This window comes from Odocoileus virginianus, chromosome 10 (assembly GCF_023699985.2).
Source record: "Odocoileus virginianus isolate 20LAN1187 ecotype Illinois chromosome 10, Ovbor_1.2, whole genome shotgun sequence".
Classification (NCBI taxonomy): Eukaryota; Metazoa; Chordata; class Mammalia; order Artiodactyla; family Cervidae; genus Odocoileus; species Odocoileus virginianus.
The window spans coordinates 68438547-68580294 of NC_069683.1; the positions used below are offsets into that span (position 1 = coordinate 68438547).

At 40.7% G+C, this 141748-nt stretch overlaps 1 protein-coding gene across 1 annotated transcript; it reads right to left on the reverse strand.

Moving 5' to 3' along the window:
* Window positions 1–28760: 28760 nt before the first annotated feature.
* On the reverse strand, window positions 28761–85963 carry MMP20 (matrix metallopeptidase 20). Its single transcript, XM_020883416.2, has 10 exons — window positions 85838–85963; window positions 78049–78296; window positions 73832–73980; window positions 71641–71766; window positions 70697–70858; window positions 67666–67807; window positions 50083–50219; window positions 48951–49107; window positions 30250–30353; window positions 28761–29251 (listed from the first exon to the last, which is right to left on the reverse strand). Exons 1-10 carry the CDS (start codon window positions 85961–85963, stop codon window positions 29151–29153), a joined length of 1452 nt encoding a protein of 483 aa, XP_020739075.1. The 3' UTR covers window positions 28761–29150.
* Between the last annotated feature and the right edge of the window lie 55785 nt (window positions 85964–141748).

A 141748-nucleotide genomic window follows, 5' to 3' on the forward strand; every position in this document is an offset into this window, starting at 1 on the left:
GGGGATGACAGAAATGATGAAGTTCAAATACTGTTCTCTTATTTTTATAATCCCTTATTTCTATTGTTTATCTTGAATCTACTCTTTAAACATAGGAATGAGTAGTCCTATAGAAACTGGAGAAAAGAATTGGGCCATAGTGATCATGAAATTTATGAACTTACTTTTAAGGGTATGTGTGTAGCTGAGTCCTCATTAGTCCATAGCTAACTTCAGCTAGAAGTTCTCCAAATTAAGTTCTGTGTGGGACACAATATCTATTAAAGATAAGTAATAAAAACATGCTTACTGGAAGTCTACATATATATTATTAAAATTCAACTGTAATGTCAACATTTATTTAGAAAACAGATTGATACAAGATTTTTGGAAGGGGCTTATTTCAATGCTATTTATTAGAACTGCTGGCACCTGGTGATAATAAAAGGAGACTGAGATTTAGTCAGTCTGGAAAGATGAAGCAAGATATCCAAGAACACAAACTTCATTAATAGAAGACCAGGACTGGAGCTCAGATTTTTTGTTTCCTAGCATCTGGTAACAAGATGGGTAGCACTGCAACATGAAATAATTCCTCAGGACTGTAAAAGGAAGTAAAAATAATTATTATTTTAATATTAAGTCAATATATTTATTGATCAATTTAATGCTTGTTAAGAGCTAGGCATTGTGATATGTGTTTTATGTAGATCGTCTCACTTAATTTTCCCAATTCTATAATTATTATCCCCATTATGTGGATGAGAAAACCAAGACTTGTGAGATGTATGTCATCAGAAGGATAGTGGGAGGAAGCATATTGATCAATAGGATCGCCTAAGCTGTGAGCTCCTGCCACAGGCACTGATACCTTCCCTCTCACCTCCACCCATCTAGCAATTCACCTTTTTGCTTTAGGGCTCTGGGAATTTAGGTAGGGTCTGAGTTATATACTCAGAGTTATATACCATCACTTCATGGCAAATAGATGGAGAAACAGTGGAAACAGTGACAGACTTTATTTTGGGGGGCTCCAAAATCACCACACATGGTGACTGCAGCCATGAAATAAAAAGACACTTACTCCTCGGAAGGAAAGTGATGACCAACCTAGGCAGCATATTAAAGAGCAGAGACATTACTTTGCCAACAAAGGTCCATCTAGTCAAGGCTATGGTTTTTCCAGTAGTCATGTATGGATGTGAGAGTTGGACTATAAAGAAAGCTGAGTGCCGAAGAATTGATGCTTTTGAACTGTGGTGTTGGAGAAGACTCGAGAGTCCCTTGGACTGCAATGGAGATCCAACCAGTCCATCCTAAAGGAGATCAGTCCTGGGTGTTCATTGGAAGGACTGATGTTGAAGCTGAAACTCCAATACTTTGGCCACCTGATATGAAGAGCTGACTCACTGGAAAAGGCCCTGATGCTGGGAAAGATTGGGGGCAGGAAGAGAAGGGGACAACAGAGGATGAGATGGCTGGATGGCATCACTGACTCGATGGACATGAGTTTGAGTGGGCTCCAGGAGTTGGTGATGGACAGGGAGGCCTGGCGTGCTGAGGTTCATGGGGTCACAAAAGAGACACGATTGAGTGACTGAACAAAAGCAACAGCAACATTAGAGTAATAGGAATTTCCTATTTTTTCCTGGTGGCTGCAAGGAAGCGTTCAGGGGCCTCTAACTTTGGGGATGTGGGAAGGAAAGTAGAGGCAAGGGGAGAGAGAGGAACACCGCAGACGTGGGGGATTAGGGCCTGAGGAGAAAAAGAGGCAGGAAAGGATACTGGGCTGATAGGCTTGGGAAGGGAAGGAGCTTCCCTGGTGGCTCAGAGGTAAAGAATCTGCCTGCCGATGCAGGAGGCATAGGTTCAATCCCTGGATCAGGAAGATTCCCTGGAGAAGGAAATGGCAACTCACTCCAGTATTCTTGCCTGGAAAATCCCATGGACAAGAGCTGGTGGGCTATAGCCTTGGTGTTCAGTTGCTCTGTCATGTCTGACTCTTTGCAATCCCATGGACTGCAGGCCGCCAGGTTTCCCTGTCCTTCACTATCTCCTAGAGCTTGCTCAAACTCATGTTGATTGAGTCGGTGATGCCATCCAACCATCTCATCCTCTGTCATCCCCTTCTCCTCCTACCTTCAGTCTTTCCCAGCCACAGTCTAAGGGGTTACAAAAGAGTCAGACATGACTTAACATGCACACACATACATGATTGGAGAATGTTTTAAGAGAGCATTGATAGTCTCCTGTGCTGTGATCTTCTCCTTAAACCTGCGATAAATCTGTTCCTCTCAGCCCTGTGATTGTGATGACCTGGAACAGGGGGAACAGGGGCTGTGTCCATGATGAGGGGGACAGAAGGCCTAGAAGGGATGAAAAGGCACAGACGACCGTGATGATGAGGAGGGGCTTGGAGGAAAGACGATGGAACAAATAAGAGATAAGAGAGAAAGCAAGCATCCCCCTAGCATGAAAAGTCTCAGGGGTCTGACTTGAGAGTCAGTGCAGAAAGGGCGACCTCAAGGGTGGAAATTTGGAGCTAAAATCAGTACTGTAGGCTGACTCAGGATCGTGTCCACCCAGAGGGTAAGGCCAGGCCAACTTGGCCCTCAAAGAGGCAGACTGAGTCTCCCAGGGTTTTTCCCTCCCTAAAGGGCATCCAAGAGTTTCAGGAGAGGGAAAACCAATGATCTACGTGCAGACATACTCCACTTGTGGGTTGTGGGAAGGTGGTCAGACAGCCAGAGCCTCAGAGCACCCCTCCCAGGGTTTACCTGACGTTCTCAGGGCTCAGCTCATCAAAGAGGCTGCCGGCTTTCTCAGAGGAATTCCCATCAGAGTGGGAGGATAGGCCCACAGCAGGGGAATGAGGAAGAAAATTCCATTTAGAAAAAACAAACAGAACCAAGAACAAAGGGTGGAGTTCCAGGAAGAGATAACAGAAGTTTTCTCCCCTGGGAAAGGTGAAAAGTGTGTGAAAATCACTCTCATTCAGAGCCCTGCAGTCTGTATTATTCTGTATTATTATTCTAGGAAAGTTCCAGAAAGTCAGACGACTCATTGCTCAGGAAGTCACAGATACCAGAGGCTGCAAGTGCAGAGGGCAGAGCGATCCCAGGCAGAGCTCCTGACCTCACCTGGGCGCTGTCCATCTCCCAGCCTTGTCTAAGCCATCCTTCCCCTCCTTCCAAGGCTCTGAGCCATCTTCCCACGCTGACAGCACCTGGGAGGCTTGTGTCTGCTCCCGTCAGCCCTCCGTGGATTCCCGCGCAGAGCTGGGTGGCTGATGCCCAGGACTAAGTGCAGCTCTGCCTTTACTGCACTGAGGGGCACTTTTCATATGTGTTTGCTCTGGATGTGCTGAATCTTTCTCAGGGAAGGCTGAGTGGCTCAAAGCGGTGGACATGGATTCCAACTGTGCCTCTGCCTCTAGGACTAGGGCAAGTTCACTTAACCCAGAAATACCCACCTCACTGAGTTGTGAAGATTAAATAAAACAACATGTGTAAAGCACTTACATGGTGTCTGGCACATAGTAAATGCTCAATAAAAAGGATCACACACTGTTGACTGGAGTGTATATTAGGACAATCCCTCTTGAAGACGCACGCACTCTGGACAATTTTTTGGCATATATTATATATCAAAGCTGAACATATGCATAGATTATCTCAACAATTCTACTCAAAATTACAGTCTTTTGTTAGTTTAAAAGGTCACCATATTGGGAAATATGTTCTAAGCTCTAAAGAGCAAACTAACAAATTTTTGAAATACGACCCAAGTAAAACTTGAGGACTGTTTTATATTTTATTAACAGTGCTGTGGTTTGGTGCTTTTTGGTACTTAAATTCCTGAGCCTTATTGGCTTGAAGTTCTTTGCCTTCCATGGTTAAGTTAGTCACATGGTCATGTTTTGGAATTTGAGCTCTGTTAATTATAAGAATAATTACATCTTGGGCTGATTTGGAAATGCCTTGGAATTGGTTGACATCCTTGAATAGACAAGAGTAAGTCCCATGATGCTAGGCCAGCCACTAGCAGGATTTCTGGGTGTGACAGATGTCACATTGAAACGCTTGACAATTTTCACTGTTAAGGACATTATTACTTGTGTAAGAACTAAACACTCATCAAATGCTCACTTGGTGAAATTACATTCAAAGTTCTCTTATTCATTCCTCAGCAGGACTGTCTCACTTGGTTGTGATATTTTATGAATAAAGCCTTATTGGTATACATTTTGGTGCAGTCACAAAATTGCCAGCTCTTTCTACTTCTTCCTCTCTTCTTACTTCCCTCCCTTCTTCCTTAATATTTCTGCTGTGATCTATTTTCAGATATCTCATAAATATAAACATATATATTAATATGAAATACTTTACAGATGACTTTTAATTTGAAAACTCTCTGCCCAACACTGTTGATATGATAAAAAGTTTGAATCGAAGGCACGTCATTTTGAATGGCTCCATCCTGTGGACCAAGGCTACTCAGAATGTGGTTCACAGGGCAGTGTCTGTCGACGATCTGCTTGCTACCAGTCTGTGAAGACATACCTACAGAACTCCTGCAGAACTTGACACTAAGCATTTATACGTTTTTATAAGCAGTTTCTCAGAGTGATTCTATGTACGTTGAGTATGTCTGTAATAGCGTCTTCCAAAGAGAAGTGAGTGGTTTGTCTCCTGCTTCTGCTCCTCCTTCCCCCAGCCCCTTTTCTCCTCTTCTTCCTCCTCCTTTTTCTTCTTATCCTCCTTGTGTTTCTTCCATAGACATAAAATCTGTGATATTGGCATAAGGTGCATAAAGAATTGTTCCTCTCAGTCAATGTAATGGCAACTTTGTTTAAACCACTGTTGGAGGAGGCTCTGCGAGGACATGACTGCCTGCTGACCCTTGGATTGCTGTTCATCCTGCCGACTATGCCAACTGCATCACTGATCCTGTTTGTGACACCAGTTGTCTTGCTGTTCACACTGTCTGCACTGTTCGCTGAACCCGGGGTAGGCAAAGCACAAGCTAAGAGGCTGGAAGCAAACTCAGGCAGCGGTAGGATCTGCAGATGTGTTTCTTCTCTCCTGGCTGATGCAGCAGCCGTAGCAGCAGACGTGCTCCATTCTCCCCTCCGGTGGTTGACCCCATGGACACAGCCGTGACGCAGCAGTAATTGCTGCCACCTTCCGAGTGGAGCTTACACATGCGCACCGCGCACAACCCGAGACTACGCCAGCGTTTTGTGAGGCGCGTGCGCAGTGCTACAAATGCTCTCAACGGTACTGTTGACAAAGAGGTAGGACATGGAAGCAACCTAGATGTCCATCGGCAGACGAATGGATAAGAAAGCTGTGGTACATACACACAATGGAATGTTAGTCATTAAAAAGAATGCATTTGAATCAGTTCTAATGAGGTGGAGAAAACTGGAGCCTATTTTACAGAGCGAAGCAGATCAAAAAGAGAAACACCAATATAGTATATTAACGCATATATATGGAATTTAGAAAGATGATAACAATGACGGCAAAGGAGACACAGATGTAAAGAACAGACTTTTGGACTCTGTGGGAGAAGGCGAGGGTGGGATGATTTGAGAGAATAGCATTGAAACATGTGTATTACCACATGTGAAACAGATCACCAGTCTAGGTTCGATGCATGAGACAGGGCGCTCAGGGCTGGTGCACTGGGATGACCTTGAGGGATGGGATGGGGAGGGAGGTGGGAGGGGGGTTCAGGATGGGGGACACATGCACATCCGTGGCTGACTCATGTCAATGTATGGCAAAAACCACCACAATATTGTAAAGTAATTAGACTCCAATTAAAATTAATAATTAATTTAAAAATGATCTCAGCTGTTACACAGTCATTATTTACAAAACACGGGGCTAGAGAGTCTGAACAGTCCGTTTTGGCCAGTGTACTCTGTCCCCACAACCCCCAGCTGGACCTGGGCAACCAGAGGCGTTTCCCTCCCCCCTGCCCCTGGAAGGCACGGCCTGCCCACCCTTCCCACAGCGGGAGTCATTTTCAGGACGAGGCTTAAGAAAGCTTGTGCTGTTGAGATCACCCGAACTGGATGTGTGCCAGTGACTGAACCTGGTTAAGACCTCTGTGTAAACAAGACTCTGGGGGCAGGTGCAGAGATTTACTCCCCTTGAGGTCACCCAAGACGAGCCTTGTATGGCTGTTCCCTCGCATATCATACCTGCCACCTACCCATCTGGAGTGATCTGCCTTTCTCCAGTCTCTCCTTGCTTTTTGCATGTGGGAGCCAGTTTCAAATTTCACCCAAGGGAGCTCTTGAAATTGTGAACCAACACCCATTATTAAAAATACCCCTCCCAAAAATAAAAATAAAAATACCCCCTTTTCTCTCTGCTGCTGCTGAGTCACTTCATTTTTGTCTGACTCTTTGCGACTCTGTGGACTGTAGCCTGTCAGGCTCCTCGATCCCTGGGATTCTCCAGGTAAGAATACGGGAGTGGGTTGCCAGGCCCTCCTCCAGGGGATCTTACCTACCCGGGGATGGAACCTGCATCTCCTGCGGCTCCTGCATTGGCAGGTGGGTTCTTTACCATTAGCTCCTCCTGGGAAGCCCAAATGCTTAATACTGCTCCCTGTCAGGGAATCAAACCCTGGTCTCCTGCATGAGAAGCAGGGATATTCACCACTATACTAATGAGGGGTAGCTCCATTAAAAAAATTCAGTTTTGCAACTTGCATTTTTTATTGAATAAAATATAGTTCTTCAGCTTAACCTTTAGGATCTTAACATAAGCCCAGTATAACAGCTGAATTTCTCATAATTCTTGTAAAAGTTATATAATTTCTTATTATGCACTTAAGCCATTTCTTTTCCCAAAATGTTTTCTCTGCTTAAATATTTATGAATTTATTCACTCATCTAATGAATATTTGCTGGGCTTCCCTAGTGGCTCGATGATAAAGAATCTGCCTGCAATGCAGGAAACCTGGGTTCAATCTGTGGGTCATGAAGATGCCCTGGAGAAGGGAATGTCTACCCACTCCAGTATTCTTGCCTGGAGAATTCCATGGACAGAGGAACCTGGTAGGTTACAGTCCATGGGGTTGCAAAGAGGTGAACATGACTGAGCAACTAACACTTTCCCTTTACTTTTTCACTTCAGATGCTGGGCAATGGGTTTCTGCCCCTCTGTAGTTTAATAACTAGTACTTCAAATACTTACCTGCTTTGGGGACTAGCTCAAGTCTTGCCTTCCCCATGAAGTGTAATTAGAAAAAGTACTGATTATTGTCAGAAGAGTTGAGAGTCAGAACACTTGGGTGTAAATCCCAACCGGGAAAGTTACTTTACTCCTGGAGTCTCATTTGTATAGTCATCTGTAAAATGGAGCCAAAAGTGATCCTTCCTTCATAAAGATTTATTTTTTAAAAACAGACTGACTGGCGTGTTTGTGTTGAGCGGCAGTGGGTCTTTGTGGTGCCCTCCGGCTTTCTCTGGTTGCGGAGCCGGGAGCTGCTCCTTGCTTTGATGCCCAGGCTTCTCAGAGGTGGCTTCTTCTCCCAGGGGTTCTTTTGTTGCAGAGCCTCTTGGTGCACAGGCTTCAGTGGGTGCGGTACACGCGCTTAGCTGCTCTGAGGCATGCGGAAGCTTCCTGAGCCGGGTATTGAACCTGTGTCCCCTGCGTTGACTGGCAATTCTTAACCACTGTACCACCAGGGAAGCCTCATAGCAATTTTTATTTTTTTAATTATATGGGATAATGATGTAAACATGTCTGGCATAATATGAAGTCACTCAATGCTATTTTCTTCTTTTCTCCTATGAAAAATTTTGCTTTTTACTCAATCTATTTCGGCCATCAAAGGCATGTTTTTTTTTCTGTTGTCAATATTCTACACATTCTAAATTAGTTCATTTAACTGGTACTACCTTCCTATTCTAACTTCCTCCTTTTCTGGAATCTCCTCCCTTCCTTTCCCATCTGCTCCAATTCATTACTTTTTCCAGGAAGGGATTAAAAAACCTCGCTTCTCCATAAGTACTCACTGGGCCCTTGACTTTTGGGGATTTGCTTAGAGAACTTTAGCCTCTAATCATGTTATCTCAGGTGTTGTTGGGCATCTTATTAACCCCACATTATTGATCTAATGAAAATAAATATTCTTTGATGGTAAGGAAAGTGTCGTTATGTGTTGTTTGTATTTTCCTGCTTCCTGGATTTTAGAACATATGATAAGTAGTTAAAAAACCCAGTAGAACCTTGACGCTGGTGAAGGACACTGATGGTAAGCCATATTATAATGCAGAGGCCCAGTGGCTGCAGGTCTACTGCTCAAATGCTTCTTTCAAGTACAGATTAGTGAACTGCAACCAGTTTGTCCTTTAGCAAAATAATTAACCCATGTCCTCAGACATTCTGTGCTTGCAAAAAGCTGAAACTTCAAGGGTAAAAACTTCAAGGGTTTCTTATGCTTTTGATAAAGTTGGTTGTGCCCCAAAATACTGGGTGGAAAAATTCTTACTCGGCCAATTATTTTGGCATCATACTGCTTCAGTAATAGACATATCACCAATTACCAGTCAGGTGTGGTTTGGAAGGCTGGCTTTTGGGTAAATACAGACAAGGGAATAACTGCTAGTTCTTGCCTAGAGGCTCTGAACCTGCTTGCATTTTCCCATCTCTGAAGGAGCAGATGCTAAGCACTTTGGCTGCTCGGTGAACTTCCAGAGGCCACATCACGTGTCTTCAAAAGTCCCGCTCCAGGAAGTGTCCTTTCTCAAATATTCCATCTCTCAGTAGCTCTACTCAGTAACCAACTTTCTGAAGAATAGTGTCTAGCAAAATGGAAGGAGAGAGCAGTGTTCTGATTTAGATGAGTATCTTTTATTTAATTTTAACTTTATTTATAAAAATTCAAAAACAAAAAAGTAAGCTCAAAATTATACCATATTAAGAACTAATATTAGAATTAAATTTCAAATTATAGCTAACCCTAACTGAATGCTTATAATGTACCTGTGCAGTTTTTCTTGTCCAGAAGGTATATGAAAGCAGACTCAAAAAGTATATGAAAGTTGAACAAAGAATTAATTATATAAAAGAATTAATTATACAGCAATGAATAAATTGATGTTGGAAACTTATTTTGGCTATATATTACAAATTTCAAGAAAAATTATGAGACTTAGAAATGGAGAAAAAAGAGAGCATTGAGTGTTCTTTTAGCAGAGTGATCATGAGTGTTGTCGAGCTGATCATCCAGGGATTATTTGATTGTATTTTACTATTTTACTGTCTGATCAACAAGTATATTTTATAATTCTGTAATAGAGACAAAGCTATAGAAAACTGATAGCAATCTAAGTTTTTCTAGTCCACAGTAATGCAAACAATCTCGTCCATAGAAATGCAAATACTCTAAAAAAACAAATGAACAAACAAAATAGAAACAGTCTCACAGAAACAGAGAACAACCGGTGGAGTAGGGGCTGAACCAAATAGGTGAAGGGGATTAAGAGGTACAAATCTTCCAATTATAAAATAACTGGGCTTCCCAGTGGTGCCTGCTAATGCAGGAGATGCAAGAGATGCAGTTTTGATCCCTGGGAACAGAAAGATCACCTAGAGTAGGAAAAGGAAACCCACTCCAGTATTCCTGCTTGGAAAATTTCCTAGACAGAGGAGCCTGGTGAGCTATAGTCCCTGGGTTTGCAAAGAGTTGAGTAAAACAGCATGCATATATGCACACACAGACACACACACACACACAGACACACACACACACACACAAAGTAAGCGTAATATCTGATAATATTTTAATAACTTTGTATGGTGACAAGGCCTCCCAGGTGGTTCAGTGATAAAGTATCATCTGGCTGACTCAGGAGACTCAGATTTGATCCCTGGGTCTGGAAGATCCCCTGGGGAAGGAAATGGCAACACAATCCAGTATTCTTGCCTGGGAGATCCCATGGACAGAAGAGCCTGGCAGGCTACAGTCTGCGGGATCACCAAAGAGTCCAATATAACTTAGCGACTAAACAACAAGAAGAATGGTAACAGATGGTTACTAAACTTATCATGGTGATCAATTCATGATATATGCAAATGTCAATGGCATATTGTCTCATTGAGATAAAACTTTGAAATGTAAAATTTATATTTTATTGACCTATAAAATTTTAATGTTTTGCATTTGTTAGCAAAATTATTTCAGTGTACCTAATTGCACATATATATTCTCCAAACTCTCTGACTAGTACACCCATTAATTAATTGAATAAACAAATTCTTTGATATATGTTTATTTTATGTTTGAGAGTCATCATTTTAGAAAATTATGGCTTAGCACTTTTGGAATTTCCACTGAGAAACCTGAATGGGCTCTCTTGGCAAAGTATTAGTATCAAGTAAACTGCACTTCTGGAGACGTTCACTAATGGTTATTTAACCTGGACACATCCCTTCTTGGAATCCAGGGTGAATTCCAGTAACAGTAGAACTTAAACTCTAGCTACTCTGTTTCTCTAGTTCTTCTCTCTCAACTGGCTTTTTGTTTTATTTTCCTTTCTGATTTGCTCATACTCAATAACACATTGGTATCCTGGTGCCTTGCATGCACCAGGAGAAAGGAGCAGTGACCCCACAAGAGACTGAGCCAGACTTGCCCGAGAGTGTCCAGAAGTTTCTGGTGGAAACCTGGTTTGATAGCGGGCTGTAGTGGGGTCAGGGGCACTGAATACAACAGTTCTGGCATGAGTCATTTTGAAGGAATTTGGCCTCAGGCCAAACTACTGGGAGGGAACACAGCCTCACCCATCAACAGAAAATTGGATTAAAGATTTACTGAGCAAGGCCCTGCAAGATCTGATTCTCCTACAGCCAGTCCCTCTCATCAGGAAGCTTACATAGCCTCTAATACTTATCATCAGAGGGCAGACAGAATAAAAAACCACAATCACAGAAAACTAATCAAACTGATGACATGGATCACAGCCTTATCTAACTCAATGAAACTATGAGCCATACCATGTAGGGCCACCCAAGACACATGGGTCATGGTGGAGAGTTCTGACAAAGTGTGGCCCACTGGAGAAGTCAATGACAAACCTCTTCAGTATTCTTGCGTTGAGAACCCCATGAACAGTATGAAAAGGCAAAAAGATAGGACACTGAAAGATGAACTCCCCAGGTCGGTAGGTGCCCAATATGCTACTGGAGAAGACTGGAGAAATAGTGCCTGAAAGAATGAAGAGGCTGAGAAAAAGCAAAAACAACACCCAGTTGTGGATGTGTCCAGAGATGGAAATAAACTCCTAGGCTGTAAAGAATAATATTTCATAGGAACCTGGAGTGTTAGGTCCATGAATCAAGGCAAACTGGAAGTGGTCAAACAGGAGATGGCAAGAGTGAACATCGACATTTTAGGAATCAGTGAACTAAAATGGACCAGAACGAGTGAATTTAATTCAGATGACCATTATATCTACTACTGTGGGCAAGAATCCCTTAGAAGAAATGGAGTAGCCGTCATAGTCAACAAAAGAGTCCAAAATGCAGTACTTGGATACAATCTCAAAAATGACAGAATGATCTCTGTGCATTTCCAAGGCAAACCATTCAGTATCACAGTAATCCAAATCTATGCCCCAACCACTAATACTGAAGAAGATGAACTTAAATGGTTCTATGAAGACCTACAAGACCTTCTAGAACTAACACCAAAAAAGGATGTCCTTTTCATCATAGGGGACTGGAATGCAAAAGTAGGAAGTCAAGAGATACCTGGAGTAATAGGCAAATCTGGCGTACAAAACGAAGCAGGGCAAAGGCTAATATAGTTTTGCCAAGAGAACGCACTGGTCATAGCAAACAAATACCCCTTTTCAACAACACAAGAGACAACCCTACACATTGACATCACCAGATTATCAATACCAAAATCAGATTGATTATACTCTTTGCAGCTGAAGATGGAGAAGCTCTACAGAGTCAGCAAAAACAAGACTGGGAGCTGACTGTGGCTCAGTTGGTGAACTCCTTATTGCCAAATTCAGACTTAAATTGAAGAAAGTAGGGAAAACCAGTAGACCATTCAGGTATGACCTAAATCAAATCCCTTAAAATACAGTGGCAGTGACAAATAGATTGAAAGGATTAGATCAGATAGACAGAGTGCCTGAAGAGCTATGGACAGAGGTTTGTGACACTGTACAGGAGGTGGTGATCAAATTCATCCTCAAGAAAAAGAAATGCAAAAAAGCAAAACGGTTCTCTGAGGAGGCCTTACAAATAGCTGAGAAAAGAAGAGAAGTTAAAGGCAAAGGAGAATAGGAAAGATATATCCATCTGAATGCAGAGTTCCAAAGAATAGCAAAGAGTGATAAGAAAGCCTTCCTAAATGATCAATGCAAAGGAATAGAGGAAAACAACAGAATGAGAAAGATTAGAGATCTCTTCAAGAAAGTCAGAGATACTAAGGGAACATTTCATGCAGAGATGGGCACAGTAAAGGGCAGAAATGGCATGGGGCTAACAGAAGCAGAGGGCTTCCCTGGTGGCTCAGATGGTAAAGCATCTGTCTCCAGTGCTGGAGACCCAGGTTCGATCCCTGGGTCGGGAAGATCCCCTGGAGGAGGAAATGGCAACCCACTCCGGTACTCTTGCCTGGAAAGTCCCATGGACAGAGGAACCTGGTTAGGCTACAGTCCATGGGGTCGCAAAGAGTTGGACATGACTGAGCGACTTTACTTACTTACTTAACAGAAGCAGAAGATATTAAGAAAAGGTGGCAAGAATACATAGAAGAACTATATGAAAAGGATCTTAATGACCCAGATAACTGCCTTGGTGTGATCACTTACCAAGAGCCAGACATCCTGGAGTCTGAAGTCAAGTGGGCCTTAGGAGGCAGCACTATGCACAAAGCTAGTGGAGATGATGGAATTCCAGCTGAGCTATTTCACATCCTAAAGATGATGCTGTGAAAGTGGTGCACTCAATATGCCAGCAAATTTGGAAAACTCAGCAGTGGCCACAGGACTGGAAAAGGTCAGTTTTCATTTCAATCCCAAAGAAAGTCAATGCCAAAGAATATTCAAACTACCACACAATTGCACTCATTTCACAAGCTAGGAAAGTAGTGCTCAAAATTCTCCAAGCCAGGCTTCAACAGTACATGAACCAAGAACTTCCAAACATTCAAGCTGGATTTAGAAAAGGCAGAAGAACCAGAGATAAAATTACCAGCATCAACTGAATCATATAAAAAGCAAGAGAATTCTGGAAAGACATCTGCTTCATTGACTGTGCTAAAGCCTTTGGCTGTGTGGATCACAACAAACTATGGAAAATTCTTAAAGAGATGGAAATACCAGACTCCCTTACCTGCCTCCTGAGAAATCTGTATGCAGGTCAAGAAACAACAGTTAGAACTAGACATGGAACAACAGACTTATTCCAAATAGGGAAAGGATTCCATCAAGGCTTTATATTGTCATCCTGCTTATTTAAGTTATATGCAGAGTACATCATGAGAAATGCTGGGCTCGATGAAGCACAAGCTGGAATCAAGATTGCTAGGAGAAACATTAATAACCTCAGATGTCCAGGTGACACCACCATTATGACAGAAAGCAAAGAGAAACTAAAGAGCCTCTTGATGAAAATGAAAAAGTTGACTTAAAACTCAACATTCAGAAAACTAAGATCATGGCATCCGGTCCCTTACTTCATGGCAAATAGATGGGCAGACAATGGAAACAGTGACAGACTTTATTTTCTTGGGCTCCAAAATCACTGTAGATGGTGAGTGCAGCCATGAAGTTAAAAGGCGCTTGCTTCTTGGAAGAAAAGCTATAACAAACCTAGATAGCATAAGCAGAGACATTACTTGCCAACAAAGGTTCATCTATTCAAAGCTATAGTTTTTTTGGACCATAAAGAAAGCTGAGTGCCAAAAAATTGATGCTTTTGAACTATAGCGTTGGAGAAGACTCTTGAGAGTCCCTTGGACTGCAAGGAGATCAAACCAGTCAATCCTAAAGGAAATCAGTCCTGAGTATTCATTGTAAGGACTGATGCTGAAGCTGAAACTCCAATACTTTGGCCACCTGATGTGAAGAACAGGCTCATTGGAAAAGTCTCTGATTGCTAGGAAATATTGAAGGTGGGAGGAGAAGGGGACAACAGAGGATGAGATGAGATGGTTGGATGGCATCACCAGCTCGATGGACATGAGTTTGATCAGGCTCTGGTATTTGGTGATGGACAGGGAAGACTGCTGGGCTGCAGACCATGGGATTGCAAAGAGTTGGACAAGACTGTAGGACTGAGCTGAACTGAAGAGCATATTCTCATTTGGTTGCATCAGTTTTTGGAAATTTGCTTTTATAGCACAACCATTTGATGATCTTTCTAGTTAATGGATATGAATTTTCAGTTTGGTGAGAAACAGAAGAGAGACTGATTGGTGTTTTTTGTTTGTTTTTCTGTTTATCTATTTGTAAGCTCACATTTATTCAGAATTTTGAGGCCATTGGGAAGGAGGATAATGCTGTAAGATCTAGACGAGTTAGATTTTGTTTTTCTGTTTTATTCTCAACTCAGCTGAAGTGTGAGACTGAAGCCATAAATTCTCTATGTGCTTATGCATCGCTCTGTGTTAGTGTCTGTAACTGAAACAGGTTCTATCCTGTAACTGTGAAAATGGAAAATGTTTTCCAACTTCTGGAAGGTATTGCTATGGCAGGGTATTAATAAATTAGATTATAATTTCTTAAAGAAACATTGTTCTGATTTTTTTCAGAGGTAAATAAGTACTTATATAATTACTGAAAAATAAATGTTTAAAAGGCAGTAACAATCTTCCCATTCTTATTTCTTCTTTTTCTCACAATGTGCAGCAGCAAGTAGACCTCTTGAAAGCTGTAATAAATAATTTAGCAGTGTCACAGAATCCAAAATTCATGCTCCAAAATCAGCTGTATTTCTATATACTCACAAAGAATAACTGGAAACGAATAAAAAAGAATACCATTTGCAGCAGGATGAAATATTTATATATAAACTTAAGAGAATACATGCAAGACTGGAACACTGACAGCCACAAAACACTGCTGGGAGAAATCAGGGAAGCTGGCAGTAGCTTTCCCATCAGGAGCTCTGTTTTGGTTAGAATGGAGTCAAGGCATGAGTGGCCCATGGGATCTGGAAAGGGGAATAAAGGTACACTGGCTTTGCCACCTGTATTGATAGTAATAGCAGGTATCTCCAGAGATTGCTAGGTGAAATCATCTGAGATCAATAATTCATGCTATACATGGTGTTACTGACCTGGGTTCTTGGACTCTTTAGTTAATAGAAATTGATGAGACCAGATGAGAAATTCAGGCAAGGATTTATGAGGACTCAACATGAAGGCGTGAAAACAAGTAATAGGTTCCCTTGCTCCCTCTCTGAGTGGAAGCAAACTGGGCCCTCTAGTGGGGTGAGGGTAAGGGCAGATCCATGGGTCGGGCCAGAGGGAAGGCTTAGGTGGTCTGCCCACCCCCTTGGAGGTGCTGTGTGCAGGGATCATGTTTAAGTACTTTGCTTTTGCTCTCAGCACCTCAGAAATGGAAGTTAGGGTTTGGCCTTTTTGTATCTTATTGTTCATAACTTGCCCCAGGTGGGCAGGCACAGTTATTTCTAGTCCATTATAGTTTCTTTGTATTTTGCTGCTTGAGGAGATGTTTGTCCAGGTAGGAGTACTGAGTGGTTTATAGAAGGGAAGGCCATAAACGTAGACTGACTTCCCTAGAAGGTAAAAATATCCTGGAGCCTGTATCTTAGTTTTCTGGAAAGACTTTAATTAGTGTGTCTCTTTTTCTTATAAGTGAATAAATAAATATCCTGAGTTAATGAAAAAAGTGATTCATAAATCATTCCCCACCCTCTTTGCATATTATAAAGACAGAGCCTTGGGCTGATATGCTGAGGACATAGAGAAGTATTGCAAGACTCTAGAATCACGTTGCTAGAGTTTTTCGTGTGATGTGCTTTCCAGAAAAGCCTTTACTTTCTGTAGTAGTTTGAAGCCTGCTTCTAATGTAGTGAAACTTCCATTCGTATGCACATAATGTATTTAGGTTTCAGGCTTTCAAACCAAATTTGATCTGAAACCTGGGAAAAGAGAGATACTGTGGGGAGGTACTGAGAGATAGATTGGCTACATGGTTGTGTTCAAGGAAAGTGGAAATCCTGACAGTTAAGCTTAACCACTTTAGAATATTGCTGCTGCTGTGCTCAGTCGTGTCCGACCCTTTGCGACCCCATGGACTGTATCTGGCTAGGCTCCTCTGTCCATGGGGATTCTCCCAGCAAGGATACTGGAGTGAATTGCCATGTCCTCCTCCAGGAGATCTTCCCAACCCAGGGATCGAACCCAGTCTCCCCCTTTGCAGGCAGATTCTTTATCATCTGAGCAACCAGGGAAGTATTATTGTTATGAAAATAACAGAATCAGACTTCAAGTTCACTTGTAAGAAGGAAAATCCAAGATTTTTTCTTTTCCTTCTCTCTGGCCACATTAAAAAAAAAAATTGGATTTCTGTTTCTTTTTCCTTCCATCCTACCATTTTCTTTTTCTTTTTTTTTCAATTTGGGTTCCTATAGCATGTTTGGCTTGTCTTACTCCCTTGGCAATTTAGTTAGCACTGATTTTACTCTGTACACATTCACGTACATTTCCAGCCTTATCTTCATGACTTTGGAAGTAATAATATCTCTCAGGGTTCTTGTGAGTCTCCAAGCAGATTAGGTGTGAAATGATGCTTTAAAAACTCTGGTGCTGAATATAATTCTGAGACACCAGCCAAGTGATCTGGCGTTGAAAGTAGGTTAGGAATCTGGGTGCTGGGAGCAAAGACTGAGGTGGGGTGAGGGTGTGCACCTCTGGGACTCATCCTGGCCCTTGGTATACTGGCCCACTGGAGAGCTCCACTGATGGCTGGGCTGAGGTTCCAGGTGTAAGGTTGTCTTCAAGATGGACTTGGATACTGAGGTAAAGACGTAGGGACTTTGGTTTTCAGGTAAAGACAGAAAAATGTGGTCGAGACCTTGCTAGTCACTTTCTCTGTAAGGCTTGGTTAGATTACAAATACAAGCGCTTTCACTATAAGAACAAAATGGACTTTTAAAAACTTAAAATTTTCTTATCCTTTTAAATAAATTCCCAGGATACCAACAACTTTCTTCCAGAAGAGCAATCTGTAAGATTTTGTATTTTCTTTTATGATTTAGGCTTTCATTTTTGCTCCAAGAAATGGAGCTCCAAGAAATGTGACTATCAAGGGAAAAAAGCCTCAAAACATCAAAAACTCTTGTTAAAAATTAAGCCATGTTCTTGCAGAGGGTAAGAAGAATGGATTAGTAGGCTGAGCACTAGATCCTGATTAAAAAACTTCAGATCATTTTTATCTGCCTCTTTATTCTTTTATAATTCATTTTCCGCAGGTTTCATGGTAGTCCATGAGGGAAAGGGCCTCAGCGGGTTGTAAATAGCAATATAAGGGTTATCTGTGATTCCCAGATATCTAGCTCCAAATTCTTCCTTGAACTCAAGCTTTTATATCTACTGCCTAATTGGACATCTTCCCTTGGAATACATTCCCTTGGAAGTATTGATCCGTTCAGGTTCAGTCGCTCAGTTGCGTCCGACTCTTTGCGACCCTATGAACCGCAGCACGCCAGGTCTCCCTGTCCATCACGAACTTCTAGAGTCTACTCAAATTCATGTCCATCGAGTTGGTGATGCCATCCAGCCATCTCATCCTCTGTCATCCCCTTCTCCTCCTCCCCCAATCCCTCCCAGCATCAGAGTCTTTTCCAGTGAGTCAACTCTTCCCATGAGGTGGCCAAAGTATTGGAGTTTCAGGTTCAGCATCAGTCCTTCCAATGAACACCCAGGACTGCTTTAGGATGGACTGGTTGGATCTCCTTGCATTCCAAGGGACTCTCAAGAGTCTTCTCCAACACCACAGTTCAAAAGCATCAATTTTTCGGCACTCAGCTTTCTTCACAGTCCAACTCTCACATCCATACATGACTACTGGAAAAAACCATAGCCTTGACCAGACAGACCTTTGTTGGCAAAGTAATGTCTCTGCTTTTTAATATGCTATCTAGGTTGGTCATAACTTTCCTTCCACGGAGTAAACATCTTTTAATTTCATGGCTGCAATCACCATCTGCAGTGATTTTGGAGCCCCCCCAAAATAAAGTCTGTCACTGTTTCCACTGTTTCCCCATCTATTTGCCATGAAGTGATGGGACCAGATGCCATGATCTTCGTTTTCTGAATGTTGAGTTTTAAGCCAACTTTTTCACTCTCCTCTTTCACTTTCATCAAGAGGCTTTTTAGTTCTTCTTCACTTTCTGCCGTAAGGGTTGTGTCATCTGCATGTCTGAGGTTATTGATATTTCTCCCGGCAATCTTGATTCCAGCTTGTGCTTCTTCCAGCCCAGCGTTTCTCATGATGTACTCTGCATATAAGTTAAATAAGCAGGGTGACAATATACAGCCTTGGCATACTCCTTTTCCTATTTGGAACCAGTCTGTTGTTCCATGTCCAGTTCTAACTGTTGCTTCTTGACCTGCATATAGGTTTCTCAAGAGGCAGGTCAGGTGGTCTGGAATGCCCATCTCTTTCAGAAGTGTGCTGGCTGTGACAGCACAGAAGCACGCCGGCTGCGATGGACGGCACAGAAGCGTGGCCGTGAGGAGCTACCCACTCACCCAAGGTCAGGGGCAGCGACTGAGAGCGCCAGGATGTATTGATAGGTAACTCAAACCCAGCAGAGTCAAAATTACACTCCTGATTTCCAGCCCTCATAAACCTATTCTTCCTCTAATCTCCCTCATTTTACCACCATTCTCCCATTTACTTAGCCCCCAAATCTTGGAGTCATTCCTGATCCCCTTCTTTTTCTTAAAGCCACATGCACTGTGGGGACAAATCCTATTGGCTTTTGTTTTTTTAAAGTAACAGCTTTGTTGCAGTGTGAATTCACAGACCATAAAGTGCACTCTTTAAAAGCACAGTTAAGTGGTTTTGGGTATATTCACAAAGTTGTGCATTGGTCATAACCACCTGATTTCAGAACATTTTCATCTCCAAAAGAACACCATTCTCATTAGCATTCATTCTATTCCCTATTCTCCAAGCTCCTGGTGGCTGCAGGCACCATTTTACAACACACAAGCATTGAGGGTTCCATTTTGTATTCATCCTATCAGTACTTGTTATTGTTTCTGATTAGAGCCATCTTGGTGGGTATGAAGTGGTGTCACACTGTTTATGGTATGTATTTCCTGAGCATCCTACTGGCTCTTCCTAGAAAGCTTTCTCCCATCTGACCATCCTTAGCGTCTTCACGGCTCCTTCCTTGGTCAACACCATCGTCATCTCTCCCCTGGGAAATTCCACTGCCTTGTGTCCATCACATGCTTCTACACGCATATGTCCCACCATATGCATATGGCGTTCCTCATCTACAAGCCTCTACAAGCTTCCTGCCAGCCGGCAGCCAGACTGACCCTTTGAAACCTGAGATCATGTATGTGCCGGCTCACACCCTTCTCATCACTGTGCAGCCCATTCCCTAGGTGGCCCACAGGCTTTGCAGAGCGTGGCTGGCTTTCTCTCTGACCTCACCTTTTCTACTTCTCTTCTCTCACTGCCTCCAGCCACCCTGGTCTTCCTGCTGTGCCTCAAACGCCTGACCTCTCCTAGCTCAAGGTCTCACCTTGCTGCTTCCTCTACCTGAAACCTAGAGTCACCCATGTCTCCTTCCTTCTCTCACTCACATTGTTGCATGAACATTCCTGACTCAGTGTATCCTTTCCCCATTCTTGCTTTTATAAAATGGCACTCCAACACCCTTTTTCCCCTCTCCCACTTTACATATTTTTCCAATTATTTTTAATGTCTTTCATTGTACTGAGATCTATTTAGCCATTTGAATATTGACTGTCTCTCCTGTTAGAATGTAAGCTCCTGGAGGGCAGAAGTTTACACTTGAAAGCAGCTGAGCCTAGACTGCTGTTCATATAAAGCAAACACTTGTTTTTTAATAATTAAGAATGAATCCTGAGGGTGATGGTGGGATAGCTAGAGCCTTCAAAAAAGACTGAATTATTTGTGGAGATGATGTATTTTAGGGAAGGGGTAAAGTGAAGAAGAACTAAAGAGCCTCTTGATGAAAGTGAAAGGGGAGAGTGAAAAAGCTGGCTTAAAGCTCAACATTCAGAAAACTAAGATCATGGCATCCGGTCCCATCACTTCATGGGAAATAGATGGGGAAACAGTGGAAACAGGGGTTGACTTTATTTTTTTGGACTCCCAAATCACTGCAGATGGTGATTGCAGCCATGAAATTAAAAGATGCTTACTCCTTGGAAGGAAAGTTATGACCAACCTAGATAGCATATTAAAAAGCAGAGACATTACTTTGCCAAAAAAGGTCCATCTAGTCAAGGCTATGGTTTTTCCAGTAGTCATGTATGGAGGTGAGAATTGGACTATAAAGAAAGCTGAGCGCTGAAGAATTGATGCTTTTGAACTGTAGTGTTGGAGAAGACTCTTGAGAGTCCCGTGGACTGCAAGGAGATCCAACCAGTCCATCCTAAAGGAGATCAGTCCTGGGTGTTCATTGGAAGGACTGATGCTGAAGCTGAAACTCCAATACTTTGGCCACCTGATTAGAAGAGCTGACTCATTGGAAAAGACCCTGATGCTGGGAAAGATTGAGGAAGGGAGGAAAAGGGGATGACAGAGGATGAGATGGTTAGATGGCATCACTGACTCAATGGACATGAGTTTCGGTAAACTCCGGGAGTTGGTAATGGACACGGAGGCCTGGCGTGCTGTGGTTCATGGGGTTGCAAAGAGTTGGACACACCTGAGTGACTGAACTGAACTGAACTGAAAGTCTTTCCAAATAAACTGTTGAAAAAGTATTAACTTCCAGAAATTGCCAATTCATATATATGGGGATATGCCTAAAGTTTAATGGAATGACATGCTGCACTCAATGGGGATTGAGTTGCAAGTGATTCATGTGGAATGTGCTTTAAGAGGACTTTTGAAGTCCCATCCCCTACTGAGGCAGCTGTGAACACCCAACCTCAAAAGTTCGCATTGTTTACTTTGTATTACAGGCCTGGAATTTTCCAAGAATAAACAAATTGCTATTTACATAGACTTGATTTTCTACCACCACTGCAGATGATCTTAAATGGATTTAAATGCTACATTTCTTAATTGGTATTTTGCAACTGTTTTTTCATCCTTTTATCTTTTGCTGATCTCTCCCTCTATTTGTAGAAACAATATGCTGCATTGTGTAACAAAGATTTAATTTTATCCCCAACCATTTAAAAAGATATCTTGAATGAAGAAAAGTATATTATATTAAGGTTAATGGAGAAGAGGTTAAAAATGAGGATACGTGCTTTAGAAGTCACTGACTAATTTCCTACTCTACCTCACTTACCAGCATGCTTCCAATTCTGCTTTATTTCAATTCCAAGATTCTAAGCTGTGACAGCAAGGCAGAGATTATGCAGTTTTTAGCATAATAGGATGACCTTTAGCCTCACCATCTTGACAAGCCACTTGGGGATGAGAATGAGACCAAAGACAAGTTCACCAGATGGAACGTAATCAGAAGATACTGTTAAGGCCTAGTCAGGCTTGTAGGACAGAGACACAGACCTTTCTATGATCCATTTTGTTGTTGTTATCCAGTTGCTGACTTGTGTCTGACTCTGTGACCCCATGGACGGCAGCATGTCAGGCTCCTCTGTCCATCATCTCCCGGAGCTAGCTCAAATTCACATCCATTGAGTTGGTGATGCTATCTAACCAACCTCATCCTCTGCCACCTCCTTCTCCTTATGCCCTCAATATTTCCCAGCATCAGAGTCTTTTCCAATGAGTCAGCTCTTCACATCAGGTGGCCAAAGTATTGGGGCTTCCATTTCAGTATCAGTCCTTCCAATGAATATTCTGGGTTGATTTCTTTTAGGATTGAGTGGTTTGATCTCCCTGCAGTCCAAGGGACTCTCAAGAGTCTTCTCCAGCACCACAATTCAAAAGCATCAGTTCTTTGGTGCTCAACTTTCTTTATGGTCCAACTCTCAGATCCACACATGACTCCTGAAGATACCATAGCTTTGACTATAATAAGAATCTAAAACTCCAACCCGTTGACAAGCATTAGACATTTCCACTCACTGGGAAATTTGAGCTACAAATATTCACATAAAACTTTCAATAGAAGGAATGACTAAAAGCAGGAATGAAGAGGAAATGCAGATGACATTTAAATGAAAGCTCTTAAAGACCCTGTGACACATTTTAAACATATCACACACAATGATTAAAAATTGTAGTTCATTTGTTGTCTATCACGTGAAATAGAAGTCCAAGATGTTTCTGAATAAACACTTGAAAAAGAACAGAGGACCTAACAAAGTTGAGTCCACCATCGCACACCAGGCTAACAGGAAGAGAGCTTGGTTCCAGCCATAGAAAATTTAATGCTGATCTGTTAGGGAAGCTCCCCACCCAGGTGATCCACTTGTCCTTTAGCAGCCTTTCTGGTGCTTTCCAAGGCCACCTGCAAATCATTATAGAGAGGTTAATAAGACATACACAGAGGTCATCAGAAATCGAACTCTGTTCTGCTTCTTCTTGATTTCAAAAGAAGCAGTTGATTCACACTTTGGTCAAAACTGTTATTTAACCAAATATTTTTGCACTGTTATCCTGAAAACACTGTACTCCAGAAAAACATCTACTTCTACTTCATTGACTAAAGACTTTGACTGCAAGGATCACAACAAACTGTGAAAAATTCTGAAAGAGATGGAGATACCAGACCCTCTTACCTGCTTCCTGAGAAATCTGATACAGGTCAAGAAACAACAGTTAGAACCAGACATGGAACAACAGACTGGTTCCAAATAGGAAAAGGAGTACATCAAGGCTGTGTATTGTTACCCTGCTTATTTAACGTATATGCAGAGTACATCATGAGAAACGCTGGGCTGGATGAAGCACAAGCTGGAATCAAGATTGCTGGAAGAAATATCAATAACCTCAGGTATGCCCATGGCCATCACCCTTATGGCAGAAAGTGAAGAGGAACTAAAGAACCTCTTGATGAAAGTGAAAGAAGAGAGTGAAAAAGTTGGCTTAAAACTCAACATTTAAAATACCAAGATCATGACATCTGGTCCCATCACTTAATGGCAAATAGACAGGGAAGCAATGGAAACGGTGACAGACTTTATTTTTCTGGGCTCCAAAATCACTGCAGATGGTGAGTGCAGCCATGAAATTAAAAGACACTTGCTTCTTGGAAGAAAAGCTATGACAAATTTAGACAGCATATTAAAAAGCAGAGACATTACTTTGCCAATAAAGGATCATCTAGTCTAAGCTGTGGTTTTTCTACTAGTCATGTATGGATGTGAAATTTGGACTATAAAGAAAAGTGAGCACCGATGAATTGATGCTTTTGAACTGTGGTGTTGGAGAAGACTCTTGAGAGTACCTTGGACTTCAAAGAGATCCAACCAGTCCATCCTAAAGGAAATCAGTCCAGAATATTCATTAGAAGGGCTGATGCTAAAACTGAAACTCCAATACTCTGGCCACCTGATGGGAAGAGCTGACTCATTTGAAAAGACCCTGATGCTTGGAAAGATTGAAGGTGGGAGGAGAAGGGGATGACAGAGGATGAGATGGTTGGATGGCATCACTGACTCAATGGACATGAGTTTGAACAAGCTCTGGGAGTTGGTGATGGACAGGGAGGCCTGGAGTGCTGCAGTCCATGGGGTCGCAAAGAGGTTGGACACAACTGAGCTACTGAACTGAATGATCCTGAGAACAAGTGAGCAGTATATGTTATAAATTACTTCTACACAAAATTCCTCTTTCAGATGAGTATGTAAATATACTGATTGAGTTCTGACACAAACAAAATCACTTTTTCCTGTGCTTTAGAGAGGCTGTATATTTACAAAATACATACAACTATTTCTCTTATTCAAAAAGGGATAAGGATTTGTAAGAATTCCTTTTGGTAGATAGGGGTTAAACCACAGTCAGTATATCATTTGATTTATTAATTCAATTTTGAATTTGGGAAAGAAAAATTTCAGGTCACTGGTTATCAATCTTTGTGGTACTATTGCTCAGCTATCTCAAGGAATAATTACAAATTCTCTAAAATATCTCAAAACAAAATTAATTCTAATTGCTTCAAAAGCAATGGTTTTAGAGCCCTTATATGGGCTACCTAGACCACATATTTTGATTCAGATATTTAAGCCTCTAAATATCCCAAAGAGGTAAGAATTATTCTTACTGTAATTTTACAAAGGAGGAAACTAAGACAGAAATTAGGGATCTTGACCAATATCACAAAAAAGATGACAGATATGGGTTTCTTTTTTTCTTTTTTTTTTTTTTAGATCTGGGGTTTGAATTCAGTCAGGCAGGCCTCAGAGCACATGCATTTTGCACCGAGTAACATTCATTTATTTGGTGAAGAGTCTACATCGGACACGCGCAGGGCTAGCATTGGCCACGAGGCGGACACCATGGGGGTTGTGCTCAGCAGTACATGCCTTTAGGCCAAAGCTTCACTGCTGTGGGTTCCCGGCCACAGCTGGTCAGCCGGCACGGCCTGCACACATCATCACACTACCTTCATCTCCTAGCTTAATTATTTCAAAAAATATAACAGGTTTATTGAGATATAATTCACATACCATACAATCCATTCACTTATGGTGTACAATTTAATGGCTTTCAGTATATTCACAGATTTGTGCAACCATCACCTTTGCAGGTCATACATGTTAGCAGTCACATCCACGCCGCCTCTCTCCAGCTCCTGACAAGCAGAGATTAGTTTCCTGCATCTCTGAACATCTCATACATATGGAATCATGCAATATTCTCTGCCTTCTGTGCATATCAATGCCTTATGTGTGTGACTTTTTTCACTTAGCGTAATGTTTTCAAATTTAATTCATATTGTAATATGTATCAGTATTTTTTTAATTGTCAAATAATACTCCAATATGTGAATTTTCCAGGTTTAAAAGGTCCATTCATCATTTGATGCCTGCGTTTCCACTTTTTGGCTATTATGAATAATGCTGCTGTGAATCTTTATGTGCACATTTTTGTGTGGACATATATTTCCAATTCTCATAGGTATATACCTATTTGGAGCCTGGCGGTTTTCAGTCCATGCGGTTGCAAAAGAGTCACACACAACTTAGCAGCCAAACACCACCACTGCCACCTAGGAGTGCAATTGCTGGGTTATATAGTATCTCTATGTTCTGTGTTTTGAGGAGATGCCAGACTGTTTTCCCTTCTTGCGTATTGATATTAAGTTTTCCTCAGCTGACCATTTTTGCAAAAGTGACTTTTTTTACTCTGTAGAGTCAGTTGGCATTGGAAATCAGGGATACCAGATTTTGTCATCAACAGGCAAATATTTAACATCTGGTTGGCTGTAAATAGCCACTTTCAGTAGTGGAAACCAAATGGAAAGTTTAGAGTACCCTTGAGTAATTGTCCCATCTCTTCTTACTATTAAGTCTTTTTAGTGAGCATATGAAACAAATTTAATAAATAGTAAAATTATAACTAGTATCTACTGAATACTGTAGCTGTTCCTGGCAGTCTATGAAATATGCTAACTATATTTTATCATCTAATTTTAGAGCTACTTTTTACAAACATTTTTTTAATTGAAGGATAATTGCTTTACAGAATTTTGTGGTTTTCTGTCATATATCAACAAGAATCAGCATAGGTACACCCACGTCCCCTTCCTCCTGAACCTCCTCCCACCTCCCTCTTCATCCCACCCTTCAGCCTGTCTCAGAGCCCCTGTTTGAGTTCCCTGAGTCACATTTTTAAAAAATCTGAAGTATAGTTGATTTACAATGTTGTATTAAATTCTGATGTACAGCAAAGTGGTTCAGTTTTATACATATAAGTATTACCTATTATTTTTCATATCTGTTTTCATTATGGTTTATTATGGTTTCATTATGGTTTATTACAGGATATCGAATATAATTCCCTATACTATATAGCAGGGCCTTGCTGTTTATCTATTTTATAAATATTTGTTCATAGCTGCTAATCCCAAACGCCTAATTTATCCTTCCCCTGCCTTTTAACCATAAGCTTGTTTTCTATGTCTGTGAGTCTGTCCCTGTTTTGTAAATAAATTCATTTGTATCATATTTTAGATTCCACATATAAGTGATATCGTGAGATATTTGTCTTTCTCCTTCTGACTTATTTCACTTAGTGTGATAATCTCTAGGTCCATCCACATTGCTGCAAATGGCATTACTTCATTCTTTTATAGCCTAGTGGTATTCCATTGTATGTTTATATCTTCTTTATCCATTCATCTGTTGGTGGACATTTAGGCTGCTTCCATGTGTTGGCTACTGTGAATATTGCTACTATAAACAGTGGATTGCATAAGTCTTTTTAAATTAGAGTTTTCTCCAGATATATGCCCAAGAGTGGGATTGCTGGATCATATGGCAACTCTATTTTTAGTTTTTTGAGGAACCTCTATGTTGTTTTTCCTAGTGGCTGCACCAATTTACATTCCCACCAACAATGTAGGAATGTTCTCTTGTCTCCACACTTTCTTCAGCATTTATTGTTTATAGACTTTTAATGATGGTCATTCTGACCTGTGTGAAGTGATAGCTTATTGTAGCTTTGATTTGCATTTCTCTATTAATCAGCGAAGTTGAGCAGTTTTATTGGCAATCTGTATGTCTTCTTTGGAGACATGTCTATTTAAGCCTCCTGTTCATTTTTTTGATTTGGTTCTGTTTCTTTGTTATTGAGTCATATGAGCGGTTTGTATATTTTGCAAATTAAGCCCTTGTCAGGTCTCATTGTTTGTGTATTTTCTCCCAGTCTGCTAGTTGTCCTTTTGTTTGTTATGGCTTCCTTTGCTGTGCAAAAACTTACAAGTTTGATTAGGTCCCATTTGATTATTCTTGCTTTTATTTCTATTTCTTTGAGAGACTGAACTAAGAAAATGTTGCTATGATTTATGTAAGAGAATATTTTGCCTATGTTTTCTCTTCTAGAAGTTTTATAGTGTCATATCTTATATTTAATTAAGTCTTTAAGCCATTTTGAGTTTACTTTTGTGTAGGGTGTGAAAGTGAAAGTTGCTCAGTCATGTCCGACTCTGCGACCCCATGGACTATAAGGTCCATGGAATCCTCCAGGCCAGAATACTGGAGTGGGTAGCCTTTCCCTTCTCCAAGGGATCTTCCCAACCCAGGGATTGAACCCAGGTCTCCCATATTGCAGGTAGATTCTTTACCAGCTGAGCCACAAGGGAAGCCCAAGAATACTGGAATAGGTAGCCTATCCCTTCTCCAGGGGATCTTCCCAACCCAGCAATCCAACTGGGGTCTCCCACATTGCAGGCAGATTCTTTACCAACTGAGCTATTAGGCAATCCCGTAGGGTGTGAGGAAGTATTCTAACATCATTGATTTATATGTGGTTGTCTAGCTTTCCCAACACTACTTGCTGAAGAGACTTTCTTTACTCCATTGTATATTCTTATCTTGACAAAGATTAATTGACTGTAGGTGTGTGGGTTTATTTCTAGATTTTCTATTCTGTTCCATTGATCCATACCTCTGTCTTTGTGCCAGTACCCTGCTGTCTTGATTCCTGTGGCTTTGGAGTATTTTCTGAAGTCTGGGAGGGTTATGCCTCTAGCTTTATTTTTTTTCCTCAGGAATGCTTTGGCAATTCTGAGTCTTCCGTGGTTCTATATAAATTTTAAGATTATTTGTTCTAGTTTTGTGAAAAATGTCATGGGTAATTTGATAGGGATTGCATTAAATCTATAGTTTGTGTTGGGTAGGGCCCAACACATTTTAATTATATTAATTTTAATATATTTAATAATATTAATAATAATCCTTCCAATCTAAGAATATGGGATATTTTTCCATTTCTTTGAATCAACTTGAATCATCTTCAATTTAATTTATCAATATTTTAAAGTAGAACTACTAAAATATAAGACAAAAAAATAAGAATGACAGCTATATTTTATCTATACTAATGACTAGGTAGAAAAAAAAAATTTAGCTTGAAATAAGAAAAACTAAAGCAAAAGACAAACTTCCCCAAATGAAAAGCTAGTCAAAAGAGGCCCTTTTAGAAGGGTTAAAGACAGTTTCACTGATGGCATTTTATTTTCAGGAAGGAGGAAAAACAGTGAACTACTATTATTTAAGTCTGAGTATTCATGATACTATCTCAAGGTTTAAGTTTTCTATAAAGTACACAGAACTTGTTATCAAAGTGTGATAGAAGCTAGTAACCATTAACTAAAGAGAAATACTGGATTGATCTTATACAACATTTTTATTGGCTTCTGTTAAAAATTTTCTTGTTGCAAAATGCCCATCTCTTACCTAGTATAAGAATCCATTTGAGTAGATTTGCGCATTATAACCTACTTCAAAGACCAGTGAGCACACATAGAGTCAAACAAACAAACAAACACACACACAAACAATGAGAAACAAAACTTATACAGTATGTAATCTGTGATATGGTTAATGACGGATACATTTATATTTATCATAACAAATGTTAAGACCAAAAAGGCTTGTTTAGAATTAATATAATTTGTGTGGTAACGCTATTTCCTACTAAAAGAATTATAATACATGTTAGAAAATCCACAAATAGACTTCTTCCTGGAAATAAAAATCAAATTGATCAATTTGCCTCAGTGTATTAGTGAGGAAAAAAATGATGCATATCTAGCTGAAGAGTTGCACCATGTTGATTCTGATTTTGCGTGAAGCTGATCATATAATAATTTCCCATTTGGTTTAAAGTTCTGAATCCAAAACTGAGAAACTGTTTAGAAGCATAATTATTTTCAATGAATTCGAGATTACCCTTAGAATTGAAGGCCACGGGAAGAATATGTAACCTGAGTTCTGATTTAGTCCTTAAGATCCAGTCCTCAGATCCAGCTCTCAGTCATCTTCATTCTTTAGGAAAGACTAGACTTTGCTATTTAACAACCAATCCAGGAACTAGATTTCAGCACACTAACCACATCTTCCTTCTCTGTATCATATTTGTATGCTTTGGGTCCTGAAAAGAAGTAAATGTAGCCTAAAAGAGACAAAGTTGAAATTATGGTTACTGAAAATGACTTGAAAATTTATAAATGGGATGGCCTTGCAGTTTTAACTTTCTCGAGGGGGCACCAAAGAGAAACAGGGAATGTGCCAGAGGGCAGCTGGCTAACCCTCAGCCCAGCTATCTCTGAGCCCTGGAATCTGACACCCCTAGCTTGCCAGTCATCTCTCATCATTCTCTCTGCCATGCAGGGGCGCCTTGTGCCTCTCCTCAGGCTGCTCCCATCAGGGAAATCCATCCCCCACTTTTGCTTTCCCAAGTCAAAAAACTAGCCATTCTTTAAAATCCAGCAGAAGTCCCACCACGAAATCTATACCAACTGATGTTTGTTTTGATCTTTTCTTTCTCAGATCACCTCTTGCAATTACTGGGAAGACTACCACCCAATTCAGTACTAAATTATAGATTGTCTTGATTTCTAGTAATTTCACCTGCGTTGGATGGAGGGGCATTTCCCAAAGAGAGTAACCATTCCAAAGTTGCCTTTGCATTTCTCGACAGTGTCCAGCTCTGTGCTAAACACTCAAGACGAATGTGTTGACTGACTGATTCAAAGATTCAATTAAACTTATTCAACCCAGTTCAATTCAACTTTCACAGCTATGTGTCAAATTTCAGAAGTTGGGTGATAGAATGGGGAAAGGCATTTATTCTCAGTGGGAAGGTTGAGAATATGTACATTTTAAAGATGAAAAAGGTAATTTTGACTGGATGGCCTTTATGATGTAACTGGCTAATGGACTGAAGCTATACTTTTAAAACTTCGCATTCGTAAAGAGAGACCCATAATGGCAGACTTTTTATACTCTTTCTGATGGTTAATCTGGTTAACTAAATTTATAAGGGACTCAGGGCCCCAAAAAATAAGAACCAAGGACTCCCATTCTGAAATCCACTTTCAGTTATGTTAAAGCAAAGCCCAGAAATTGTTAACAATTTCTACAAAGAAAGTGTTCTATGGAAACACTCACCATTTAATTCTACAGCCGCATCTATTTGGCCATTGACTCCTGAAAATTCTTCTTCAGTACTCTTCGGATAGTCTTTTTCCATTTTCCTTTTTCGCTCATCATAACTGTAAGAAATATTATTTCATAAAAAATGTAAACATGAGGTATTCATTGATTGTAGAGGGCACCACGCTAGTCAGGTGTATTTAGCCAGGGCTGATTTATGATTTACTTTAGATCTTGCTCTCTCTGTTTCTCTGTTTTTCTGTGTCTATCTCTGTTTCCCTGTCTCTCTGTTTCTTTTTCTCTCTCTCACACACACACATTCTGCCATTACTTTCCCATTTTGCAGAGATTCTGTGGCCACTAGTTTGGGAGTCATTTTCTCTAAACATTTTCTTTAGCAAATTGCCAGATATATTGTTTAGACTTAGTTACATTGTTTAGAATTATAAGATGATATTTCTATAATTAAAAATTACTGCTTTTCAATGGAAAATCTACACTTATTTTTAGTGCTTTTTTTTTTTACCATTGTAATTTCTTTCTCTCTTACTCTCCATGTATGAATTTCCTGGCTCACCAAATAGTTGAAAGCCCTTCATGGAGGCTTTCATTAATGAGCTCTGTGCTCTGTAGAGAAGGGATTGAACAAATGATGCATGATGAATGAATGAATGAAGAAACAAATGTGTGAATGATCAATAGCTAAAGACAAGAAGTGAGAAAGTCTGGAATAACAGATATTCTGCTTTTAAAACATTCTAGTTGTTTCCTAGAAAGATTACACAACTAATCAAAAAGTAGATTAGGTTTCTTTTTCTGAATTCACAACTACCATGCAATGATAACTCTAAAGATTGGTTAATACATCTCTTTAGTATCTCTCTAAATTATCCCTTATGAAGAGACGGTGACTCATATGAGCCAGTATGACTTGGATGAGCTCAGCATGTAGGCAGAGCAGGCTCTCTTTCCTTCAAGAAGACTTCATTTCAAGTGTGAGAAAGTCCCTTCTTCATCAGCATGGAGCTCCCAGTGGGGACATTCTCTAGGTGGACGCCCTACTCATTTCCCACCAGAAGGTCAAACAGTTTCTCCGGGTGCCCGGGCCACTGGGAGTTTCCTGCGGCAGCAGACCACAACCGCCTTCTCCTGAAATGTGCCTCTCATATTGCTATGACTACACAGGCAGGGGACAGAGCTCTCATGATCCTGAGTGGGTCAAACCCCGGGAAGGAAGTATTCAGGTTGAAACTGACTTGTGGTTGAGATGCTTCGCTGGGTGTTGAGGACAGAAGTGGAAGTTAACTCCTAGAAGTCCAAACTCCCTTTCCAGGAGAGTCCTTAGAACCTTCCAGCAGGCCGAGGGGAAACCCAAGCTATGTGAGTTACACAAATGAAAATGGAAACCATTGCCGTGGTTTGTCATCAGAAGTGCCAGTAAGGAGTGGGGACAGGGCACGTCTATGCTATCGGGAGGAGGGTTGCAAGGTGTCAGGACTGTGGTGAGGGAAGGAGAGGAGGGAAGGACAGCTGGGCATATTGCCTCTCCCACGGCTTGGATTTCTCCTGTTCACTCTGTTCCAGTGTGTGAAATCTAGAGTCCCTTGTTCAAAGTGGAAGTACGATCGTGTACATATTAACCACTGCTTACTAGGTTCTCTTCTCTCACTTCCCTGAAACAGTTGTATTGAGGAAATGGGTGCTATGACTGGAGGGAATGAGGAGGGTAATTCTAATGCTTAAAATATTTGGGGCGAGGGATGAAACGGGAAGAACCAAGTGACCGAAAGGGGTTTGGCATGTCTGTAGACATACAGAGAGATGTGGTGGGGGATACCAGGGAACGTGACATTTTGAATTCTTTGATTAAGGTTGATCCCTAAGCTCAGGGAAAAATAGCAAAATGCATTTCATATCCTCTTCCTCTTCTGTCTGCCTCAAATAAAGGATTAGGGGTTGAGCTATTATAATTAGAGCTATGCCTTACCCTTGTGTTCATTAAACATTTATGAGTGATTTTAAGAACTTCATCACCATTTACATCATTTTACAGCAAAATGTGTTCTCAGTTCCAAACAAGTGACTGGCCAAAGAATATCTGTAGGGAAACCTATTACAAATTGGGATCTGCTCATACTGAGAAATCTGGAAAGTATGAAAAGAGAAAGTGAAGATCTTTTCTTGACAATAGAAAAACCATTTAAATAATATGGAATAAGTTTTCAATAAAATGATGACTATGAATCCAACAGAAAGAAAAATCCAATAGATTTGAAAAAGTGATCTTTCTTTATTTTTTTTTTTTAATGTGTGGGCTTAGTTTGCTAAGGGCAGTGGTGACATCTAAAATCTTATATATCTATCTGTTCAGAGGATAATGGAGCTAATAATATTATATGTAAATACAATTTCAGCAGAAATTTTGGACAAGCAATATCCAGCTGAGAATTTTGATTTTCAATTACATTTATAAAAACATAGGCAAAAATTCTGGCAAACCTGTGAAATCATTTTTCTTTCTTCACCCCTTCTACCACTTAGGTGTTTAATAGTTCCTCCCCCTTTCTGAAACCTGCGTCTCTGCCCTCTTGTCTCTTACCCTATAACTGCTTTTCAAAGAGTATCTTTTTAAAGAGTATCAGTAAAATCTATGCCAAAGTGTCACTCTGACACATAAATCATGTGGTCCTGGGATGTTGGAGTGGGTAACCATTTCCTTCGCCAGGGGATCTTCCTGACTCAAGGATCAAACCCTGAAATGCAGGTTGATTCTTTACCATCCAGGGCCAGCACCACTAAGGAAGCCTGCATTTTAAGATTAGCTGATAATATATATATTTCCTTTGGACCTCTTACATAGACACTGTGTAGATGGCCTTATGCAGTTAACATAGGGTTAACTTACTTCTCATTTTACCAAATAAAAACATTACCATTAACCATCAAAATAATAATTATCACCTATTTTCATCATCATTTCATTAAAAAAAGAAACTTTAATACTAAAAAAGGCAGAAAGAACATAACCTCAGAAGAAAAGATGTTTCTTGCCAATAATACTGACCCAGATCACAGCCTCCTACGTCTTTATTGTGCTATTTTTATTTTTCTGTGGACTAATGAAAACTTTGTGATGATCTATCACTTGGTTTTTGGACAGGTATTTGAGGATTTCACTTCCCTGGTAGCTCAGTTGGTAAGGAATCCATCTGCAATGCAGGAGACCCCAGTTGGATTCCTGGGTTGGGAAGATTCCCTGGAGAAGGGACAGGCTACCCACTCCAGTATTCTTGGGCTTCCCTTGTGGCTCAGCTGGTAAAGAATCTGCCTGCAATGCAGGAGACCTGGGTCTGGTCCCTGGGTTGAGAAGATCCCTTGGAGAAGGGAAAGGCTACCCACTCCAGTATTCTGGCCTAGAGAATTGCATGCACTGTATAGTCTGTGGGGTTGCAAAGAGTCGGACACGACTGAGTGACTTTCACTTTCGCTTTGAGGGTTTCTGTTATACAGCAGAAAGCACAGTCAAATGGCACAGTCAGGGTTTGAGTTCAGACTCCATTATGTGCTGGCTCTGTGATCAGGGGAAAGTGTTCTGAGCCCTGGTTTCTTTATCTGGAATACAGTGGTCATGAGGATGAGAGAAATAACACATATACACTCACACACAGAGGCACACATGCACACAGACACGTGCCTGGCACATGTAGAAATCAAGGGCTGGCCCAAGCTATTTGCTGTTTATTTTGGCCCCAAGAGGGCTTCCCTTGTGGCTCAGACAGTAAAGAATCTGCCTGCAATGTAGGAGACCTAGGTTCGATCCCTGGGTTGGGAAGATCCCCTGGAGGAGGGAACGGCTACCCACTCCAGTAGTCTGGCCTGGAGAATTCCATGGGCTGTATAATCCATGGAGTCACAAAGAGTTGGACACGACTGAGCGATTTTCACTTCACTTGGTCCCAAGAGCCATTAACTGGCTGGCTAATATAAAGTTGAGTGAATGTGTGATTTTGTCTGGGATCCTGAATCATCAAAGAGTTTAATGTTTACCTAATTTTTTAAACACACTTCATTGGGATAACATTTTGCAGTAGTAGGCAAAGTTGAGAAAAAAAGAAAGGAGGACTAGAAAATGTTGGAGGTAGTCCAGAGACCTCAACAAAAATGAGGTTAGAAGGTCTACTGCTAATAATATACTGAGGATTTTGCTGAGAGTTAAAGAAAATAAAATTATATGACAGGATGAGAATTATGGGCATGGTTATTTTAATTGACAGTAAATAAATAGATGGTGAAGAGAATGAAAAGTGACTACACATGGTATATGGAAAGGACTTCTGGATCTGAACTCAGAGGGCATAAAATATAGCCTTGGATGGACTACTTTTAACTGTGTGGCCTTGACTTAATCACTTGATCTCTTAGATGCAATGTTTTTAACTGTGAAATGAAGATAACAATACCTACTTCTCAAGATGGTTGAGGAGACAGATGGGAAATGAGAGGAAAAAAAGAAAATAGCTTGATTTCTAACACATAATAAACCATCAATATTTGAATGCTAAGAAAGTATTTATAGTAAATATACTATATACTGTGTGTGTGCTAAGTCACTTCAGTTGTGTCCAACTCTGTGCGACCCTATAGATTGTAGCCTGCAAGCCTCTTCTGTCCATGGGATTCTCCAGGCAAGAATACTGGAGTGGGTTGCCACTTCCTCCTCCAGGGAATCTTCCCAATCCAGGGATTGATTCCACGTCTTTTACGTCTACCTGCTTTGGCAGGAGGATTCTTTACCACCAGTGCCACCTGTATACTAGATACCCGGTAAAAGCATTGCACACATTTTGTCACCACTAAGGTCTTGTTTGTGAAACCCAAATACCAACTAAAAATGATTGACCAGTAACTATCTTTATTTCCTTTGAGGGTATTTGTTTTATCATTTAACATCGATCAATGGGTATAGAAATAAAACAAATCATTACTGACAGTTAAGCTTTACTAGCAATACTGTGTAACTGAAATATTGTAGGGCTGTAGATATCTGATATGCTTTCTCATATATATTACCTTATTCTGCACATTTGAAATCTAAGGATTTAGGGAGTATTTTGGTAAAGTACCTGTGAATTGTTTAATTTTTTGCTGAGAACTTAGATTTGTTAGAAATTTCTAGTGTTTTCATTGTGATGATTTCTAACTTGTGTGAATGGCAAAATTTAACAGCATTCTGTCTTTTTTGAACTGCTGAATCGAGAGTTCAGCCTGCTAAACAATGCTTAAAGAAAATGTGAGAAAGGATGGCAGAGAGAGGAATTTACTGTTAAGTATGTAAGATACTGTCTTCTCAGGGGGTGCTAGTGGTAAAGAATCCACCTAGCAATGCAGGAGACAGAGGAGACTTGGGCTCCATCCCTGGGTCGGGAAGATCCCCTGGAGGAGGGTATGGCAACCCACTCCAGTATTCTCACCCGGAGAATTTCACAGAGGAACCTGGTGGGCTACAGTCCATAGGGTTGCAAAGAGTTGGACACAACTGAAGCAACTTAGCATGCACACTTGTATTTATGGTACATGTTTCAGGAAGTTTCTTCAAGGAGACCTTTCTAGTGAAATCTAGTGGAATTTCTAGTGGAATCCCCTTTGAAGTTAATAATACACTTCTAGCCAGGAATCACATGGTTCTCGTGGAGGAAGGGATCTTTGTGATCTAAACTAGAGAGGGTAGCGGGGAGAACAGTCAGGAATGAAGAGAAGGGAGAAGAGTATCAACTTGCTATGCACCATCCTAGATGAGGTGCATCCCCATGAGGAAAGTGGCTATGAGAAAATTCTGGAACAAAGAATTAGTAATAATGTTGAAAAGTACTGATGGTCTCAATTACTGCCTGATTGTATGATGAAATGCAAATTTATATCCAGCCTGAATTCTCTAAATTCAAGACCTGTATGTCCAACTCCCTTCCAGACATTTCCATTCTTTGATCTTACCAGCATGCCAAACTACATAAACACAAACTGGAATTTCTGTTTATTCTTTTAATTTTTCCTTACTTCTTAATTTTATCCTTTCCCTATTGAAAGGCCTTAGCATCCTTGTCAAAAAGCGACTGATCATAGATATATGGACTGTCAACTTTATTCCATTTATCTATATGTTTATTTTCATTATTAGTATCACATTGTCTTGATTACTGTTGCTTTCTAGTAAGTTTTGAGATTAGGAAGTCTGAATTATCCAGCTTTGTCCCTCTTTTTCAAAATACTTTGGCTATTCTGGGCTTTTTGATTTTCCAAATAGATTTTAAGATCAGCTTCTCAGTTTCCAAGGAGAAACCAGTGGTATCCTGGTAGGGACTGTGTTGAGTCTATAGATCTATTTGGGGAACACTGACATTAGGGCTCTGAGCCGTGAACATAAGATATCTTTCCGTTTAGATCTTGTTTAATTTCTTCCAACAGTATTTTATATTTTCAGATTACAAGTTTCCCATTTCTTCTGTTAAAATTTATTTCTAAGTATATTTTTCTTCTTGATGCTATGGAATTGCTTTCTTAATTTCATTTTTGCATTGTTCATTGAAGTATATAGAAATACATTAGATTTTTTTAATATTGAATACATACTCTACAAATTTGTGGACTCATTCATTTAGTTCTAACAGCTTTTTTTTTCATTTGAGGTTCCTTAGGTTTTTATATGTAAAAGATTATATGACATACAAATACAGATAGTTTTACTTTCTTTCCCATCTTCTGTATCATTCATTTTTTAATATCATTCATTCTTCCTTAATTGCCCTGACTAAAGCCTCCAGTAAAATGGTGAATAGAAGTGGTGAGAATGAAAATTTTTGTCTTGTTCCTCATTTTACAGGGAAAGCATCCAATCTTTCACCACTGAGGATATCAGCTGTGGGTATTCATAGATGCTTTCTATCTGAGTGAAAAAGTTTCCCTCTATTCCTTGTTTGGTGAATTTTCTTTTATCATGCAACAGTGTTTGATTTTGTCAAATGCTTTTTCTACATCTATTGAGGTGATTTTATGTTTTTAATTTTTAAATCTATTGATATAGTGTATTATATTAATTGATATAATTAATCAATATAGATGTTATTATAAGATGAACAGATGTTAAACCAACCTTGCCTTCTTGGGGAAAAATTCCCAGCTGGTCGTGGTGTGTAATTCTTTTTTATATGTTTCTGGATTTGGTTTGGTAGTATTTTTGGAGGATTTTTGTATCCATATTCATAAGAGATATTGATCTGAAGTTTTATTCTCTTATGATGCCTTCATTTGGTTTTCATGTAAGGGCAATGCTGGCCTCATACAATAAGTTGGGAAGTATTCCTTTCTCATTTACTTTCTGGAGGAGTTTGTTAAAAATTGGCAATAATTCTTCTTTAAATGTTTTGATAGAATTCACCAGGAAACATGTAGGTGTGGGTTTTTCTTTGTGGATAATTTTTATACTATGAATTGAACCTCTTCATTTGTTATAGGTCTATTCAGAATGTCTATTTCTTCATGACTCACTTTTTTATCACTTTGTATTTTTCTAGGAATTTGTCTATTTCATCTAAACTTTCTAATTTATTGACACAATTGTTCATTCTTTTATAGTCCATTTTATTTCTGTAAGGTTGTGTTCATTCTTTCATTTCTGATTTTAGTAATTTTGGTTTTCTCTTTTGTACTAGGTCAATTTAGTGAGAAGTTTATAAATTTTTTTGACCTTTTCAAAGAAACATATTTAGCTTTGCTGATTTTCTCAAATTGTTAATTCTCTCCTTCATTTTCACTGCTATCTTTATTATTTCCTTCTTCTTGCTTGTTAGAATTAATTTGCTCTTTTTTTCAGTGTCTTAAGTGGAAAGTTAAGTTATTGATTTGAATTCTTTCTTTTTCTTTAATATGAATATTTACAGCTAGAAGTTTCTCTTTGAGCACTGCTTTAACTGCATCAACACAGGTTGTGCTTTAATTTTCATTCATCTTAAAGTATTTTCTAATTTCTCTTGTGATTTCTTCTTCATCCCATTGGTTGTTGAAGAGTGTGATATATAATTTCCATTTATTTGTAAATTTTCCAGTTTTCTTTCAGGTATTTGTTTCTAGCTTAATTCCATTCTAATCAGAAGAGATATTTTGTATGATTTCAATGATTTTAAATGTATTGAGGCTTCTCTTTTGGCCTAACTTCTTATCTATCCTGGACAATACTCCACATACACTTAAGTAGAATCTGTAGTCTTCTTTTACTGAATGAAGTGTTCCATAGATATCTATTAGGTCTAGGTGGCTTATAGTGCTGTTCAAATCTTCCTTTCCTAATTGATCTTGTTTTCCAGTTGTTCTGTCCATTATTGAATGTGAAGAACTGAGGTATCCAAATATGATTATTTCACAGGTTGTTTTCTCTCTTCATTTTTGTCAGTTTCTTTGCTTCATGCATTTTGGGACCTTACTGTTAGGTTGTCTTATATTTTTGGTAGAATAATCTGTCTTTCACTATAAATTGTCCCAGTCTATTTCTAGTAATACTTTTATCTTAGAAGTATTGTTTTAATACTTCTTGTTGCCTGATATCATAGCTACCCTGGCTTTCTTAGGGCCATGGTTTCCATGAGATATATATATACATTTTTTTTTCCCCATCCTTTTAACTTACAGTCTATTTGTATCTTTGAGTACACAGTGGCATCTTGCTTTTTAAATCAGTATGACAGCCTTTGTAATTTGATTAAATTGCTTAATCTATTCACATTTAATATTACTGATATAATGGGATTTATATCACTTCTGTTTTCTACATATCCCACATGTTTTTTAGTTCCTTTTCCCTCCTTATGCTTTCTTTTGCATTAGTTACAAATTTCCAAAGAACCATTTAAATTCTTTTGTGACTTTTTTCACTTCACTTAATAGAGTTATTTTCTTAGTAGTTGCTACAGAACATACCATATACATATTTTAACTTACCATACTCTGCTTTCTTCAGAAAGAAACAAATCTTTCTATATGCTATAGGCCCAACAATACAATTATATATATATATATTATATATATATATATGATTTTATACAGCTAATTTAACAATTAGAGGATTTATACTATCTTTTATAATTTCATAATTGCACTTACTGGTGTTCTTTTTTTTACTGTGGATTCAAATTTTCAAATTACTGCCTGGGTTTACCTGCTTGAAGAATTTTCTTTAGTACTTCTAACAAGAAGAAGAAGACGATAGTGATAAATTCTCTGTTTTTGTTTATTTGGGAATGTCTTCATTTTACCTTCATCTTTGAAAGATAGCTTTGCAGAATATAGGATTCTTGGTTGAGCATTCTTTCCTTAGGCACTCTGAAGATGTTTCCCACTACCTTCTGGCTTAACTGGTTTGACGGATTTTCAGTCTTGTCTCCCTATAATATAACTGCACTGCTTCCAGAGTGATATAACAAAAACCTTAATGAGTTACTTGCCTGTTTAAGACCTTTACAGATATCCCTATTTTCTCTAAATTAGCACTGATCTCCTGGAAAGGCACTGGCCCTTCCTGATCTCCATCCTTGGGCCACATCTCTCATCCCAGCCCACGTTCTAATCATACTGAACTACTTGAGGTTTTCCTCCTAAACATAGGCTTTTTCATGCATTGCTGCCTTTGCTTAACTGCTCTCTCTGCCTGGAAAACACCCTGCCCATCCTGTCTGGGAAACTCCTACTCAACTCTCAAAATGAAGCTCAGTCATTGCTTCCTCTAAAAACTCTTTCTGGACAATTTTGCTAGAATTGGCCATTTCCTTTTTGTTCTGCCCCACTGATCCCTGAGCAGTCTTCCATGAGGCCACTTGTGGCATCTGGGTTGCTTTTAATTAGTTATCAATACATTTACTTTCAACTGTACAACTTGCTGAGGGCATTAATAACACCCAATAAGAATTGAGTCCTTACTATACGACAGGAATTTCACATTTTTCTCACTGATTTCCACAACTCAATGAAGTAGATACTATTTCTGCATCCAGAAATGATCCAGCAGAAAGATGATCCAACATGGCAGAGTTGAGATGAACATTCTCTTAATCCTGTCTACACTCTGAAACAGCAAACTTTGTGCCTTGTCATGAGTGTCAGGGTCTTAGTACACAGCTTGACATGTAATCATGACCAATATGGGCATGAATGCAGTAGTTTGGTAATATTTAAAAAAGAAAAAAGATTAAAAAACAAGATTTTTAAATCTATCCATCTTTCTTATTTTTGTTACTATTATTTATTTCTCTATTTTGGTTAACTATAAAATCTTTAAATAAACAGATCCAGTTTCAGCATTCTTGAGGTATCCAGGAAGGAAAGAATCTGGAAGACTGTATCCTACTTTGGGCTTCCCTGATAGCTCAGTTGCTAAAGAATCCACCTGTGATGCAGGAGACCTCGGTTGGATTCCTGGGTCAGGAAGATCCTCTGCAGAAGAGATAGGCTACCCACTCCAATATTCTTGGGCTTCTCTTGTGGCTTAGCTGGTAAAGAATCCACCTGCCATGTGGGAGACCTGGGTTGGGAAGATCCTCTGGAGAAGGGAAAGGCTACCCACTCCAGTATTCTGGCCTGGAGAATTCCATGGACTGTATAGTCCATGGGGTCGCAAAGAATCAGATACGACTGAATGTCAATCATGCTTCTAGTCTATCTGTATAGACAGAATGATTTAGGAGTGCAAAAGGGCTTGTACCTATACATTTGTAAGTCATTTTACACAAATTTTAGACAACACTGACAGAAGAAGAAGATATTAAGAAGAGGTGGCAAGAACACACAGAAGAACTGTAGAAAAATGATCTTCACAACCCAAATAATCACAATGATGTGATCGATCACTCACACTTACCTAGAGCCAGACATCCTGGAATGTGAAGTTAAGCGGGCCTTAGGAAGCATCACTGTAAACAATGCTAGTGGGGGTGATGGAATTCCAGTTGAGCTATTTCAAATCCTAAAAGATGATGTTGTGAAAGTGCTGCACTCAACATGCTAGCAAATTTGGAAAACTCAGCAGTGGCCACAGGACTGGAAAAGGTCAGTTTTCATTCCAATCCCAAAGAAAGGCAATCCCAAAGAATGCTCAAACTACCACACAATTACACTCATCTCACACGCTAGTAAAGTAATGCTCACAATTCTCCAAGTCAGGCTTCAGCAATACATGAACCATGAACTTCCAGATGTTCAAGTGGTTTTAGCAAAGGCAGAGGAACCAGAGATAAAATTGCCAACATCTGCTGGATCATCAAAAAAAAAAAAAAAAAAAAAAACAACAGAGTTCCAGAAAAACATCTATTTCTGCTTTATTGACTATGCCAAAGCCTTTGACTGTGTGGATCACAATAAACTGGAAAATTCTTCAAGAGATGGGAATACCAGGCTGGTTCCAAATAGGAAAAGGAGTACGCCAAGGCTGTATATTGTCACCCTGCTTATTTAACTTCTATGCAGAGTACATCATGAGAAACGCTGGGCTGGAGGAAGCACAAGCTAGAATCAAGATTGCCAGGAGAAATATCAATAACCTCAGATATGCAGATGACACCACCTTTATGGCAGAAAGTGAAGAAGAACTAAAGAGCCCCTTGATGAAAGTGAAAGAGGAGAGTGAAGAAGTTGGCTTAAAGCTCAACATTCAGAACACTAAGATCATTGCATCCAGTCCCATCACTTCATGGAAAATAGACGGGGAAACAGTGGAAATAGTGCAGTGGATGGCTTTATTTTTGGGGGCTCCAAAATCACTGCAGATGGTGATTGCAACCATGAAATTTAAAAACGCTTACTCTTGAGAAGGGAAGTTATGACCAACCTAGATAGCATATTAAAAAGCAGAGACATTGTCAACAAAGGTCCATCTAGTCAAGGTTATGGTTTTTCCAGTGGTCATGTATGGATGTGAGAGTTGGACTATAAAGAAAGCTGAGTTCCAAAGAATTGATGCTTTTGAACTGTGGTGTTGGAGAAGACTCTTGAGAGTCCGTTGGACAGCAAGGAGATCCAACCTGTCCATCCTAAAGGAGATCAGTTCTGGGTGTTCATTGGAAGGACTGGTGTTGAAGCTGAAACTCCAATACTTTGGCTACCTGATGGGAAGAGCTGACTCATTTGAAAAGAACCTGATGCTGGGAAAGATTGAGGGCAGGAGGAGAAGGGGACGACAGAGGATGAGATGGTTGGATGGCATCACTGACTAAATGGACATGGGTTTGGGTGGACTCCAGCAGTTGGTGATGGACAGGAAGGCCTGGTGTGCTGTGGTTCATGGGGTCACAAAGAACTGGACATGACCGATTGAACTGAACTGACCATCTCAAAGCATGGTGGAGTGGATGGCACCCCCCTGCTCCCAGAGTCCTCAGAAGCTCCTTGGTGTAATCACTGCTCTGGTGTTAGTAAGTAAGGGAAAATACTTACAGAGAGAAATTATCCAGAGGTGGCAGAAGTAACATAAAGAAAGAAACTGGATGGATCATTGAGGCTGTCTAGAAATAGGAAAGGAAGGAATAAAAGCAAACAGACGAATGGGGAAGTAGCCCTTGTTAGTAAAGTTGCCTGATGTGCCATTTGGTGGGGCAGCATGTGCTGGCATCAGCCTGGCAGAGCCCCATCTGGGTTTCACTTTGCAGTTCTGTGGTCTGCTCCTCTGTAAGTTACTGTTACACTGATATGTGGTTTCTTACTCTTAGGTGGTGGTGGTGATTTAGTCACTAAGTCATGTCCCACTCTTGCACCTTCAAGAATTGTAGCCGACAAGGCTCCTCTGCCCATGGGATTCTCCAGGCAAGAATGCTGGAATGGGTTGCCATTTCTGAAACTGGAAGAAGATCTTCTCCAGGAGATCTTCCCAACCCAGGGACTGAACCCCAGTCTTCTACACTACAGGCAGTCTCCTGCATTGCAGGTATTCTCATGCATTTCAGGCAGATTCTTTACCCTTAGCCACCAGTGAAGTCCCCTTACTCTTAGAGCCTGAATCAACTTGACCCAAGCCAGCACTCAGTCCTCAGTGGAGGAAGCTATTCAGTAGTTTTTTTAATGGCACTTCATTCACTAAAATGGGCCCCCAGCCCTCAGGGTTCATGGAGAATTTCCCTGACAACAATCATATCTAGAGACTTCTCTTCCATTGGTGCATTATTTGTACCACAGACTGAACTAGCATGAGGACCAAAGAAGAACCTGAGGGGTGACTAAGGAGAATAAATCCTAATGCACTGCCCAGGGGTATCAATATAGTAAAATTATTGGTGTGTAACTTGAGCCTTCGGTATTTTTGGGTGTGTCCATGTGCTTTACCTATAGAACTTCATTGCCTCCTTCCTTTTTCTTTCCAGCCCAACTTCTTCCTGTTTAGCATAGGATGTAATGACTGAGGCACCACTGGCCACCTGGAATCCTGTGGCAATCATAACAGTGGAAGCTACCTGTTAATACTAGAGCAAAATGTCAGAAGGAACTTGGGACCCTAATGGCCATGGACCCGTCTTACCAGCTCTAAACCTGTAAAACTTCAGACATTCTACATATATGAGAGAAAAACCCCTTGTGGTATTTAAGTCACAACTATTACTGTCTCTCTTTCTAGCAGCTGAACATAATTTCTATCTGATACAGGGCTTTATCGACTATAAGATATCATACACATGAGGCCCTATTGAGCAAAATGTGTCAAACACAGGGGGGCAGTTATTAATAAAAATGATACATTAGCTTTTCCTGAACTTCTGAGCTGTAGGTCAAGGTTATTTGTCATATTTCTTATTGTGCAAACCAGTGTGTGTATTGGAGAGTGTAAAATAGAAGACTCCCATTGCTGAAAGTACTGTATCTGCCTTGCCAGAAGCAGAGATTTCAGTGCAATGTCAAGGTACTTCAGTGTTTAAAAAGAAAATTCCCTTTGATGAACTCTTTGACTGGATTGATATATATAGGAATATTTAGGTTTAAGCAATCACTTGTTAATTATCACAATATTTTAAGCAATTATTTGTTACTTACCATATAAGTTCAAACAGGAGATGGCAAGAGTAAACACTGACATTTTAGGAATCAGTGAACTAAAATGGATTAGAATGGGTGAATTTAATTCAGGTGACCATTGGATCTATTGTGGGCAAGAATCCCTTAGAAGAAATGGAGTAGCCCTCATAGTCAACAAAACAGTCTGAAATGTGGTACTTGGGTGCAATCTCAGAAATGACAGAATGATCTTTGTGTGTTTCCAAGACAAACCATTCAATATGACAGCAATCCAGGTCTATGCTCCAACCACTAATATTGAAGAAACTGAAGTTGAATGGTTCTGTGAAGACGTAAAAGACCTTCTAGAACTGAAAAAAAGATGTCCTTTTCATCATGGGGGACTGGAATGCAAAAGTAGCTAGTCAAGAGATACCTGGAATAACAGGCAAGTTTGACTTTGCAGTCCAAAATGAAGCAGAGCAAAGGATAACAGAGTTTTGCCAAGAGAACACACTGGTTATAGCAAACACCCTTTTCCAACAACACGAGACAACTCTACACAAGGACATCACCAGATGGTAAATACCAAAATCATATTGATTATATTCTTTGCAGCTGAAGATGGAGAAACTCTATACAGTCAGCAAAAACAAGACTGGGAACTGACTGTAGCTCAGATCATGAACTCCTTATTGCCAAATTCAGACTTAAATTGAAGAAAGTAGGGAAAACCATTCAGGTATGACCTAAATCAAATCACTTACAATTACACAGTGGAAGTGACAAATAGATTCAAGGGATTAGATCTAATAGACAAAATGCTTGAAGGATGATGGATGGAGGTTCATGACACTGTACAGGAGGCAGTGATCAAGACTATCCCCAAGAAAAAGAAATGCAAAAAGGCAAAATGGTTGTCTGAGAAGGCCTTACAAATAGCTGAGAAAAGAAGAGAAGCTGAAGGAAAAGGAGACAAGGAAAGATACATCCATCTGAATGGAGTTCCAAAGAATAGCAAGGAGAAATAAGAAAGTCTTCCTAAGTGATCAGTGCAAAGAAATAGAGGAATACAATAGAATGGGAAAGACTAGAGATCTATTCAATAAGATTAGAGATACTGAAGGAATATTTCATGCAAAGATGGTCACAAAAAAAGGACAGAAACCATATGGACCTAACAGAAGATATTATGAGGTGGCAAGAATACACAGAAGAACTATAAAAAAAAAAATCTTAATGACCCAGATAACCGTGATGGTGTGATCACTCACCTAGAGCCAGACATCCTGGAGTGTCAAGTTAAGTGGGCCTTAGAAAGCAGCACTATGAACAAAACTAGTGTAGGTGATGGAATTCCAGCTGAGCTATTTCACATCCTAAAAGATGATGCTGTTAAAGTGCTGTACTCAATATGCCAGCAAATTTGGAAAACTCCGCAGTGGCCACAGGACTGGAAAAGGTCCATTTTCATCCCAATCCCAAAGAAAGGCAACACCAAAAAATATTCAAACTACCGCACAATTGCACTCATCTCACAGGCTAGCAAAATAATACTCAACATTTTCCAAGTCAGGCATCAACAGTACATGAACCAATAATTTCCAGATGTTCAAGCTGGTTTTAGAAAAGGCAGAGGAACCAGAGATCAAATTGCCAACATCTGTAGGATCATCGAAAAAGCAAGAGAGTTCCAGAAAAACATCAACCTCTGCTTCATTGACCATGCTAAAGCCTTTGATGGGTGGGTCACAATAATGTGTGGAAAATTCTTCAAGAGATGGGAATACCAGACCACCTGACCTGTCTCCTGAGAAACCTGTATGCAGGTCAAGAAGCAATAGTTAGAACTGGACATGGAAAAACAGACTGGTTCCGAATTGGGAACCCTGCTTATTTAACATATATGCAGAGTACATCATGTGAAATGCAGGGCTGGATGAAGCACAAGCTGGAATCAAGATTGCTGGGAGAAATACCAATAATCTCAGATATGCAGATGACACCACCCTTATGGCAGAAAGCGAAGAAGAACTAAAGAGCCTTTGAGGAAGGTGAAAGAGGAGAGTGAAAAAGCTGACTTAAAACTCAACATTCAAAAAACAAAGATCATTGCATCTGGTCCCATCACGTCATGGAAATAGATGGGGAAACAATGGAAACAGTGACAGACTTTATTTTCTTGGGCTCCAAAATCACTGCAGATGGTGACTGCAGCCATGAAATTAAAAGACATTTGCTCCTTGGAAGAAAAGCTATGATCAACCTAGACCCCATATTGAAAAGCAGAGACACTACTTTGCCAACAAAGGTCCATCTAGTCAGGGCTATTGTTTTTCCGATAGTCATGTATGGATGTGAGAGTTGGACTATAAAGAAAGCTGAGTGCTGAAGAATTGATGCTTTTGAACTGTGGTGTTGGAGAACAGTGGGCTCTTGAGGGTCCCTTGGACTACAAGGATTCCAACCAGTCCATCCTAAAGGAAATCAGCCCTGAATATTCACGGGAAGGACTGATGCTGAAGGTGAAGCGCCAATACTTTGGCCACCTGATGCAAAGAGCTGACTCATTTGAAAAGACCCTGATGCTGGGAAATATTGAAGGCAGAAGGAGAAGGGGACAACAGAGGATGAGATGGCTGGATGGCATCACCCACTCAACGGACATGAGTTTGAGTAGTTCTGGGAGTTGGTGATGGACCAGGAAGCGTGGTGTGCTGCAGTCCATGGGGTGGCAAAGTGTCGGACACGACTGAGCGACTGGCCAACAACAACCTGTAAGTTCCTTCTATTACTAAAGAGTTACTCTTTTTGAGCACCTGCAATATGTTAGGCAGTGTTGGGTAGCTACATCCATTATTTCACTAAATACTCTCAGTAACCCAGGGAGGTTAACATCAAAAGTGGCTACTGTGGTTTCTTTACGTTTCTGGCAAAATGAGTTCTTTAATATTTGATTAATGTCCTAGGCCAACTTTCAATGAATTTGCTTTATCTAGATTGCCAAAGACTTCTCCTTAATAGAATCTCTTAGAGGTTCAGTTGGAAAGTTTCAGTATTATTTCCACAGGGATTATTAGCCATCATTAATATCAGAGATCCTCTCCCTCCCATTCCCTAATTTACAGAGAATTAAAAACCTTTCACCAAGCTCCTCATGTTAGCTGTTCAGCCTCAGTCCTGCTTGGTTGGAGGGATGTGTTTGACTTTGGGTTCTAGTGGGTAGTAGTATTAGTCCAAAGACTAGAACCAAAGTCCTAGGCAATGAATGGATAATAGAAACCATGAGAGTGGATAATCCCCCCAGGGAGAATCAAGCTGTGAACAGACTTTGACAAGTTAAATGGATAATCACAACTCACACTCTGACACGCCAGCTCATACACTCCATCTCTGGACACCATTCTCTGAAAACCTAAAATGGGAGTTGAGTTTCTTAATATGTATCTCCCTGTAGGTCAGCATGGTGATGACAGCCACCTTATCTTGAAGAAAAACTTTGGAGAACATGGCCAGCAGATACTAGGGACTTAATAAGTGAATAACTATTCCTATTTTATAAAGGAAGTTCTGAAAGAAAATTAGCTGGCTTAGTGGTTAAACACTGGACTGGAAGTGTGAACGCATGACAACACAAGACACTTTGAGCAACGCTTCCAAGGCTCTCAGTGCCTCAGAAGAGTCTGGAGGGTCCACATGTGACATTCATTTTTATGAAATAAGTTTTTCTGAAGTATATCTGTGCTTCTGTTAGATTACATTTTCAGCTCTAAACTGAAGAAGTAGAGGAAGATGATAGATATGTATTTATAAATTTATTTTATATCACAGATATGGTTATTAAAAATAGGTAATATAAAATAAAATGGAAACCCTTAGACCAAAGCTGAGTTGTTCTCCACTGCCAACAAGGTCCTAACATAGACCTACAGAGTTTAGCATAGTTACCTGTTTAGAATCTGTTTTTGCTTCTCTCTTAAAGTTCAGAAAGACAAGGAATGCTGAAGTGAGAACTGTGACTAGAGAAGGTATAGAGGCAGAGCTTGACAAAGTTGTACCCAGTTCTTCAATGTGAGTCAGTTAAGGTAGTGAGATGAGGCAGGAGAGACGAGGTGTGACCCTGTGTACAGTGATTGAATCTGCTCATAGTAACCTCTTATAAGACAGGCCTGGAAATTACACATGATCTTTGTTTGGATAAGAAGAATTTTCATGTTCTAGGTTAAAGAACATAGCAATAAGGCCTTTGCCTTTCAGCAAAAATTTCCTTCAAAGAGCCCCACAGTCATCACCACATTCACTTTGTACAGAGCATTCTGGAATGCAGTGATATTCATGCATCAATAAGATATACTCACGTAAGAAGGAATCAGTTCTTCTTTCAAGGCATTCATGGTAGGTATGTATTGGGAATAGTACCTCCACTCTTTTAGGCCACTGGGCATCCAGCTAATGAGTACTTTGAAAGATTAGGATGTTTCATGTGTTAAGACACCAAACAGTGGGATTATTGCATGAATGTTTCACTTATTTGGATGGTTCTGTATCTTGAAGATACACTGTCAACCATCAGTAAATGACACCCTAGTGACTGAGAAGAGTCAATGGGCCTATTGTAAATTTGCCTTGCATTCTTTTCGGCAAAAGGATTTTTCCTTCTCATTGAATACACCTGGACAATCACAAGAGAAAAGCCATACCTGTAGTATTCATCTCCCACAAAGAAAAGGGTCTTCTGTGCATCCTTGAGATAGACCGCGGCATCTATTCGCTGCACATATCTTGGGAACCCAAAGTCATAAATAGTCCGAGGAGGACCTTGCATTTGGAATCCTCTTGTTATCCAATAGTGGGGTCCTGGAACCAGAAATTAAAGTTGACAAAAACTCCGTACTATTTAGTGATGCCCTTCACTCATTAGGATTTCTATGCAGGATTACAAATGGGGCTAGTTTATGGGATATTTGCCATGGCTAAAACCCAGGAGGAGATACAAGTCTCTATTCAGTTCAGTAAAAGACTTAAAACTTGCCCTGGAGGCAGAAATCCCTAGTTATGCCTTATGAAGGCAATAATACTGATACAACTGTGTCTTAAATGTGACACATTCATTTTTTTAAAGATACTTTTCATCTGTATAATCTCATTTCAGTCTTATATATGTGTGAGAGAAAAGGAAGGGGCAAGTGAAACACAAATGCTGATTCTTGCTTAAATTGGCACTAATCTTCCATCCTCAGCCCTTGGCATTAAGAAAATACAATCTAAACTGATAGCTAACATTTGCTGGACAATTTCCATTGGCTAGCTACAGTCACATCTTCAAGGTTGTTATTACAATAACTATTTTGCACAGGAAATGAAGAATGCAGAGCAATTGGATAACTTTCCTAAGGCACTCAAATAGTAAAGGGCTGGAGACAGAGTCCAGGCGTGTCTCTGCTCCCAGATGCTTGTACTGCTTTGCTGAGATTTCCACGCTGACTTTTGCGAATTAGAGGCTCTCAGTAGAGAATACCATGTCACTCAGAGCAGAGGTCTGGGGGGGAGGGGGGTGGCAGGGCGGGGCAGGGAGCAGGTTTCTAGCTTCCCGGACACTTGCTTATCACCGAGCCTCACCGGACTGCATCTTTGGCTCTGGAAGAGTTTGATAGTCACCGTCACTGCTGTCAGCATCACAATACGGTAGAGGGATGTTTCATCCCCAGTCTGAGGAGCAGGAATGGCTGGAACTGCTCTGTGGTCGCTACCAAACACTGATGGTTCTGGGTGCTCCAGACACACCGTGTCCTGTGCCCTGCCACTTCTTTCTTGGCGGGATCTTCAGCGTACCTTTAAAGAAGTAGGCTGTGCCCCTCTCAGCCACTTCGTAAGCTGCATCCACATTGGACATAAGTTGGGGGAAGGAGCTGGTGATGGTGCTGGGCCGGATCCCTGACATCAAGTGAACCTGCCGACGCCAGAAAATCCTATTTGGTGACAGAAAAGCAATAAGATCAGGGTTGACTTAGATCGTCAACTGAACTTGGACTGCAATATATGGCAAACCACACTTTAGAGGCAATTTCTAAATGCCTCTTGCCCATGTCTTGTTTTTAAGTAGAATATATATATTTTGGCTTTAGTAATCCGTTTCTTTTTCCTTTTCATTCTTTTAGCATCTCTGTAATTCTTTTTCCTTCATTTATTTAAGGATGTTCAAAGCATGGAAGGAAATAGCAGGGGTTGACATCAATGATGCATACACTTAAGCTGTGCACCTTCCTATTCCAAGTATCATTTGCTACAGATTTCCCATTCCTCTTCTGATTTTTTTTATTGTGTGTGTGGTTTTTAAAAATTTTTTTAATTTATTTTTTAATTGAAGGATAACTGCTTTACAGAATTTTGTTGGTTTCTGCCAAACATCAACACGAATGAGATCTTTTGAAAATTAAAATCTCATAAAGGTGGCCATTCAGGTGCATTTGATGAGTATGATATAAATGAGCCAAACTTTTGTGGTTTGGAGATGCTAATTACTTCCACTAAAAACAGCAAAAACATTAACAATGATAAATTATGTTGCCTATTTACTTATCTATTGAAAGTGTTTATATCTTAGGACCTAATGACTAGTTCATGCAAATCTGGTACCTATACATTAACTTAAGATTTAGCAGCTTAACCATCCATTTTCCCAATATTATTTACATAAAATTGAGGGCGTATACATGAGGGTACTGGTCTGAAAATTTCAAATGTAAATGTGGTCTATTTTGAATTTTTGAGTTTAAAATCATTCTTATAAAATGTGAATAGTTTACGGACTTAATAGAAGCTAGAATCAACACATAAAATTACTTGTGGACAGGGAACTTAAGGGAAAGTTTTGTCTTTTAACTTTCCATGTGGTAAACTTAGGCACTCCTCAAACAGTCTGTTGAGCTTCAGTTAATTTAACGAATATTTGTGAGCACCTATCAGCAGGCACTGAGTTACACCTTGGGATGAAACACTGAATAAGATTCAGGCTCTGCCTTCAAGAAGCTATCATCTAGTAGTAGAGGCGGATAACTAGTTAGACACTGTGTGTGCTTAGTCGCTTCAGTTGGGTCTGACTCTTTGAGACCCTCATGGACTATAGCCCGCCAGGCTCCTCTGTCCATGGGATTCTCCAGGCAAGAACACTGGAGTGAGTTACCATACCCTCCTCCAGTGGATCTTCCCAACCCAGGGATCGAACCCAGGTCTCTTGCATTGTAGGCAGATTCTTTACCATCTGAGCCACCCAGGAAGTCCAATTAAACATTATAATTGGTGCAATGTAGAGTTAAGTTCATGATGTTCAGGAGCATAGAGTGTACCCCATAAGAGGGATGCTGCATATAGGGGTCTGGTGAGGCTATCTGGGTGAGCTGATGATGAAATCCAAAGAACAGCTCTATTGAGAGAGAGGAATATTTTTTTCTTGTTCCTAAGCAGCATCATGGTGCAGAAGAGAAAGTACATTGTGTTTTAGAAAACTGAAAGCTGTCTTTGCACCTCTAATGCTGACCATTATCTCCAAGCTTATTTCATAATCTCTTAAATGTAAATAATAATACCTGGCCTATCCCATGCAATCACTAAGAGGATCAACTGAGATAAAGCATGTGAAAGTGCATCATAAACTGTAAAGTGCCGCTTGGCTGGATATTGTCCATTTTAAAAATAATTATTTGGGCACCTACCATAGATAATACTCAGTGTGGCAGGAGTCTACTGAGGGTATGCTTCCTCTCCCCAAGCCCTATACATCACGGCCTTATCTAGACTGTAGGTATTTTTGTTGTTGTTGTGTTAGTTAAGTTTTATTGGGGGCAAAATGAGGACTGTAGGCTGGGAGACAGCACCTCAGATGGCTCTGAGAAATTGCTCCAAATATGCAGGGTGAGGGGAGGTCAGTATATATATTTGGTTTTGGTGAAGAGGGAATATATATAATCAAGTACATATTTTTCCAGAAGGTTTCTGCTAGTCTGGTGAAGCTTTCTGCTAGTCACAAGGAACAGTTGTCACCATGAAGGATTTTAGTGCTTTTCTAGATATGAGGAGGTACAGAAATTAGGCTCATAAAATCAGTTCCTAAAAATATCTATCTGAAAACCCATCCTGCCAGCTTTTCCCTGAGCACAGAGTGCCTCATTTTTGCTCTCCACCATGAACATTTTTCGGGGGATGTTGAAAATCAGCAGTTGCCCCAGCTCACGATTTCATTCTTGTAGAGGTAGGTGAAAATTTGTAGCTGACAGGGCCCCCTCATGGTTACACATTTGACCATACTTTGGGAGGCATTTCATGACCGTTTCATCCCATGGAGCAAGGAACTCATTCTTAGGTCTGGCGAGGATTTTGCTGATAGGCCAGTCAGTGTACTGTTACTATCAACAGTAACCAAAGGGCTGGACCAACCTGTCTTACTCAGCCTCTTATAGTCCAGGAAAAATTTCCTCTTGTTTGTATCCTTCCATATCTAGAGTAATTACAATTATCGATTGCATACAGAACTGTGTATTTGATCAACTACTCCAAGTCACCTAGTTATTATTATTTTGCTGGAGATTCAGCCACACATTTGGTAATGCAGGAAACAACAATCTCATAAAATAGGCAAAGTGCAAATAACATAGCTAGCAGTATTATTAAAGTTATATGTAAGAATTAGGTCAAAATCTTCTATTAGGTGTGGGAAGCCCCTGATGGCTCAGCAGTAAAGAATCTGCCTCCAATGCAGGAAACATGGGTTCAGTCCCTGGAGAAGGAAGATCCCCTGGAGAAGGAAATGTCAACCCAGCCAGTATTCTTGCCTGGGAAATCCTATGGACAGAGGAACCTGGCAGCCTACAGTCCATCAGTTCTCAGGAGTTGGACATAGCAACTAAACCACCACCACCATTCCTTTAGGTGTAGCCCAGTGTATTCTCAGGTTGTCTGAATTAGTCTACTTTGTACCAATCTTTATCTTTCAAGGAAATTATATATTTATACTGTATGTATTAACAGATAGAAAACTTAGACCCAGAAAGACTGGGAGGCTCCAATGTCAGTGAGTGGCTAAGGCCAGACAGAGTCAATTAAATTCCAGCTGCCTTGATTTTCATCATATCCCTAATTTCTCTACTTGCTCCTTCTCAGCCTTGTGACCTCTGGTTTTCCTCTGTTTATAACTTGACCGCTTACCCAATGAGATCTGGCCTTTTCTGGAGGCCAGAAGAACTGCTTTCCCCACTTCCTTCTCTTCACCATCCCAGTGTGAGCACTTGTTTGGGTATCCAGAAGAATCAGGTAATAAATATAGAAAAACAGATTAAGTCAAAAGCTCATAGTTTCATCTTTGATAAGGAGGCCAAAAAATGGATTCACTGGGAACCCATGAAGAATCCAAAAAGCATTTTCCAATTAATTCAACTCAATATGTAATTCCAAAACGCTGACTCTACTCAAGTCACTGTGCTACATTTTCTCTAAGGCACAAAGTGTGCCTTTCAGGCAATTAAAATAATGAGCATGAGGAAAGTGGGAAGGAGGAGGAGCAGACACATTGTCTAATAGTCAGGCTCTTTTTGAATCACATCTCTGATGAGGTTAACTTCCAGCTGCTTTCTCTTCTTGGGTACTCTAGAGCTGGGATGGATTTTCTTTCATTTCTCATTTAAAAATCATGTGGGGGTTTTTAAATTCTCATTTAAAAATCAAGGGACTCTAGGCAAATTAAACCAATTCTTTCATTTGAAGTTGCATGTTATTGATGTCCCAGATGACTCAGTGTGAGAGGTAGTAAAGTGCAATGGCTAAGAGTTTAGGCAAACCAAAATGTACTTTTAGAACCATTCACAGGTGGTAGAATCTTATATTACTTACTTGACTTAGGATATTGTGGGTATTGTGAGGATTAAATTGATGTAAAGTATCATTCTAAACCAAGAATAATTTTGTGACATGGAAGACATTTTTTAATGAGTGGTGATAGTTTTGGTTGTCACAACTAGGAGTGGGTAATGCTTTTGGAGTCTAGTGAAAACCAGGGATATCATTTTATTTACCTTTTACAATGCACTGGATAGCCCAGCATGGCATAGATTTGTCTGGCTCAAAATATCAGTAGTGCCAAAGTCAAGAAACCTTGGCTTAAACACTGCTATGACATATTAGAATGTATACATGATAAACACTAATAACTAATAAACACTATGTATATGTGATACTTATGTAAAGTATCACAAATATGAAAAGAATCTTTACTCATTAAAAATTTTATATTAATGAAGAAAAATTATATCTTGTGGGTAATAAAGTGATAAGACACATATTCAGGAGATTTACAAACTTAGACCTATAGATTATAATAATAAATTAAAATTGACAAAAAAAGGTATAACAATTAACCTCCTAATACACCTGTGAATAGATTTAAAGTATAAGGCAAAAAAAGAAAATCTATAAAATTGTTAGAAAAGAAGAACTGATGGGAATGGAAAGATATTCCATGCAAATGGAAATCAAAAGAAAGCTGGAGTAGTCATACTCGTATAAGAAACAATGTTGTTGTTGCTGTTTAGTCACTAAGTCAAGTCCAACTCTTGCAACCTCCTGGACTGTAAACTTCCAGGTTCCTCTGTCCAGTGGATCTTCCAGGCAAGAATACTGAAATGGGTTGCCATTTCCTTCTCCAGGGGATAGTCCTGACCAAGGGATCAAATGCATGCCTCTTCCATTGGCAGGCAGATTCTTTACCTCTTTACTGAGTCACCAAGGAAACCCAAGACAAAATAGACTAGGATAAAGACTATTGGAACACTCTTGCACTGATGGTCAGAATATAAATTGATAAAGTGACTATGGAGAACAGTATGGAGGCTCCTTAAATAACTAAAAATAGAACTACCATATGACCCAGGAATCCCACTACTGGACATAAACCCTGAAAAAGCCATGTTTCAAAAATGCACGTGCACCTCAATGTTCATTGCGGCACTATTTATAATAGCCATGACATGGAAGCAACCTAAATGTCCATCAACAGAGGAGTGGATAAAGAAGATGTGGTACATATATACAATAGAATATTACTTAATCATAAAAAGGAATGAAATTGGGTCATTTGTAGAGATGTGGATGGACCTAGAGGCTGTTATACAGAGTGAAGTAAGTTAGAAAGAGAAAAACAAACATAGTATATTAATGCATATATGTGGAATCTAGAACAATGGCACAGATAATCTTATCTGCATAGTGGAAATAGAAACACAGATGTAGAGAACAAATGTATGCACACTAAGGGGGGAATGAGAGGTGGGATGGATTGGGAGATGGAGATTGACATACATACACTACTATGTATAAAGCAGATAACTAATGAGAACCGACAGTACAGCTCAGTGCCCTGCAGTGACCTAAACGGAGGAAAACCCAAAAAGAAGGGATATATGTATACGCATAACTGATTCACCTTTCTGTGTGGTAGAAACTAACACAACGTCGTAAAGCAACTATAGTCCCATAAAAATTAATTTAAAAAATGATAAAGTGTTACAGGAGACAAAGAAGACACTACATAATGATCAAGGGATCAATCCAAGAAGAAGACAGAGCAATTGCAGATGTGGCACTAGTGGTAAAGAACTCACCTGCCAATGCAAGAGATGTAAGAGATGTGGGTTTGGTCCCTGGGTTGGGAAAAAGACCCTGGAGGAGGGCATGGCAACCCACTCCAGTATTCTTCCTTGGTGAAGCCATGGAAAGAAGAGCCTGGTGGGTTACAGTACATAGGGTTGCAAAGAGTCAGACCTGAATGAAGCGACTTAGGACACATGCACACATGCCCCCGACATAAACTTCCCGGGGGCCCAGAGCAAAGAATCCACCTGCCAAGCAGGAGATTCAGGTTCAACTCCTGGGCCAGGAAGATCCCCTGGAGTGGGAAGTGTCATTCTGCTCCAGTGTTCTTGCCTGGAAAATCCCATGGAGAAAGGAGCCTGGTGGGCTACAGTCCATGGGGTCACAAAAGAGTTGGACATGACTTAGTGACTAAAGAACAACAACGACAACATGGGAGCACCTGTTAACAGACATACAAGGAGACATACAAGGAGATATTGACAGTAACACAATAGTAGTGGGGGCCTTTAGCACCCTTCTTAGGGAAATGGACAGATCATCCAGGCAGAAATCAATAAGGAAACACAAGGCTTAAATGATGAATTAAACCAGATTAACTTAATTGATATTTATAGAACATTCCATCTGAAAGCAGTGGAATATTCATTCTTTTTAAGTGCACATGGAGCATTCTCCAGGATAGATCACATGCTAGGCCACAAAGCAAGCGTCAGTAAACTTATATAGATTGAATCATATAAAGCAGGTCCCCAACCCCCAGGCTGAGGACCAGTACTGGTCTGTGGCCTGTTAGGAAGTGGACCACACAGCAGGAAGTGAGTGGCAGAAAAGTGAGTGAACCTTCATCTGCCATTCCCCATTGCTTTCCATCATTTACATTACCACCTGAACCATGCCCACCCCCCACCTGCCCTGTCCATGGAAAAACTGTCTTCCACAAAACCAGTCCCTGGGGCCAAAAAGGTTGGGGACCACTGATATAAAGCACTTTCTTCATTCACAGTACTATGAGATTAGAAATCAACTACAAGGTTTGTGCAAAAAAGCACAAATAAATCAAGGCTAAACAATATGCTACTAAATAACCAATGGATCACTGAAGCAATCAAAGAGGAAATGAAACAAAATACCTAGAGACAAAAGAAAGTGAAATGCAATGATCCAAACCCCGTGGGATGCAGCAAAAGCAATTCTAAGAGGGAAGTTTATAGTGACACAAGCTTACCCCAGGAAACAAGAAAAACCTCAAATAAACAACTTAACCCTATACCTAAAGCAACTAGAGAAAGAAGGACAAACAAAACCCAAAGTTTGTAGAAGGAAAGAAATCATAAAGATCAGAGCAGAAATATTGAATAAATGAAATGGAGACAAAGAAAACATAGAAAAGATCAATAAAACTAAAAGCTGGTTCTTTGACAAAATAAACACAATTTATAAATCTTTATCTAGACTCATCATGAGAAAAAGGAAGAGGGCCCAAATTAATAAAATTAGATATGAAAAAGGAGAAGTTATAACCAATACCATGGAAATATTAAAGACCATAAAAACTACTACAAGCAATTATATGCTGATAAAATGGACAACCTAGAAGAAATGGACAAATTCTTGGAAAGAAATCTTATAAAGCTTAGAAATCTCATAAAGCTAAACCAGGAAGAAATTTAAAAAATGAATAGATGAATTACAAATACTGAAATTGAATCTGTGATTTAAAAACTCCCAACAAACAAAAGCCCAGCACCAAATGACTTCACAGGCAAATTCTACTGCACATTTAGAGAAGAGTTAACACCTACCTTCTGAAACTCCTCCAAAAAATTGCAGAGGAAGGAACACTCCCAAATTCATTTTATGAGGCAACCATCACCTTGATACCAAAACCAGAAAAAGATAACACAAAAAAAAGACCAGAAATAAACCCATGCACCTATGGTCAATTAATCTATGACAAAGGTGTCAAGAATATACAATGGAGAAAACACAGTTTCTTCAATAAGTGGTGCTGGGAAAACTGGACAGCAATATGTAAAACAATGAAAGTAGAATACTTCTCTAATATCACACACAAGAATAAACTAAAAATGGATTAAAGACCTAACTGTAAGACTAGATACTATAAAATTTGTAGAGGAAAACATAGCTAGAGTATTCTTTGACATAAATTACAGCAATATCTTTTTGAATCCATCTCCTATAGTCATAGAAATAAAAAAGTAAACATATAGGATCTAATTAAACATAAAAGCTTTTGCACAGCAAAGAAAATCATAAAAAAAATAAAAAGAGAACCTACAGAATGGGAGAAAATATTTGCAAAGACAAGCAATCCAACCAAAAAATGGGCAAAGGATCTAAACAGACATTTCTCCAAAGAAGATGTACAGATGGCCAAAAGGCAAACAAAAAATGCTCACCATCTTAATAATATTAGAGAAATGTAAATCAAAACTACAATGAGGTATCACTTCACACCAGTTAGAATGGTCAGTATCAAAATGTCTAAACAATAGAGAGGGTATGGGAAAAAGGGAACCATCCTATACTGTTGCTGGGAATGTATATTGGTACAGTCCCTATGGAGAACAATAAGGAGGTTCCTTAAAAAACTAAAAATAGAGCTATATATAATCCTGCAATTCCACTCCTGGGTGTATATCTGGAGAAAACCACTTTGAAATAATACATGCACTTTGATATTCACTATGGCACTATTTACAAAAGCGAAGACATGGAAGCAACATAAGTATCCATCAACAGATGAATGGTTATGGAAGATGGGATATATATATATGTCTATATCTATATCTATATCTATATATATATATACATACACATATATAGGTATATAATGGAACATTACTCATCCATAAAACAAATGAAATAATGCCATTTGTAGCTACATGGATGAACCTAGAGATTATCATACTAAGTGAAGTAAGCCAGACAGCTAAAGACAAATATCATATGATATAGCTTATATGTGGAATCTTAAAAGACTGATACAAGTGAACTTACACACAAAAAGAATTAGACTCATGGATATAGCAAACAAATTTATGGTTACCAAGGGGAAAGGGAGAGAAGGATAAAATAGGAGTTTTTGATTAACATATACACACTACTATATATAAAATAGATAATCAACAAAGACTTATTGTATAGAGCAGGGAACTATACTCAATATTTTATAAAAATCTATGAGAAAAGAATCTGAAAAAACATATGCATGTATAACTGAATCACACTGCTGTATCCCTTAAACTAACACAACTGTAAATCAACTATGTGTGTTCAGTTGTGTCTGACTCTTTGCAATGCTATGGACTGCAACCCACCAGGCTCCTCTGGCTATGCGATTTTCCTGGCAAGAATACTGCGTTGCCATCTCCTGGCCCAGGGTATCTTCTTAATTCAGGGAAAGAACCCACGTCTCCTGCTTCTCCTGCATTGCAGGTAGATTCTTTTCTACTGAGCCACCAGGGAAACCCACTGTACTTCAATTAAAAAGAAAAAAAAAAGAACAATTGCAGGATATTTTGAAAATGGTAGTGAAATAAACAGCTCATATTAATAGTCTGTAATCTGATCTTAGGTAAGGAGGGCAAAACAATGGAGTCTATTGATATTAAAGACTTGCTGATAGATATTTAACTGCATTGTTTAGCCAGGAACCAAAGCTGTATCTGGAACATAGTTAGGCTCAATAAATATTTGTTGACTAGATAGATAGATGTCATGGTTGTGTAGAACTTATCTAATCATCAGTTTTCATACTCTCTTTACTAAAGAACAGCATTAAGTCATCAGGTTTGAGCAGAAGTCACCGGTAACATTCCTGATGCTCGCTGCCAGTCCTGTGAGCTCCCTGCGGCAGGGTTGTGTATTATTCATCTATGTATTCTCGGGATTAGCAAGTCCTGGCACATCTGGGGCTTAACTGAAGTCTGTTAAACTTTTTATCTTTTTTTGTTGTTGTTGCACCCCACTGTCTTCATTCCCCACCTGCTTGACTGATCCTCTTGGTCTTTCCTTTTTAGGAGACACGGTTACCTCTTTGCTGACTGTAATTCAGCAAGAGTGGCTAGGTCCTTTCATTTTCCACTCTCTTCACCCCTGACTTTCCTTGACTCTTCTCTTCTCTGTCACTCTGTGCCCTAGTTTCAGGAGAAGGGAGTGTCTTTCTTCTTTCAGTCTTTTGATGCTGGGTTGAATTGATGCTTCTCTTCCCTGACAATGGGCACTGTGGTGCAGTGAAAGAAGCAATGGGTGCTTGAGACCTTATTTTGTTATCGGATGTGTGACCTTGTATGAGTCACTTAATTTTTCTGAGGCTAAATTTCTTCTTGTCAAATAAGAATGAAAATAATAATAATAACTGCTAACATTTCAAAGGATCAATAGAGACAATGCATATGAAAGTGTTTTATAAACTCTGGACTGCTACACTCTTACAATTGTTTGTAAATACTTTAAAAAGACATGTTTTCACCCTACAAATTTATTAATTATGTAAAACTTAGAGTTTATCAATAGAACTAAATTTTCTTGTAAATTTTCCTCATTAATATAAAATTTTGTCAGTGGAAACTTTGAAATACAAACAGTCACATCATTGGTCAAGAAGGCATTCATTTGCGGGGAGCTCGCTAACCAGGGCTGTTTATATCAGGAGGTTTAAGAGGCCAAGAATCACGACATGCATCATCCATCTCACTGAAACCAAGAAAAACAGAGCTTATAAAATTAAAATCCTACATGTAGATAGTGGTTAAAACAGTGAAAACTATTCATTGTGTCCTTAAATTAAGTGTATATATTCATCTTTGGAGCCTGTGGAGATCCATATTTTAAGCCACAACCTATGAAGATGTAAAGAACCTTGGCCTTAGTCAGAAGGAGGGGTTTCAGAAGAAACGACAGTGAATCAGCAGTCTTTGTACACCTTCTGCCTCTTTGTCTGAGTTCATAATAGATAAAAGAGAATCAATCTAAGTAAATACAATGCCATGTGTTGACTTTCAGTGATGCAACCTTATAGCCAGAAAAGAAATATCCTCAGGGAGACTGAAGGAGGAAGACTTCTTTTTTAGTTGTGCACGCTTTCCTCAAGCCCATGAAAATCTGGAAAATGCTAGGTTCCAATGGACTCACCTATTAATAATAGGAGAGGGTACTGATTTTATTGTCTTTCCTTCTGATAGAGCTTTGCATTTCTTTCTCTGCAACGGCTCCTTTTTATGCCTTCAAATGTTCCCAGGTATTTCTTAAACTGAAAAATCCTCATTTGACTCTGCTGCCTCTTCCAGTCATTGTCTTAACTCCTTGTTATTAATAAGATTTTCAAATGAATGATTTGAAAATGAGTGATCTATACCATCACTCTTTGTGCATGTACGCTAAGTCGCTTCAGTTGTGTCTGACTCTTTGTGACCCTAGGGACTGTAGCACTCCAGGCTCCTCTGACCATAGGATTCTCCAGGCAAGAATACTGGAGTGGGTTGCCAGGCCCTCCTCCAGGGAGTCTTCCTGACCCAGGGATCAAACCCTCATCTCTTATGCCTCTTGCACTGTCAGGGGTGTTCTTTACTACTAGTGCCACCTGGGAAGCCCACCATTACCCTTTGCCTTTTCATTCCTCAGGATCTGGGTTCATTCCTTGTTGTTGTTTAGTCCCTAGGTTGTGTCTGACTCTTTTCGACTCCATGGACTGTAGCCTTCCAGGTTTCTCTGTCCAAGGGATTTCCTCCGGCCAAAATAATGGAGTGGGTTTCCATTTCCTTCTCCAAGGGATCCTTCCCATGCAGGGATCGAACCCGCATCTCCTGCATTAGCAGGCAGGTTCTTTACCACTGAGCCACCAGGGAAGCCCCAACTGTGCTGCTAAAACTATAATCCTTCATCATCCTGGACTGAAGTCCTGTTCTTCAGTTTTCGGACCTCAGCAGCATTGTCCACTACTGATCACTTAAAAAAAAAGACAATCCTCTTTTCCCTGATTTATCTGGGGTTCCATTATAAAGATTCCGTCTCTGACGTCAAGTAGACCTAGGTTAAAACTCTAGCTGGGAAAAAGAGTGTGGATTAAAGGAGCAGATATCTACAAAATGCTTAGGATAACATTGCACATCATAAAGGATCATGAAGTGTCAGATTTTATAATTAATAATATTGTAAGAGTTTATCTAAAATTGAATTTTTCTTGATGCATCTAAATCTTTTTGATTTTCTTATCTAAGTGAGTGATGCTGCTATCTTCGACTCTCCTTTTCCATTGTTCTCATTAAATCAGTGTCAAGGCCCTGCTGGTGACTTTTTCAAGATGCCTCTCACATTTGTCCTTCTCTTCAGTCCCTACATGCCTGACCCTGAAACATACTTTTCTTTCCATTACTATATAGGGTACATGACATCTTTCAGAATGTGACAATCAGTCAATCAGTCAGGGATTTACAGATGTTTTAAAATAAAGAACTCTATTTTGAGAATAAAACAGCACATGCAGAAGCCTAGCAGACATTTTTGGGGACCTAGACACTCAAGAACCTCCTCCTCCCTGTGGCTCTTCACCCAACCTGCAGGCCCAGGGCCCAGGGACACAGGAGCCACCCCAAAGTGCTTTTCTCACTCATGCAAATGCATTCCAGTCAGAAGGCATTCATTCATTCAAGTCAAAATCCAGCATTCTCTTCACAGTTCCACTGCACAGCTATCAGTTTTTCTACATGAGTGATAGGAGACCCTGAGCTGGGTGTCAGCAGACTCCAAAATGAAGGATTTGGACATGATCAACTTTATACCTATTCTACATGTGAAATGTGAATTATTCTTCTGAGATCTGAAGCTGATAGACATATTCTTGATCTTATCATTAAAACTGCATCACGTAATAGAAGGCATACAAATATCATTTGGGTATGACTGTTGTTCCATTCATTTCAAGGAAATCTGAGATAACCTTAATATTTTGTAATTTATTATAAAGAGTAAATCTGTGTGAATTACATGTGTGTGTGTGTGTGTGTGTGTGTGTGTATGTGTGTGTGTGTAGCTGAAGTTTCTCTTCAAACAGAACATTTGAATGTACCCATATCCATTTATACACTGTGGAGAAAATGTAGCAGTCTCACAGTGACTTTAAAAGGCACTGCATTCCATCACTCTTTGGAAACAAACTGTGCGGTTTTTACATCCACAGCCTGAAATGTCTCATCAACAGATTATTGTTAGTGATGGGGAATTCCAGGCTGGCGGGTGGGAGAGACCAGGCTGGGAATGCTTTCATATGGCCCCCAGGATGCCATGATGGCTGTGGCTGAAAGAAGTCTTTGTTCTTTGTCCAGGTTTAGCAAGCCCTTGGGGACTTTTGGTGCCGGCCGGTAGGGGATCGGAGCCAGGCGAGTCCAGCTCTGCACGGCACCTAGGAGGCAGCAGGGCGGGGCGCTCAGGAGCAGAGCCCCTGGCACAGGACTGTGGGTGTGGGCCCCAGCTTCAAACGTGACCAGCCCTGTGAGCGTGAGCAAGCTGTCCATCTTTTCTATGTCTAATTCATACCTTACAGGGCTGTGTAAGGAGTTGATAACAAAATGCTTAGCACCGAGTACTGAACACATGGAAGTCACGACAAATATCAGGCAACACCTGATTTTGCAAAGGAGGAAGAGAGGTTCAAGGTCCCATGGCGGGTTAGTGGCAGCTCCAGTGCTGGCTCCCTGTCCTCCTTCTAGCTCTTCCTAGGTCTTTGGAATTACCTGCCTTTACCATAATAGCTCCTCAGATCCTGAGCGGAAGAAGATGAGGAGGTGATGGCTGAGCAGATATAAGTTAATCAGCCATCTTTCTTCCCTGCTTACTCCCTTCTAAATGCCCCTTATATCTATGCTTCTCTTTCTATTCTCTTACCACCGTCCGTATTTACATTTCATTTACATTCGGTATTTCATCAAAGGATATATTATCTCCCATTAGTTGCTAACAATTGCTGAATGCTCATAGTTTGATAAATAGAAGTTTAAAAAGTGTTTCTTTTAGTTTTTAAAGAAAATACGATTGTGTGAAAGGGCTGTCTTTGACTTCACTGTCCCTTTGCCGCTGTCACGACCACTGATAATACAAAAAGAAGAAGCTCCTTGCTGCACTGGGGCATGAGTGCTACACCCACTCATCAGGACAGCACAGAGTCTGACAAGCTCATTCCCTCAGATGGAGCCGACGCTACCTTGCATGGTGTCTGGGGCTCTCCTGCTCTGCACCTTGCCTATCACTCCTGGCTCAATGTCTACTGATTCCACTTTGGCTTACTTTTTGGTAATAAATAATAAAAACAAAGTAAATAATCAGCAAGTTTTAGGAAAAAAAAATCAATCGAAACAGGTAACAATTAAAAATACCTCTGGTTGTTTCCAAGTCTTAATCCACTGTACATATTTTTGATTCCCCTTCCTAAATATAGTAACTGCCTTTTATTAAGCCCTCACAAGTTTGACACATGACTTGCCCAGTGTCACCTGATCAGTAGGAAGCATAACCAGAATTCAAACCAAGTTAGCCTAAGGCTAAAGCCTAGATTTCTGGGTTTCCCTTTTACTTGCTTTGAAAAGTAGACGCCCATCCATTGTTGAAGATTTAGTTCAGCTGTTTCTAACTTTTTAAAAAGTGGAAACAATCCAGACGTTCATTAGTTTGGGACTGGTTAAATAAGTAGGGATAAGTAAATAAGTAAAGATCTGTACACTGGGATAATATACACATATATTAAATAAAGATGAAAATTAAAGTTCACTGACATGGAAAAAATGAGAGATAATTGAGTGAAAAAGTTGGTAAATCAGCACATCCAGCACATGACAAAGTCTTACTTTTGTGGATATCCCTGTCTCCCTCCCATATTTATGATAAATCTCTACTCAGAGAAGAAGTCTGGAAGGATATTCAATAACATGTTTAACAATATGATTACTCTGTGTTATGGACTGTGTCCTCCCATAATTCATCATAACCCCCAGTGTGATGGGACCAGTGGAGGTGATTAGGGCTTGACAAGGTCATGAGGGTGGGGCTGACGGAATTAGTGTGTTTTTAAAGAGACAGAGCCCTTTCTCTGTCTGACTAAATACACCCACAGCACACAGCGAGATGGCAGTGCGCTTTGGATCTTTCTTTCCTTCATTTTGAGGTGTGCAAAAGCCAGGGGCCTGTTGATCTGTCTTTGCAGCCCCAGTTGCTGTGACGGGGTTAGCACCCTGCATGAGTTCAACACACACGTTTCCAATGAAGAAAAAGAATAAGTCATGTCACACATGCTTATGCCTGGGCTACCTCTGCCTATTCTGATGTGGTTGAGTTCTGTCCCCAGTAAAGGTAGGAGTGGGGGTGACAGTTGGGAGGTTTCTTTTTGTCCAAGGAGAGAAGTGACTACAGAGGAACTGGTAGCCATGTTCCCAGAGATAGCACCGTGGGAGGGGAATAGGAACAATGCAACTTTAATTCACGAGCTTTCCAACAAATCTTCATGCTTAACATTAGTCACTGTCCGCTTCTACTCATGGGACTTCCAGCTGTGGCTGGCGAGTCCCTCCAGCTTGGCCTCGTCCACCACTTCCCTTAGCCTCACTCAAGCACAATGGTTGGAGCTTTCATTAATTTGTTTTTACCAGTGGTAGAAAAGAATAAAACTATCCAAAACACTGACATCTGTTCAGGTGTTATTACCCACACCAACTATTCTCGTGAAGCAGATTTCTCTCTTCTCTACTTCAAGCCATTTAGGCCTAGTAATAGTTATTATTGGTATTAGTCAACCATACTTAGCATTCTTCCATGTCTGCACACCTGCATTTTAAAAATCCATATTATTTGTACGCTCTGGGTCTATTCTTCATAGCTATAAACAAGACACCTTTCAAATGGGCAGCTTATGTAAAGTTTTATTCTTTATTTCAACCTCATTTACTATCAGAAGCCTACAGCTCACAGATAGGCCTTCCCTTAAAGGATTTTTTTCCAAAGATTGAATTATCAAAATTGCTAACACATTGTATACTAATGCCTGCACCTGATTAATAAGACTCACTGCCACTTTTTTAGCAGCTGCCCAAAGTATTCAAATTATTTTTCTTCGTGTGTCTAGGAGAACCTCGTTTTTTGACTCTAATTTTGATAAATGAAAATAATCCTCTCCTAATTGATTCTATTAAACATCTTTTAATCAGAAGCATTTTCCGACAAGATTACTCCAACAACTATTGATATATAACTCTTCCCTACTACCTAAAATGAGCAGCTTTGCAGTAACTCTCTCAGGTTTTATTCCAGTACTTGAATTTAACTTTCTAACGCAAAACCTAAAAATTAATTCCCCTTTAAGTGTTAGTCACTCAGTCATATATGATTCTTTGGGACCCCCCCAGACAGTAGACCACCAGGCTTCTTTGTCCATGGGATTCTCCAAGCAAGAATACTGGAGTGGGTTGCCAGTTCCTTCTCCAGGGGATCTTCCTGACCCAGGGATCAAATCCAGATTGCCTGCATTGTAGGTTTCTTTACCAACTGAGTCCCCAGGGAAGCACCTGTATGAATTTTCCAACCTCTTCAGATTTTTCCAGTTATCACTCACTGCCTATCACCATCCATCCACCTTTCAGCAAGCCAAAAGTCAGCATCATTATTATTACACTTAATTTGGGTAGAAAAATGTATTACCAAAGCCTACTTCCTATCTTCAAATAAAAGCTTCCACATTAATTTCAAAACAAAAAGTTTTAATTTTCTTCTTTTCCTTTATTACACTAATATTAAACTTATGTCTACTTAATTTCCATGATTATCTCCATAACAAAAATACTAAAAAGTAAAGATCAACCACCAACCACCACTAATCATAGCTATATCTGCATTTACTCCTATAGTATCTTCACTAAAAATCCAGCATCTCCAGTATCATAAATTACTCAGTCTCCAATGCCATTAAAGTCAAAAAGCAATGCCATCACATTGTTTTTTATAACTCACAGAACTACTGAAACTTCAATTAATAAGCCCAAAAGAAACATTCCTAAAATGACAATAATAGAAACACAAACCTCAGGGTATTCTTTTAGTAGCTATAGCTGCAGTATAACAAGAAGTCACTGACATTCCCTCTCTTTCTGTGCTTTCTGACAACTGGCGGTTGAAAAGTCAAGAGGCCTTGAGAAACAGGGGTTTAGGAAGAATACTAAGTTTAGAACTCTCCACCCATCTATCTATGCACCTGATTATCCATCCGTGAATCCATCCACCCATGCAACAACCTATCTGTCCATCTTTCCATCTATCCAACCCTCTTTAACAAATATTTATTGAGAATATACTATGGGTTCTCAGTAGGGATACAGAGATGAATAAAGTAGAAATCAGATAAATCTGGGCTTATGTCATAACTCAGTCACTTAATACAACTGTGTTACCTTGTAAAATTTTGTGTTCTCTTGAGCTTCTGTCCTCATCTGTAAATTTGGGATTCTAACACTGCTTCACAGTGAAAAGGATTAGAAGAAATACTGGACTTATACAGAAAACAGCCCAGTGGCAAGAGCATCGTAGGTGCCCCACAAACAGTAGTTTTGGCGATTCTGTGTCTCCCCAAAGACTCCTGCCTCCCATCCGACTGTCACACAGGACAGCACTTCGGCAAGATCGTCACCCACGGCAGCAACAAGGTCGTCTCCAACGACGTGTGCCTGGGCACGCGGCTGAGGCCTGGTGAGAGCCGGGGGCACGTGTCAGGCTTACCGGTCCCTGAAGAGCAGGAGCTCCTTCCCCAGCATCGTCACAGCATCGAAGGATAAGTTGGAGTCACAGAGGTCGGGGATGGACGGATTATGAGGGGGGCCGTGGGGCGCGGTGGGCTTCCCTGGGAATGCTCTCCGAGGTCCTAGGATTCAAAGTGACTTGGTCAAAATGGTACCAGGAATGCAGTCTGTACACTTCTGCTCCAGGGACCCACTTCCATTGTATGTTACAAGGTCAATGACATGAGGACCTGGGTTTGAATCCTGGCTTCATTAGTTGCTCACTCCCACGATGGCGGTTCAGTCGCTAAGTCGTGTCTGACTGTGGCAACCCCATGGACTGTAGCCTGCTAGGCGAATTGGTCCATGGGATTCTCCAGGCAAGAATACTGGAGTGGGTTGCCACTTCCTTCTCCAATGCATGCACGCACACTACGTCGCTTCAGCCGTGTCCAGCTCTATGTGACCCTATGGACAGCAGCCCACCAGGCTCCTCTGTGCATGGGATTCTCTAGGCAAGAATACTGGAGTGGGTTGCCATTTCATTCTCCAGGGGATCTTCCCAACCCAGGAGTCAAACCCAGGTCACCTGCATTGCAGGCAGATTCTTTACCAACTGAGCTACGAGGGAGGACTTGTGTGATTCAGATGAATAATTTAATCTCTCTAAGCTTCCGTTTCCTCATAGTAAAATGGGGGAAGGCAATAAAGGTACCTATCTCAGAAGGTTTCTGTGAGAATTAAATAATGCCTTAAAAGCACTTAGTGGGGTGTTTGACACATAACAAAATTTCCAAAAAATGGCTGCTATTATTTTATTATTAAGCAAATTTCTTTGATAGCTATGGGTGTTTCAGATTAGGAATCTATTTTGAAAATTTCCTTTGTGTTTTTTTTGTTTGTTTGTTATTAAGTACTCTTATTTTCAATAAGATTATATCTTTCTTGTGTGTTTTCTTCTTATTTTTGAACAGCTTCTGGGTATCCTGCCCTGTGCATAAGCCTTTTCTTACGTGTCCAGGAGAGGCTGAGCAAATTCTTGGGGCCCTGAAGTGCCATGGAAGTGTCTACCATTTAATGGCATCTACTGGTAGATCCTCTTGGAAGAAGTACCACGGAAGTGTTTACCATTTAAAGGCACCTTCTGGTAGATCCTCTTGGAACACAGGACCTGGCCCTTGGGGGAAATGCTGTTGAGTTTTCCTGAGACAGTCCTCAGGAACAGTCTGCCAACTACAGAGGAGTGAGCTGGGGCTGCCTAGGTCACTGGTCCTGGCAGCTCCCTCTGCTGAATCGAGTCTTGTTACCATAGCTGGGGATCAGGGAAGGAGTGAGGCCAGGGGGTGAGGTGGGTAAGACCCGGGTGGAGAAAGGTCAGCAATAGGATGAAGATCAGAGGTTGGGGTGAGGCTTTGGGAAAAGATCAGAAAGTGGAAACTGGTCAGATCAGAAACACACTGCCGTGTTTTGAACACTTACTCATCCTCCAAGCACTCTGCTGAAGCTCAGGGTGGTAAGGTGGTTAGCAGTAGGTGAGGCTTGTGCTTCTCGGTGATATAAAACCATGTTTATGTACTTTGTTCACTTGCAGAAAAATGGCCTTGTCAAAACATAAACTTCATCTCTTGGCTGAGGAACAGTGACTGTCAGAATGGCGGTGACGCTCCAGGGCACAAAGACCCATGAAGGGTAGGCACAGATCTGGAGTGGGTTCTTCTTGGGGGTCACAGGAGAAGACCACAACTACCCACTCCGGTGTTCTCATCTGGAGAATTCTGTGGACAGAGGCCACAGTCCATGGGGTCACAAAGAGTCGCACATGACTTAGTGACTGAGCACGCATTCCTTGATGGCCATAGGAAGGGTTTTGCACTGGAGCCCTAGCTTGTTATATGGAGAGATATGCAGGTTTGTTTTTTTTTTTTCCTGTCACTCAAGAGAGAAGCAGAACTGGCATAGACCCCCCTCTGAAGGGATATACCTGGCTGAACACTTCTTGGGATGAAATTTGTCTTTTATGTGCCTCAGGTGAGATCTGACTGCAGCTGTGTGTACCTACGTCTACAATAGACGGACAGGCCAGATGCAGGAAGGCAGGAGGAGCTGGGTTCTGTAGGCCCTTCTCTAGGCTGAGAGAGAAAAAAGTGCCTACAAGTAAAAGCTGAATGAGCAGGTTCTGAGGCTTACAGGAAAGACAGCGTCCTAGATTTTTCAGCTTTTTACCCATCAAACAAACAAAATGTCAAGGTCTAGTGATGTTTCAAGATTTCTTCTCATGGATTAATGGACTTGTCTTTATGTTCAGGAAAATGGGATATAAAGTTCCTAATAATCCTTTATCACCTTTAAAAGAATGGTAACATTTCAGATAATTTTGGATATTTTGGGATAGTTACTGTCTTTGAGCCTCAGCTTTCTCAACTATAAAAGGCACAAAACATTTTACATCCCTCAGGGTGGTGATGAGGATGGTATGTGATGACTCCTGTGAACATGATTTGTAAACTGCAGATCGGCTATATGACTCAATGGCACAGTTATTGCCATCATTATTACTATTTTTAGGAAGATAAGGTCCATTCTCTTCTCCAGAGGATCTTCCTGATCCAGGGCTCAAAACTGGATCTCCCGCAGATTCTTTATTGTCTGAGCCGCCAGGGAAGTCCTGAGACAAAGTCACGTATTTGCAAATGAATAAGCACTATATATATGAGCTGTAAAAAAAATCCATCCTCTTCCAACATCTAACCCCTGATCAACACTCAAAATACACACAAATGATTGTATTTTCTACGGCCATTGAGGGACCAATATGCTCGGAGGAAAGATGTAAAATTTAAATATTCATCTTACAAAAGAAAGCAATACTCATATATGGGAAGTAAGTTCTTCCTAAGAGGGGATATTTGGGGCTGTGGTTTCTAGCTTAATTTTCACCTATGCAGGTTAATGTCTGGCAGAGTACACTTTGCTCTGAGACCAAATGCCTGTCACTTTCAGGGTCTGTAGTCAAAGAAGTGTATCAGTTGTACCGTACAGTGCCTGGATCCCCTTCACGTCATCCTTGGGGAGATGGAACCCATAGGGATTCTGATACTTATAAGTTGGGTACATCAGTGCTGACGGGTCTGTGGAATGGGCCAGGCCCAGTGCATGGCCAAACTCATGAGCAGCAACGGTGAATAAATTGAAACCTAGATGATGTGAGAGAGGAAAAGACAGCATCAACACAGAGTTTTATTTTCACTATTTCCTGTCTTCACAGGAGAATTTATGCCAAATCAGTTTGTTCATTTTCTTTTCAGAACTGGGTTATTATAATGTTGGCAGGGTGTTCTGGCACTTAGCTTTGCTGACTTTAGCCTAGTTCTTCCCCCCTTGGCTAGGAGGGGCTTGGGGTAGGGGACGATGGAAACGTAAATCCATGCATTTTGTTCATGGTCAGTGGTGCTCCGTAAAGAAGGACTTCAGCACTAACAGTGGCAGTAACACCGAGATTTAGTCCGTGCATGCTTCACTGGTTCCCTGTCTGCTCTCTGTTATCCACCCATGTTTCACACTGGAGGTTTCCAGATGACATGCATGATGTTCTAGAAATTTTAACCCATCCCCATTGCATCTCTCAGTAAAGTGTTAATTCTTTTCAGGTCATTTCTGAATGTGACCTATTTCCAAGTACAAATAAGAAACAAAAAATACTACATAGTTGAAGAAAAATACTGCTGTGTGTTGAGTAGGGGATTGCTGTTTCTCGAGATTATACCCTGTGAACCAGAGATCAGACAAATCTACAGCACAATTGAGGATGGGTCTTTTCCCTTATGGTGTTCCCTTTTGGATTTTTGGCTTACTTGTTTTTCCTAGCCAGCCTCCCTAGTTAAAGGGTGGCTTGGGACGTTGAACCTCAAGGTTTCATGATGGAGGCCCAGAAGAAGGTACAATATTTTCCAGGTTATGGTGAATTGTGCATATATACCATTCGTTCCCATAGTCCACTTCTCAGCATTGTCGAAATGTGTATCTCCTCCCAGGCCTTCTCCAGGTGCAAATGCATGGGCTAGAGTCCCTCGAGGCCCATCGAATGGATAGGAATCCCCGTGATCTAGACATATGGGGAGAAATGCCAGCAGGATTTAGTCTTTCTAGCAAATTTTGAGGGGTACATATCATCACAGGGAATGGACAACTTTTTGAGTAGCACTGACATTTCTCATACAAATAGATTTACTTTTCAATATTCATTTTTTGTAAGAGAAATCTCACATGCCAATGAGTGATCTATTAAAATAATAAAAGCAATATTTTGTATTTTAAAGATAGTAAGCATTACAAATTTTTAAAAATGTTCTTTTGTTATTGTATTTGTTGCACTGTCTATTAATTGGCACAAGGTCTACTGTAGACTATGACCATGCTGCAGATTACAAAAGGAGAAAGGCAGATGGTTATTCAGCCACCGTCTTGTCCACTCACTGGACTGTGAACATGTTGGCCAAGTGCTTTCAACGTATTATTTAGGGGGTGGCAGTGAGGGAGGAACAAATTAGGAGTTTAGGATTAACGTATACACATTACTATGTATAAAATAGGTAACTGAGAATGAACTACTGCATAGCACAGGAAACTATACTCAACATTTTTGAGTATAGTTTAGTAATAATAACCTATAAGGGAAAAAAATTCTGAAAAAGAATATATATATATATATATATATATATATATAAAACTGAATTACTTTGCTGTACAACTAAAACTAACAACATTGTATATAAAGTATATGTCAAAAAATTGCTAACAAAAAAACAAAACAAAAATATGATCTGGCTAAGACAATGATAGTAAATTGGACAAGCATGTGCTTTCTGCTTGTATAGCCCAATATAATTTAAGGACGTGTCAAAAAAAAGAAAGAAAATTTCTCTGTAATTTTGTTATCAATTTTGCATAAAACTCCTGAAAGCAACAGAAGTATTTATAAAATTACAGCTTTTAAAGCTTAATAGGCTTTTGTTTTAGTATCTATATTTACTTAAAAGTAAAGAATAAAAAAGGAGGAAGGATAAAATGAGGGATATTATAGAATACATTTCACAGATTTTCAGAATTTTGGTGAGAATACCTTGCTTTATTTAAAACCAACAAATCAAAGTTCTGGTGTACCCTTCCCCAAGTTTCAGGGCAGTGTTGTTTAATCAGTACATGCCCTGAGGTCCTGGTTAAACGGCAGCAGAGTGCCCAGTCCACTTGTTTTAGGGAACAGAGCACCAACTTGGAAGATCAAGAGAGAGCCAGATGTTAGCCCCATCACCCCCAAAGCTGCGCCAAGCCACACGGCCCTGCCGCTTCCCCGGGGGGTAGCCTTGACCCTGCAGGAGGGGCGAGACCCACCATGGGCCAGGTCACCCCAGGGCCACCTCTCAAAGGCTCCAGCCCAGGACTTGCTTGATCCTCTCTCCCAGCTTCTACGCATGTCTCTCCCCAGTGACATCAGATTAAAATTAGGATAAAGACTTTAAAGAGGACACTTAGAAAGGTTGTCTGTGGAGGGAAAGAGGCAGGGATACTCACCTTGATTCTGAGAAAGCTGAGAGGGAAAGGACTTACACGGCCTTTCCTTCATTTACTACTAGACCTGTTTCTCTGAAACAGGGGCGAGTGAGGGATGGAGTGTGCAGGCTGGTGGCAGGCCTGGCAACTCCACAACAGGCATCTGAAGCGTGGGCCAGACAGCAGTGACAGCCGCCCTCCTAACCGCCGCTGCCCGGGAAAGCTGCAGGAGCTCTGTGGGATTGACCCTCAGAGAGGATTCAGAGGGGGCAGATCCTCAGCTAACATGAAGGGGAGCGATGGACACCGTCATGGGGATGGGGTGAGGGCAGAGGGTCTCCCAGTCATCAAGAAGCTAAACCTGACAGAACTTGGCCCTGACAGGGCAATGTCATGGCGAAAATGGATTATGCCGAGGCTGTTCTGTAGCTCAGTCATGTGGACAACTCCCCAGCTCTATTTTCTGACTAGATAAAGGTCGTGACTTTGCCATGATCTCGGCCTCTGCCCTTCACAGCTCTGAGACTTGCTGCTCACATGGATTAAACATTGTATGAGGAAAAGTATTGAAATATTTTTCCTCTGGACTAATAGACAAAATCCAGGAAGTACCACAGTACCTCCGGTTTCAAAAGAGATCATAATGTCTGCTTCGCCCGCGTTGACTCTGACAAAGTTCAGAGGGACGGCGCTGCTCCAGGCCCGCAGGGCCATCTCCATGGCTCTGTCCACTTCCGCAGGGGTCATGGAAGGGGTGTACTTGGATATTCTGTCAATATAGAAGCAACACATTTTCCTTTTAACAAGTGCTCCTAAGTGAAGAAAGTGAGAATTACGTCAAGTTCATATTGAAAATAAAAATAGTGAAATATAAATCTACAATTTAGAGATTTTTCTAAAAAATAATGATTCTTATTTTGCTTTCATCTTTATTACATTACTGAAACGTGCTAACATAAGAAAAATGAAGGGGTGAAAAAAAAATTTGAGATTTCTGATGCTGAAACAGTTTGACTTTTGTTGTTATTACACATCACTAATTGGAAAGAATAATACCTGTGTAACTTTATGAGTAGCTAGAAGTCCGTTTTTCCTAAAGCGGTTTTAATTGAGAAGGGATCTTTTTCCCCTAAAGGGACCAAAATGTTTCAATTGTAAAAAGTAAAGACAAAGGGCTTTGAGGTTTTGTAAATTCTTATTCAAAGACAAGAAGGTTTTCCCCAGGGCCAAGGGGGAATGTTTTTTCTTAAAATAATGTACATCTTAAAGAGGAAGTGGTGGCTTGTCACAAGGATGCTCACTTGGGCTGAAAAAAGCTCAAGTCTTTCTTTCATCAAGTCCTGCTCTGACAATGATCTTGGAAGGCATAGAAGGATAGAGCACTTTGGATACAGTGGGTAGAGACCGTTGGTGTTTTTCTAGGATGTGCCACTCTGGCACCCAGGGGCTGGGGATTCTAAGCTGCCATAAAGGAAGGGCGAAAGAAAGGAACTGCAACCTCGGACCTTGGGCTCAGGTTGAGTAGTGGGTGCAGAGTTAGAAGCGAATTCTGTAAATGCCCACCTTGAGAGCCAGACACACAGTCTACTTCTCCAGGTTCTAGCCCTGGCCCTTGCCCATGGTAGGTGCTTAACAAACACTTGCTAAATGGATGAACTAATGAATAAAGCTAGTGTTTTTTAGGGCCTACTCAGTTGTTCTCAAAGTTTAGGACCTGTGATAACAATTCAGAAAACTTGTTAAACACACAAGCGTGATCAAGAAATCTTCATTTTAATAAGTGTCCCATGCTATTCTGATGCAGGTGGTGCAGTCTCAGCCAGAAATCAACAGTGGTTGTCCTGGAGGCCCCAGGGGAGGGGACCATGTCCCACAGAGAGGAAGGGAAATAGCTAAACCCAGCAACTGAGAGGGAAGGAATAAGATCTCTCACTTCAGGAACTGGGTCCAAGAGGAGGGAGCTAGAGTGTCCAGAGCGGGAACGGGGACTATTAAAGGGACCAGTTAGTGTTTTCCGAATTTGCCGCTCCCACTGCATAACATGAATCTGTGCTTTGTCATGGCTATGTATAGTCAGCATCCCCAATTCTCTCATATTGTAGATAAGTTATCCATCCCCACATAGCGGCCTGTGTGTGTTGGGCTGGAGAAAACAGGCATGGAGAAGGGATGCACCAGAAAGGAAGAGCACGTGGACAGAGGTCCTCACCCAGAGGGTCTAGAGACTGATACAGTAGCAGTGATGACAGCCGACGTTCTGGGAACACACGCTAAGGGCTGGACCCGGTTCCAGGCACTTTTCAATGTGGTACACCCGCTAACCCTCAAAGCCGCCTTCAGAGGTGATAGTATCACTCTATGTTTCATGACTAGTCAGGAACTGAGCCCAGTTCTTTATGGCTCCAAAGTTTATGCACATAGGCACTAGGGTATATTTATCTATTTCAGTCCTCTGCATGCTAAGTCACTTCAGTCGTGTCCGACTCTGTGTGACCCCATGGACTGTAGCCCACCAGGCGCCTCTGTCCATGGGATTCTCCAGGCAAGAACACTGGAGTGGGTTGCCATGCCCTCCTCCAGGGGATCGTCCCGACTTAGGGATTGGACTCCCATCTCTTATGTCTACCTGCTTTGTCTGGAGGCTTCTCTACCACTGCCACCACCTGGGAAGCCCTTTCAGTTCTCTGCGTGTGTGTTAGTTGCTCAGTCCTGTCCGACTCTTTGCGACCCGACGAACTATAGCCCGCCAGGCTCCTCTGTCCGTGGAAATCTCCAGGCAAGAACACTGGAGTGGACTGCTGTTCCCTTCCTCCAAAGGATCTTCCTGACCCAGGGATTGAATCCTGGTCTGCATCGCAGGCAGATTCTTTACCGTTTGAGCTACAGGGAAGTCCTTTCAGTCCTCTGGGCTACGTTAAAAGAAGTTATTCTGAGATCCAGTAGCTACACAGAGTGCTAAGGTAGTCTCTATTCCTCTTTTTTGGAGAAGGGGAGCGGAGGAGAAGGAGAGTTGTTCAGGAGGAAGTGGACGGTCAGTGTGGGTGTGTTGAGGGGTTTTGGGGAGTGCCCAAAGAATATTACCACAAGAACACTATACTTCAAATCCCAAGTTAGCTTGATCTATCCCCTTGTCTTTGCCGTGTGTAATCACGGACTATGGCTTCCCAGGTGGCGCTAGTGGTCAAGAACCCACCAGCCAATGCAGGAGACAAAAGAGAAGTGCGTTTGATCCCTGCATCGAGAGGATCCCCTGGAGAAGGGTGTGGCAACCAGTATTCTCACTTGGAGAATCCCATGGATGGAGGAACCTGACCGGCTACAGTCCATGGGGTTGCAAGGAGTCGGACACAACTGAAGTGATATAGCACAAACGTAATCACAAACTACGTGCTCAGAAATGTTTAGGAAATGTTTACACAGTTTAGGAAATGTTTAGGAAAGTTTACACAGTTTAGGAAAACTTCCTGTGACACAGTTTAGGAGATGATGGGAAAGACTTCATGAGTTTATACAAAAATTTCCTCTCTTACCTCGTAATCTCTTGGGCGTTCAGTTTCTTTTAGGTGTTTTTTTTCCCCCCAAGAAAGATCTTCGAGGCATTCTTAAACTGAAGCAGAGACTAATAGCTGTATCCAGAGTGCCACCTTATGGACTCAAAGGCTCATAGCAGCTAACAAGTGGCCTAGAGGAATCATCAGATCTCTGCTTGGGTTTGGGCTCTCAGCTGTCACAAGGAGTCACCGGAGTGCTGGGACAGCTTAACAGCTCGTTCTGTAGCTACCCCCGTCCCCTCACAGGGTTTGCTGATTACAGTATTGGAAACACTCTTCAGCAACCAACCTGCCAGCGAAGGTCAAGGTGGGAAGAGATGAGCCGCGGCAGATTGCTTCCATCACACAGATAAGAGCTGTATCTCACCTCCTGAACATCGATAACAGTAAAATGCACTATAATAATTAGGAAGCACCACGGCCGGGCTATCGGAGGTGGACCGAGCAGGGAAGGAAGCCAGCACTGGGCCCGCAAATGGATGCGGGCTGCGGGGCTGGAGCGCAGGCCTGAGACACCAGAGCACAGTGCGGGGGTCGGTTCGGGCTGGGTGAGTCCCCTTGGGTGATGCACAGTCCTTGTTCCCCCTGGGGCAGGACGAAACCGGAGGATGGCCCCGGGGGCTGGGCTCATGTGTGGGAGCGGCGGAGGACGAGGCAGAAACGGGGAGCCGGGGCCTCGGGGCGGCCAGCTCCCGCGTGGCCTTCGGGTCAGGCGCGGATGTCTCGGGCCATCCCTGGGAGACCTGGTAGCTCCTCCACATGCTGCCGCAGCTCTCAGCTTGGACTTGTGGTTTCCCATCTCTGACCTGGAGCTGCGGCTATTTGCTTGTATTTCTCCCCAAAAGGCGAGGGAAAATGATGTACTTACCTTTATCTCCGAAACTGAATGCCTATGGCAGACATTTAATAAATTGCAAATAAATTATTTCTGGAATTAATAATAATTAATTTCTTACTTCTAATTTAGAAGATTGTTTTAAGAAAACTGGTTGGTACCATCAGGTTATTAATCTTAGACAAGATTCTTTTACTTTATGGAAAAATGTGTTGTCTCTAAACTGGTAAAATTGTCATACCTAAAATGGCCACTCATTACGACAATCTTGAGGTCATGTTTTCTTGTGAATTCTCCATTGTCTAAAGAATAGACCAAAAAAGTTCTCATTCTCTCTTATGATTGGGGCGAGTCATGATTTTTATACACATCAGAAGGAAGATATTTTTCAAAGAAAAGAAGGAGAGGGAGGCTATTTCTCTGTGAATTTGGAAAGACTCGATCTCATTACCTGTATGTCAAAGTATTTTTTTTCCATTTGGGTTCACCTGGGAAGAGGCGATAGTTGGCCACATCAGGAACTCCGCAGCGAGGCCTCTTGATCACGTCCATGGTAGCTCGGTCTAACTTCCCGGTGACTCGGAGGCCGAAGAACGCCTGCAGCTCCTTAATCTTTTTAACCGTGGAATTGCCTCCTCTTGCAACCATCTCCCCAATCTGGGGCCCTCCTTTTTTTGTGTAATACTTGTCAAGGTACGCCTGAAACGGAGAGGCAGGCTGACGTCGACAGCACAAGCTCTGAGCAACACTCATGCTCAGGTAAGACAGAACAGTATTCTTGTTACGCTAAAGACAGTGTGCACAGCATTTGCCACTTTTGAAAAAAAATTAGATATATTTGCATAGATAAAGCTTAGATACATAAGTCCAAGTTATTAACAACAATTATCTTTGGGAGGTGGGATTTTAGATTTTTTTATTTGCATGCATTTCGTGGTTTTTCTACAATGAACTGCTATTTTAAGAGAAAAAAAATTAGAAAGAAAATAATGTGAACATTTTCTCCACAGCCCATTTATTTGTATTGAAGTCTTTACCAGTTTGCAAAATAAAGACTATCCTATTTCTCTGTAAGCAACTATTAGAGTCGCCTTTTCATTATACACTGTGCAAGATTAGTATGTTCTTAACTCTGTGAGGCCTCATATTATGTGAAAGTAATAGGTGTCAATCTGTTTTCTGGCTGAGACGTTTAAATAATTCAGGTGTGTTCAATATGTGGGGTGTTTTTCAATGGGCAGGTTTTCTAGGACTGTTTGTTTGTCCCTTGAAGCAAATAGTAGAAAATTAGTCATAAATATAATGTTTTCATTTGCATTTAAAGGCTTAAAACCCCTAATATATCACTCAAAACACTCTATGACTTCTCGGGTGAAGTGAATAACGTAGTCATGCAAAGGCAGGTTTAGTGCCTGCTGTTGTCCTAGGAATTTCATCCACCAAACTTGTTTCAGGAAAACAGAAAGCCGCTAAAGATTTATACCTGCATTTTATTAAACATAAATGTTTAAATTATATGTTATTGGGTGTTTGTTGTATATAAATAATATTATTTGTATATCATATGAACTATATTCAGAAACTATGTGTTTTATTATATTCTATATAAACTATGTGTATTATTCATTTCTGTTAAATATATTTATGTATAAATAATAAAATTTTGGAAGTAATCTTAATATCTAATAGGGAATGTGTTAGATACATTATTATATATTGATATGAAGTAATACTAGGCCCTGCTAACATCACATTTTTGAAAAATATTTAGTGGCATGTATAATGATTCAGTATAATGGCAATACACTGAGAAAAGCAGAAGTGAAACCTTTATACAGATTATAATCACAATTTCATACATAAACCAAATCATATGACGTATATGTATTATGTTCATGTTTATTATATCTGTATGTTAATATATCAATAATAATGTTAGCATGTATATTAACATTTAAAATTAACACACTAGTCAATGCATTGGTAATTAGCACATATATAATTTATTAATATAGTGAACATAAGTAACATAAATAATGGAAGGAAATATATCTGAATATTAATCTTGCTTATCTCTGGGTTGTAAAATTATGGGTGACAATTTGTCTTTATCCTTTCCTATATCCCAAAGATTTGGTATCAACATAAGCTGTAATTGTTAAGCAAAAAGTGAAAAGGAGTAAGACTCACTTGTTTAGATAAGGTGCTGTGTGTCCTTACTGTGTCCTTACTGTGGACTCAACCAGCCCTTAGTCTTTGGCCTGCTTGTGAGCAGACCTCACTTCCCTGGTGGTTGTTCTTTGTAAAATCTTAGTGAGATGAGAACTCAAGAGGAGAAAAAGGGTAAGGGAGCCCTGAAACACAGGAGAGGTGCCCTGAAATAGAGATGTGACTATTTGCTTTCATTTCCATGTCTCATTAAGCGATCTGATATACGCATTTATGTTTCTGATTCTTTTGGCAAGATGATAGTGATTCTCTGAGCTATTCTGTTTGCTCAAGCGGATGCTGCAGTCATACAACGCTCATAGTCTGAACTACAGCCTTTAGAGGTGAGCTCTGTGTGGAGCTCTGTGCTCCACATGTTCTGTGGCTGTTTAAATTTCAAATATTTTGTTTCCTGTTAGGTTACATGTTACAGTTACACTCTAAACTCTAGTTTTGATTTCACAAAATATGGTCCCATAAGAAGATGCTTTGGCCACCTGCTGCAAAGAACTGACTCATTTGAAAGGACCTTGATGCTGGGAAGGATTGAAAGCAGGAGAAGGGGCTGACAGAGGATGAGATGGTTGGATGGCATCACTGACTCAATGGACATGGGTTTGAGTAAACTCCGGGAATTGATGATGGACAGGGAGGCCTGGCGTGCTGCAGTCCATGGGGTCGTGAAGAGTCAGACATGACTGAGTGACTGAACTGAACTGAAGAAGATGCTTAATATGCATTAAATGAAAAGAGATTTATCACTATTATTATTATAGTACAAGCCAAGTTTGTAAATAGAAATGTGTGCACATGAATACACACAGATATACAGTGATAAACTAGGATGAGGTGAGGAAGTGGGGGGGAGGTTGCCAAAAACACAGCGATCCAGAAACATAATATCAAATGCAATATGTTTGGAAAAAACTTAAATTAAGGCAAAAAAAATTCATGGTGGAAAAAAAATTAAAATTTTAAATAAAGATAGGATCCAACCTTCAGTGACAGTCCTTCATCCTAGTCCCAGCCCCAAGTCATAGAAACTATTTCAAAAAATATAAACTAAGGGATTAACAGTTCTTATATGTTGGTGATGGAATTAAGAATAATACTTTTAAAATCATATATGTTTTATATATATGTTTGTTATGAACCTATAAAATTCTCAGAATAAAATGGTTCTTCTTCAAAATGCGCATAAGAGGCTAGGCCTGCAGCTCAAGAAGTTTAAGGCCAGTGATAGTAAATAGGATGCAAACCATCTTCAGTGAAGTAAAGGTAGAATCAGTAATGATTTCTCCTTAGAGCACGAGGACTGGTTGCTGCGGTGATCGGATGAGCTGCTCCCCACTGGGTGCTCCCGCGGGACACGGCTCTTACTGGATGGAGCACCGGCCGCCGTGCACACGGCCCATGGCCTTCTCCTCACTCCCACTCGGGGGTCTCACGGTCCTCCCTGCTGGGCATGATGATGCCTTCACAGTTATGGCCATGGCCTGACCCAGTTCCAGACACAGGGTGGATGTTCAGTTACCATTTGAGCTCTTATTCTTTAGGCAGAATATAGCAAATGTGCTTCTTTGAAGAATTATCAGATGTTCTGTGGTACAGAGAGGCCAATATTTTCTGTGCACTTTATTGCTAAAATTACTGACGAGGTTTTAGCATGCTTTCCAGAGTCAAAATGTTCAGTTAGGCACAAAGGTGCTCACCTAGAACTGTGCATTCTGTTCTAACACTTGTGTGCTGTTGGCTCAGCTCTTGGTTGTGGGATCAGCTGGGTCAAGGATTTCAGCCTCCCCAGAACTCTCCTACGTGCCTCCACCTCTTCATCCTCACTGGGAAAACCACAGGAGTCTGTCGCTGGTGTTTGGGTGATCCTCTTTCCAGCGGAATAGCAGAGGCCTGGAGAGCAGGCCCAGAAGCTCGTATCCCGCCCAGCTCTTACTGAGTGTGCCTTCCGAGTGTCCCTCCTGGGAGGAGTGAGCTTAAAGCTCAGATTTAAGTGCTCCTCAAGAGAATATAAACTTCAAGATACGATTTCTTCAACATTTCTTTCTGTTTTGGCAAAGTCACAGAAATGGAACTGTGTGAATTTTCAGCATGATAAATCCTAGGTTCTAAAAAGTGTGGGCAATTCCTGTAATTTCTTTTGGTATCAGTTTTCTCATCTATGAGATGGGGTCAGTGTCTATCCTTCCCACACCAAGGTGAGGATCCAATGAGATGCTCAGTGTGAAAATGCTTTGAAATGGATCGAAAGACCTTAACATGTTCCTACCCTTTTACTCACTAATTCCACTTCTGGAAATCTATCCTGAAAAAGTAATCTGTTAGATTAAGCTAATGTACAAAGATGTTCACAGAAATCTTATTCATGTGGAAATATTCCATGTATCCAAGAATATAAATGGGACAAACTATAGCTCACTTATTTTCTGAAATATTTGTCAGTTTTAAACATGATGTTTATGAACATATAAACATCAAAGTTTATTATGATATAATAATAAAAAAGGAAGGAACCAAAATTTGAGTATAATGATGATTTAAAAATATATTTATGCACAGAAAGTAAAAGGGTAGTAAAGGCCCCTGAATTTAACAATTTGTATTCGGAAGATTTTTTATTTTTATTTTTTCAATTTTAAGTTCATAATAATGTGATAGTAAAAGCTTCTATTATTTTAAGGACAACTTAACAGCCTGTATTAAATGTCATATTGATATTGCTATTTAAAAACAAACAAACAATAGGCTAAAACTCTGGACGATGAGACTAATTATTTCATTTTCCAAGCCTTTTGATAATTAGCCAATAAGAATTGAAAAGATACAAGTGAGCATGAAATGAATCAATTAAAAATCTGTTTACCTTTTCAAGAACAGACTATCCGTTCCTGGGTGGAGGAAGTGAATAGCACTTGGAAACACTTCCTGCCTGGAGTTCCCAGGCACAGGAAACCATTTGCCCTCTCTTGGTGAGCGATCCAGAGAGAAGCGAGCAGGGTGTTGTACTTAGCCCGGCCTGGACTCCCAGGCCCCGCTGTGTGCTGGCCTGACTCTGGACTCGGCGGTGTCCTCCTGCCATCTGGCCTGCTGCCCCAGGCTGCTGCACTCACTCTTTCCGCTGCCTGGACAGCTCTGTCTCCAGATCTTCACACGACCAAGAAGTTCAGGTCCACATCGTTCTTTCCAGAGTTCAGGTTCACTGCAAATGTCCCTTCCTCAGAGAAGCCTTCCTGGACTACTCAGGTGAGAATGCCCCCCTCCCCCTCCAGGGCCCTAGTAACTCTCTATCATCCTGGTAAATTTATTTTTTAACATCACATGGACACTTATCGATTGCCTGGTTTGTCTCCTCCCAGCCCTTCCCACTCCTCCGTCACCCCCATGTCAGTGCTGGAAGAACAGGAACTTTACTTGTTTTGTTCACTGATGTTTCTCCAGTGCTTAGGACATACCTTGGCACATAGCATATAGTAAGTGAAAGGGTGAAAGTGAAAGTCGCTCAGTCATATCCGACTCTTTGAGACCCCATGGACTATATAGTCCATGGAGTTCTCCAGGCCAGAATACTGGAGTGGATACTCTTTCCTTTCTCAATGGGATCTTCCCAACCCAGGGATCAAACCCAGGTCTCTCGCATTGCAGGGGGATTCTTTACCAGCTTAGCCATCCCTTCTCCAGTGGATCTTCCCGACCAGGAATCGAACTGGGGTCTCCTGCATTGCAGGTGGATTCTTTATACCAACTGAGCTATCAGGGAAGCCATTCAATACATAATTGCTAAATGAATAAACTTATGCTGTTTTATGAAATAGTCTATTTTCATGTTGTTTCATTTGTTGTATTGTTGCCTGAGTTGTTAGCTATTTCTTTAAACTATAAGGTGGGACAGTAATTCTTTCTAGTCATTGGGATGCACTTGGGAGGCTTGGCTAGATCATACCAGCCTGCTGAAGAGTGATACCCTTTCTTGCCCAGAGCTGATGCCTAGGGCCACTGCAGGCAGGAGAAGGCCTGTTTGCCAGGTGTCAACAAGTTTCCTTGCTCTTTGGTCGAAGGTCTTTCCAAGTATGCCGTGAGGGAGACTGCAGGGGGCTGGCTTGCTTTGGAGAGGAAGGATAAGGGGTCACTGTGAAAGTGACAGTGTCAGTCGCTCACTCATGTTTGACTCTTTGCGACCCCATGGACGGTAGCCCGCCAGGCTGCTCTGTCCAAGGGATCTCCCAGGCAAGAATACTGGAGTGGGTTGCCATTCCCTTCTCTGACCCAGAGATCAAACCCAGGTCTCCCACATTGCAGGCGGATTCTTTACCATCTGAGTCACCAGGGAAGCCCCAGGGAGTCACTAGAGATCCCTAACGTTCCAAGAACACTTAATTCTTTCCCAATACCCTTAGCAAGGATAGATTTATTCCAAGGCTCACTGACCTTATTCTTGCCTAGACCACTATGGGGTCAGTTAACTGTTTTCTGAAAGTCCAATAATTAATATTTTTGTTTCATCACGTGATTTCCACCATTGTGGTACAAATGGAGTAGAAGATTTGTAAACAAACAAGGGTGGCTGATTTGGGCCCCATGACCATAGCTTGTCTAAACCCGGACAAAACCATGATTTTTCAGCCACCAGATCAGTTCTAATCTCAGCATGACACTCCTTCTGGAGAGCCCAAAGACTAGTTGTCTGAATCAGAGTGGCATGAAACTGGGTAAGTGACAATTACATGTCAGGAGAAGGGAGACAAAGCCTGGTGGCAAAATACCATTGGAAATAGACCCAGTTAGTATTCTGAGATATGTTACTTAGAATTTAGTTCGTCTGAAAGTGGTTTCAAGTCAAAGAACGTTCAGCTCAACAGGTCCGTACTCGGCATCCACTGTGCTGTTTATATGGAGGGCTGATATTCAAAACGTGGAACGACCGGTGGGCAGGGGGACTGATCAGTTAGAAAGGAAGCATGGCATGAGCATCAGGAGGGACACGCGGTGTATACAGAAGATCAGCTCTGCAAAGCTGCCCACGAGTAAGAAGATCAGCTCTGCAAAGCTGCCCACGAGTGTAGCCTGGCAGGTGGGAAAGCAGTCCCCAGCAGGGCTGCGGTCACAAGTGTGCTGTCTGTGTGACAGATACACAAAACAGAGGCCCTGGTGCAAAAAGTCTCACTACACACCTTTCACTAATGTTGGAAATTCCTCCATCGAAGATTTATTTCTTTAGGCTAAATTTTGCTGCCTTTTCTCTAAATGTAAAAAAAAAAAAAAAAGCAAAAAATCCCTTCCCCCCCTGCCCCCCCTCAAAAAACCCCCAAAACAGTTGGAAGCAAATATACATTGAATCACTTTGAGTCACTCTTAGTCTTTGAAGGAATTCTGGTATGCTGAATGAATTATTTGTATTAGATCCTTGCCAACAGTCACTTGGGGAGATTTTAAAAGAGAAAGGTACAGAAAGTGTAAGTAAATAAGGGACTTTGGGAATATGCTTTAGAGAGGAAAGACCTTGGCATGAGAAGTGGGTTGGGATCCAAGAAAAATTTGGTTCACTCCAAATTTTGATCAAATTTGCCATGAGTATAAGAGCTGTTTTTCTGAAAAGTGAACACAGGAAATCTTTCTGTTGTGACTGTTAGGAATTTTAGCGCTAAATTTGCAATCCACCTCTACTGTGCAAATCTTAAACTTTGTTTTTTATTTTTCTTCCCTTAGTTTTCCTTCTATGTTGTTTCCCAAACACTTCTTTTGTCTTTCTGTAATGCCTGTATTTTTGCAAGCCCCCTCAAATTCTGTGTGCAGCAAAATACCTGGATAGATATTCATTTATTTATTTATGCAATCTTGCAACACAGACACTCAGCGTGTACTAGACACCAGTCTTAGCTGTACAGGGAATCATATCCATCAGACTTCAGTGGACTTAGAAGACGATTTCAAAACCATAACAGATTTTCATGCTTTTCTTATTATCCCCTTTAGATTTTCTGGGGCTGGAGGGGGAAGAGGGAATTGTGCAAAGATTCACAAACCTGTGCAAGGTGGTAGTTGTTCCTTGAGGTCCTGGGGGAGGCCGTGAGCAGGGAGGGGGCTGCGGTGGAAAACTTCAGAGCGGTGACGAGGAGGACAGCAAGGCCAGATGCAGGGAGCACCTTCATCTCCTCTTGGTGGATGGGTAATTATAGCAACCCTGGGGGACGCGAGACAGTGCATGTTTGCACTTCAACCTTGAGCTGCTTTTATAGAGTCAAACAGGTCTGGGCCTCAGAGTAAGGATGATTCATGTCTCAAAAGGTAATTATACAGCTCCTTTCTCCCCTGATGACGGGGTAACACAGTAGGACACAGGAGTCAGGGAAAGCTTCATTCTTTGCCATTTATCAAGTGGCAATAGGAGGAAAAACAGTCACTTTTAACGTAGCTTGTCAGCTATTAATAATTCCACGAACTGCAGTAAACATGATTAATCTGAACCCATCTCGGTTGAAACCTTTGATAAGTCTCAGTTTGGGGCCTTGTCCATTCTACTTGCAGGCAAGGTAAATAAATAGAATATACCTTAATTTGTCCTTAGTAATTCTGGGCTCCCCACACGCTCACCCCAATCACCTTCTGCATCCACCTGGATGTTTCTCAGAAACGAATGCTGCTTATAATGATGGTGCTGGGACACGTAAGATCCTGAGTCATCAAGGAAACAGTACATTATTCTGTGCTGACTTAGGGTGCAAGGTACACTGGTAACTGTTAGAAAGCTTTTGAATAAGTTAGCGCAAGAGAGATGTTCTTTGTTAACTGAGACATTAAATTCTGCCTTCTCTGTGCACTCTGGTTAACTAGAGTCATACTCTTGTTCCTGGCTCTGATTTAGATGGATCTTGACTAAGAAAATGCAGAAATGCATGCAGAAATGGTGCAAAATCACTTTGGCATCAAACAAATTGAGATTGAATTTTAAGATACTTTCTAGTTGTGTGATTTTGGACAAGTTATGTAACCTCTGAACATCAATTTGTTTAAATCTGCAAAAGACTAACAGTAATACTGTGTGCAAGCTCATCACATTACAGAGATAGCATAGCATGTAGCATGATGTCTGTGGGCACCACTCGCATCCAGTAGACCTGGGTTCAAATGCTAGTTCTGACACTTGTCCATATGACTTTGAGCAGGTTACTTAATCTTTCTCAGCTATGAAACTTTTCCTGAAAAAATGGGGGAAAAGGTGCCTACTTTGAAGAATTATTATAAAGGAGTAAATCAGGTCATAACAAAGCAGAGTGCTCAGTAGACATCAGCTTTTACAAAATAATGTTCAATTTATCTTTTTACTTTGATCCCAGGCATCAGGTAGGCTTTTAATTAATGTTCTTTGAATAGATGTGCTGTTATTTAGTTGCTCAGTGGTATCCAACTCTTTGTGATGCCCTGGACAGCAGCATGCCAAGTCCCCTGTCCATCACCAACTCCCAGAGCTCGCTCGTATATCCATTGAGCCAATGATGGTGTCCAACCATCTCATCCTCTGTCACTCCCTTCTCCTCCTGCCCTCAGTCTTTCCTAGCATCACAGTCCTCTCCAAGGAGTCAGCTCTTCACATCAGGTAGCCAAAGTATTGGAGCTTCAACTTCAGCATGAGTCCTCCCAGTGACTATTCAGGGTGGATTTCCTTTAGGATTGCCTGGTTTGACTGATGGATACATGAATGACTCAGTCAACGAATTACTAGGAAACTTGTTGGAAATGTAAATTCTCAGGCCCCACCCAGAAGTACTAAGTCAGAAACTCTGGGACTGGGGCCTAGGAGATATGTTTTAACAAGCTGTGCAGGTTATTCTGATGCATGCTTGGAAAACCATTGGAGTAATTGAGTGAACAGGATTATGAAATGAACAAGATACACAAAATGCCAAAAACATCCCTGGTCACAGAAAGTATTCAGTATCGCCCTTGCCGTCTGCAACAGTGTGGCATTTCTGGTATTTAAAGCCATTTGTGAAGCCTGTTGCAAATAATTTAACACTAATATTTGTTAGGTGATAAAAACATGTGAATGTCTTAGTTAGATATTAGAATAACTATGATTAGATTCAAGCCTACTCCTAGGTGATCTCTCTCTTGCTCTGTTGCATGGTTAAATACTTTCCTACATGAAGAGAAAATAGTGGAGTTACAGGCCATGTTTGGGGGTCTGGTGAATAATCTCAGGTGCTCGATGAGAATTTGTTATACATGTGAACATCATCTCCATTATATGCTGTGAGATACACAAAACATGATCCTCAGAACAAAAAAGAAAATCACAGATCTAGTAGACTAGTTCAACTAACTGAATTATACTGTTCCTTGAAGAATGAATGATACAAGTCTCACTTAAGGTTGTTTTATAAATGAATGAATGAACACATATACTCGTTGCCACTTTTTGGTCTGAGGAAAGGAAAAGACTATTACAATAATCATTCAAAATTTCCATCAATATATTCTCCTATCTTCTACAGTATACTACTTACTACTGTAACTTCAAGCAGCTGCCACAATTGAAGAACAAAGAATGAATGAGTCCTTCAAACTTCCCTCCATTTGATCATCTCATTCACCTGTTTTCTCCCCACACTACTGTTCCAGTTTATCATGATGGTCCAGTGCCGATAGGAAGTGGAGGAATGGTAGCAAGAAGTTTTGGACCAATTGAGAGAAAATGCTCTCATTTCCAGAACTCCAAAGAATTTACAAAATTCCATTTTTGGATGCAAATTGAAGAAAATAACTGCTTATAAGGTATGATCTGGGCTTCCCTGGTGGCGCAGATGGTAAAGAATCTGCCTGCAATGCAGGAGGCCTGGGTTGGATCCCTGGGTTGGGAAGATTCCTTGGAGAAGGGAATGGCAACCCACTCCAGTATTTTTGCCTGGAGAATTCCATGAACAGAGGAGCCTGGTGGGCCGAAGTCCCTGTGGTCACAGAGTCAAACACAACTGAGCAACTAATACAAAGTATGATCTAGATATTTCTAGAAGATTCCAGCATCCAGTTTTCATTTGCATGAACTCAATAAATCCCAATACTCCCAAGTATGACCCTTTGATTATTAAGTGCAAAAATTGATAATTTCTAGGTATTTTCTCATCCTAGAAGATAATTTCTCTTCACAGGGGAGCAAAAGTTTGCTTTCTACAATTTTTGTGTCAAGACTAAGTTAAACTCAAATCATTCCAACCTAAAAAAGTCATATCACAGCAAGTCAATGACTAAAATATGATAAAATGAAAGACCATATCCCAGAGAAATGTGGAAAGCATAGTATCTATAGAAAAATTGGGTGATAAAGATAATATGCACATTGGAGGCTGACAATCTGTTTCATGTTTACTGATGTTTGGGTTGATGTTTGGGGATCCTGCAGACTTTGTAGAAAGTTTATACAGAAATTAGGTTTCAATATACCACTAATGTAAGGGACTAAGTATTTCAAATTATAGAATCAAGTTCACTGCAAATAATTGCTCTTTTTTAGACTCTTGCTGAATTCAATTCCATGGCGTGATCACTCATGTCTGACTCTTTGCGATCCCATTAAAGATAGCCCACCAGGTTTCTCTGTCCATGGGATTTTCCAGGCAAGAATACTGGAGTGGGTTGCAATTTCCTATCCCAGGGGATCTTTTCAACCCATGGCTCGAACCCACATCCTTTACTTCTTCTGTATTGGCAGGCAGGTTCTTTACCACTAGTGCCACCTGGGAAGCCCTTGATTCCATAGGGGTTTTAGTAAATCCACAGCATTTAGGTTGCTGAGATGGAGCCTGCTGTGCATATAATGAATAATTGTTGAATAAATTACTGCTTGCCCAGCTGACTTACTTAAGGGGTTCTGTTTTTAGACAGACCTAAAATTAAATATTGACTTGGTCATTTTCTAAATGTATTATTAGTCAGTGTTATTAAGTTTCAAGCTATGAAAATCTGTTTGGATGATTCAGTTTTTAAAGGATACCAGGCATCTGAGAAGACTGCCAGGAAGGCCGGCACATCAGGCTGGGAGAACCAGCAGAAATAAGGGCAGCAGAAACCAAAGCCGAGGAGCGCTCTGTGGCTGGGACCCTGGCACCTTACAGCCGGGCACAGGCCCGGCTGGGCAGTCAAGGCCAGTGCTGCGAGGCTCTGGTTTCTGATTGTCTTTTGCTCTCTCCCACCACTTTCAGAGTCTTTAATGAGAGGTTCTGCTGCTTAGGTTTGGTCAGTGTTCTTACCTTGATGTTCAGAGTCCACAAGCTTGTCTCCACACGAAGCGGCAGGACACCTTCCGCAGAGATCACTGATTATACATATGTATTATGTAAATAATGGCTATATCCCCCAGAGAGAAAACTGGTGCTAGGCAGTCAAAGAACAACTCATAACCAAACCCAGAAAATGTCTCTTACAATCTGTGAACCCTCCTAAACGATCTCCTGCATTATAAAATCAGGGAGCGGGGTAATATCTATTTCAGAGGGAGGTTGAGAGGATTCAAATGGCTTATGGAAGCTTAGTATTCAGTCCAATTCTGAAATAGGAGGTTTCAGAATTGCTTTTTGCCATGATTTGCAAAAATTCCCCCAGAAATACTGTGATTAATTAATAAAAAAATGGACATATGGTATTTTCTAACTTCTAAGATACCATTGGTTACTGAATTGACCACTGATTAAAACAACCGGTGTGGGGAAAAGCAAAGCATTGCATCACTAAATGTACATATTGACACGCTATATGCTGTTTAAGTGTGTTTTGTCTGACACACGCTACACTACTAGAATGTAGTATGTACAGGCACTACTTACTAGAATGTAAGCACCATAAGGGTAAGGACTCTATATTTTCTCTGCAGCAACATCTCTAGTACATAAAACAGTGTCTGGCACAAAATAGGTATTCAATAAATAGTTGAATAAATGATTTCATGAATGAATGAATGATTAAAGCTAAGAATAAGAAAAATGATTGTCCTCAGAGGAATAAATTTTACTTAACCCATATGGTGAATCAAACAAACATGTGTAACATTACCCTAAGGTATTATTAAACCCTTGTTAGACACCACACTTTGAGCCAAGCACCCTATGTACACTTCCCCCAAAAGTGTAGAACACTCAATTTTTCCAATGAAGACACTTTAGGCTTAGGGAGGTAAATAATTAGTTGAAATATCTCTAGATACTAACTGATGGCTCTGTGATTTTAATCCATTTTGCCAGAGCTCAATATCTGTCTTCTTGACACTTATAGGAAGCACACACACATGTGTGCATGGGCCACGCAGTGTCCTCGGGAACGCTGGGTTCGAGTTGGCTAGGAGAGGACCACCTGGCTGACTCCAGCTGCCAGGCAGCTCCCTAGCACTCCCAGGTCTGGTTTCTACATTCCCGGTTTCTGCATCTCAATCTCTAGCGAATTCAGCTTTGATAAATGACTGGATTTCTGGACTTCTGAGGGGTTCAGGCACAGTCTGGGAGAATGCCTTGCAAGGGAGACAGGCTCCTAGCAAAGCAGCCACCAGCATTATATAGTCTTTCTTTTATACTTCTCAAATAAACATACTCCACTTTGAATGTCTGACTTGTGAAAATGGTGCAAACTGATATAATCCTAAAATCACTATGTATCAAGAACCATATAAGGGTTCATACTTTTTTGAACATTTTGTGTAATCCTCAGAATTCTCATTGAGAATATAATTTAAAAGAATAAAAGCCAAAGTGTTTATTTTATTCTTAGTGATAACAGCAAAAACTTGGAAACAACCTAAATGTCTAAAAATAGGGAAGTGGTTATGTAAGTGATGGTAACTCAAGATTGTATAATTCAGCCATTAGAAAGGAAACAGAAATGCATAAAATATTAAAGGAACAATTTCAACCAAAAAAGGAAATCACAAAATTGGGCAAATTTGTTTCTGTCTGCTAAAAAAATATTTGTACATAAAGGCAAAAGAGAATACCTGGAGAAATGACAGCAGTAGGGTTAAGGCAGAGGGTCTTATACATAAATGTGTTTGTAAATCTTCCTCTAATTCAACCATACGCTTAAAAAAAATAGTGAAAATTTCAGATATACAGATGATATACAGAATAAGGTCATCAGTGAGGAGAGAGAAGGGGGAGGGGCTGTTTGGGGGCGAGGAAGAGGTGCAAGCCGTTAGGTATAAAATAAGCTACAAGGGAGGCTTCCCTGGTGGTCCAATTGTTAAAGAAAAATGCCTATTATACAGAGTGAAGTAAGTCAGAAAGAAAAACACCAATACAGTATATTAATGCATATATATGGAATTTAGAAAGATGGTAACGATGACCCTACATGCAAGACAGCAGAACAGACACAGATGTATAGAAGAGACTTTTGGACTCTGTGGGAGAAGGCAAGAGTGGGATGATTTGAGAGAATAGAATTGAAACATGTATATTACCATATGTGAAATAGATCACCAGTCCAGGTTTGATGCATGAAGCCAGGCACCCAAAGCTGGTGCACTGGGATGACCCTGAGGGATGGGATGGGGAGGGAGGTGAGAGGGGGGTTCAGGATGGGGGACACAGGTACACCCTTGACTGATTCATGTTGATGTATGGCAAAAACCCAGCACAGTATTGTAAAGTAATCAGCCTCCAATTAAAAAAAATAAATTAGTGAAAAGAAAAGAAAAACGGCCTTGCAATGCAAGGAACACTGTTTGGTCCCTAGTCTGGGAAGATCCCACATGACCCAGAGCAACTAAGGCTGAACGCCACAACTGCCGAATACCTAGAACACCGGCACACCTAGAGCCCGTGCTCCGCAACAATAAGGCTGCACATCGCAACTAGGGAAAGCATGTGTGCAGCAAAAGACCCACAGCAGCCCAAAGGTAAAAACAGATAAATCTACAAAGAAAAAAAATAAGCAATAAGGGAATAGTGTCCATCGCAGGGAATGTAGCCAATGTATTATAACAACTAAAAATTTACCAATTGTGAATCACTGTATGGTATGTCTATACTTACAATGTACATCAGCTGCTTGAAACAAGCATGACATTTGTATACCATAAAAAAGAACCAGTGAACCATCTAAGACTATATCCATGTACTCCTTCCATTTGTATTTGAGAAAACCTATATGATGAACTCAATGGCATATTTTACTTATACATTTATTTGCCCATTCTTCATTTGTTTCCCCAGTCGAAAGCTCTTGCATTTAATCTATGTGCTGGCACTAAGCTTAGGGCTGAGGTACAAAAGGTAAATAAAACCTGTTCCTACCCACCAGGGTCTCTGGGTCTCCAGGGAGAGAACTGGAGGTAAACACAAAGAGTCCTCCGGCATAATTAGTTGGATAATAGAGGTATCTCAGGGTCTGGATGAGGGCGGAAGAGGGCTCCTGAGAATGGAGGTGGGAAGGGGTGGGGGGGTCAGAGTGGGCTCCCTGCAGAGTGGAGCTTCAGCTGAGTCCACCCGCAAGGCGGGCGAGGTGAGGACTGGGTGAGGAAGCGGGAAGGGGAAATTCTGAGGGGAAGGAATTGGGGGTGAGGAGCCATCAAAAGGCATCCGTTCCTTCAGGAAACTGGAGGCGTTTCTGCACATGAGTCTGTCTGGGGGCAGCATCAGGAGACGCGGCGGAAAAGGTAGCTGAGACCTGTCTGCTGGAGGACGCCTCTCACCCGCAGTTCGGATGATGCATCAGCCAGGCGGGCCAGGGGTCGTTTTCTGGGGGAGCCGCGGGCCACGATGCAAGGCAGGAAAGCGAGCTCTGCCCCACGCTGATGTCCAAGGGCAGGAGTGATCTATGCAGGGCACAGATCTGCCACTTGAGGGCAAAACCCAGAAGGCAGAAGGTGAACAGAACGCCCAGCACCAGCCTGGGGCTGCCACAGCAGCGCTTGGAGAGCTTGCTCGGTTTATTTAAAGGGCACAGAGAGGGGTGGACTGGGCAGCGTCATGGAGCCCTGTGCGCCAGGCTGGGGCATCTAGACATTAGGGGTTTGTGATGGGAAGCCACAGGAGCGTTTCTGCCCCAGGAATGGCATGACAGGGCTTGCATTTCCAGAAAAAACTGCTCTGAAGCACACAGCACGAACTGGAGGGGACCGAGGATGGCAGGAAGGGGTCACTGAGGGGAGGGTTGTAGGAAGCGCAGGTGGAGTGCCAGCAGCTGCGTTTATCTTAGACCAAGTACCATGGAGACACGCAAGTCAGTATGGTTAGCGTTCTGTTTATTCTTCTAAAATCCCGGGCCTGTAATGCAAGGACCACTAATATGAGCTTCTGAGGTTGGATAGTAAGTGTGTTTACTGCGGCCTGTGTGAGGGATGGGATGTCAAAAGTTCCATGAGAACACATACCACGTGCCCAATCATTTTAGCAGTCAGTTCTCTAAATTACAGATCTATTTCTGTGGAGGAGTCAGCAATTTCTGGAAGTTGATAGCTGGCCCAGAAGTTTCTTTCGAAATCTCCATTTTTGCTTTCCTTTAGAGTTTTATCTGCATGTAAAATAAATTCAATCACTTTGAGGGATCTACCACACGTATTTCCCACCATCCCCCTCTTCAAGAAAGAACGAAAGAAAGTGAAGTCACTCAGTCATGTCGGACTTTTCGAGATCCCGTGGACTGCAGCCTACCAGGCTCCTCCATCCATGGGATTCTCCAGGCCAGAGTACTGGAGTGGGTTGCCATTCCCTTGTCCAGGGGATCTTCCCGACCCAGGGATGAAACCTGGATCTCCCACATTGCAGGCAGACGCTTTACCCCCTCAGCCACCAGGGAAGCCCCCCTCTTCAATATGTGTTCAAAAATGTTTTTGAGAATCCTCTACATGTGTCAGGTACTGTTCTGGATGAAGGGAAGGCAGAAGTGAGAAGGAGGCATTTAAACAGAGATTTAAATGTAAGGAGGGAGTGAATCTCTTCTGTGTGGAGAGGGAGGAACATTCCAGGTAGAGGGAATGGTAAGCACAAAAGCCTTTAGCTGGGCTGTTCGGGGCAGAGCCAGGAAGAGTCAGAGGACAGAGCAGAGGGGGTGAGGGGTGTATGGTGGAGGGGGTCAGGGCGGCTGCAGGGTGAGCCAGGGTCGCCTTGGGTTCCCACATCGGGCTCTCCACGGGATGGGGAGGCCTTGAGGGTGGGTTGAGCAGGTGCCCCACGCTGCAGCCAGCGTGTCTACAAGGGTGACTGGCTACTCTGGAGAAGTGTGAGTCCGATCTGGGAGACCAGCTGGGAGCCTGGTGTCCAGGCAAGAACTGGTGGTGGCTAGAAAAGGGTTCTCCAAGTTGGTCCCTGGACTAGCCGCATCAGCATCACTGTGGGGTTTGTCACTTCCTGGGTCCCCTTGAGGCCTAACGAATCAGAAACTCAGGGCTGGGGGCCCAGCGAGTGGTGTTCTCACCAGCCTGCTAGGAGACTCTGGTATATGCTTCCTGTCTGGGGCATTGGTGGGAAGAACATGTCAGATCTGGGATATACCCAGAGCGAGCTTCTGGGGCTTGCTGATGGCATGGATCTGGTATGGATCAGGCAAGAATCCGGAATGAATCTTGTTATGTCTGAGCAAATGGCGAGGGAATGCAGTGAGGCATGGCGATTTTGAACATTAGTTTGAGACAGTCTGTCTGGGTTTCAATCCTAACTCCATCACTAAGTATCTGTGTGACTTTGGGGAATTAAGGTCTCCTGCAGAAGTACACACTGAAAGAATGACTTAGGTGCAGTGATCTTCAGAAGTGCCAAGAGGGGCGTCCTGTGTCATTTCCCAGGGTTGGGAAGAAAGTCAATAAAGGCTACAATAATGAGAAGGTTACCACTGTGTGCCCACAGAGGGTTCGGCCCAACTGAGGACCCCTGATACTCTATGTCGAGTGTACTTCAGAACTCCCCAGGAAGTGGGAAGTAACTGGGCCGTTTATCTAGTAATTCCTGTCTCCACTGGTTGAAGTTACTCTTGGGACATTCCTTTTCAGGAGCATCCAGACTGTAAATGTCCCCAGAAAGAGATAGGAATTGGCTGTAGATAAGCTCTGGCATAGGATTCCCTGGTGGCTCAGATAATAGAGTCTGCCTGCCAGTGCAGGAGACTTGGGTTTGATCCCTGGATCAGGAAGATCGCCTGGAGAAGGTAATGGCAACCTACTCCAGTGTTCTTGCCTGGAGAATCCCATGGACAGAAGCTACAGTCCATGGGGTTGCAAAGAGTCAGACACAACACAACACACACAGCCTCTGACGTTAGCTAAGGGACTGTGAGAAGGTTACTGACAGGGTCTGCAGCTTGTGCTCAGGCCCTCTGTGCCTCACTTTTCTCATCTGGAAAATAGAAATGGGGTAATTATACATCCCTGCTAGAAATGCTTTGAGGATTAAATGTTAGGACATTTAATGCCACTGGAACTGTCAGACATCTTAGCACATGTTAGCACTCAGTAGACATCATTTTTTTTTTTTTTTCTTTTAATGAGCTAAAGACTAGGGGAGGTGAATTTGGGAGCAAGGAATCTCAAGGGTTCTGGGTTGGATGTGATTTTTTTCTGCAGTCGACAACAGGCAAGGAGAGGCTGAGGAGCTGATCTGGGCGGAAGGAACCTAGAGGCACAAGATGACCAGGTGCCTTTGGAATCCTCTGCTGTAAAGGACGTGACCAGCATAAAGCAGACCTCAGATGAGGTCTCTGGGTGAGTGTCCTTGCTACTCTTCTTGTGACTTTTCTGTAAGTTTAAAGCTTCTTCAAAATGGAAAAAAAAATTAAATAAACATTTAAAAAATGATCATCTAAGTCATTCAGGCTTAGATGTAGAAGAGTAGGACTCAGGCCCCTTCGAAGTGTTTTTCCGAGGAGCTAGTGAAAGAGTGTGAAAGCTAATTTAAATTGCTATATCTGTTGACTGAAAATAATGCACAGCTTACTGGTTGAGAGTTACCTTTTATTTGGTGGACAAAACTAAGGACTTAAGCCTGGGAAACAGCATCTCAGATAATGCTGGGAGACGGCTACAAAGAGGCAATATGCAGGGGACTCCAGAAATATAGAGGTTTTTACAACAAAAACTATGTAGTCAGAACATCAAAAGATTATTGTTTTTCTTTTAATTTTTGTTTATTTTTGGCTGGGCTGGATCTTCTCTGCAGGCCCCAGTCTTTGTTGCTGTGCAGGGGCTCTCCCTGGCTGTGGTGAGTGGGGCTCTCCCTGATTGGAGTGAGTGGGGGCTCTCCCTGGCTGTGGTGAGCGGGGCTCTCCCTGGCTGTGGTGAGTAGGGGCTCTCCCTGGCTGTGATGAGCGGGGCTCTCCCTGGCTGTGGTGAGCCAGGCTCTCCCTGGTTGGGGTGAGTGGGGGCTCTCCCTGGCTGTGGTGAGTGGGGCTCTCCCTGATTGGGGTGAGTGGGGGCTCTCCCTGGCTGTGGTGAAGTGGGGCTCTCCCTGGTTGGGGTGAGTGGGGGCTCTCCCTGGCTGTGATGAGTGGGGCTCTCCCTGGCTGTGATGAGTGGGGCTCTCCCTGGCTGTGGTGAGCGGGGCTCTCCCTGGCTGTGATGAGTGGGGCTCTCCCTGGCTGTGGTGAGCGGGGCTCTCCCTGGCTGTGGTGAGCGGGGCTCTCCCTGGCTGTGGTGAGAGGGGGCTCTCCCTGATTGGGGTGAGTGGGGGCTCTCCCTGGCTGTGGTGAGCGGGGCTCTCCCTGGCTGTGGTGAGTGGGGGCTCTCCCTGGCTGTGGTGAGTGGGGCTCTCCCTGGCTGTGGTGAGCGGGGCTCTCCCTGGCTGTGGTGAGTGGGGGCTCTCCCTGGCTGTGGTGAGTGGGGCTCTCCCTGGCTGTGGTGAGCGGGGCTCTCCCTGGCTGTGGTGAGTGGGGGCTCTCCCTGGCTGTGGTGAGTGGGGCTCTCCCTGGCTGTGGTGAGTGGGGCTTTCCCTGATTGGGGTGAGTGGGGACTCCCTGGTTGGGGTGAGTGGGGGCTCTACCTGGCTGTGGTGAGCGGGGCTCTCCCTGATTGGAGTGAGTGGGGGCTCTCCCTGGCTGTGGTGAGCGGGGCTCTCCCTGGCTGTGGTGAGCGGGGCTCTCCCTGGCTGTGATGAGCGGGGCTCTCCCTGGCTGTGGTGAGTGGGGCTCTCCCTGATTGGGGTGAGTGGGGGCTCTCCCTGGCTGTGGTGAGTGGGGCTCTCCCTGATTGGGGTGAGTGGGGGCTCTCCCTGGTTGGGGTGAGTGGGGGCTCTCCCTGGTTGGGGTGAGTGGGGGCTCTCCCTGGCTGTGGTGAGCAGGGCTCTCCCTGGCTGTGGTGGAGTGGGGGCTCTCCCTGGCTGTGGTGAGTGGGGGGTCTCCCTGGTTGTGGTGTGTAGGCTTCTCACTGCTGGCTTCTCTTGTTACAGATCATGGGCTCTTGAGCACTTGGGCTCAGTAGTTGTGGCACACACGCAGGCTCTAGAGCATGCAGGCTTTTGTAGTTGTGGTACTTGGACTTAGTAGTTGTGGCTTGGTTGCCTCTCGGCAGGTGGGATCTTAGTTCCCAGACCAGAGATCAAACCATGTCCCCTGCATTGGGAGGCAGATTCTTAACCACTGGATCACCAGGGTTGTCCCAAGATTATCCCTAATTAAGGAAACCCAGATATCTCAAGTTAAGGAATTTAGTGCTTTTCTGTGTATACATAATCTGAGCTTATTGAAATATCCCTTTGATATGCGCTTTAGCCATCTAGGACCAGCATCCTGTGCTTCTCATCCCGTGTCTCCTCAGGGTGCAACCCCGGGGGGTGGGTGGGAGGGGGTGACGGGTAGCTGCAGCAGCCAACTGCTAGATGGGGCATCCTGCCTCCACCCTGAGTTTCCTCGGGATGATTATGATGTGATGCCTTGATAGCTGCAACATCCTTTGTTTACTAATATGGCAGGCAATATTTTTCGTTCACATATCCATGAAGACAAGAGTAAATGCTAGCAATTTTGAGAACACTCAAGCCAGAAAATAATTATCATAAACCATCTGTAAAACCATACCCACGCAAATTAACTCATTAGCTTTGCCTAAATATTTAAGGGAAAAATTGAAATAAAAGATAAGTCCAAATAAGTTAAAAGTTTATGATCCATTAAGTGGCTGTGATAAATCTCATTTTATATACAGAAGATATGATCTTTGTTTGGAGAAGGGAATGCACTCCAGTATTCTTGCCCAGGAAATTCCATGGACAGAAGAGCCTGGCAAGCTACAGTCTATGGAGCAGCAAAGAGTCGAGCACGACCAAGCGACTAACACACACATGATCTTTGTTGACAGAGAATATTTTTTTCCCTGATCTCTTTTAACTAAGCATTGAATAAATCTTCCAAGATTACAGATTTGAAAGGTACCAAATTATCAGGCTGAATATTAGGGTTTAGCCTTGGTCCAGTCTTGAAGGAGAATAATATGGCCTCTTAAATTCCCAGAAAAAAATTACAATGGTCAGAAATGCGATAAAATTTAAATATACATGGAACAAGTCATCCTAAATTCAGTTCAGTTCAGTCGCTCAATCATGTCCGACTCTTTGAGACCCCATGAATTGCAGCACACCAGGCCTCCCTGTCCATCATCAACTCCCAGAGTTTACTCAAACTCTTATCCATCAAGTTGGTGATGCCATCCAGCCATCTCATCCTCTGTCGTCCCCTTCTCCTCCTGCTCCCAATCCCTCCCAGCATCAGGGTCTTTTCCAGTGAGTCAACTCTTCTCATCAGGTGGCCAAAGTATTGGAGTTTCAGCTTCAGCATCAGTCCTTCCAATGAACACCCAGGACTGATCTCCTTTAGGATGGACCGGCTAAATCTCCTTGCAGTCCAAGGGACTCTCAAGAGTCTTCTCCAACACCACAGTTCAAAAGCATCAATTCTTTGGCACTCAGCTTTCTTCACAGTCCAACTCTCACATCCATACATGACCACTGGAAAAACCAATGCCTTGACTAGATGGACAAATAATAAACTTATAAATTTATTTGTTCTCTGAATTCATGAATATCTAAAAAATTTTATCAAGCTAGGTAATCAAAATAAAAAATTTATGAGTATTTGAATAGAGAGATCTAGCATTATCAAACTCAGTTCATGTACTCCCACCCTAACCTCACAGCCAGATTATACCATATTATACCCATGTCCTTGGGCTCCTCTCTCGTCTCCTTAGTCTACTTGCTTTTTCTTCAAGTGTGTTAATCGCTCAGTCTTGTCCAAGTCCTTAGACTCCATGGACTGTAACCTGCCTGGCTCCTCTGTCCATGGGATTTTCCAGGCAAGAATATTTGTGTGGGCTGCCATTTCATTCTCTAGGGGATCTTCCCAACCTGGGAATCGAACCCTGGTCTCCTGCATTGCAGGCAGACTCTTTACTCTCTCAACCAGCAAGGAAGCCCTCCTTTGCCTTATCTAGGCCTTTAAATAAATGGTCACTTGGATTGCTTTCATATTTTGGTATTGTAAATAGTGTTACTGTGAACATTTGGGCTCCTGGATCTTTTCAAATTAGTGTTTTAATTTATTCTGGATATATACCTAGAAGTGAAAATGCTGGGTCACATGGTAGTTCTATTTTTGGTTTTTTGAGGACTCTCCATATTGTTTTCCATAGTGGCTGCACCAATGTACATTCCCATCAGCAATGTACAAAGAGTTCCTTTTCTCTACATCCTCACTGGCATTTGTTATTTGTAGACATTTTGATGAGTCATTCTGACAGGTGTGAGGTGGTATTTCATTATTGTTTTCATTTGCATTTCTCTAATAATTAGCATTATTATTATTGGTTGCATATATGTTAACAAGCATATCTTCTTGTATTGATCCCATTATCATTACAATGCCTGCTGTTTTGTTATATAGCCTTTCTTTTAAAATCTATTTTACTTGATATGAGTATAGCTACCCCTGCTTTCTTGCAATTTCCATTTATATGAAATGCCTTTTTCAGTCCTTTCATACACACTTTCAGTCTGTGTCTTTAGCTCTGCATTGAGTCTCTTGTAGATAGCGTATAGGTGGCTCTTTTTTTATTTTTTCTTTTTTAAAATCCAATCAGCCACTCTATGTCCTCTTTTGGGAGCATTCATCACACTGTTATTTAGAATAATTACTGGCAGATTTGCATTTGTTGTCATTTTATTACTTGTTCTCTGGTTGTTTTTGTAGTTCTTCTCTGTTCTTTATTGTTTGTTTCTTCTCCTATTGCTTGTGAATTTTCTTTAGTAGTATGCTTGTGTTTCTTTCTTTTTAGTTTTTTTTTTTTTTTGTATCTCTTTTATGTTTTTTTTTATTTGTGGTTACCATGGGGTTCATTTATCTTGACCTACAACTGTATCTACTTGTTTTGAACTGGTAGTCACTTAAGAGCAAACACATTCTAAACAATCTATATTTCTTACCCCCTCCACATTGTGTTTTGATGTTGTCATTTACATCTTCATGCTTATCCCTTAACTGTTTATTGTAATTACATTTGCTTTTACTTTTTTTTTTGTCTTTTAACCTATGTACTGGCTTATTTAAGAAGCAGATTTTCAGTCCTTAACTATATATTTGTCTTTCCTAGTAGAATTTTCCCATTCTAATAAGTAAAAGATTATTACTTCTTTTACACTTAGAGAAGATCCTGAACATTTCTTTTAAAAGGTAGACTTAGTATTGAACTAGGTAGAGTATCCTAAAATAAGGTGTTAGTTGCTCAGTCATGTCTGACTGTTTGCGACCCCATGGACTATAGCCCACCAGGTTCCTCTGTCCATTTGATTTCCCAGGCAAGAATACTGGAGTACTGTTGCCGTTTTCTCCTCCAGTAAATCTTCCTGACCCAGGAATTGAACTTGCATCTCCTGCACTGTAGACAGATTCATTATGGACTGAGCTATCCTAGGTTGCAGGTTTTTCCCTTTCAGCATTTTGAATATATCATGCCACTCCCTTCTGGCCTATGAGTTTTCTATAAAGAAATCAGCTGATAGGGATTCCCTTGTATGTGACTCTTTGTTTTTCTCTTGCTGCTGTTAGAATTCTCTATTTTTAACTTTTGCCATCTTATTTATGATATGTCTTGGTTGGGTCTGTTTGGGTTCATCTTATTTGGAATCCCTCATGCTTCCTGTACATGGATATGTTTTCTTCTTCAGACTTTGGATGCTTTCAGCCATAATTCCATTAGATACATTTTTGATGCCCTTTTCTCTCTCTTCTTCTGGGACCCTTATAATATTAATGTATATATGTTTAATGTTATTCCAGATATCTATTAAATTGTTTTTATTTAATAAAACTTGTATTTCTTTTTTCTGTTCTGATTGGGTGATTCCCATTATACTATATCCAGACTACCTATGCATTTTTCTGTATCACTTAGTCTGTTATTCAGTCCTTCTAGTGTGTTTTTATTTTCAGCTATTGAATTATTAATTTCTTTTTTTAAAATTTATTTTTAACTGGAGGATATTTGTTCCCCTCTGCTTAGCGACTGCTCCCACCCTAGTGAGAGTAGGGCCTGATTCCAAGTTGCTGGAGCACAAGCCAGAGCTGGCTCTGTTCTCATTGTGTTTCCCTCTCCCTTTCCTCAGAGGGCTTGAATGCTGAATTGCCTGTCTCTTTAGACTCAGCTCAAAGGTCATCTATTTATCCGTTAAATGTTTCTCATGCTGTTGAGCAAGTTGTATGTCTCTCCTTTAATGCTTTGACCTCCTTAAGGAAAGAAACGACATCTAGTAAATATGGTTATTGAATATAAAATGTTAAAAAATTAACAAAATATATTTGTTGAACAAATTAAGATTTTACTGACTTAACAAAATTATTTGATAAAAATGGGATTAGAATGAATTTTGGATGTTCTAGAATAGTACTACATGGTTATTTTCTTTAGACTTCAGGAAAAGTTTAAAAATAATGATTTGGAATTGACATATGTAACACAAATTTTTGTGATACATATAACAAAGTAAAAATTTGCCCATGGTCACAGATTGGGTTCTCCTGGTTGCACACTCTGCAGTGGACACAAGAGTGTAGGAAGTTATTGGGAAGTGCTCTTGGCACTGCCAGTTGTGGAACCGATGGGAAAGGAACTGAAAGAATGGGAGGGGAAGGAAAAGGAAGAGAAGGAGAGGGGAAAGGGGAGGGGAGGGGAGGGGGATGGGGAGGGGAGGGAAGGGGAGGGGAGGGGAAGAGAAGGCAAGGGAGAAAGCAGGATTAAGCAGATAGAGAATCTCAGCTGTGATATAGTTTCAGGATGGTGTCAGCAGCTGACAGGGTCCTTCAGAGTTGTCCTGAGTTGGACTGTGATTAATTTGCCTTATAACCCATACATGTAATAACGGTGTGGTCTGCCTTGGAAGGGAGGAGGAAATGGCAACCCACTCCAGTATTCTCGCCTGGAACATCCCATGGACAGAGGAGCTTGGCGGGCTACGGTCCATAGGGTTGCAAAGAGTTGGACACGACTGAGTGACTGAGCGCTGCCTTGGAAGAGGCAAAATCCCTCCAGTTGAAGCAATATGGAAAAGGGCTAAGAACTGAGGGCTCTCTGCTGCAGTGTCCCCAAGAGCTGGGGGGATCCTCTTCGTTCAGAGAAGCATCTTGACAATGCCGCACAACATCCGCTGCATCCACAAACAGGATGCTCTCGGTGGTCTGGATTCCATTAACCCTGAGTGCAACTGTGTGTGGAGCGCGGTGGGGTGAGGGAGGTCCGTTTCTCCCAGGGCTTCAGAGCCACCAGCCGTGATTCCTGTGAGGGAAAACAGAATTCAATAAAACTCACATTGTGAATGGAATTCAAAATAAGTTTGATAATAATGACTTAAAATCATTTGATTGTAGCCTTTTATTATGTTTAACGTTTCTGTCTAAGAAGAAAAACAGATTTTACATACTGAAATTCTGAAAATGTGTTCATTTAAAAATCTTCAGTGAGGATTCTAGAATAAGGAAGTCACTAAACATATAGATTTGCATTTTTAGATAAGGAAAAATTGTGAATAAAGTACAATGTGGGTAGCAGTGATTTAAAGGAAGTGTATATAAATAGAGGCTGGTTGTCTTAAACCACGTAATCATGGTAATTCATGAGCACACAATAAAACAACCACAGTTTCCTGTTCAGTGTTCCCAGTAATTAAAAATATATATTGCATTTATCAAGCTTTTCAAGTAATTTTATTTTAATGTCTATGACGGCAGAAATACTGATCCCTCCCTGTTATAATCCTGAAGTATTTATGTCAATAAATGTTTTATCAAGACCAGAATGATAGCTAAATAAAACCTTAATTTTGGCTTATAAATCTTTCTCTAATAATCTGGGGCAAATTCAAAGGACACAATTCACTAGTTATTAACCAGAATCTAAACAAGAACAACATTCCATTTTGGAAAGAAATTATTGGTCCACTTGAGACACAGGAGATGTTTTGGTAGCAACAGTCCTAAAACTTTGCTTTCCAAGTGGCTCAGTGGTAAAAAATCCACCTGTCAAGCAGAGATGCAGGTTCAATCCTTGGGTCAGGAAGATCCCCTGGAGAAGGAACTAGCAACTCACATCAATATTCTTGCCTTTGAAATCCCATGGACAGAGGAGCCTGGAGGGCTACAGTCCATGGGATCGCAAAAGAGTCAGACACGACTTAGCCACTAAACAACAACAAACCATTTGGACAAGTCTGTTTATACACAATGGTGCTAAATTGTAGTTAATTAAGTTACTGATTTCTTTAATAACTTACATATATGCAAGATAAGTAGGTACTTATAGTTGTATGATCTTCCGCAAGGTAGTTTACTTTCTAAGGTTTGAAGATGAAGTAAGTCTAAGGTTTGAAGATGCTAAAACTCAGTTGTGTCCAACTCTTTGCAACCCCATGGACTGCATGGCTCCTCTGTCCTGGGATTTTCCAGGTAAGAATACTGGAGTGGGTTGACATTTCCTTCTCCAGGGGATCTTTCCGACCTAAGGATCGAACTTGGGTCTCCTGCATTACAAGCAGACTCCTTACTGTCTGAGCCACCAGGGAAGTCCTTTCTAAGGTTTAGTCTCTTCAATTAAGGAATGAGGATATTAAAACTTACTTCACTGAGTTATGTGAATTAGATGTGACAGTGTGTATAAAGGCTTAATATAATACCTGAAATGTAGAAAGTGATGGATAAATGTTTGCTATTATTATATATTATGTCATATATATAATCTAATTATAATTTAACATAATTATTATAATCCTAAGATATAATTATCTGCAAAGCCTCTTAATATCACTCCCTTTTTACCTGAATCCCTTCAAGCATGCTTAGAACAGCTATGCAAGTGTGTGCAGCTTAATAAATGGTTATTAGAGTACCCTCTGGTTTTCTTCTTGCTCATACTTTTCTTCTTCCCAATCTTCTAAACATATCCTAAACTTATCTACCCTACCCCTGCCCAACTACTTCACAATTAAAAAGTAACAATTTCCTCTTTGTCAAGGACCCAGGGCTCACTGTGCCTTTCCTCCCCACCTCCACCCCTTCCTTGCCAGTCATCCCCACAAAGGCCCCTAGAACACTGCTTAGGAAGTTTTTGCCAACAAAGGTTGAAAGAAGAGCCGATTAAAGTTTATGACTATCCCAGTTACTCATTCACAAAACATATGGCCACAGCCCTGCCACTAGTGGTATTATAGTAAACAAGACCCAGCTCTGTCCACGGGGAGCTCACTAGCTGGTTTAAGATACAGTCATTTCAAAGAGCAATTATGAAACAGGGTCAAGGGCAGATATAGGTTGTCATTCTTATGGGATTCTTGCTTGTCAGGGAAAGCTTCCTGAGTTTGGTGGTATAGGCAACAGTGAAGTAGGTGAAAAGAAAAAAAAAAAACGTGTCCCTTTAGAAAGTGGGATGTCTGAGATGTCCTGGTTTGTGCAGAGTGGCAAGATTTAAGGCAGAAGAGGCTGGGGCCCAGTCACAGACTTGGAATTTACCGGTGCAAGTGAGGATTTAAACCCTGCCTGTACTTGCAGTTTTAACTTCCTGCTTTTTCCTGAGGTTTCCTGTGTGTACCTTCTTTTATTGATCCTAGTATCAAGAATGGAATTGTGGTTCTAGCTGAAAATGTGCATTCTTGAGAAATTGGAGTCCCTGGGGAACAAAAAGAAGCTTCTGGCACATTCTTATCACCACCTGCCACTGGGCTGAGTCTACAGCATGCTCCTGGTTTCTCCCTAGGCAGGCACTGATTTCTTTTGGGTCATCAGGCTGTATTTTTTATCTTTTTCTCCTAAACCATGCCATTTTTTTTTTCCCTGTTCAACTGAGAAATGTCTAGATTTTATTCTCATGTCTCATTTCCCAGTTGCTGTTTCAAAAGAAAATTTCTGACTTGTAAGTCTGATTATTCTATTATTCTAATGAGAAAAACAGTTACTCAAAATAAATATGCTTATTGTAAGGTAGGTCTTCTTTTTAACAGCCATTGCAAGACCAGTGATGGCTTGGACTTTAGCTGAAGTCATAAACATTCATCACTCATTCAAATGATTCTTTCCTTTCATTCTTCTTGAAGATAAAAGTCAAGGGAAATTTAACACTAGTTAACGCTTCTGTTTTTCATTTTGTCATTGCAGTTGGCTCTGCTTTCCTCAAAATGTATTGCTCATTGTTGTATCTTTAGGTGTACAGGGTTTGTCTATAATTTATCATTTCATCTGTCTCTTTTTTCCCTGGAGCATTGAATCCTTAAAAATTCTAATACATGTCATTTGAAATTGAGTGTGTCCCCTCCCCAACTCCCAATTTTTTATTAAAGAGGAATAAGTAAAAAGTGAAGTGAAAAAGAAAGGAACGAATAGTGTTGTTTCACACATTAACTATAATGCATGGTTTTAATCAGGAAAGCAAACTTAGCTGTGTTTTCACATTATTTCGTTCCTGCTAAGTTGCTTCAGTCATGTCTGACTCTTTGAGACCATATGGACTGTAGTCCACCAGGCTCCCAGGCCTTCTGTCCATGGGATTCTCCAGGCATGAACTAAAGAGGGTTGTCATGCCCTCCTCCAGGAGATCTACCTGACTCAGGGACTGAACCTGCATCTCTTACACCTCTTGCATTGGCAGGTGAGTTCTTTACCACTAGCACCACCTGGGAAGCCCTTTCACACTATTAAGTAACATTAATTTTTTTCTCAGAAAGTCTTTCAAATGTTAACCACTGATTTTAAATCAAGGGGTGTAACTTCTTCATCTGCAAACAATTATTTGGTTTTAGAGTCTTTTGGTGAGAGGAACAGAGGTTAAAATCATTAACAGGCAGGGGCAAGTAAGAGTGGGCATCCAGCACTCAAGGTCAAGCTGACAGTGGTGGGCACGACACCGTGACTTAGCAGTAGGACTAAAACGACATGAAGAATTTGCATTTGTTGCTCCCCAAGACCATCATCATCAAGTCGAAGTCAGTCTGTACTTCTGTACAGCAGCCCGAGAAGGTGGCAAACTGTCTTTTTGCATTTCTTTCCCTCTCCTGATGTTCACCTTACCCTGACTCCACCCGCGTGAAACGGCAGTGGTGGTGATGAGCTCTCTCCTTGATGTTCACCTTACCCTGACTCCATCCGCATGAAACGGCAGTGGTGGTGATGAGTTCTACCTCCTAAAGGCTGGCTCTTCCTGGGGTATTCTGTGTCTTCTAACTCTCTCTGATTTCTTGAACAGTGAGGCCACACTTTGGCTTCTATGCACAATCATCTGACCACTGGGCTGGCAGCCCTTGTGGGGTTTATGCTTTAACTTTGGGTTCAGAGCCTCCTTGGCTTTATTCGGCATTATTGTCATTGTCGTAGTTTCACTTTTTGTCTCTATCAGGCTTTGATATAGTGACCATTGTTGTGTTTCCCTCAGGATAATGAGATATGCTAGTACAACAAAGAACAATGCTTAAGATTTGCAGCAGCTGCATTTTTGTGTCTTAAGTTTTACTAGACAGCATTTTCATAGAACTCCATTTCTGTACTTATCTCCTTTTATTAACGCTATTTATTGTATTCTGATTCCCACATTATATAATATTAGGAGGTCTCTAAAAGCCGAAATCAGTATTTCACACGTTTGATTTCCTATCCCTGTAAGATCTAATATAAGTGGCGGAGAACAGTTTAGAAAATATACACTGTACAAAATAAACTATAGCTGCAACAAAAATATTGACTTGGAACCAGAATAATGGTCCAAATTCAGAAGTATTTACCTTTTTTCTCCCTGAGGAACCAGGATCTTTTTTAAAATGCTAATTTGCAGTTTGAAACTGTTGAAATACAAGAAGCAGCAGCAAAAGAGACGAAGCAGGCACTTTTGGATATTATAATTACACCTAAGGATTGTTTTTATTATAGTTCTTCGGTTTAATCATGCTCTTGATTCTGTGAAATGTCATGGAATCACAGGACGGAGGGCTCAAAAGGTCTTTAGTCTCTGTCTTTTAAAGAAACGCGAGTTTAAATTTCTGCAAACATTTACTTACCCTATAGTTTTCTTTTAAAATAACCAGGAAAAGAAGGACCAAGAGGCCCAAAGATTTGTTTGAATAAATAATATTTTACTCAAGCCTTTTTGGTTAATCTAATACATCTGTTACATCTAATACATCTGTTCTCAGTTCTTCCTTTCCTTGCCACTTCTGGGATTTTCCTTTCTCTGATCTCTTTCCCCTCTTCTCAAAGAGAATTTTAAATCCCTCACTTTCCTGCTGTACAGAGAAATTTAGTAAGCAATTTCTGTTTCTTGAGCATGTGTCTATACCCTGTAGATGATGCTAACCTCTGTCTAGTAATGGTTAATTCAGACAGTTACTACAAGATGAAGAGAGATCTCTACTGGAGATTTGGGTGACAGATTTTTCTTTATCTTGTTACATTTTCATGTACTCTTCTTCTAAATAAGTGACTCCATTCCATCATTCTTTCAACACAGTGCTTCCTTTCCAGAAAGATAATACAACTTCATTTCCTCTCTTTTTGGTCCTCTGCTCCGGTCAACACCCATCATCTAGGTTTAGACCCAGAGCTGATTACAGTTTCTAAAAAGGCCAGACCACTCCAGATTGTAGCATTCATGGGTGGTTGAAAGTGCTGATGACTCAGTTCCTGGGATTCGCCAAATACCACCATTTCCAAGTCAAACTATATTTTAGCACTATTATTTTTAAATCTTCATTTGTTTTCCATCAGACTTCTGGGTTTTCTACTCTATTCATTTTGTTCTAGATTTAGTAAAGTTGTTACTTTTTTTCCTACTCTTCAGGGCCAAAGGATTCTAAGGATTCAAATTGTGTATATGCTGCTTCTCTGACTATTTTTCTTTGACCATTTCAACGCACATATATTGTACCATCTCTGATCATTTAGTTGTGGACTTCCTGGTCTGCTGTCTTGAGAAAGACTTCTGATAAATGTGATGATAGACATGCCACATAGTGTGCTAAGGTGATAGCCTGGGAGGGAAACCACTGGCTGTCAGGGGAGGGTTTCCATGAGACAGAAACTCTATCTGGTGTCCTAAAGCCTGAGACAGAGAAGGCCAGACAAAGAGGACGGAATAGCAGGGGGAAAGAGTTCCAGGAAAATAAACAGCAGGTAAAAAGGCCTGAAGGTGAAGAAGAGCATGGCCATGTTTAGGCAAACACATGCAAGTTCAGCATGGCTTGAGTATTAGACACAAGATTGGGTGGGTAAAGAGTGATGATACAGCCTGGTAGAGACTTCTGTCATGCCAGGCCTTTTGAATCATGTTAAGGAAGCTAAGAGTGATGGAGAACCACTTAAGGTTCTTAAGAAAGAAGATGATGTTAGTAATTTCAGACGGCTTACTCTGGCCTTGGTATGTAAAATTGGAGGCCATGGGATCCCAATAGCTGGACATAACAATTACCCAATAGAGAGAGTATGGAGGCTACAACTGAGGAGGGAAAAAATTAGATGAATTTGAAAAATATAAGTATGGTAAAATTGGAAAATGAGATGAAATACTCTGCCACTCTTAGCATGCTGCTGCTGCTGCAGCAGCTAAGTTGCTTCAGTCGTGTCCGACTCTGCGCGACCCTATAGACGGCAGCCCACCAGGCTCCCCTGTCCCTGGGATTCTCCAGGCAAGAACACTGGAGTGGGTTGCCATTTCCTTCTCCAATGCATGAAAGCAAAAAGTGAAAGTGAAGTCGCTCAGCCATGTCAGACTCTTAGCGACTCCATGGACTGCAGCCTACCAGGCTCCTCCATCCATGGGATTTTCCAGGCAAAAGTACAGGAGTGGGGTGCCATTGCCTTCTCCACTCCTATCATAGTTTCCATTAAAATTACACAAGATTTAACTGTAATCCATGGAATTAGGGGCTGTAGTAAGCTCTTGAGACAGGGCACTGAGGAACAGGAGTTCCCCAGGTTTTTTTGATGACAGTTTGCTTCAATAGCACTGTCTAGAAGCAGAGTGACCAGCCTTATAGGCATCAGATTGCTGTCATGCATGTATTTCAGGACTAGATGCCAGGGATGATGTGCTGGCTGAGATGGTTCATTGATCTCAGCCCTGATAGGAACACACCTGCACCACTGTATTGGTTTTAAAGTCTGCATTTGAAAATGGTCATGACTGGAATCTCTACAGAGAGGAATCAAAAGATAAGAGGCCCTCAAAACACATCATATAAGGAATAGGTCAAGAAAGTAAACATGTTAAAGACAGGAGGCACACAACAGCTCTCTTTGAATACCTATAGGGTTCTACAGCCTTCAGAATGGGAGAAAATAATAGCAAATGAAGCAACTGACTAAGAATTAATCTCAAAAATATATAAGCAGCTCATGCAGCTCAATTCCAGAAAAATAAATGACCCGATCCAAAAAAATGGGCCAAAGAACTAAACAGACATTTCTCCAAAGAAGACACAGATGGCTAACAAACACATGAAAAGATGCTCAGCATCACTTATTATCAGAGAAATGCAAATCAAAACCACAATGAGGTGCCATCTCACGCCAGTCAGAATGACTATCAGAAATCTACAAACAATAAATTCTGGAAAGGGTGTGGAAAAAAGGGAACCCTCTTACACTGTTGGTGGGAGTGCAAACTAGTACAGCCACTATGGAGAACAGTGTGGAGATTCCTTTAAAAACTGGAAATAGAACTGCCATATGACCCAGCAATCCCACTGCTGGGCATACACACCGAGGAAACCAGAATTGAAAGAGACACATGAACCCCAATGTTCATCACAGCACTGTTTATAATAGCCAGGACATGGAAGCAACCTAGATGCCCATCGGCAGACGAATGGATAAGAAAGCTGTGGTACATACACACCATGGAATATTACTCAGCTATTAAAAAGAATACATCTGAATCAGTTCTAAAGAGGTGGATGAAACTGGAGCCAATTATACAGAGTGAAGTAAGTCAGAAAGAAAAACACCAATACAGTATACTAGTGCATATATATGGAATTTAGAAAGATGGTAATGATAACCTTATATGCGGGACAGCAAAAGAGACACAGATGTATAGAACAGTCTTTTGGACTCTGTGGGAGAGGGCGAGGGTGGGATGATCTGAGAGAATAGCATTGAAACAAGTATATTACTGAGTAACAGGCAGGAAGGCCAGGGGTCTCCAAATGGAGGAAATAGGCTGCAAGTGTCAGACATTTTTTCTCTCTCTTAAGCTGCAGGAGGAAACAAACTAGTGATATATATATATATATATATATTTCTCTTCCTTTCTCTATACAAGTTTTAAAAGGTTTCTCTTAAAATACTGTGTTGCCGTAACGACACCTGGTTCCACCTGAAGTTAACTATTCTCAAACCTTGAGTTAACCAATGCATTTTTCTTATGGAAATGTTTGTCTTAAGCTATGCTAATGTACTATGCATTTACCCCAGTCTCTGTCTTCAAGTCAGTTCTGCCAGTGGCTCAGAACCTACTTGACAAACCAGAATGTTATACTCAGATATTGTTTCCCTAATCTATGTAAACTAAATTATTTGTATGGTAATCTGCCTTTCTAGAAGATTCAAGTCAATCGTTTTATGGCCTGTGATAACTCATCTGGTGCCAAGATTATCCCAAAATACATCTCATGGATGAGGGGCCTGGTGCCATTCTGAGTTTTAAGACAGTCCTTTCTTTCATTAACAAACTGCTAGTGACTATATAACATTCAGCTGAAGACTAGCAGGGGGTACTCTTTCTGCCCCCTTCTGATGCCTATGTCAGAAGCTTTCTCTATCTCCTTTATACTTTAATAAAACTTTATTACACAAAAGCTCTGAGTGATCAAGCCTTGTCTCTGGCCCCGGGTTGAATTCTTCTCCTCTGGAGGCCAAGAATCCTGGTGTCTTTTTGTGGTTCAGCAACAACCTTTCATTACCATATGTGAAACAGATCACCAGTCCAGGTTCCATGCATGAGAAAGGGTGCTCAGGGCTGGTGCACTGGGATGACCCAGAGGGATGGGATGGGGAGGGAGGGGGGAGGGGGGCTCAGGATGGGGAACACATGTACACTCATGGCTGATTCATGTCAGTGTATGGCAAAAACCACTACAATATTGTAAAGTAATTAGCCTACAGTTAAAATAAACAAATTAAAAAAACAAAACAAAACAAAAAACCTTGTTCTGTGTGACCTCAGAGGGGTGAGCTGGGATCTATAGAAGTTCCCAGGAGGTAGAGAATAGAATCTCACCCTGAGATCCAAATTTTGGAGTTGGCTGAAAAGTGGAGATAGTGTACTCCCTCCCAGTGTGAATATCCAGCAGACCAGGCTGTGACCTCAAAAGTACCTTCCAGATCCAAGTCACTTCATTTTAAAATTCTTCTATTCTGCCTTCATTCATTCTCCTGCTGATAGGCCTTGCACAGAGCAAAGTAGTAAAGTGCCACTTACACTAAGTATAGCAAATGAGTAATAAATATGTGATGAATGCTAATGCCACTTCCTGTGTTAGTGCTTGAGTTGTCACCTCATCCTTTTTCTGGTATATCTTTATAAGTCTATTTAGAATGAGGATTCACTGAAAATCAGTCATGATTTTGTCTACACTGAAGTCCTAAGTTTCCTATTTGTATCCTTCTTTGCCAGAAGTGTTAAAAGTGACAGTGGGTATAGGAGTGAGGGTAATCATGATGGAGAAAGCAGGGGAATAGTTGAGAGTGGGCTCATAAAAAAATTTTATGTTACAGTCCACTTATCTAGGGCTTCCCTGGTGCCTCAGTGGTAAAGAATCTTCCTGCCAATGCAGGAGATGTGGGCTTGATTCCTGGGTTGCGAAGATCCATTGGAGAAGGAAATGGCAACCCACTCCAGTATTCCTGCTGGGGAATCCCATGGACAAAGGAGCCTGGTACAGTCCTTGGGGTCACAAAGTGTCAGACACGACTTAGTGACTAAACAGAAACAACAACCACTTATACAGGCCATCTCATTGGCAATTGAGAGATGTAATATCTAAACATCTTGCCCACCTTTTAGCAAAAATTTTGATTTTTTTAGTATCTACTTGTTCATGTTTCTTATCAAAACACTATCACAAAGGATAAATTCCTCATTTTTCCTCTTTCCCTTTCTATATTTTCCTTTTCAAACAATTCAGTCCAGAAGCCATTGGGTGAAATTAAGGAAATAATGATGATCCAGAACAGGATGTAAAGCCCAAATGGGATGAGAAGGTGTCTATCAGTGGGGGAGCCCAGCACAACATACCTGATCGTGAAGAGATGAGGAGGGTGTCCATGCAGGTGTGTGGGTGCTGGCAACCCAGTGAGGGGTATTGAGGCCTGTGAGGTGTTGAAAGGGCATATGCCTGAGGTCTAGGTTTGTCTGTTATATACGAGGAGGTTTGTTACATACAGGATCAATTAATTCAGTAAATATTGAAAGGATAATGGGAACTATGTTTTTCAAAGTCAGAAAATAGCATTATAAATAAGGGAAGAGAAAAAACTAGATGTTGGATTGAGAGTGGAGATATTAGTGTGAACTCATGCTTTTCAATGTATATAGGTAGAGAAATATGTTTAGTTGTGTATATACAAACACATATGTATACATATATGTTGGTGAATATATCTGTGCATTTGATTGTATATACATCTACATTTAGCTTTATCCAAAGAAGGAGTCCTGGAGCTGTGGCACCCCCATAGTATTACACACAACTAGCACCTAGATCTTGGTTTCTTTTCTTTCTTTATTTCTTTCTTTTTAAAATTAATTCATTTATTTTAATTGGAGGTTAATTACTTTACAATATTGTGGCAATTTTTGCCATGCATTGACATGAATCAGCCATGGGTGTACATGTGTTCCCCATCCTGAACCCCCTCCCACCTTCCTCCCCATCCCATCCCTCATGGTCATCCCAGTGCACCAGCCCTGAGCACCCTGTCTCATGCATTGAACCTGGACTGGTGAATCATTTCACATATGGTAATACACATGCTTCAATGCTATTTTATCAGATCATCCCACCCTCACCTTCTCCCACAGAGTACAAAAGTCTGTTCTACACATCTGTATCTCTTTTGCTGTCCCGCATATCGGGTCATTGTTACCATCTTTCTAAATTCCATATATATGTGTTAATATACTGTATTGGTGTTTTTCTTTCTGACTTACTTCACTCTGTATAATCGGCTCCAGTTTCATCCACCTCATTAGAACTGATTCAAATGTATTCTTTTTTAATAGCTGAGTAATATTCCATTGTGTATATGTACCACAGCTTTCTTATCCATTCATCTGCTGATGGTCATTTAGGTTTCTTCCATGTCCTAGCTATTGTAAATAGTGCTGAGATGGACATTTGGGTACACGTGTCTCTTTTGATTTCTGGTTTCCTTAGTGTGTATGCCCAGCAGTGGGATTGCTGGGTCATATGGCAGTTCTATTTCCAGTATTTTTAAGGAATCTCCACACTGTTCTCCATAGTGGCTGTACTAGTCTGCATTACCACCAACAGTGTAAGAGGTTTCCTTTTTCTCCACACCCTATTCTGACTGGCATGAGATGGTACCTCATTGGGGTTTTGATTTGTATTTCTCTGATAATAAGTGATGTTGAGCATCTTTTCATGTGTTTGTTAGCCATCTGTATGTCTTCTTTGGAGAAATGTCTGTTTAGTTCTTTGGCCAATTTTTTTTTTTTGATTGGGTCATTTATTTTTCTGGAATTGAGCTGCATGAGCTGCTTATATATTTTTGAGATTAATTCTTAGTCAGTTGCTTCATTTGCTATTATTTTCTCCCATCTGAAGGCTGTCTTTTCACCTTGTTTATAGTTTCCTTTGTTGTGCAAAAGCTTTTAAGTTTAATTAGTTCCATTTGTTTATTTTTGCTTTTATTTTCATTACTCTGGGAGGTGTGTCATAGAGGATCCTGCTGTGATACTGTCTTGATGACTGTAGCTTTGTACAATAGTGTGAAGTCAAGCAGGTTGACTCCTCCAGTTCTATTCTTCTTTCTCAAGATTGCTTTGGCTATTCAAGGTTTTTTGTATTTCCATACAAATTGTGAAATTATTTGTTCTAGTTCTCTGAAAAATACCATTGGTAGCTTGATAGGGATTGCATTGAATCTATAGATTGCTTTGGATCGTATACTCATTTTCACTCTATTGATTCTTCTGATCCATGAACATGGTATATTTCTCCATCTATTTGTGTTATCTTTGATTTCTTTCATCAGTCTTTTATAGTTTACTATATTTAGGGTCTTTTGTTTCTTTAGGTAGATTTATTCCTAAGTATTTTATTCTTTTCATTGCAATGGTGGGTGGAATTGTTTCCTTAATTTCTCTTTCTGTTTTCTCATTGTTAGTGTATAGGAATGTAAGAGATTTCTGTGTGTTAATTTTATATCCTGCAACTTTACTATATTCATTGATTAGCTCTAGTAATTTTCTGGTGGTGTCTTTAGGGTTTTCTGTGTAGAGTAGATCTTGGTTTCTAAACATCATTCTCTCCTCAAAGTGACCAAGGCTTCTTGGAGAAATGACTGATTTCTGGGCTGAGAAAGGAAAAGTACAAAATAAGCCTGAAATATCTTGTTTGGCTAAAAAGTAAGAAACTGTTTAAAGAATAACATAGACTGACAAAAAGATGGAATAACTAGCTTGAAGGGGTCCTGTTGACCAAATCTGGAGCACTTTGGGTATCAAAATAAATAATTATAGAAGTATAATATAATTGAATAAAATGGGACTCGATTAATTCATAAACATGTAAATTAAAAAGTTTAATGATGAGACATTTGCATGGTCTCAAAGTACTTTGTAAATGAAATACTTATTAATTACAAAGGGAAAAGGGGGAATTCAAGAGCTGAGAAAACCAGAAAGAAAAAAATTTCACAAGAATTTCGAGGGAGGGGCTGAGGTTCTCCCAAAATCCTGGGATTAAAAACTTTGTACACTGATATTAGTGGACTGTATATATGTGGGTATTCAGATTAAATGTTCACAATCTCACTTAGGTTCACCTTCACAACAACTATAAAATAGAGGCATTACTGTTTCCTATTTTACACACAGGCAAACAAATGAGAAATTAAACAACTTGCCACAGCCAATAAGAAGCTTCAGGATGTGAACTCAGGCCTGACTCTAAATCTGCTTCAATTTGAGAACCAATATGGAGTCCCTAGAGAGCCCCTGGTGGCTCAGATGGTAAAGAATCTGCCTGCAGTGTGGGAGACCTGTGTTTGATCTCTGTGTCGGGAAGATCCCCTGGAAAAGGAAATGGCAACTCACTCCAGTACTCTTACCTGGAGAATCCCATGGACAGAGGAGCCTAGCAGGCTACAGTCCTTGGGGTTGCAAGAGTCGGACACGACTGAGTGACCTCACTTTCTATGGAGTCCCTGTTTTATGCTTACCACAGGCAAGATCTGCTGCAGTTTCTTTATTTCTCTAAATTAGTTCTGGTTGTAGACCTGCTCAATATAGCCCATAATTTATAATGAACACATTTCGTGTAAAACTCCATTTGTTGTTGTTCTTTTTCAGTTGCCAAGTTATGTCTGACTCTTTGCATGTGCATGGACTGTAGTATGCCAGGCTCTTCTGTCCTTCACTATCTTCTGGAGTTTGCTCAGATTCATGTCTACTGAGCTGGTGATGGTATCTAACCTACTCATCCTCTGCCACTCTCTTCTCTTTTTGCCTTCAACCTTACTCAGCATCAGGATCTCATCCAATGAGTTGGCTCTTGGCATCAGGTGGCCAAAGTATTGGAGGTTCAGCTTAAGCAACAGTCATTCCAATAAATATTCAAGGTTGATTTCCTTTAGGATGGACTGGTTTGATGTCCTTGTGGTCCAAGGGACTCTCAAGAGTCTTCTCCAACACCACAGTCCAAAAGCATTGATTCTTCAGCTCTCAGTCTTGTTTATGGTCCAACTCTTACATCTGTACATGGCTACTGGAAAAACCATAGCTTTGACTATATGGACCTTTGTTGACAAAGCGATGTCTCTGCTTTTTAATACATTGTCTAGGTTTATCATAGTTTTTTTTTCCAAGAAGCAAGCATCTTCTGATTTCATGGCTGCAGTTGCCATGTGCAGTGATTTTGAAGCCCAAGAAGAGAAAAATTTGTCACTGCTTCCACTTTTCCCCCATCTATTTGCCATTGGACTTCCCTCATAGCTCAGTTGGTATAGAATCTGCCTGCAATGCAGGAGACCTGGGTTTGATTCCTGGGTTGGGAAGATCCCCTGGAGAAGGAAATGGCAACCCACTCCAACATTCTTGCCTGGAGAATCCCATGGACAGAGGAGCCTGGAAGGCTGCAGTCCCTGGGGCCACAAGAGTTGGGCACAACTTAGCAGCTAAAGAGAGAGAGATGGAACTGAATGCCATGATCCTAGTTTTTTTTAATGTCGAGTTTCAAGCCAGATTCTTCTCTTTCCTCTTTCACCCTCATCAAGAGGTTCATTAATTCCTCTTTGCTTTCTGCCATTAGAGTGGTATCATCTGCATATCTGAGGTTGTTTATATTTCTACTGGCAATCTTGATTCCAGCTTGTGAGTCATTCAGCCTGGCATTTTGCATGATGTTCTATATATAAGTTAAATAAGCAGGGTGACAACATAGAACCTTGCTGTTTCTGGATTTTCAACCAGTTTGTTGTTCCATGTCCAGTTCTAACTGTTGCTTCTTGACCTGCTTATAGGTTTTTATGACCTGCTAGAGGAGGCAGGTAAGGTGGTCTGGTATTCCCCTCTCTTTAAGAATTTTCTGTGTTCTGGTGGTCTGTGATTCCTTTTTATTGTGGAGGTTTCTCCCAGTGGGTGGGGTTGGATGATTGGCTTGTTAAGGTTTTGTGGTTAGGGAAGCTTGTGTCGGTGTTCTGATGCATGGAACTGGATTTCTTCTCTCTGGAGTGTAATGGAATGTTCAGTAGTGAGTTTTGAGATGGGTCTATGTGTTTGGTGTGACTTTGGGCAGCCTGTATGTTAACGCTCAGGGCTATGTTCCTGCGATGTTGGAAAACTTGCATGGTATGTCTTGCTCTGGAACTTATTGGCTCTTGGGTGGTGGTTAAATCCATGGCTGATTCATGTCAATGTATGGCAAAAACCACTACAATATTGTAAAATAATTAGCCTCCAACTAATAAAAATAAATGAAAAAAATTAAAAAAAATTTTTTCCACAGTATTTTGTGATCCACACAGTCAAAGTTTCTAGCATAATCAGTGAAGCAGAAATACTTTTCTGCAATTCCCTTGCTTTTTTCTATGATCCAATAAGTGTTGGCAATTTGATTTCTGGTTCCTCTGCCTTTTCCAAATCCAGCTTTTACATCTGTAAGTTCTTGCTTCATGTACTGCTGAAGTCTAGCTTGAAGGATTTGGGGCATTACCTTGCTAGCATGTGAAGTGAGTGTAATTGTATGGTAATTTGGACACTCTTTGGCATTGCCTTTCTTTTCTATCAGAATGAAAACTGACCTTTTCCAGTCCTGTGGCTACTCCTGAGTTTTCCAGATTTGCTGGCATATTGACTGCAGCATTTTTTTTTTTTTCTAATTTTTATTAGTTGGAGGCTAATTACTTTACATCATTACAGTAGTTTTTGTTATACATTGAAATGAATTAGCCATGGATTTACATGTACTCCCCATCCCAGTCCCCCCTCCCACCTCCCTCTCCACCAGATCCCTCTGAGTCTTCCCAGTGCACCAGGCCCGAGCACTTGTCTCATGTACCCAACCTGAGCTGGTTATCCATTTCACCCTAGATAATATACATGTTTCAATGCTGTTCTCCTGAAACATCCCACCCTCGCCTTCTCCCAGAGTCCACAAGTCTGTTCCATACATCTGAGTCTCTTTTTCTGTTTTGCATATAGGGCTATCGTTACCATCTTTCTAAAGTCCATATATATGTGTTAGTATACTGTAATGGTCTTTATCTTTCTGGCTTACTTTGCTCTGTATAATGGGCTCCAGTTTCATCCATCTCATTAGAACTGATTCAAATGAATTCTTTTTAATGGCTGAGTAATATTCCATGGTGTATATGTACCACAGCTTCCTCATCCATTCGTCTGCTGATGGGCATCTGGGTTGCTTCCATGTCCTGGCTATTATAAACAGTGCTGCGATGAACATTGGGGTGCATGTGTCTCTTTCAGATCTGGTTTCCTTGGTGTGTATGCCCAGAAGTGGGATTGCTGGGTCATATGGCAGTTCTATTTCCAGCTTTTTAAGAAATCTCCACACTGTTTTCCATAGTGGCTGTACTAATTTGCATTCCCACCAACAGTGTAAGAGGGTTCCCTTTTCTCCACACCCTCTCCAGCATTTATTGCTTGTAGACTTTTGGATAGCAGCCATCCTGACTGGCGTATAATGGTACCTCATTGTGGTTTTGATTTGCATTTCTCTGATAATGAGTGATGTTGAGCATCTTTTCATGTGTTTCTTTGCCATCTGTATGTCTTCCTTGGAGAAATGTCTGTTGAGTTCTTTGGCCCATTTTTTGATTGGGTCATTTATTTTTCTGGAGTTGAGCTTCAGGAGTTGCTTGTATATTTTTGAGATTAATCCTTTGTCTGTTGCTTCGTTTGCTATTATTTTCTCCCAATCTGAGGGCTGTCTTTTCACCTTGCTTATAGTTTCCTTTGTTGTGCAAAAGCTTTTAAGTTTCATTAGGTCCCATTTGTTTATTTTTGCTTTTATTTCTGAAATTCTGGGATGTGGGTCATAGAGGATCCTGCTGTGATTTATGTCGGAGAGTGTTTTGCCTATGTTCTCCTCTAGGAGTTTGATAGTTTCTGGTCTTACATTTAGATCTTTAATCCATTTTGAGTTTATTTTTGTGTATGGTGTTAGAAGGTGTTCTAGTTTCATTCTTTTACAGGTGGTTGACCAGTTTTCCCAGCACCACTTGTTAAAGAGGTTATCTTTTTTCCATTGTATATCCTTGCCTCCTTTGTCGAAGATAAGGTGACCATAGGTTCGTGGACTTATCTCTGGGCTTTCTATTCTGTTCCATTGATCTATATTTCTGTCTTTGTGCCAGTACCATACTGTCTTGATGACTGTGGCTTTGTAGTAGAGTCTGAAGTCAGGCAGATTGATTCCTCAAGTTCCATTCTTCTTTCTCAGGATTACTTTGGCTATTCGAGGTTTTTTGTATTTCCATACAAATTGTGAAATTATTTGTTCTAGTTCTGTGAAAAATACTGCTGGTAGTTTGATAGGGATTGCATTGAATCTATAGATTACTTTGGGTAGTATAGCCATTTTGACAATATTGATTCTTCCAATCCATGAACATGGTATATTTCTCCATCTGCTTGTGTCCTCTTTGATTTCTTTCATCAGTGTTTTATAGTTTTCTATGTATAGGTCTTTTGTTTCTTTAGGTAGATATACTCCTAAGTATTTTATTCTTTTTGTTGCAATGGTGAATGGTATTGTTTCCTTAATTTCTCTTTCTGATTTCTCATTGTTAGTGTATAGGAATGCAAGAGATTTCTGTGTGTTAATTTTATATCCTGCAACTTGACTGTATTCGTTGATTAGCTCTAGTAATTTTCTGGTAGAGTCTTTCGGGTTTTCTATGTAGAGGATCATGTCATCTGCAAACAGCGAGAGTTTCACTTCTTCTTTTCCTATCTGGATTCCTTTTACTTCTTTTTCTGCCCTGATTGCTGTGGCCAACACTTCCAAAACTATGTTGAATAGGAGTGGTGAGAGTGGGCACCCTTGTCTTGTTCCTGATTTCAGGGGAAATGCTTTCAATTTTTCACCATTGAGGGTGATGCTTGCTGTGGGTTTGTCATATATAGCTTTTATTATGTTGAGGTATGTTCCTTCTATTCCTGCTTTCTGGAGAGTTTTAATCATAAATGGATGTTGAATTTTGTCAAAGGCTTTTTCTGCATCTATTGAGATAATCATATGGTTTTTATCTTTCAATTTGTTAATGTGGTGTATTACACTGATTGATTTGCGGATATTAAAGAATCCTTGCATTCCTGGGATAAAGCCCACTTGGTCATGATGAATGATTTTTTTAATATGTTGTTGGATTCTGTTTGCTAGAATTTTGTTAAGGATTTTTGCATCTATGTTCATCAGTGATATTGGCCTGTAGTTTTCTTTTTTTGTGGCATCTTTGTCTGGTTTTGGAATTAGGGTGATGGTGGCCTCATAGAATGAGTTTGGAAGTCTACCTTCTTCTGCAATTTTCTGGAAGAGTTTGAGTAAGATAGGTGTTAGCTCTTCTCTAAATTTTTGGTAGAATTCAGCTGTGAAGCCATCTGGTCCTGGGCTTTTGTTTGCTGGAAGATTTCTGATTACAGTTTCGATTTCCTTGCTTGTGATCGTTTTGTTAAGATCTTCTATTTCTTCCTGGTTCAGTTTTGGAAAGTTATACTTCTCTAAGAACTTGTCCATTTCTTCCAAGTAGTCCATTTTATTGGCATAGAGCTGCTGGTAGTTGACTGCAGCATTTTAACAGCATCATCTTTTAGGATTTGAAATAGCTCAGCTGGAATTTCATCAACTCCATTAGCTTTGTTCACAGTAATGTTTCCTGAGGCCCAGTTGCACTCCAGGGTGTCTGGCTCTAGGTAAGTGACCACACCGTCATGGTTATCTGGGTCATTAAGACCTTTTTTGTACAGTTCTTCTGTGTATTCTGGCTACCTCTTCTTAATCTCTTCTGCTTCTGTTAGGTCATTGCCATTTCTGTCCTTTATTTTGCCCATCTTTGCATGAAATGGTCCCTTAGTATCTCTAATTTTCTTGAAGAGATCTCTGACCTTTCCCATTCTGTTGTTTTCCTCAATTTCTTTGCACTGTTCACTTAAGAAGGCTTTCTTATCTCTCCTTGCTTTTCTCTGAAACTCTGCATTCAGTTGGGTATATCTTTCCCTTTCTCCTTGGCTTTTTGCTTCTCTTCTTTTCTCAGCTATTTGTAAGCCCCCCTCAGACAACCATTTTGCCTTCTTGCATTTCTTTTTCTTTGGGATAGTTTTGGTCACTGCCTCCTGTACAATGTTGTGAACCTCCATTCATAGTTCTTCAGGAACTCTGTCTACCAAAAATAATCCCTTGAATCTATCTGTCAAAACAAGAGTATGAAATGCAGTACTTGGGCACAATCTCAAAAATGACAGAATGATCTTGGTTTGTTTCCAAGGCACACCATTCAACATCACATTAAATCAAGTCTATGCCCTTAATGCTGAAGAAGCTGAAGTTGAATTGTTCTACGAAGACCTACAAGACCTTCTAGAACTAACACCAATAAAGATACCCTTTACATTATCATAAGGGATTGGAATGCAAAAATAGGAAGTCAAGCAATACCTGGAGGGAGGGAGGTTCAAGAGGGAGGGGACACATGCTTACCTATGGTTGGTTCATGTTGATGTTTGGCAGAAACCAAAACAATTCTGTAAAGCATTTATCCTTCAATTAAAAAACAAACAAATTTTTAAAAAAAATTTTAAAAAGAGAGATACCTGGATTAACAGGCAAGTTTGGCCTTGGGACTACAAAATGAAGCAGAGCAAAGGCTAACAGAGTTTTGCTAAGAGAACACACTGATCATAGCAAACACCCTCTTCCAACAACACAAGAGACAGCTCTACACACGGACATCACCAGATGGTCAATACTGAAATCAGATTGATTATATTCTTTGCAGCTGAAGATGGAGGAGCTCTATATGGTCAGCAAAAAGAAGACCAGGAGCTGACTGTGGTTCAGATCATGAAATTCTTACTGCAAAATTCAGGCTTAAATTGAAGAAAGTAGGGGAAAACATAGACCATTTAGGTGTGACCTAAATCAAATCGTCATAAATTGTTGAAACAACAGACAATAAATCATGTTCATCATAATAACAGCTAAATAATATTGAAGGATTGTTATGTTTTAGATCCTACTCTAAGCATTTAATAAATATTCATCTAATTTATTCCTCATAAAACCCTAAAAGTGACACTATAACTGCTCTTATGTTAGTGGGAAGTGATGTCCAATTTTGTCTTTGGATTGTGGTTGGCAAGATTCTCTGCTCTTTTTTGCTGTTATTCAGTAATTTGAGATTACGTATTTGGATGAACTTGCAAAGTTTGGGATATTGTGGGTCTCACCCATGTGTACACCATACGAGTCTGATGTTTATGACTGACATTTTCTGTTCATGAAATCTTTTCCCATAACCTTAAAAGGAGCAGCTGCAGATCGGAGCCAGGATGCAAGCAGGAGCTTTTCCATAAGTGCTGGAGGTGGGCTTGAGGTCAGAGTTCTTTCCATGACCTAAGACTACAATGCCAGGCATGAGTGTTGGAATTCGTTTTCCATCCTGTACTCATGGAAGGCATAACTAATTTCTCAAAAACTCTTTCTGAGTCTGGATATGGCTTCTGGATTTTTTTTTTTCCCCACAAGGCAGCACTTCTTTCAGCAGATATTGAGTAGAGCTGTCCCTCCAGGTGAAAGCTATTTGCCTTCCTTAGTCAATGAGGCCCTTAATAATTGCAATCCTTAGTTCTAAATATTAGCATTCCAGTAAGGTTTGGCTTCCTCCTACTTTCAATAGCTGTATAGATTCCAAAGTGCTTTCATGTAAATTGTTTTATTTTATCAGCAGTAACTACCATCTGAGTGCTCATTATTAAGTATTTATTACAGACAGTCTAAATTATACTAACTTGAATCCTTCTAGGTGGATATTGTGATTCTCACTTTATTGATGGGAAAACGGGCTCAGAGATGTGAAATCGCTTGCAGGAGCCCAATTGAAAGGCAGTTGTGCTCACTACTGTATCACCAATACCCACCACCTGGCTTCCCAGGTGGCTCAGTGGTAAAGAACCTTCCTGCCAAGGCAGGAGATGTAACAGACCCAAGTTCGATCCCTGGGCTGGGAAGATCCCCTGGAGGAGGGCATGGCAACCCACTCCAGTATTCTTGCCTGGGAAATTTCATGGACAGCAGAGCCTGGCAGGCTATAGTCCATGGGGTTACAAAGAGTAGGACACGACTGAAGAGACAGTACACACACACCATACCACCAACTAGTAAATAGCAGAACCAGAAGTAGAACTTGGACAAGTTCTTACAGGGCAAGTTCTCAGTTTCTTTCAAACACTGTAGCTACATCAAGTTTCCAAACACTGGAGCAAATCCAGTCTTTTTAGCCAGATGCCTGAAGGAAAGTTACTATTGTTCAATAGAAGTGTTGCCCCTCCATATACTTCCCCTCTGTCTTCCCTGGTGTGCATATGTGTTTGCACATGTGTGTGTGCACATGTATGCACATATATGCAGCATTCACTTATTTTAGGCCCTTGACACCTTGTTAGGTGTCCTATTTGGCCAAACACAGAGATTAATAGTCTTGTAAACACAGTGATTTTTCTTAGGAGATCCAATTCTCTACCTCTTAGAAAGATGTGTATATGTAACTGGAAAGTACATTCTCAACACTGCTCTGAACCTGTGCAATGATTCTGCTGACAGCACCTGAGTGAATATAACTAAAGGGTACATAGATGCCTAACCTTACATTAGCAAAGAATCAAGGTAAATAAATGTGTAGACAGCTTTTCTTCAATTTTCTGGCCTCTGTCTTTGCCATATTGGATCTAAAGCATTTAGATCCTTGCTGGAAAGGTATGTTTTAAAATGGAAACATGGTTATTATATCTAATTTTCTGTCTCTCTCACTACTAGATCTTCTAGTCAAAATTAGATTTGCAGTCACTACCTTCTATTGAAATTTTAATACCCAATTTCTTTTTCCTTTCTTTCTTATTATTTTATGTAAGTAGAATCTATCACAATATATTATAGTTGCTCATTTTTTCCTTGAAAAAATTTTCTTCCTGACACCTGCACTTAAATATTAGTAGTTATCTTGAGGACAGAAGGAATTTATATGACTGTTGTCCTTTTTCCTTTGTGCATTTATGTGTTCTTTAATTAGGAAAATATTACATAATTTGTATTTTATTTCAGTCTGTGCCTTTCAGAAAGGTGATAAAATCTATGTAGAAACATGCATGTGCCAGGTTATGCCTGAATCCATACTATTTTTATGTTAAGCAAACACAGGCATACAATGAAATAGAAAGCAAAATTCGGATGATTTTTTAAAGTGAAAATAAGCATGCTTAAAGATATTAATATTTGTGAATCTGATTTGCACTACATCTGTAACTACTTCTTTGCCAAAAAGAATTATTTCCTTAGGGCACTTTGGGGGAAAGACTAGAGAAGCCGTTAAGTGTAAGGGAAATGCTCAAGCAGTAACTGAGAGGCATGTTCTAAAGAGGATTTCTGTTCTCATAGGAGGGGTGATGAGCTCTGAGGCCCTTCCATTTAAGGTCTTCTCAGTTCAGTTAAGTTCAGTCGCTCAGTCGTGTCCAACTCTTTGTGACCACATGGACTGCAGTATGCCAGGCCTCCCTGTTCATCACCAACTCCTAAATGCCCTTAAACATGTGCGGAGGGCCTAAAAAAATGTAAGAAGGAATCTTAGATTTCTAGTTTTGAGATCTACTGCAAGGAAGATCATTCGTGTTAACTCTAGTTTTGAGATCTACTGCAAGGAAGGTCATTCGTGTTAACTCTAGTTTTGAGATCTACTGCAGGGAAGGTCATTCGTGTTAACTTGCATTTTCTTACACAGCAACTTTCTTTTCTTCCATACAGGATCAGGTTACAAATTAAATGATACTTTTCAAGGGAAAACTATCCCTCCTGCAATTGCTACAGAAAGTTCATCATGTTTCCCCACATGTCCAAGACATAGATTGATTCTCTAGCTGATGATTATGGAGTTCACACCTTATATTTAAGTTTCAGATCCCACTTCTTATATCCCTAGAGTATGGTAAAGCAAAAGTGGTTGTATTGAAGGATTCCCCATGTTCATCCTTGTTGTTGTTCAGTGGCAATGTCATGTCTGACTTCTTGTGACCCCATGGACTGCAGCACACCACGTTTCCCTGTCCTTCACTGTTTCCTGGAGTTTGCTCAAGCACATGTCCATTGAGTTGGTGATGCTATCCAACCATCACATCCTTTGTCACCCCCTTCTTCTCCTGACTTCAATCTTTCCCAGCATCAAGATCTTTTCCAAAGAATCAGCTCTTCCCATCAGGTGGCCAAAGTATTGGAGTTTCACCTTCAGCGCCACTCCTTCCAATGAATATTCAGGACTGATCTCCTTTAGGATTGACTGGTTTGATCTCCTTGCTGTCCAAGGGACTCTCAAGTGTCTTCTCCAACACCACAGTTCAAAAGCATCAACTCTTCAGTGCTCAGCCTTCTTTATGGTCCAACTCTAACATCCGTACATGACTACTGGAAAAACCATAGCTTTGGCTATACAAACCTGTGTTGGCAAAGGGATATCTCTGCTTTTTAATATGCTGTCTAGGTTTGTCATAGCATAGCTTTTCTTCCAAGGAGAAGGCGTCTTTTAATTTCATGACTGCAGTCACCACCTGCAGTGATTTTGGAGCCCAAGAAAATAAAATCTATGGCATAGTTTGTAGGAGAATGGACAGGACTCAACATACAGTAGTATTCATGGCTAAGATTTACTGTAGTGAAGGCGTACAGAGAAAAGTCAGCAAAGGCAAAAGCAGAAGGACCAAGTCTAGGGGAAGCCAGGTGCAAGTTTGCAAGCATTTTTTCCCAATGGAATCACATAGGACATTCTTAAGTCTCCTAGCAATGAGTTGTGGTGAGATGTGTGAGTTGTTGTCAATGAGGGAAGCTCACTAGAGACTCACTGACCAGGGCTTTTATTGGGTGCAGTTGATATGGCCCCTCTTCCAGGCTCTGCCAGGCATGAATCCAAATTCCAGACTTCCAGAAGGAAAGCAGATGTTCTGCACAAACCACATTGTTTGCACAAGCAGTTTAGGCACAGTAAGCCACTCAATTTGTTAATGGTGGGAACCCTTCCAAGATCATGTTTCTGAAAGCCATCCAAAGGCCAACCTTGCAAGCAGAGCTTTCTAAGGATAGCACCTCAGGCCTGCTAATTAATTCTAAGGCACAGTGGTCCTTCAACATTTTCTGAAAAAGAGTTCTAGTCTTGCTAGCAAAGGAAGGACCTCTGGCTTTTCTTTTGTAGTTTTTGGAGTAAGCATCACCACTCTACAAACTTTCCTTCTTTTCTAAGAACCAGAAAAAACAGGAAGAATTACAGCAGGAGAATCAGTAGGAGGATTTTTTTTTTAATCCTTCAAAAGGGACAAAATAAGTAGAGACTTGTCCACACGAGCATCACAGCTTGGCTCAAGTAAATAACCATAAATAAGATCCCTCACCACAACCCAGCATCTGCCTTAAGTATGTGTTAGAGCAGAAAAATATACACATGCAAGAGCCAGAGTAAGCACTTAGAGGCACTGCTGGCTCACTGACAGGGGCTACATGCTGATTTCAGGTTTAATACACAGTCATCACATTAAACAGTGTTTACCTGCCAGGATCCTCTTGTGTCTGGCTGGTTCTGTGCCTTGAGTTTCCTTCTTTGCCCTCCTCACTGAAATGCCCCATCTAGCCCATCATCTCTCAGCCTTTCAGCTCCTTCCTGGTGGCTCTGGGTCCCCTAAGGCACCGTCACTCTGGGGTCAGGAGAGTTGTCAGACTTTCCTTCCTCCTTTACTTACTACTGTCTCTGGGAAAACCTGGCTCTACTGCTTATCCAATAAGGGAATGGTGGTGGGAGAAAAAGAACTGATGGGGAATAATGTCTGGGCAGTTTAATGGATTGGATTAGATGAAAAATGGCAAGTAGGTGACCAGCTCCCTTCACCCCTGCCACCTGGGCCCTTGGCAGTTAGAGAGCATTATGGCGTGTTTTCCTCTTTGTGTCCAACACAGCATTCCAGATAGCCATTGCCAGTTTTGAGAAACTGGCATATAAATTGAAGTTTACCCCTACCAAGAATAAATATCCTCAAGAGCTTTTTAATTTATAAGTGAAGTAATTCTTTTTTAATAAAATAAAATTCTAAAGTGCTTGATTTTCACCTATGTTGACAGACATTGTAGAACCAATAGTATTTGTGTGTTAAAGTGTAATATGAACATCCCCAGATTGTATTTGTTAAGCAAAGTGAAAAGCAACATGCAGTAAAGTAAAATTGGCATCAGAACTTCCTCTAGGTAAGGGGCTCCATGGATGCAAATAAATACTTAAATTTATGAGAAAATATCACCTGCAGTAATGAGTTGTGTATAGAAAGTGCATTGATCATGTGTAAAATCCAGGTTAATTTGTGTCTCATCTTGTGTGCAGGACCAAGATGAGACTTGAGAACATGTTCAACATTTTCAGCATATAGGACTTTGTAATTGGCAAGTGGATGCTGAACTTTTCAGTTTTTCTGGTCTGAACGCAAGTCATTTTCAATCTTTTGTTGCCAGAATAAAAAATTTTGAACTGCATCTTCACTGTATTTATATGCCCAAAATAAAGAGAAAACTTTGCCTCTGGAGAAATTTAGTCAAGGAAATGTCATTTCTATGAGAAGCACAGTTTCCCTTGAAAGGGTTGATTGGTTTGAAATCTAATAACAATTTCTACTGGATTATTGACAAGAGCATATCATTATGATCCTGTATTATTATAATTTGATTCTGGTGTGAATACAAGTTATTATTATTTTGCAAAAGGAATAATTAAAGTATTGATTTATGGGGTACTTTACATTTCTCACAATATTACCCCATGAGTTGCTAATTTAATTTTTCCTATAGTATCTTTTTTAAAATATAAATTTATTTATTTTAGTTGGAGGCTAATTACTTTGCAATATTGTGGTGGTTTTTGCCATACACTGACATGAATCAGCTATGGGTGCACCTGTATCCCCGATCCTGACCCTCCCTCCCACCTCCCTCCTCATCCCATCCCTCTGGGTCATCCCAGTGCTCCGGCCCTCAGCGCCCTGTCTCATGCATCTAACCTAGACTGGCGATTCATTTCACATATGATAATATACAGGTTTCAATGCCATTCTCCCAAATCATCCCACCCTTGCCCTCTCCCACAGAGTCCAAAAGACTGTCCTATACATCTGTGTCTCTTTTACTGTCTCGCATAGAGGGTTATTGTTTCCATCTTTCTAAATTCCATATATATGCATTAGTATACTATATTGGTGTTTTTCTTTCTGGCTTACTTCACTCTGTATAACAGGCTCTAGTTTCATCCACCTTATTAGAACTGATTCAAATGTATTCTTTTTAATTCTTAAAGAGCTGTAGCATGTGGTATTATCCACATGTAAGAGATAAGAGAACGTAACTATTGAGTGAATTGCCAAACATATCAAAGCTAATCAAGCAGTTGACTGAAGTCTAGAATTGAGGTCCTATATTATTTTAATTACACATTTCTGGCTCTCTCTCTTATTTTTATTCTTGCGTAATTTTGTTTGTTTGTTTGTCTTGCTTTCTCACTCTCACTGTGGCAAAAACTTGCAACATGAAATATGCCTTCTTAAACTTTTAAGTGTATAGTACAGTATTGTTATATATATGCACATTGTAATACAGAAGATCAACTACTTAATTCTTGTAAAACTCAAATATTGTTCCAATTTTAGTATATGTACTGCCAAAGCAAATGCTAAAACTCATGTAGATCAAAACAGGTTAAGCAGCATGGCCCAGTACTGTGTTGACCAAGGAATGTGAAATATTTTATATTTTTCACTGAAAGATGGATAAACATTGAAGAATTTAGTATTTATTTTAATGTGAATTAGGATAATTGGTGAACACATCAATCTCATTTGTGAAAGTGAAATGAAGTTTACATTTACACTCTATTCATAGGAAAAAGAGCCAAATTAAAGAATACTTAGCAAACAATAGTACACATACGCCTAAAGTCTCATAAATGGTATGCAGCTGACTGAAAGGGTTTAGAAAGAGTTAGCAGAGAGGAAAGAGACAGTTTTGGGTTCAAATCCTTGTCCCAGCACTTCCTGACCATGTGAATTGACAAAAGACACTTAACCTCTATGGGCCGCAGCCCTCTTACCAGTTGAAGGAGGAAAATTTGCCTCCTTCTGGTGTTGTAAGGATTGGATGTAATATAGGTCAAGTTTCTAGCACCATAGCTTATGTATGCATGCATGCTCAATCGCTCAACTCAAAGCCCTACTCTGTGGGCTTTCCTGGTGGCTCAGAGGTTAAAGCATCTGCCTGCAATGTGGGAGACCCAGGTTTGATCCCTGGGTCGGGAAGATCCCCTGGAAAAGGAAATGGCAACCCATTCCAGTGTTCTTGCCTCGAGAATCCCATGGAGGGAGAAGCCTGGTGGGCTACAATCCACAGGGTTGCAGAGTCGGATACAACTGAGTGACTTCACTTTCACTGTGACCCTATGGACTGGAGCCTTCCGAACTCCTCTGTCCACAGGATTTTCCAGGCAAGAATACTGGAGTGGGTTGCTGGGCCCTCCTCTAGGAGGTCTTCTGACCCAGGGATCAAACCCATGTCTCCTGCGGCTCCTGAACTAAAGGCAGTCTTAGCCACTGAGTCATCAGGGAAGCCCATAGTTTACATGTAGCAGGTGCTTAATAATAATTAAAATTAATTGCATGCTTACTACATGTCAAGATGTTCCAGAGCTTCACATATGTTAAAGTGAAACTGAAAATAACTCAATAGTGTCCGACTCTTTGCAACCCCTGCATTGCAGGCAGATTCTTTACCAGCTGAGCCACAAGGGAAGCCCAAGAATACTGGAGTGGGTAGCCTATCCCTTCTCCACACATATATTAATCCAATCCTCAAAACAACAACAAAAACCCATAACCAAAAAAAACCTTATGGAAACATGAACATTAGCACCTTTTTGCCAATGAGGAAAGAGAGGCCCATAAAGGCAATGGAATACTTGTCCAAGTCACATAATCAGTAAATTGTGAAAGAGAGAGTTGAACCCAAGCAGTCTGGGTCGGGAGGATCCCCTGGAGGAGGGCATGGCAGCCCACTCCAGTATTCTTGCCTGGAGAATCCCACGGACAGAGGAGCCTGGTGGGCTATGGTCGACAGGGTCACAAAGAGTTGGACACGACTGAAGCTACTTAGCATGCATTCTGACTCTAGATCGCACCAGATGCTAGTAAGATCTACCATCATACACTCAAGTTTATCACTCAGAGGCCTCTCTCTGGGACACTGATATGTGCTAGCATGGACACAGGGTGTTCAGCCTGCCTGGGAGCGGCTGGGACATGTGGGGAAGTCACCAAGGGATGTGTTATTCCTCTTGAATGATATAGGGCAAGAGGTTGGAATTTATTTGGTAGGTAATGGGGAACAATTATGGGCATCAAAATGCTCCAGATACATTTTTAGGTGCTGGGCATAAAAAAACAGCAAACAAATGAGTAAACTATGGTCCAGCCTTTATGTTGTTCTAGTGAAAATCAGGAGATAAAAATTCACTGCAATAAAGAGGGACAGATGCTTTGAGAGAAATCTACATGAGACAAGTGGAGGCACATGGAACAAAGGTTCATTTCTGTTCAGAAGGGCAGGGAGAGAAAAGGTTTCACAAATAAGATGAAACGAAAAGTGTCCATGGGGGTTTTGAGCAGGTCACAGTCCATGCTGTGCATTTTATCAAATAGCCTTTTGTGACAGCTCAGGGAAGGATGGAGAAGGGGGATATCGAGGCAAGGTTGAGGCAGGATCATTAGAGGGTGACGATCACCTGTGGGATCAAGGAGAGCAATGACTGAAGTACTGCAGCTGGGACGCCATCATCAGGGACAGACTGTGGATGGAGAGGATGAATTAACCTGAGTTTGAGGCACGTACCAAACAAAGGAATCTGGGATTTTGGCAACAGCTTTTTCTCTACAATGACTATTACATTAGAAGCCATGTTGCTGATAAGGAAAGGAAAGCATCATGCCTAACTCTCCCCCAACTATCTCAGGTTAGTCTATTAGCCTTACTGTCATCACTGGAGACTCAAGATACATGTCGGAGAGGAGATGTAATTTCCACCGGTGGGGGGTGGGGACCATTGCCACATCCAGCTCCGGGCTGTTTGGAGTGTCTTTCTCTGGCACCTGGATTTGCTTTCGTAAGGAAAAGAGCAAGTGCTGTTTCAGCTAGAGGAAGAGCAACGTTTGAGAACTTTGGTACTCTTATCGAGCGAACGTTTATTATTATGTAGTGGGCACAGTTATTGAGGCTGGGGATGGTCTGGGGAACAGGACACAGCCCCAGCTGTCCTGGGACTTACAGTAAGGGGGCTGCGAGCTAGTAAGTAAAGAGATAACTGAGCATGCTGTCCAAATGCAGTGGGAAGCGGGTCCAGGAGGGTGGGATGGCAAGTGGAAAGGCCTTGGTGCAGCAGGAGCAAACCCGGGCTGGCTGAGGGAGTGAGGGAGTCATATGTGGCTCTTCTGGACCATCACCCCTTCCCTGGTTCAATTTCAGGAAAGGGCCCTGGATTTCTTAATTACTGAGTAAAACAAATTCTCTTTGCAAGGCCACCCTGTTACTTGGTGCAGCTCTAGGCCTGATTTGTAACATGAGAGTAAGCCTCGGGGAAGCTTTGGAGATTTTACATCCTTGGAGCTTAAATGCTCTGGGGAGCAATTGCCATCTAGTGGCAAAATGAGGAAACAAGCCTGGTAGATTGGGAACAGAGGAAGCTCAACCTTGGATCTTTGGCTATGAAATTATTCCAAAAATTTGCATATTTTCCACTCTCACAAAATCCAAGAAAGTTGAATAAGCCCCAGTGTGTCCTCTGTCACAATCCTTTTCTGACAGAAGCAGTCATTTTCCTTGGCATTTTAATGTTTTCGTATTTTATCCGCACAGTAACTCTGCAAATTGGCCATTATTATTATTATTCTCATTTTGAATAGGAAGATATCTAAAGATTAAATCACGTTTTCAATGTCTTACACATGTTAAATGACAGAGCTTGCTTTTACCCTGGTTTGTGTGAGGACAAACACGGCTTACGTGTAGGCAGCTCTGGGCACTCAGTAAAGGAACTAATTCTTAACTGCATGCCAACAAGTCCAGTTAATGTACTCTGAAATGAGGTCCACACTTCTCATATGAAGGAAATGCTCAGAACTAGAGCTAATAGGGAGAAATTGCCACAGATAAATATCAGCTCAGCATGAAGACATTTCTAGTAATCAGTCTTGTCTGCAGTGAAACAGGATGCCACAGCAGGCAGACATGGATGGGTTGCTCCTGACTGCTAGCAGGACATTGCTGTGTTTGTTTGGCCCAGGCTGAGTCATAAACATTTGCATTTGAGTGCTTTGTCTGGGAGTTCTTTCCAGCTTGTCACAGTCTCAGCCATTTCCTAAATACAACACATGGCCTAAGAGACATATCTATCTTACCTGCCTGGCCCATTAGGCATTTGGATTGTTGATCACTGAGTAGTTTAGAAGTGTTTTAAGACATGTGCTATCATATATTTTATGGGCTTAAAAGCATTTTAAAATGTGAAATGAAAATATGCCCTGCCATATTAATAAGAAATGTCACAGCCATCAGTGATTTTTGTTCTCCAGATGTGAATGAGGGCTCCCCAAACCTCGATCCATCGGATGCTCACTAGAGTGATTGCTGAGGAGCTGGCAAATGCAAGAAGCAAAGTAAACAAGGAAACAGAATTGGCCCCACATAGGAGGAGGTACATAAGACAGGAGGAATTCAGCTAGCATAATTTCTTTCTGAATCTATCCACATTCTTGTGTGTTCAGTTCAGTTCAGTCTCTCAGTCGTGTCCGACTCTTTGCGACCCCATGAATTGCAGCACGCCAGGCCTCCCTGTCCATCACCAACTCCTGGAGCTCACTCAAACTCATGTCCCTCGAGTCGGTGATGCCATCCAGCCATCTCATCCTCTGTTGTCCCCTTCTCCTCCTGCCCCCAATCCCTCCCAGCATCAGGGTCTTTTCCAGTGAGTCAACTCTTCACATGAGGTGGCCAAAGTATTGGAATTTCAGCTTCAGCATCAGTCCTTCCAATGAACACCCAGGACTGATCTCCTTTAGGATGGACTGGTTGGATCTCCTTGCAGTCCAAGGGACTCTCAAGAGTCTTTGCCAACACTACAGTTCAAAAGCATCAATTATTTGATGCTCAGCTTTCTTCACAGTCCAACTCTCACATCCATACATGACCACTTCTTTTTATTTTCACACTATAGGTATTGCAGGAAGGGGGACACCTTCCAGGGCCTGAAAGTGGGCTCTTGTATAACACTTGGAAATGAATTGTTCGAGAAGACACAGGTGATGGCAAAGCAGGAGATTTTATCGGGAACGGGTGCCCGGGTGGAGAGCAGTAGGGTAACGGAACCCAGGAGAAGAGGTCTGGCAGCCTCGGGTTTTATGATGATGGGATTAGTTTCCAGGTTGTTTTTAGCCAATCATTCTGATTCAGAGTCCTTCCTGGTGGTGCATACCTTGTTCAGCCAGGATGGATGCCAGAGATGAGGATACTGGGAGGTGGTTGGACATGTGGTGTCAATTTTTGAACTTTCCTGAACTATCCTGAACTCTTCCAGTTGGTGGTGGCTTATTAGTTCCATGTTCCTTACCAGGACCTCCTGTCGTAAAACAACTCATGCAAATGGTTACTGTGGCACCTGGCCAGGGTGGGCGGTTTCAGTCAGCGTGCTTCCCCTAACATAGGTATACTACAGTTTGTTTAGCCATACACCTACTGAGGTACATTTTGTTTGTTTCTGTTTCTACCTATTACAAATAAAGCTGCTATAGTACTCATGTAGAATTTAAAACAACAACAAAAAATAGATACAGCTGACTAACAGAGAACAGTTGGATAGTTACCAGACTCAAGGGAGTAGGGAGTGGATGAAATGAATGAAGAGGGTCAAAATGTACAAACTTCCAATTGTAAAATAAGTAAGTCCTAGGGGTATAATGTGCAGATGGTAACTATAGGTAATAATACTATAGTACATATTTTAAAGTTGCTAAGAGAGTAAATCTTAAAAGTTCTCATCAGAATAAGAAAATTGTAACCATATATGGTGACAGGTTTTTATCAGACTTATTGTAGTGATCATTTTGCAATATATGAAAATACCAAATATTGTATGCCTGAAACTATGTCAATTATACTTCAATTAAAAAAAATTGCTATAACAATTATTTATTGGTTTCATGTGAATCTAGGTTTTCATTCTCTGATACAAATGCTTGAAAGTGAAATGCCTGCATTGTATAAATGTACATTTTGTTATTTAAAAAAACTGCCATACTGATATCCCAAGTGTACCATTTTACATTCCTACTAGCAATATATAAGAGATCAGTTTCTCCATATTGCCAACATTTGGTATTGTCACTACTTTTCATTTTAGCTGTCCTAATAGATGCAGTGATCTATAATTGTGGTCTTGTTAGACAGGAAGGCAGCCAAGGGCAATGAGAGGCAGCCCCTTCAGCTAAACATCCAATGGTTGCCTAATCCCACCAAGCAATTCATCAGCCCCAATCCAAATATGCCCCTCAGTACTCCAAAATAGTCATGAGGCTAGAAAAATTCCCCACTGGCCACCTGGTGGGACTGTCCCTACTCTAGCACATGCACGCACCTCCTGATATCAGGTACTCAAGTAACCTTTGGTGCCACTGGACTCATTCGGCTCAGTTCAGTCGCTTAGTTGTGTCGACTCTTTGAGACCCTGTGGACTGCAGCCTCCCTGTCCATCACCAACTCCCGGAACTTGCTCAAACTCATGTTCATTGCATCAGTGATGCCATCAAACCATCTCATCCTCTGTTGTCCCCTTCTCCTCCCGCCTTCAATCTTCCCCAGCATCAGGGTCTTTTCCAATGAGTCAGTTCTTAGCATCAGGTGGCCAAAGCATTGGCGTTTCAGCTTCAACATCAGTCCTTCCAATGAATATTCAGGACTGATTTCCCTTAGGAGGGACTGGTTTGATCTTGTAATCCAAAGGACTCTTCTCTAACACCACAGTTCAAAAGCATCAGTTCTTTGGCACTCAGCTTTCTTTATGGTCTCTCACATCCATACATAACTACTGGAAAAACCATAGCTTTGATTAGACGGACCTTTGTCGGCAAAGTAATTGTCTCTGCTTTTTAATATTCCAGGCCAGAATACTGGAGTGGGTAGCCTTTCCCTTCTCCAGGGGATCTTCCCAACTCAGGATTAAACCCAGGTCTCCCGCAGTGCAGGCGGATTCACTACCAGCTGAGGCACATGGGAAGGCCATTGGACTCATTAACTTTATAAATGTTCCATGAATACATGCATCTAATTATCACAGGCTGAATTATGGGAAGGATATGCAGGGTAGAGAATCTTCTTATATAACCTGCAACTGTCAATCAAGACCGCCAGTCAACAACCCCTGGATTATGCAAATGACTTTGCCTTAAAAACTGTATGCCAGCCCTCCTGGGCCATTGCCTCACTTGGCCTGACCCACCTCTATCCTGAGGTGTTCTCTCTGTTCTTTCTTTCCTTATCATCAATAAATTTTCTTACATTGGGTATAGATTCCCCTTTGTGCCCTACCAAGAACTGAGGCCCATGGGAGGTGGGGTCTCCAGATTTTTAATGTTTTTTGCCCATTTCTTAATTGGAGTTTTTCAAATGGGAGGAAGTATCTTAATGTCCTTTGCCCATTTTTAATTGGCATTTTCAAATGCCTTTGTCAGATATATCATTTGCAAATATTTTTCCCAGCCTGTAGCTTGTTTATTTAGCAATTTTTAAAATTACTTTTTCTTACTTTTTTCAGTTATATTGAGGTATAATTGACATATAGCTCTGTGTAAGTTTAAGGTGTACAGCATAATGATTTGTCTAATTTGACTTATATATATCATTAAATGATTATCACACTAAGTTTAGTTTCCATAATCTTATATATATTAATAGTTGACCATCATCTTACATAGATAGAAAACTTTAAAAACCAAACTAAAAGTATTAGCTTTCTTAGCTTTCATCTATAACGTAAAGCAGTGTTAGTTATATTTATCATGTTATACATTATACCTGTAGCACTTATTTATCTTATAACTAGAAGTTTGTACTTTTTGACTTTCATCCCAATTCAGCTTTCATCCCAATTCCACTTCCCCCCAATATCCATCTGTGATAACAATAAATTTAATTTTGTTTTCTATGAGTTTATTTGTTTTTGAAGTATAATTGACCTACATCACTATGTTAGTTCCTGTTACACAACATAGTAATTCAATATTTTATACAATTCAAAATGATCACTAAGATCATTGTGGTTTTGATTTGCATTTTCCTGATGTTTAGTGATGCTGAGCATCTTTTAATTTGTTTGTGGGTCAGCCCTATATCATCTTTGGGAAAAAAAGTCTCTTTAGATCTTCTGCCCATTTTTATTTTGTTTATCTGCTTTTTTTGATGTTGAATTGCATGAATTCTCTGCATTTTATGGATAAGCAAAATAGATGAATGTCACTCAGTCACGTCCTACTCTTTGCAACCCCATGGACTTCTCTAGGCCAGAATACTGGAGTGGGTAGCTGTTCCCTTCTCCAGGGGATCTTCCCAACCCAGGGGTTGAACCCAAGTCTCTTGCATTGCAGTTGGATTCTTTACCAGCTGGGCCACCAGGGAAGCCCGTATTATGGATATTAAATTCTTCTCAGATATATTGTTTGCAAATATCTTCTCCCACTCAGTAGGTGGCCTTTTTGTTTTCTGTTGATAGTTTCCTTCACTGTGCAAAAGCTTTTTAATTTGATGTAGTCCCATTTGTATATTTTTGCTTTTGTTTTCCTTGTCTGAGGAGACACATCCCAAGAACTATTGCTAAGACCAATATCAAAGAGCTTATAGCCTATGTTTTCTTCTGAAGTTTTATTGTACCAGGTCTTACATTTAAGTCTTTAATCCATTTTGAATTAATTTCTGTGCATGATGTGAGAGAGTAGTCCAGTTTGCTTGCTTTTGCTTGCAGCAGTTCATTTTCCCAAAATTGTTTTAAGAGGCTTTCTTTTATCCTATTGTATATTGCTGCCTCCTTCATCATAGATTGTGTGGTTCATTTCTGGAATCTCTATTTTATTGATCTATGTGTCTATTTTTGTTGAGAATTTTTATCCTATAAAGATGTTGAATTTTGTAAGAGCATTTTCTGCAGCTATTGAGATGATCATATGTTTATTTTTTCTTCAATTTGTTAATGTGGTGTATCATACTGATTAATTTGTGAATGCTGAACCATACTTACATCCCTGGGATAAATCCCACTATATCATCATGTATGATCCTTTTAATATATTATTGAATTCTGTTTGCTAACATTTTATTGAGGATTTTTGCATCTATGTTTATCAGTGATATTGGCTTATAATTTTCTTTTTTTGGTCATATCTTTGTCTGATTTTGGTATTAGGGTTATGCTTGCCTTGTAGAATGAGTTTAGAGGCATTTCTTCCATTTTAATTTTTTGGAATAGTTTGAAAAGTTTAGGTTTTCCTCTTCTGTAAATGTTTGGTAGAATTCACCTGTGAAGCCATCTGGTCCTGGACTTTTCTTTGTTGGAAATTATATTTGTTTGTTTTTTACTGGTTCAATTTCATTACTGGTAACTGGTCTGTTTATATTTTCCATTTCTTCCTGGTTCATTCTTGGGATATTGTACATTGCTAGAAATTTGTCCATTTCTTCTAGTTGGTCCATTTTATTGGCATATAGCTATTCTTAGTAATCTCTTGTGATAGTTCTTATTTCTGTGGTGTTGGTTGTAATTTCTCCTTTTTCGTTACTAATTTTATTGATTCCAAGAGGAGCTTGTCTTCATTTCCTGTGTCTGGATAAATGTTACGAATTTTTATCTTTCTTTTATTTGAAAACCAGGTCTTAGTTTCATTGGTCTTTTCTATTCTAGTTTAGTCACTATTTCATTGATTTCTTCCCTGGTCTTTGTGATTTCTTTCCTTCTGCTAACTTCAGGTTTTGTTTGTTCTTCTTCCTCTAGTTGCTTTAGGCATATGATTAAATTGTTTATTTGAGATTTTTCTTGTTTCATGAGGTAGGCTTGTATTGCTATAAACTTTCCTCTTAGAACTTCTTTTTCTCGATCCCATAGAGTTTGTAAAGTTGTGCTTTTGTTTTCATTTGCCTCCAGGTATTTGTAAAATTTGTTCTTTGATTTCAGCAGTGAACCATAAGTTGTTCAGTAGTATCTTAGTCTCCAAGTGCTTCTGTATTTTGCAGGCTTTTTTTTCTTCCCAAGCAGTTGGTTTCTAGTCTCATAGCACTGTGATTGGAAAAGATCCTTAATATGACTTCAGGTTTTAAAAATTTATTCAGATTTGTTGAGTGGCCTAGCATCTGATTATCCTGGAGAACATTCCATGCGTGCACTTGAAAAGGATATGTATTCCGCTGCTCTTGGATGGAATATCCTTTATGTATCTGTTAAGTTCATTTGGTCTAATGTGTCCCTTCAGGCCAGTGATACCTTATTGATTTTCTTTCTGGATGAACTGTCCAATGATGTAAGTGGGGTATTAAAGTCTTCTACTATTATTGTGTTACTGTCAATTTCTCCTTTTGTGTCTGTTAATATTTATGTATTTAGGCACTCCTTTGTTTGGTGCATATATATTTTAAATTGTCATATCTTCTTCTTAGATTGATCCCTTGATCATTTCATAATGTTTTTCTTTGTCTCTTACTGCAGTCTTTATTTTATTTTTGCAGTCTTTATTTAAAGTCTATTTTGTCAGATATGTCTTGCTACCCTAGCTTTCTTTTTATTTCCATTTGTAAAGGATATCTTAACCCATCCTCTTTTAATGTGTGTGAATCTTTAGGTCTGAAGTGAGTCTACTGTGGGCATCACATGTATGAGTCTTTTTTAACATCCATCTAACCACCCTAAGTTTGCTATGGAGTGCTTTTCCATTTAATTTTAAAGCAATTATTAATATGTATGTTCTTATTTCCATTTTGTTAATTGGAGGTTGTTTTCTAGTTCTTTTTGGTCATTCTGTTTTTGTTTTCTTCCTTTGTTATTTGATGACTATCTTTAGTGTTGTGTTTAGATTCCTTTTTTTGTGTGTCTATGTGTACCTATTATAGATTTTTGGTTATGAATGACTATTTTAAGTTCCTGATCTTTAGTTTCAAACACATTTTGACATTTTTGCCCCTCTTCACCCCAATTACTTTATTGACATCATATTTTACATTGTTTTTTGTGTATATCCTTTAGCTACTTATTGTGAATATAGCTAATTTTACTACTTTTATCTATTAACATTCCTACTAACTTTGTACATGGCTGATTTACCATTTTTACTACAGAGTTGCCTATATCAATGAGCTTTTTATCTTGTAATTTTCATATTTCTAGTAGTGGCCTTTTCATTTTCACTTAGAGAAGTTTGTTTAACATTTCTTGTAAAGCTAATTAGGTGGAGTGGAACCCTTTAAGCTGTTGCTTGTCTGTAAATCTTTGATCTTTTCCATCAAATCTGAATGAAAGCCTTGCTGAATAGAATACTCCTGGTTGTAGGTTTTTTCTTTCATCACTTTAAATATATTGTGCCATTTTTTTCTGGCCTCAGGATTTCTTCAGAATAGTCAGTTCTTAGCCTTATGAAAGTATCCTTTTCCATAACTTATTGCTTTTCCCTTGCTGCTTTTAATAATCTCTGTTTATCTTTAATTTTTGGCATTTAAAATATTCTGTATCTTGGTGTGGTCCTCTTTGAATAGATTCTATCTGAGACTCTCTGTGCTTCCTTGACCTTGATGTCTCTTTCCTTTTCCAGGTCAGAGGAATTTTCAGTTACTATGTCTTCAAGTATTCTCTGCGTCTTTCTAACTCTTTCCTTCTGGGACCCCTATAATGCAAATGTTAGTATTTAAAACATTACTTTTTGTTGTCTCAAAGGTCTTTTAAATGGTCCTCATTTCTCTTAATTATTTTTTTCACTTTTCTGTTTAGTATCAGTGATTTCCATTACTCTGTCTTCTAGCTCAGTGATTCATTCTTCTGTATAATTTATTTATTCTGAAAATGGGCTCAAGAAAGGACAGAAATGGTATGGATCTAACAGAAGCAGAAGATATTAAGAAGAGGTGGCAAGAATACACAGAAGAACTGTACAAAAAAGATCTTCATGACCCAGATAATCACAATGGTGTGATCACTCACCTAGAGCCAGACATCCTGGAATGTGAAGTCAAGTGGGCCTTAGAAAGCATCACTGCAAACAAAGCTATTTGGAATGGATATTCCAGTTGGGCTATTTCAAATCCTGAAAGATGATGCTGTGAAAGTGCTGCACTCAATATGTCAGCAAATTTGGAAAACTCAGCAGTAGCCACAGGCCTGGAAAAGGTCAGTTTTCATCCTAA

Bases quoted from the DNA above. Each gene is read 5' to 3' on its own strand.
- MMP20 (XM_020883416.2), bottom strand. From the start codon at position 85,963: ATGAAGGTGCTCCCTGCATCTGGCCTTGCTGTCCTCCTCGTCACCGCT. The intron at 78,297-85,837 runs GTTTGTGAATCT...TCTCCGTTTCAG, and splicing joins ACAACTACCACCTTGCACAG to GCGTACCTTGACAAGTATTA. The intron at 30,354-48,950 runs GTATGGCTTTTC...TATTTCTTACAG, and splicing joins GTGGGAGATGAATACTACAG to TTATGATGAGCGAAAAAGGA.